Raw genomic sequence first — 144179 nt, 5'->3', positions numbered from 1 at the left:
TTTTTTGATATTTAACATTATTTATGCCATACAGTAAATTGTCATGTATAATGTTTTTTGTGATATATACAGAAACACATTGCTAACGCTGGTGCTCAAAAAATGCACAGCACTCGGCCACACCTTAAAAGGGAACATTGCCTGGTGGTGTGGGTATGGGATCTTAGATTGCATTAAAAAAGTATAAAGAAAAAAATAGTTTCACCCTATGACCCTAACATGACATAATAGCTAATTGTTTTTTTTATTTTTTAAATGCTTTGAAAATGGGTTGTCATACTCTGATCCTGGAGGATCACAATGGCTGCAGGTGTTTGTCCCGCCATTTTTCTTTAGTACCAGTTACTGTTGCTGATAGAACTTTTTTCCTTAACTGACTTTGTTTTTAAATTGAGAACCGTTTCTTGTTTCTTTTTTCCAGCCAGCAGCCAAACAGTCATGCTATACAACGAGTTATTGAGACTAGTTATTGAGAACTTATCTAAATAACTATCAATAACTATTTGGCTTAATAAAATCCAAAATGTTTAGAATAAAAATTATTAAAAATTAATGTTTCACATATAAAGAATCTTACATGTACATTTATTACAAATGAATGAATTTAAAAAATAACCTAAAACACTAACCTTTTAAACGGTCATTGAAAATTTCAGGAAGTTAATATCCATCCATCCTCTTCCGCTTATCCGAGGTCGGGTCGCGGGGGCAGCAGCTTGAGCAGAGATGCCCAGACTTCCTTCTCCCTGGCCACTTCTTCTAGCTCTTCCCGGGAGAATCCTGAGGTGTTCCCAGGCCAACCGGGAGACATAGTCCCTCCAGCGTGTCCTGGGTCTTCCCCGGGGCCTCCTCCCGGTTGGACGTGCCCAGAACACCTCACCAGGGAGGCGTCCAGGAGGCATCCTGATCAGATGTCCGAGCCACCTCATCTGACTCCTCTCGATGCGGAGAAGCAGCGGCTGTACTCTGAGCCCCTCCCTCTGAGCTTCACTCTGAGCTTCTCACCCTATCTTTAAGGGAGAGCCCAGACACCCTGCGGAGGAAACTCATTTCAGCCACTTGTATTCGCGATCTTGTTCTTTCGGTCACTACCCATAGCTCATGACCATAGGTGAGGGTAGGAACATAGATCGACTGGTAAATTGAGAGCTTTGCCTTACGGCTCAGCTCCTTTTTCACCACAACAGACTGATGCAGAGCCCGCATCACTGCGGACGCTGCACCGATCCACCTGTCGATCTAACGCTCCATTCTTCCCTCACTCGTGAACAAGACTCCGAGATACTTGAACTCCTCCACTTGAGGCAGGATCTCGCTCCCAACCCTGAGAGGGCACTCCACCCTTTTCCGGCTGAGGACCATGGTCTCGGATTTGGAGGTGCTGACTCCCATCCCAGCCGCTTCACACTCAGCTGCGAACCGATCCAGACAGAGCTGAAGATCACGGCCCGATGAAGCAAACAGGACAACATCATTTGCAAAAAGCAGTGACCCAATCCTGAGTCCACCAAACCGGACCCCCTCAACACCCTGGCTGCGCCTAGAAATTCTGACCATAAAAGTTATGAACAGAATCGGTGACAAAGGACAGCCCTGGCGGAGTCCAGCTCTCACTGGAAACGGGTTCGACTTACTGCCGGCAATGCGGACCAAGCTCTGACACCGGTTGTACAGGGACCGAACAGCCCTTATCAGGGGGTCCGGTACCCCATACTCCCGGAGCACACCCCACAGGATTCCCCGAGGGACACGGTCGAACAACTTTTCCAAGTCCACAAAACATATGTAGACTGGTTGGGCAAACTCCCACGCACCCTCCAGGGCTCTGCAAAGGGTGTAGAGCTGGTCCACTGTTCCGCGACCAGGACGAAAACCACACTGTTCCTCCTGAATCCGAGGCTCGACTATCCGACGGACCCTCCTCTCCAGAACCCCCGAATAGACTTTTCCAGGGAGGCTGAGGAGTGTGATCCCTCTGTAGTTGGAACACACCCTCCGGTCCCCCTTCTTAAAGAAGGGGACCACCACCCCGGTCTGCCAATCCAGAGGCACTGTCCCTGATGTCCATGCGATGTTGCAGAGACGCGTCAACCAAGACAGCCCTACAACATCCAGAGCCTTGAGGAACTCCGGGCGTATCTCATCCACCCCCGGGGCCCTGCCACCAAGGAGTTTTCTGACCACCTCGGTGACCTCAGTCCCAGAGATGGGGGAGCCCACCTCCGAGTCCCCAGTTTCTGCTTCCTCATTGGAAGGCATGTTAGTGGGATTGAGGAGGTCTTTGATTCGCCGGACGGTGGACCAGAATCTCCTCGAAGCCATCCTAAAGTCGTTCTCCATGGCCTCCCCTTAATAAATAAGTTAATAAATTAATGAATTAACTGGCAAAAAAGGAGAACTGAAAAGGAAAAACAAACCTCTAGTAAGAGACAGGAAACCAAATTGTACTTTTGTTGTAAGTTATCAAAGATGAAAATGGCTTACTAAAGCCACAAATAATTATTTAACATTTTTTTTTCAGCAGAAACAATTTAATGAGAATTTAACAAAACTGGGGGCGGCATGGTAGTACTGTGGTAGTGCTGGCTCCTCGCAGTAAGGAGACTAGGGTTTGCATGTTCTCCCTTTGTCTGAGTGCGTTTCTGGGTGCTCAAGTGTCCTTCCTCAGGTGCAGGTTAGGTAGACTGGCAATGCTAAACTGGCCATAGTGCGCTCCCCTGCGATGGACTAGTGCCCTGTCTAGTAAATTGTTCCTGCCCTGCACCTTATGCTTGCTGTAATAGCCTTCAGTCTTGCAGGACCTTGCTCATTAATAACCCGGCTTAGAAAGTAGTATGGTATTAACAAAACTCATTCAAGAAAAGACTACAAAAAGAGTAGACGGTAAGAGTGTTGTAATTTAAGGTCCACAAAGAGCCTGACTGCTTCAAAGAATGTCTGAGGCCAATATACTTCAAAAAGGCCTGAGGCCTGAAAAAATTAACACTTGAGGAAAATATTAAAAAAAAAAAAAAAAAAAAAAAAAAAGCTTGGCTCAAAAAAAAAAAAAAAGCCTTGAATAAAATATTTTACTTAAATTTGTTAACTGATCACCCAAATACTCTCTTATCTTTAAAAAAGGTGCAAAGCTGGAACTCAACAATCTTGGACATGAACTGAAAAATTGTTTTTTTTACTTAATTTACAGTGCCATAAGTGACAGTGTGCTGCATGTTTTATTAGGTGTTTCAAAGAGGTTAATGGCATTCTTTATTTTATGTCATTAATAAGTTCTTAGATGGAAACACAGTTAAAAAGCTGTTACCTCAACACTAGCTCTGAGGTATGCAGAACTCTTAAACAGACCCTAAGGTAGGTACACAAATACAGTGTAAGAAGACTTTGCTCTGCTGCAGTCAATATATACATTAATACAAGTATAAAGAGAACGAACAACATCAGCAGTTACAGATTAATTTAAAACAATAAAACTAAAACAAAATATCATATAAAAGAACGAAAACATTGACATAGAAAAACAAAATAATCAACAAAAATAACAAGGTAAAATAAAGGAAACTAAGACTGGAGACTGAGTAATATTAAGACCAAAAACAAAGAGAAGAGGTTTAAATGAAGGAACTGATCCCAGGTTTTTCAGTTTAGTTGTGTGCAAAGCCACCCAAAATGTTTGCATCTTAAGAGTTGTGTGGTTTATTGTACAGGAATTACCTTTTTTTGTTCAGAGATGAGACAAAATGCCCAGGTCAATCCTTTTGCCACACCATCCTCAAGGGCTAATAGGAAAACATATAAAACCAAATGATACCAAATAGGTGGTTTTACTGACAAACATTTGCACTTTCAAGAATCATTTTCTTCATTAGGGACTAAGACTGAGGGAAGCCCTTGGCAAAATACAAAGATCATCTCGGCTTTGAGGCTTTCAAAGCTGTCCTGTGCATTCTTGAAGTTCTCCTGCAATTGTGTGGACTCGATGCTGTATCCAGTGGTCTAGATTCAGTAACAAACCCCATTTGTGTTACCTGTTCTCAAAATAATTTTATGGAGTTTGGACTTTTTGTATGCTTATTCATCTTGATATTTAGTTAATTTATTGGTCTTTAGTTCCATTTTTGACTCTTGGTTTTGACCTTGGCCAGTTAGAAGATGATGATTTTTCTTTCATTTCCTGGTCCTGCAGCTTTTAGCAGCCTGAATTTTCTTTTGAGACCAGAACAGATCCATTTCTGTACTTTTCTAAATTCTGTACAATATAAGAGAAGGAAGAAGGTCACCTAATGAAATAATAAGATCAATTAAAGGTTAGCAAGTGCAGTTGACAAACAGGTTTCTCACATTTCATACCTGCTGGTAAAGACATGCCAGTTTGCTATTCTTTGCCTCCAAGTTTTTGTGAGTCTATAAGTCTGCACTATTCAAAGTAATGGGGCCAAAGTGGTTCTTCAGAGTGATGCCATAGGGAACCCATTTTTGGTTCCCAAAAGGCCTATCCACATGAAGATCCCAGCAAGAACCTTTAATTAGTTAGATCTGTGACTTCATACAGTAAATAACCATAAATAGATGGTAACAGATTTGTGAAATACAATGGGTTATAATTTTAAAAAATATTTTTGCTTACAGTAAAACAGTATAAGTCCAAGTTTTCTTAATCAGTCAGTGTTGTGATAGATAGCATACCATACATTAAAGTATTTCTTTTTTTAGCATAATGGGAAGTTTTTCAAAGCATAAAGGACCAACTTCATATTCAGAGAACCCTTCCCAGAATTAAACTGTGCTTTGTCAAGCAATGATTCTGCAAAGAACTAATCAATCCTGTAAAACAGTTATTTGTAACAGTGTACAATAGGTTCTGACCTCTAGCAATAGTTGTTTGATTTTTGGATAAAATTTTGTTTTCTCAATAATTGTGACTTCCTGATTCTGACCCAGCCCATTTTCATTCATTGGACTATTTGGCTTTCGTCCTCCTAGGACAACCCTATTCTTCATCTAGACCAAGGGGTCTTGGGGGGCCACAATGGCTGCAGGTATTTGCTCTAATCCAGTTGCTTAATTAGGAAGCAATCCTTGCCAATAGCTGGTTGTATTTCATATTTTGACTTGTTGTAAGTCTGCAATGTCAGGTAATTGTTAAATCGTAAGTTATCCAAATGAATTAAACTTAAAAAGGACAAGTAATTTGTAGTTCATCCCTTTCTCTTCAGTTTCCTTCTGAGTACTTTATTAAACCAAATACAATAGTGCACAATGAGTACATGCAGGTATAAATGGAAACAAATTAAATGGAGAACTGCTCGTTCATTTTGCCATTTATATCCTGTTGCTAATTATTATTATTCTTTTTTCGGCTGCTCCTGTTAGGGGTCTCCACAGCGGATCATCTTCTTCCATATCTTTCTGTCCTCTGTATCTTGTTCTGTTACACCCATCACCTTCATGTCCTCTCTCATCACATCCATAAACCTTCCCTTAGGCCTTTCTCTTTTCCTCTTCCCTGGCAGCTCTATCCTTAGCATCCTTCTCCCAATGTACTCAACATCTCTCCTCTGCACATGTCCAAACCAACATAATCTCGCCTCTCTGACTTTGTCTCCCAACTGTCCAATTTGAGCTGACCCTCTAATGTACTCATTTCTAATCCTATCCATCCTTGTCACACCCAATGCAAATCTTAGCATCTTTAACTCTGCTACCTTCAGCTCTGTCTCCTGCTTTCTGGTCATTGCCACCATGTAGAATAGGTTCTGTTGCTAACAAGGTCTAGGACCGATTGTGGCCATGTGTGATCTGAGCTCTGAGGCAACAGTTCTAATAATGTCTGTTGCAAATAAGGATAAATTAAAAACAGTGAATGTAGCTGTTTAAAACTAAACAAGCAATTAAGGGTTTGTGATCATAACAAGTGAGACAACTGAAAAGAAGAAGAAAAAAATGTCACTTGAGCAATTAATGTTTCATCTGCAATAAATTACTCCTCATGAAGCAATTGGATTGGAACAAAAACCTGCAGCCATTGTGGCCCTCCAGGACCTAAATTGCTCATTTCGGATTTAAAGGGTCTGAATCTTAAATAACAAATATATTAAATGAAATTAATTAGCAGCAAAACTGGTCACTAATTAAGAAAATTGTTAGAATAGATAGATAGATAGATAGATAGATAGATAGATAGATAGATAGATAGATAGATAGATAGATAGATAGATAGATAGATAGATAGATAGATAGATAGATAGATAGATAGATAGATAGATAGATAGATACTTTATTAATCCCAAGGGGAACTTCACATACTCCAGCAGCAGCATACTGATAAACTTGTAGACATTGGGTCTTCCAGGATTGGAGCTGGGCATCCATGATCTAGATGCAATGAATACATTTGTTGTTCTGAGCATCCAAATCATTGGTACAGTCCATTGGTGTCGATAAGTGTGGATGAGTTCTCCCATTGTTTTTGGCCCAAGTTATGGCCTTCTCAGTCCAGTTCAGGTCAGCATGGTCAGTCCAGAAGCAGTACAATCGGGTTTTATACCTGCACATCTTTTGAGGGCAAGACTACATTTAAAGGCAAAGCTAAACGCTTATGCATTGAGAGGAGCAAGCATAGTGAGGCCCAATTGCAAAAAAGAAGACACCCTTACAGTCAGAAGCCCAACTTGTCACTAGAGAGATGGGAGTCCTTGTTTAGCTCAACTCTGCACTCTGCGCTGTGAATCCAGCAGCCCATGTACTAGAAGTTGTGAATGTGAACACGGTAAACAAAGATGGGCACTGCCCATGTGTATTTCATCCAGTATGTGCCTTTCTGCCAAGCTGAAGCCAGTTACACTCTGATGAAGTACTTTTTGATAAGATATGCTACAGGCCTTTTGTTGTAGCCTTTTAAGCCAAGTTGAAGCAGACAACATGAGATTTTTGCTTCTTATCATACTGAGGGTCTGAGCTATGTCCCCCTGCCTATCCTAAAATCCTCCCATTCCTAATGTGCTGACTGACACATTTAATTGTCAGGCTTTTTTTTAAAGTGCTGTCATTGTGGGAGTTCATGCACTTCCAACAGGGATGTTCTACCCTCTAACTCGCCCCTTGCTGTGCGAGCAAGATACCCGTACAGAAAGGAGACAAGCTCTGGGGGGCACACCAAGCAAGAGCAGGCTTGAACTGGCTGCTTGCATTAATTCAGCCCACTGCCTTAATTGAACCTGGCAGCGTTTAAAAAAAAGAACAGTACAAAAAGCATAGTGGAGAGGCTGGGGGACTTGTGAAGCTGAAGCTGAGGACCCCCAGCCATATGAGAAACTGCATTGCTCCCAAACAACTCTTCTCACGTTCACTAAGAAGTAACCCATACTGACAGCGCTCATCAAGTTCAGCATGTGAAACAAAAGACAAATAAAATCCAGTGAAGGCCTCTGACATGAAGACTTATTCAGGGCTTGTTTAACACACACCTCCCTGCCTCAGGTTTATCACTGTAAAATCTCAATGCATATTCGAATTTAACAGCGCATGCACTGCAGTCTGCCAAGATGGAACAAAGACCAGTTTATGCAGGTTGAATGCATTGTTGAAGAACACAAAGCACAGATTGTTAGACGTGAAATTTAATATTTTGGTGAGTGACCCCTTTGCTTTATGAAAGGCTTGGAGAATGACTGAAAATATTCTGTACATATAGCAGATTTTCAAGAGTTAACTTTGAAAATATGTGATGAAGGTTTGTTTCTATGTATTCCCCAGAATTATATAATTTCCTTAACCCTGGTTAATCCAGTTCTTGGGGCTGGAGGCCATTCTGCTAGCTCCTGGTGAAAACCAGGAAACAGTCCTGAAAAGACCACCAGCCCATTTCAGAGTCCACCCATGTTCATAATTTAGAATGACTAATTATTCTAACCTGCATGACTTCGGTGATGTGGGAGGACTACTGGAGTACGCGGAGAACAATGTCCTATGTGCCATTACATTTCAAAAAGAATATTAATACAAAATTTAGTTTAATTCTGTGGTCCCCACTGTCTTTCTTGGATCCATTATAAAAATGAACTTTTGTATTCATCAGCTAATATCTGAAACATGTCTAAGCCTATATTGTTAAAAACATGCTAGAAACTGTATGCAAATTTGAAATGTACATGTTGCACAACTCATTAGTGTGTTTTTTTTGATTCCACTCACTCCCAATCAGCTCCTGAGAGGATAACACCCAGTAGGCCAGACAACCTCCACGACAAGAAACAGACAGTGGTAAAACAAAATAAATAAATAATGAACAGGATTAATATTGATGTAATCGTAATAATTTATTGAAATGAATTAATCTTGGGTGGTGCGGTGCTTAGTACTGCTGCCAAATGGATTTAGTGGGCTCAAATCCTTGCCTTCGTAGGGTATCAAGGTTTTTGGTGTGGTGGGGGATCTGTCAAAAAACAGCCTGTTAAAGACCATTGAGGCATTCCTTGTGCTATACAAGAAATAAGTTGTTGTGTGTTTTCCTTCCTCACCTCCATAGATGTGTAGATTAGGTTGCTTGACAACTCTTACTTGACTCCTCAGTGACTGACTTTGCACTGTTCTGTGTTTTTCTACTTTGTGCCCCCAACTGCTAGTATGAGCCCCAGCTCCATCATGACCCTGAATTGAATTAATCACGTTAAGAGAAAGTGTGTTTTGATTTAACCTTGTTTCTGATGGCTCGGTACAGTTTAATTTACCTGCGTTATGAATGTAGCATTTTCACATGTTCATATTTTTTTTTTTACAATTTTTAGCACCCATCACAAATGTTAACACTGCCTTCTCACAGTCCAATGAATCTGGGTTCAGTTTCATGGCTATCACTGTCTATGTGGAGCTTTCATGTTCTCCATATATCTCTTTCAGTTTTCCGTGGACATTCCAGTTTGTTTCTGCGTCTATAAGATAGGTGTTGGCCTCCAATGAGTGACTGTGCGTGTTCCCTCTGAGGGATTGACATCCTGACCAGGGCCGATTCTTTTCTTGTATCCAATCTTGTCAGGCTAGGCTTTGACTCCCAGTGATCGTACTGGATATGGCAAGCTGAGAAAATGGAATGATGTTTACTTTTACCAAACCAGAGTGTGGTTACAATGCAAAGAAGATTGTTTGTTCAATAATAATAATAATTTTAATAATAATACATTTTATTTATATGGAGCATTGACCATGCCCTAGGTGCTTATAACAGAAAACAGAAAGGATCCTAAAGTTGTGAGGCAGTTTCACTTCACTTCACTTCTCTTCTATGTGCCATACAAAGAATGCTGGACTTTTCTGCTTCTCCTGTAGATAAACCTGCAAAGTAACACAAATCTTATACTGTATTTGGCCTTTTTACTGGACTTTGCTCAATGAAAACAAGTTTATTTTTGCATCATGTCAATCCATATCCTGTCTGTTTTCTGTTAGGTTCATAAAAGGCATTCTTTTAGCTGTAAGAGTTGATAGACTTTGCTTTGTCTGAGTTAAATGTACTCCTGCTGTTGCATATGTAGGATATTATTTAACTAGGGCAACAGTGCTGAATATGTAAAGTGATATGTGAGTAAACACAACATTCTTAAAATCACTTAATCCAATTCAGAGTCATGGGAGGCCACAATGTATCCAAGCAGCATCAGGTATAACAGGAAGTTTTTCTATTATAGTTCCGTATAAAATAAAGAATACAACTGAGAAGTAAGTTGTATTTAATAAAATGATGTGGAACCCCCTAGTGACCAAGAATGAAATGTCAGCAAATCATTTATATACTGAAATCATTATATAGTACTGCTTATACTGTATACCATATATCTCTAAAGAGGTTCCTTTTATGAAAACAGCCCTGATCTCTCAGGTTCTCAAAATAGTAGAATTGAAGACAAAGCCCCTTCACTTTTAGGAAGTTTGCAGAGAAGCAGAGTAAATACTAAGTAGTGCCTCTTGCTGTCATCTTCCCACATAGCCAACATCTGGCCAGTAGATCAAACATTCTTTGTCTACAGTGATTTCAAAAATGTCATATTTCCGGGTCATTGTGAAGGGTGAAAAATGACACTCCATGGGAGGTCGACCCCACAGCCTAGTGAATATCTGTGTTAGAGGCAACAGAGGGAGATTTTACTGTGCAATGATTGCTTTTACATTTCTTTGACTGATTAGCTCATGTCTCTCGGGCTAGGCTGTTTGGAGAACTGATGTAGGGACTGATGGATTTAGTTTTTTTGCTAAACAAGAGTATGATTGTAGAGGGCAATTCATGATAATATAATATAATATAATATAATATAATATAATATAATATAATATAATATAATATAATATAATATAATATAATATAATATCCATCCATCCATCCATTTTCCAACCCGCTGAATCCAAACACAGGGTCACGGGGGTCTGCTGGAGCCAATCCCAGCCAACACAGGGCACAAGGCAGGAACCAATCCCAGGCAGGGTGCCAACCCACCGCAGATAATATAATATAATATAATATAATATAATATAATATAATATAATATAATATAATATAATATAATATAATATAATATATGTCAATATTCCCCTACTGTTTTGGATGTTACAAAATTTTTAACCCACTAGTAATACTCTATCAACTACTAAAGAAGAATCAGTTGTGGTATTTTGACTACATCACTAGGATTTTCTGTTATTCATCTGGAAGAATTACACTTGTGCTCATAAGTGTACATACCCTTGCAGAATTTGTGAAATATTTGCCATTGTTTAGAAAAATGCAAGTAATCATGCAGAAAGCTTTCCTTTTAATTAGGGAGTATGCTCAGGTGAGGCAATTTATTATCACATAATTGTGTGTGCCCTTTTTAAATCATAATGATAACTGAAATCACCCAAATGGGCCTGATCAAAGTTACATACCCTTACCTGTGGTGGCTGTTTAAGTTAACACACAGGTTCAGATTAATGTTAATTAAGGGAAAGTGTGCACACTTGTAACCTCTTTGATTGTAATCAGTGTCTGTTTATAGTCTATTTAAATTCATTCAGAGCTGCACTGACTTTGCTGGATACCAAGCAATGGGGAAAGCAAAAGAACTGTCAAAGGACCTGTGAGAAAAGGTTGTTGATTTGTATAAATCAGTAAAAGGATATAAGAAGATATCAGGAGATCTGAAAATGCCAATCAGTAGTGTTCAAACTCTGATTAAAAAAGTGGAAAGTTACTGGTTCTGTTGTTACCAGGCCATGGTCAGGTAGACCAACCAAGATTTCAGCCTAAACAGCCAGGATCATTTGTTGAGCTGCCTAGAAAAACCAACAAACCACTTCACTTGAGATATAGGCTTCTCTGTAAACAAGTGGTGTTGCTGTTTCAAGATGTACAATAAGAAGATACTTGAACAAAAATGGGCTGCATGGTTAAGTTGCAAGACAAAAAGCCTTTACCTTGCTAACGCAACAAAACAGCCCACTTACAATATTCCAAACCACATTGAAACAAGCCTCAAAACTCCTGGAACAAAGTCCTTTGGAGTGATGAGACCAAAATTGAACTTTATGGTCACAACCATAAATGCTGTGTTTGGAGAGGATGCAACAAGGCCCATGACAAAAAGCACACCATCCCTGCTGTGAAGCATGGAGGTGAATCTCTGATGTTCTGGAGGGTATGAACTACAACAGCACGGGTGACTTTGTGAAAATTGATAGCAAGATGAATACAACAACCAACTTGCCTTCATCAGTCCAGAAGCTGCATATGGGATGCACTTGGATCTTCCAACATGACAATGATGCAAAACACAAGGCCAGGTTGACCCTTCAGTAGCTACAGCAGAAAAAAGTGAAGGTGTTGGACTGGCCATCACAGTCTCCTGACTTCAGTTTCACTGAACCACTTTGGGGAGATCTGAAATGTCCAGTTTATGCAAGGCAACCCAAGAATTTATGGGATCTGGTGGCTTTTTGCCAAGAAGAATGGGCAGCTCTACCACCTGGGAAAATTAAGGGCCTCATCCACAACTATCACAAAACAGTGCCTGCCATCATTGATGCTAAAGGGGGAAATAAACAGTAGTAAGAACTAAGGGTATGCAAACTTTGGGACCATCTCATTATTTTCCTTATTACTGTACTATGTTTTGTTTAATGGTTGTGGAGTTCTGATGCTTTATAGTTTAACTTGGACTCTGTTAAAAGTAAATAAAATGCTTTTTGCCTGATCAGTCATCTTTTCTTTAAAATATGGTACACATCTTACAAATTCTTCCAGGGTATATAAACTTAGGAGCACAACTGTATAAATCATTTACAATCACAAAGTGGGAATAGGATGAGAATATTTACTTATATTTAGATAAAATCAAATTTACATTACACTAAACTGTCCAAAACTATTTCAGAATTTATGTTTTGTAAATATTTAATATTTTTAAATGCTGACATTCATTAATTAAGCATGCTGAAGGTTTGCTAACCTTTAGGGTGCCTCAGTATCATTAAGAGATCATTTCATATTCCATTGTCCAACCCGCTATATCCTAACACAAGAGGAGAGGATGTCAGATTTGATTTGAATAAGATATAGCACTGCATATTTATAATTCAGGTGTTGTAATACGATTTATAAAGACGGTAGAAATTAAAAATTATAATACGCAAATAGTAAGATAAATTTAAATAAGACAATTGGTAATTATGCTTTTGTTTTGTTTAATGCAACACAGAGATAGTCTTTCTTTTTATGGTATAGGCTGAATCTGTAGGCCGAAGTCCAAGAGCCCATTGCATATGCTTCACAAAATCAAGACAAGGTGGTGTTGCTTTATTTAAAGCAGGGTCAACAGAAACCCAAACGTAATCGAGCGTCACTTTCGAAGTCACTGCCTGAACACAGACTCACTTTGTCTTCACTGCTAATGAGAGGCCCCACAATATCAAATGTTAGCATCACTGTCAAGAGTGTGCAACACTAGGACTGCTGAAAAAAGATTCTTACGAAACACCATTATGAGGCTAGAAGAAGATGTGTTTACACTGTTGCTCGGGTAATATCGGGCCTGGCGCTTACATAAGACACTCCTATACTGTTGCCCAAGTAACACTCAGGACCAACACTGTTGGCACTTTTACAGCCCGAGTAATCCTCGGGTCTAATGCTTATGAGAGACGCATCTATATCGTTGCCCTAGTAATACTCGGGACTAATGCTTTTGGCACTGTTTTCACAGCCCAAGTGACTCTCAAGTCTGATACTAAGGAGGTTAATACAGTCCAGGATTCCTTATTTTACCATTACATATTTGGGAAAACAGACTGCTAGTAAAAATGGGAGATAGTTTTCTGGTTAAGAAGTTGGACATGGACCCTAAGACTTCAGGATTAATTCATATTATTGGTTTACTGTACTACTCTGCACAGTTCATTTTAAAGGTAATTGAGAGTACAAAACGGGGCTATAGAACACTAAGATATCAAATTAAAAATATATCAAAATGATAGTTTTATCAAATAAAACAAGGGAGAGATCAGAACAAGGTGAACATGAAGAACAATAGTAATAATATAAACCCTAAGAGGCCCACTGTGTCTCGTTATACAGTGTCTAGTCCCCGGTTGTCAGTTGGATTAGTTACCTTATCCAAAACTAACTTCTCTCAAGCAGTAGTATCCTCTACCTCTCCCGTTCCCTTCCTCATGCTTTCCTTTTCAGCTCATACTGACTTCCGTACATTTGAAACGTTTACGACCTAGCTACTAATTGCATGCCAAGCTTAGTGAACTATCATCAGGAAACAGCTCTTAAACCTTGCTAAAGGGTTACTTTTGGATTCAGGGATCCTTATCTGTTTGTCTGTCTATTTAGTTAGCACATTAGAAGTTGCCTGTCAATTTTTTTAGGACTTCTTGATGTCAGTTTCTGAGATGACCAATTTTCTTTGTAATCAAGGTGTTCTATTATATAAGCTGAATGGCACACTATATATGTTTCTTTTTATGTTAAGGAATCATTTATAATTTTGTTTAAAACAGATTGGTCTACCTGTGAGGTTTGAAAACCGGTGCTGGAGACTTTATCCTCATACACAGAGATCCATAATTAGCTGTTGACGGAAGAGAAAATTGCTCATTTTGTGCTGCCTGTCACAATAGCAGCTGTTGAAACAAATGAAACACAAGTCTCATTCGGAGGAAAAAAGCAGAACGCCTTCACAAAGCCTCATGTGTCATCCTCTTTTCGAGATGGTTGTGTCCAGCTGGTGTCTTCATTCTCTGGGCTAATTAGGGGGCAGATGAGGAAGACTCACCTCTGAGTGAACTTATTGGTTACAGGTCAGGTGTGTCAAGGTCTTTGTTGGCATTTGCTTTGAATCCACAATATGAAACCTGGTGAGAATTGTCAATTTAGTATACCTAGTTTAACGCAAGCACACACAGGTAAACAAAGATTTGGGGTCCAAGACAGAAACCCTTTTTAATAAAGATTCACCCATCAAATGATAAAACAGAAGGAGGATTGTAACGCTCCATGATAAGCATATCTGCTTTTACACAGATGTTGCTCCTTCAGACACGGGTCCTAAAATGAAAGCCTTGTTCCAGTTGGCTCTAGATTTACTGTATATGGTGTGCAGAAGGTATTGGACTTCCCAGCAAGAGACAAATGTAATGTCAGAGACCCTCCGTATATTCCTCATCTTGCATAGAGCCAAAGAAGGTAAAGGTGTTATCAATTGTGTCATACCTAATTTGGTCCCTAGGTTATTTACCTCAAACAAGTCCACAAAATGCTCCCATACAGTATGTGTGTGACACTGGATTAACTTCAGAATTTTTGTGATTGATCTATTAGATAAGACAAAACAAAGAATGTAGAAGAATGAAATGGTAAAAAGCCCTAATTAGCTCACAGGTAATAAAAACATACAGCTAAACACTGAAATGTTATAGACACTGTGTGGAACAGCCCGGACACAGACAGGTAGACATGATGTTTCTTCACCACACACGTTTATTTACAACTATTATATACAATTAGTGCACACAAACCCAGTGCCTCAGCACCAATCACCCCTTAAGTCCTGGCCACACTCACAATGCCTTTCACAGTCTCTGGTCCGCCTCCACTCCTCTCCACCAAGCTTCGTCCTCTTCCACCTGACTCTTGCCCCTGACTGGAGGCAGGCGGTCCCTTTTATACACCCCGGATGGGCTCCAGGTGCATCCTAAGGGCTTCTGTAGCCACACCCCTGTGTGGCGGAAGCTCTGTTGGTGTATCCAGAAGTCCTCCGGGTGTCCCCAATACTCTTCCCCCCAGCACTTCCCAGTGTGGCGGAAGTACTGAGGTCCAGGGCTCCCAAGGCATCGGGGCGCCCCCTGGCGGTGACCACCGGCCCCTACAGGGTAGAGCTTCCAAGCTCTGTACCCGTGGCCCCCAAAGCAACCAGGGAGGACACCTCCTCGTGTCCTGGAGGAGGCACAAGCCCTCCTCTGCTCTTCCTGGGCATCCCGGTCGGGCGACAAACCCAGCAACACCATTTATTCACTTTCATACCAGGCACTAAAGGAGCCAGAGTCTGACCAGATAGCAACAGGTCCCTGACATCACATTTATCTCTTGCTGGGAAGTCCTACACCTTCTACACACCATATAAATCAAGAGCCAACTGGAACAAGACTTGCATTTTAGAACCCGTGTCTGAAGGAGCAACCTCTGTGTAAAAGCAGATATGCTTATCATGGATCGTTACAACAAAATGAAATCATCAATGGATGAGGAACCAACTTAATTAAAATAATTGGTGAACCCAGCTGAATTCATTTCGCCTCGAGTTTGATGAAATCACAGAAATATTCTCAAACTTCGCAGAACTCTGCAAAATCCATTGAAGTCAATGGGGACTAGTGGGGATAATGAATTACTTTTGAGTGGATTATAATGGTGCAGTGGCCTTTTAAGTGTCCCTAAAGTCTAGGGAAAAGTCTGCCAACAATGTTGGACCGATTGTGGCCATGTGTTATTTGAGCTCTGAGGCAACAGTTCTAAGCACTGTGCCACCATGCTTAAAACAACAAAAGAGACAGACAGAACAAAAAAGTACATAAAATCTAGGTAATTGCGATTACAGAGTTACAATCTTGTGGCACACATTGGCTGTACAACAATGGCCGTAAGATGTGGGACTGGCTCGTTCCATTGTTTAACATTGCGGTTCTGGGCACAGTTGGAATGTATGCATGTATCTATGCAGATGCTTCTATCAAGAAGAAAGAAACACCTTGCTGGCAGTGTTTTTCATCCTTTGTGGCTTCGGGACCCATTTTTACTTTTTTAAGTTCACTGACAACCCACATAGAGCAAATGAAGAGCTCTGGGGGTTGATAAGACCACAAAATCAAGCAAGGACTAGGGTGAGAGAGGGGGGAAAAATATTGCGCAGCACTGTCAAGTGTTTGGTGGATGGTTTTGGCACATCTTCATCGTCCACGTTAAACATGCGTGAAGTTGTATGCATTGCTGTCACACATTAGCTGTTAGGTGGTGAATTGGTGAGAGACAGTTAGTCACATGGGATTATTTGGGGGCCAGAATGACCAGGCCATAGTGGGCAATTTAGCCAGGACAGCGGGATAAACCCTACCTTTATGAAAGATCTCCAGGGATCTTTTATGACCACAGAGATTCAGGACATTGGTTTTTTGTCTCTTTTGAAGGATGGTGACATTTTAATTGCACAGTGTCCTTGTCACTGCACTGGGGCATTGGGATCCACATTGAGACCACAGGTGAAGCCCTGTCAACAACTCTTCCAGCATCAACCCAAGCTTTTCCTGATGGTTGGTCTCCAATTCAAGAGCTGGCCCAGCCTGAACATGCTTAGCTTCAGGTTGATGACATATTGCGCAGCACTGTCAAGTGCTTTGGTGGATGGTTTTGGCACATCTTCGTCGTCCACGTTACTGGCCTCGTAAAGCGACATGGGGTGCATGGAATAAAAAGTTCGCCTAAAACAGCCACAAGGCAAATTTCCAGGAAAATTTTCAGTGAACAAGTTCTCTGGGGAACACAGCATATTCAGTGCAAAAAACACTTTGGTGAAATTTGCCAATCAACACTAAAAATGGTCACAGAAATGGGAAGACCTCCTCAAAATGGCTTAAAAATTTTAAATGCCAATCAATAAACAGCTATGCAGATAATATCCTGTACTTTCACAACTCTAATGAGAGCAGAAATCCAAGTGAATTTTTAATCAGGAAAAAGTTGCAGTGTACCAATGTTTGGCTCCTGCTTTATGTTTTCAGGTGTTTACCTCAACCTGCTTTATTCTGAAATCTAGCTTTGGCTCTGTCAACATTGATGATGGGCCTATTAAGTCAATAACATAAACTTCTCTTATGATGCTTAGGCCTCCCATCCTGAGTTTTTCCCGAGAGACTTTAGGTGAAGTAATTAAGAAATTTTTGTAAGAGTTTTCGGTTTTATGTTCATGTGAATTTCCAATCAACATTATAAAAGGAAAGCAAGACTGCTGCTTACTTGCCACTTGATTTGTAAAAAAAATCAATTAAGGATCAACTCTTTCTGATTTATAAAAATAAAAAGCCAACTAAAAACATTCAGCATGTTTTTCATCACTCCAAATATAGTGTCTCCACAAAAATGCTATTCCTGATCGATTTGGTTATTATTCTTTTTATTACTGAATGATGTGAAATGTCAACGTTATGTCACAACTGGGCAAATTTGGGCAGCATTGTTGTCTCCAATTTCCCACTTCTATTTCTTGTTGTGCCATAGCATGTGAGTGCAGCAAATTATTTTATGAGAGGAGTGCCACAGTAACAGGGAGCAATGCCCCCCTTTCACGCTTTATTGTTGTGCAGCTTAATGGTGTTGGGATTCTTTGCTCCTCTGCTTTGTTCCAGTTTTTTGGGTTTTTGTGTGTTTATGCTGAGATATCCAGCCAATTTCTAAAGGTTGATAGTGTGCAGTTTTAGTTCCTTTTTGTCCAGATGTTTTCATTAGCATGAGTTGTAAATAGCCGACTGTATTTTGCTATGTATTTCTGTAATTAGTAAAGTTACAACTTTTCTTTTTGACAGATCCTGAAACAGGTCCACCATAATGTGTATTATGCATCCAATTTGAAAATGTAAATGAACAACAAAACACAGTGAAAGCTGCTTTAGACATTTGTGTTTGAAAGGATGAACTGTGAAAATTGTTATAATGCAAGTTGCATACATAAAAATACAAACTACATTAAACACAAAGTAAAACAGAGCAAATTCAAATGTATTAACATAAAAATCTTGAGATTGGAATAGCGTATTGCATTAGGAAGCAGTGGGACGCTGTCACTCCTCCTTTAAATTGTTGGGGTACAGTAATCATTGGCTCATTGAGTTGGTGAGCAGGAGATGCCACTGTTTATGGTGCAGCAGAGTGAACAGTGCATTCACTAATGGCCTGAGCGTTAGCAGGGTCCAGATTATTTAGAAAAATTAATTAAGTTAGTAAAATTCAACCTCCAAACTGCACGTTCTCACTAGTAAATGTTTTGATTGTCTCCTGTAGTTGTTTATTTCTGTTGTTCAGGGTATAATTAGAAGGTTTTCAGATTATTCAGGGAGAGAAATCAGGTGTTGGACAGCTGGTTTAAGCCATATCTGTACTGTAAGCACAGCTATTCATTATAGTTACAAACTCTCCAATATAGACTGCACATTCAAGATTTACTCTTTATAAAAGTACTGTAGCTGTGTCTTTGCCAGGTTCTCAAAATTGAGCAGCTATTGAGTTGGAAAGGTAGGATCCAGCATGAGTCAAATGCACAGCAAAAGAAATTCCAGAGTTCAATAAGGATCATTTTAAAAAGTTCGGTGAAAATTTAGAAAAGAACAAATCACTGAAATTCAAGAAAGAAGTTATTACACACATAGACTAAAAGGGAAGAAGTTTCTTCTCTGTTTCATTACAATTTTAGCTTCCGCATGTTAAACTTTCTGTGCTTAAAAGTTGTGTTACTTTTCTATGGCAAACGTACATACTGTAAGCTGCACTTAAATACTTTCAGTTAATTCAGTACACTCAGTACAATTTGAAACTGTTTGTCTTCCATTCCTTACCATCTGCAAGGCAGATCATAGACTGAACCAGTCTCAAGTCGGAATGACAAGAAATAATTAAAATATTCCATTTACAAGTTAGCTTGTAGGGGTTATAATAGGATCTTCTGTTAACTATGAATTAATATATAGGCAAACATTTTAACATAACTAGGTAAATAATCAATTTAACATAACCTAACTACCTGATAAATGGCTCTTCCAATTACAATTGGTGTGGAATGCTTTGTTTCCCAAGAAATCCAACTTCAATGGTTTTGTACTGCAGTTAAGTCATTGTTAAAGCTCAGGTTTAGCTCTCGACTATAAGGTCTGTCCAAAGTGATGAGATGTTGGTTTTGATAATGTTGAGGGTCAAGACAAGGACTGCATTTGGTGCATATGGCAATAAATGTGTATTAGACTTGAATGAGGTAAAAGCCAAGAAGTCAGGAAGGCAGAAGGTACAACAGCAGGGTAGAACATACAGTATACGAGGTGTGATCAAAAAATACAGTGAATGTTTTAAAAAACAACAACAACAACATTTATTTATATAGCACATTTTCATACAAAAAGTAGCTCAAAGTGAAGAAAAGAAAAATAAAAGACAAAATAAGAAATTAAAATAAGACAACATTAGTTAACATAGAAAGGAGTAAGGTCCGATGGCCAGGGTGGACAGAAAAAACAAAACAAAAAACTCCAGACGGCTGGAGAAAAAAATAAAATCTGTAGGGGTTCCATGCCATGAGACCACCCAGTCCCTTCTGGGCATTCTACCTAACATAAATGAAATAGTCCTCTTTGTAGTTAGGGTTCTCACAGAGTCACTTGATGCTGATGGTCATACACACTTCTGGCTTTTAATATTGCAGTAAAAGATTTACAACTGCTTGTCACCCTCAAAATACTCTCCTCCACTTCGAATGCACTTATCCTAACGCTCCTGCCACTTTGTGAAGCAGTTCTGGAAGTTTTCTTTCAAGAGTGTCTTTAGGGCTGTCTGGATGTCCTCAGTGGATTGAAATCGCTTGCCTTTCATGGTCATTTTCAATTTAGGGAACAGCCAGAAGTTGCACGGTGCCAGATCCGCCGAATAAGGTGGATGCGGACACAGCGTAATGTTTTTATTCGACAGAAATTGTCGTACTAGAAGAGATGTGTGACAAGGAGCGTTGTCATGATGAAGAATGAAACCGTTTCAACATTTTCCTCAGTTATTGATGTTGAAGGACATCCTCATCAGATCCATTATGAAATCGATCAAACCACTTGTAAGCAGTGTTAATTGTCGGTGCAGTGTCACCATAAACCGATTTTAACATCTGATGGGTTTCCTGAGCTTTTTGCAATTTGAAACAAAATTTCATGTTAATTTATTGCTCAATATCCATTATTAATGACAAACTTGAACTCAACAGTGGCTCACAAACGACTGACAGTATCATACAAGTTGAAACTTGTCACAAACTATTGTTTTGCGTTGCTCTTGGATGGTGCTCTGCATCACACCTTGTACACGGAGCAGATCCAAACTCAAGGTCAGCCTATGATATGTGATGAAGAGCAGAGATCATATAACAGGAGCAGAGACAGTGTAGGATGAAAAGTTTTATGGAATTGTGAACAGTTCAACAAACATAACTGGTAACATAAGAAGCCAAAGTGCATTGACAAGCTGGAACTCCTGTTGAATTGAAAATTTACCATCTACAATGCCGGCAGGGACCTTGCCTGATGTGGCCACCGAGTTCAATTTACACTGCAGCGGTTTTAAAGACGGAGAAGATTACTGCAATGCCTTTAGTATAAAAAGCATCTCTATTAGCCAGAAGAATTAACGACTTTTAAAGTCACCTCTAGATTTGTTGTTCTGTTTAATCCAAAATGTGCATGACACTCCTTTTAGTTGGTTCATGTTTGTTTTAGTCAACTTAAAACCGGGCTTTTTGCAGTCTGGTTTTAAAACTGCATCTGAGGACAGTACACTTGCACCTGGCCACTGTCACAGGTCCCCTCATGAATGAATTGCTCATGTATTATTACAGTGTATTGGAATACTTGCTAAAGATCTCTGAGATTTTAAAGTTACTTTTCTGAATGTATTACTTTGGAGAAAAAAAGATTTCAGAAATTTCAAGGTAAGGTCAATATTTGACACTCTTTCAGGATGGGTTAATTTAGGTTTCCCCTGTTTTCTTGTACACTTTGTGAACCACCAGAAGGCGTACAGCTCCCCAATAGACCAGAGGCACAAGTCCCCACACAATATGGGCTTTATTTAGTTGTGGGAAACCGCTTTTCCTTTGTTTCCCACAGCAACACAGTACAAGAAGCACCAATAAAGTGCCTCCCCTCCTCCTAACAAGCTTCACCTGACTCTGGCTCCCGGAGTAGTGGCAGTTGGCTCATTTTATAGGGCACCCGGAAGTGCTCCAGGTGTCCGGGGATCATCTTCTGGCAGCACTTCCAGGTGTGGTGGAAGTGCTGAACCAAAGGGCTCCTGCAAAGCACTGTAAAGGACAGCCGGGTCCCATGCCCGGCAGGGACGCCTCTGCTACATCTGTTCCGGGGGAGCAGCCATGGACTGTTCAATACCTCCCCCGGGATGCTTGGTGGCAGCCTCCCTGGCAGCCAATGATTCCCCAACCCGGCGCATGGCTCCATGGGAGATGGAGTCCTCCACAGCCTGGTTGGGGGCTCGGATGGCCACCAGGGGGAGCTTCTGTGGAGTCAGCAGCCTGGCTGGTCATACCTTCAGCCCCACCTGGAAGGGCAATTAGGACCAGGTGGCCAAGCACCTGGACCGCTTCCGGGTGGGATATAAAAAGGGCCAGCCACCACCACTCAGAGAGCCAGAGTTGGGAGGAAGGAGGACGAAGCTTGTGGAGGAGTGGTGGGAGAGAAGAAGTGTGGTTTGTTGTGCTAATTGGGAGTGTATTTGGGACTGGGTTGGGCCTTTGGGACACGGGGAAGGCGTGCCCCACGGCTGAAGAGAAATAAAAAAGTATTTATTTAAGTACGTGCCTCTGCCTGAGTCTGTGCCGGGTCGGGCGCTATATAGCGCCTTTTACAGCACCCTGACAGCAACCACAGAACCCAGCAGGGTTGTGCCAACCTCCAGCTTTCATGGAGCCCTGTGGGAATCCAAGACACCGCTACAATCCAGGGGGGCTGCCATCTACCATTCTGGGGGAGGCAGTGCGCTAAAGAAACTGCTTTCCCCCACCCTTACATTTCTCGGGCGTCCCGACCTGGTTGGGCTGCTGGCCATCCCTTACAACCTGTATATCGTCTGTTATCGCATTCATTGTCTGCTGTTAGTATTGTACTATTGTCACTACACTTCAGTGACAGACAAGAATTTCTTTGAACTCTGTACACATGACAGTAAATCTGAACTTGTCTTTATGAGAAGAAAGACATTTTTAATCTGTAATGAGCAAGAAATATAATTAAAGGATTTTGCTCATATTTAAGGACTGCAAATGTCTACTATCTAGAAAGTAATATAGTGCTAAAATGATATACTGTACTCATAACTGTGCATACAGGCATTCATTAAAATATGCAGAAAGTGACAGTTTTTGCAGGACTGCTAGAGACCTGGATGGCTTAAATCATTAATTGATCACCCAATCAACCACCTTATCTGCAGGGTTTGCAAGCATGATGTTGTCCTGGTTGTCTATTTTTGGAAACTTACCCTTCAGCACTGGAAAGACAAATGATCTTCCAGATGTCTTTTTCATCATTAGTGAGGTGCTTTCATGGTGCTGCCTAGAAGTTCTCTGCAATCTGTGACAGCTAAACCTTACTGAGGTTAGGGTTGGAGGCCTGTGGGCATAGGTAGCCATATGCCTTTTTCTAAGTAATGAATTTTGCAGCTGTACATATCTGTCAAGAATCCTTTGTAGATCTTTTGTTTAATGAAAAAAAGGCTGCATTACTACTAAAATATATGAGGATTACTTGTTTCAAATCGCTTGCCATCTTTATACTTGTGTAAAATTAGTCACGTTGTCTGCTCAGGGGACCATTTGACTGACAGTTTGTGCAGGGAGTATTGAACAGGCTTGACTCAAATGTACCGGGCAAGGCTTACACTTGCCAGAATTAGCTATATTGTAAAGTGTAATGGCAGCATCGTGGGTAGCAGTGTTACCTCACAGATTCAACATCCAGTGATCAAATCCTGAAACAGGTCTTTGTCTGGGTGAAATTTTGTACGTTCTCACTGTGTAAGTTTTTCTCAGGTTGCTCCAGTTTTCCTCCCACATCATGAAAGATACACAGGACGGGATAAACAGCGATGTTAAATTGTTTCTTTCTTTGGGACAAAGTCCTGCCAGAGAGTTCACCAACAACGCCAAATTAGATTATGCATTTTCAGAATGAGAAATGAGCCACAGAACTGAAACAGAATTGCATGGCAAGTTGGATTGGAGTATTGTTTATGAAGTATATTAGCATTGAACATCCTACAGGTGTATATAAATGAGCCCTTAAAAAAGTGTACCTATGGAAGTAATTGAATATTCATTTTAACACTCGATGTTTTGCTTTGTGCATCTGTCTAAATAATAGTATAGCCTAGGTTAAGATGAGCTCTTGTGTTAGAAAATAAAAAATCCATGAAACATGAGATGGTCATCTGCTTGTTTGAAAACCTGTGCCCTTTTTTCCTCAGGATTTCTGCACTTAAGCACAGTTTTGCTCTGGATAGATAGATCCCAGTTTGGGAATGTAGAAAAAACATCGGCTAATCTATATATATAAAAGCCAAATACCACTGGCTCACTCATCAGGAAATCTCCCGAACCATGAGGGCTTTGGACTTGAAATTTGGAATGTAGGTTAATGTAGGTTACCCTTGGCCCGTAGGTGCTCACTAAGAAACGGTTTTAAAAATTTCGTGGTCCAAGCTCATTCTATCTGTATGGCTGTCTGCTTTTCACAACAGAATTACTTAACGGATTTAGATCTGGTTGTTTTCTATAATTTGTATCAGCTTTCCAGTTGATTTTGCGACTTCTCTCATTGCGCTATGCACCATAGTTCACTTGCTGTACCAATGTATTTATACAAATCTAAGAGAGTGGCTGTGGGCCGAGAGCAGGGGGACGGGGCCTTCCTCATTCACTCGCCAGCCTCTGTTCGAGTTGGTCTACGTCTCGCCGCGCGTTGGAGTGCACCTTGCCTACGCTTAGATAGTGAAACCTGTTTGTTCAACAGACATTATCATCTACAGATTGTTAAGGAGTAACATTTGATGTTTTTAAGAGACGTATGTGTGTTTTAGAGGGTAGCTGCTGATTGCCAGAGATATCACAGCCATGTGCTTTTCCCCCCACACGGAGGATGCTCCCCCATCAGAGCTGATCACGATCAGATACAGTGCCAATGTCTATTGATTTTTTAACATTTGACCTGTTTCATTACTATGTGGGCAAAGCCACGGGGTACAGTTAGTACAAAATATAGGTAAAGGAAGATCTAAAAATAAAGCTCTAAATCTAAAATGTGAGCACTCATGTTCAGTAGGTGGATACCATAGAATGAAAGAGTAATGCTTTGTAAAGCTAAAGTTCATCTTTTAATACAGCATAGACCCTCGGACTGAACTGAAGATGGCAAAACGCCACTTGAATTAAGTTGGTCATAAAGGGACTTGTTAGACTCTAATTTGATGATTGTTTTAGTCTTGTGTTTAACGTATTTTGTTATATTTCCAGTCAATTAGCATGCCAAAATATGATTTCATAAAAGTACATCAATGAATACTTAGCCAACATATTAGTGAGCCAGCTGCACAGTGGTTAATGCTGTTGTCTCACAGTTCCAGAGACATGTGATCTGCAGCCTTGTCATTGTGCTAAAGCTGCTTGTTCTCTGTATGTACGTGTGTGTGTGTGTGTGTGTGTGTGTTTCCTTATTTGGTCTCACATATGAAATGTGTTAGACTGTAAACGGAGTGAATGTAGGTGTGCAAGCAGGGCCGGATTTATATGAAAAGAGGCCCTAGGCTATTCCACTTATTAGGCCCTTTCACCTTCCATTTTTAAGTTTGTAAATTACATGAGAGATAATAAAATTTTGCTAACAATTTGAATGTAGACCCCTCTTGATATTGAGGCCCTAGGCTGAAGCCTAGTTAGCCTATAGGAAAATCCGGCCCTGTGTGCAAGTGACTGTGCTTTGCAGTTGACTCCCAGATTTTAAAGTGTTAGGATTGTACCTGAAACTGACAGAAAAGGCTGGCTGGTAATGATAAAAATGGCTGGATGGATCACTGGACTAAAAGGCAAACATTTTACCAGGAAATAATTGATAATTTGCATACATACCTCCTAGAAGTTAACTTGTGCCTGACCCTCATCTAGAAAATGTGCAAAATGCTGTGAGAAATTAGTAAAGTCTCTAATGGGCAGGGTGTAGAGGGTTAGGAGTTATGCCAGGCCATTTTTGATGTGTCCTGTGAGCTTATGGTAAAGTGAAGGCTAAATAATAATTCAGTGGGAGGTCAGAGTCCGCGCCGCTGGTATGGATTCCTGTACTATATATGTGACATACAGGAGGGGTGGCTCCAGGAAGCATTGATGCTAATCCACTAATCTATAAACAGGAAACAGTGAGATTTGCCTTCTCATGGGATAAAACACAGATACTAAATTCTAAACCCCACCCAAGGTTAGGAATAAAAAAACTACAACACTTAATTATATGCTTTAAATATAAAGAAAGAAAATGCCACCTGGCTTGCCAGCATTCTGTAGAAAATAAATCACCTGAGTTTCGGCAGAATTTGGTCTGGAATGAAAAGATTAATAGTTCAGTTTTCAATGTAATTTTTTTTTGGTGCTTTTATAATATTGTAGAATACAATGGGATATCCTGCTGGAGCAGCATTTTTGTAAAGCTACCTGCGGGGTTTTTGAGCCGATGAGGAAAGCAGTTGCTGCTCGTGTATGATCGGTACATCCGGGTCTGAGAAGTCTAGGAAATGACCTGAACAATGGCACGCAAGCAAGTCAGTGCTGTGGAGAGTTAAGTCTCACTTCAGAATAAGCCTTTAGGGGCCTGCTGCTGTGTATCCGTTCGACCCCACTGTTAAGGTCTTCGTACATAGTACTAAATGACTAAGAGGTGCACTAGAGGAAGTCCCTAATTCTAACGGCTTGTCATTGTTACTTTGCAAGTCTTACGACAGTTTTTATCAACCACTTTGCTGGTGGGTCATGAGTTACTATTGCTTGTAATGGTAGTGGGTTATGGTGGGTGGACGATCATACTCGTGTGTGCAAACCATCTCGTCCTGCTTTCCTTGACTTCCTTCACAAGACAACTGATCTCTGCCACTTTGTGGACTTCTTCATTTGTTGTTCTTTCTCTTTAACAGATGCGGAGCAGCCAGCACCTTTTTGTTGTGATGAACAGGTCCTCTTTTGTGAAGGCCCAAGTTTGGCACATATACAGCCACACCAGGCCATCTACTACCTTATGCAACTTATGCTCCAATTTTATCGTCAATCTTTGATCATTTATAATTCCTGCCACTTCTTTCCACCCATCCTGGTCTTCCTTTGTCTCCTGTTGATGTTTTATAACCCCCTTTTGCCTTAAACACTGAGCTTAGATATTTGAGTTGATTCACTTGTTTTAGCTATATATTTCTTCTGTCAATGGCTCTTGTTGTTATATTTCATGTTTTACATCCATCCATCCATTATCCAACCCACTATATCCAAACTGCAGGGTCACGGGGGTCTGCTGGAACCAATCCCAGTCAACACTGGGCGTAAGGCAGGACACAAACCCCGGGCAGGGCGCCAGCCCACCGCAGTCATGTTTTACAGTACACCTTAATTTCCGTCTTTCCTGCATTTACTTTTCATTTGTTTGTTTTTAGGGTGTCTTCAAAATTCCAATTACTTTCTGAAACTGCTACTATAGCTAGATCTTCAACAAAGAGTAATGCCCACAACTCCTCCTTTCTGATGTTTTTGTTCAATACTTCCATCAGCAATATATAAAGATGGGCTGAGTGCTGACTCCTGATGTAAATTTGCATTTATTTAAAGTGTTTCTCCACTTCCCATTTGTATCCCTGTGTTTACTCTTTATTAAAACTAAGCAGCGCATTTCTTAAGGTGGCACAGTAGTAGCTGGCAATCAGATACCCAGAGCCGGCCTTAGGGCGAAGCAAACAAAGCGACCGCTTCAGGCCCACAGCTGGAGGGGGCCCACTGCGCCCAAGGTTTTTTTTTTTTTCCTGTGATGTGCGACGCTGTTGCGGAGAGCCCAATGGAGCAACAGACTCCTTCACTCCAACCTCTGTTACTAATTTTTTTATATATATAATTCACGGGCAACATATTCCATCACCTAATTACTCCACGTGGACATCTCGACTCGGCAATCCAATCTTCATTACGCTTCACTCAGGCCCGCACGCCTGTTGCCGCCTCCACGGTGGTAAGTTATTTTATTCGGAAATCTGAATATCTCGAAAGTAAGAAAACAAGCTTTAAAACTGAATAAAAATGTAAAAACAAAATAATGTGGATCTCATCTTCATAAAATAAAAAAAATATATAAAAAGCAAAAAAATAAGTGCTTGGCCTAGCTATTTACCTTCACGAGCTACCTGGTGGAAACAGCAAAAGCTGGCTAAAATGTAGCTTTATCTGTTAATGTATCGTCACTAAAGACATTTATGCGGGCCTGCTCCGACCTCCATCACTCATACCCTTCACTCAGGGCCTTGTACGACAGTCTGCGCTGACAGCCTGCAAATTTGGCTCCTGTCAGTGTGTTACGGTTACGGTTGTCAGTGTCAAACAGAAATCATCAAAAAGTGATGGTTGTAGATGCCGGGAAAACACATTTCTGCAGCTCAGAATGCAGGAAATTGCTTGGCGGCCGGAGCTCTGCCCCGGACCCCCTAGCTGCAGGGGCCGGGCCCCGTCGGTATCAGCTTGCTTCGGGCCCGAAATTGTCTAGGGCCGGCTCTGAGATACCCCAAGGTATCCCCTCTTCTAAAGTGGATCACACTGTACTTTAAGTATACAATGCTGAAGTGGATGGGTTTGTAGCAAGCAGACTCTTAATAGCTGATTATAATGGATACTTAACCTCAAGTGTTACCAAAGTTTGTTCATCTGTGACTTTCAGTGTCGGTTGACTTGCACACTTTATTGAAAATTTAATGTGAAAGACCTGGGCTGAAGCCCCATTTGATAGAGGATTGCCTTTATCTACTTACTTTCTTTTGTCTTATGTTTTCTTTTATTGGCAAATATTACATTGAAAGTGTGGTATTCCATTTGCCAATATCAAATAGGCACAAGTGTTAAAAAATGGATTATAGCCACATTTAGATGAAGCATTTCCTGAATTCAGTGTTTGAGGAGCTGAACTGGAATGAGGGGAATTTCCTGTTGGAAGAAGAGCCGTGTGCGGTTTACAAAAGGGAGAAAAAAAAAAGTTAAGAATAGCAGAAATGGCACAGACAGGAAAAGCAAGAGTGAACTTTCATCTCAGGATCTCCATCTGTTGTCAGTGAAGCTCATTTAGAAAGAATCACAGATCAGAAGCCGGAGGAGGAAGGTGGGGCAGGAAAAGCTAAGCCCACTGATGAGGTTACAGATCAGGTATTGTAAGACTCTGTTTCCTGGAGATAAATGTGAAACAAAAAAGTTACCAGTCTTCTGTCAGGACAGGGGAGGCATTTTGTGAAATGGCCAATGTAAGCAGACAGTATAGCAGAAGCAGGGAGGCTGCCTTAAATCTTCCTAATTTGTATAGAAACTAGCAATTTAAAAATAGAGTCAGTTAGTCATTAATTAGGACAAACACCTTGAAAGCACAGGAGCCATTAGATGTTCTAGCAGCTATCATTATCCAGGTGAGACATTTATTTTCAGTGTTTACTGTCTGTGAGAGTTTTCCTCACATGGGTGTTAGTTAGATGGTGATTCTAAATGGGCTTAATGGATGTATACATAAAAAGGTCCTGTGATGGACTGGCAGCCTCCTCAGGCTTGGTTCCTGCCTTGCATAGAATACTCACAGGATAGGCTCCATCGCCTGTGACCTCAGATTGGATTAAATAGATTTGAGAATTTAACGTTTTATGCTTGTCTTTGCTTAGATGCCCCTTATCAGACAGAATGGGGTTTAAAAGGGTAACAGCAGGCCACTCAGAATTTTTGCCCCCTTGTTTATGTGTGAATTTTTTTTCTGGGTTCTTCCTTTTTTTTCCCTCGTGTGTCAATTAGACCTTTGTGAGTGTTTGAATGTACTCTATTAGTTTCTGTCTTGTGCCCAAAGCTGCCAGGGTAGGCTGTGACCCCCAGAATTTTAAATTGGACTATACAGGTTTAAAAATGAAGGGATGCGTAGATTTACTTGCACAGGCACAAAATTCACCAGGGCCTTTTCTTTTATCTCAGTTTAATGTTGACAGTCCCAGTGATTATTTATGCTAAAGTTGCCCTTCATCAACTTCCATTTTGTCTTATTGAACTTCATATCTATCTATCCATCCATTTTCCAACCCACTGAATCCGAACACATGGTCACAGGGGTCTGCTGGAGCCAATACCAGCCAACACAGGGTGCAAGGCAGGAACCAATCCCAGGCAGAGCGCCAACACACACACACTAGGGCCAATTCAAAATTGCCAATCCACCTAACCTGCATGTCTTTGGACCGTAGGACGAAACCCGTGCAGACACGGGGAGAACATGCAAACTCCACACAGGGAGGACCCGGGAAGCGAACATGGTTCTCCTTACTGCAAGGCAGCAGCACTACCCACTGCGCCACCGTGCCACCCAACTTCATATCTATCTAATATATAATAAAGCGCTAAGGTCTGTGTGTCCAGTCTCTCTAAGTAATCTGATTGCTCAGTTTGGCTTTGGTGTGACCGGTCAGTTTGGCTTTAGTGATGTGACGAAAGAGAAAGTGCGAGTGTGAGACACATGAAGAGGAGTAAAGGCGCATGAGGCATGCATAGAGAATCGCCTTTAAAGATGGCATGTATAAAACTGGACAGAAAGCAAGAAAAGTGCCTTGTAAGCAGGCTTTATGGGAACAGGCTGGAGAGATGGAGTACAAGTGAATGCAGAGGAAAGGAGATGAAGGTACACATAGGGCAAAAGAGAAATATCTTTTATTTATTTATTCTATTACCTCTCGGCGACAGGTAAGATATCTAGTATAATATAAGTTGATTTCAGTTTGTCTGGGTATATTCATCATTAAAGATTTAGATGTGGCATCTATTGGAGTCTATTTTGTAACACACATAGTAATAAAATGCATTACATTATTCATTCCAACACATGGTGCATGGCAAACCCTGGAAAGGGCGCCAATCCATTGCAGAGCAAACATACACGCACACACTAGGGCCAGTTTGGCATTGCCAGTTAACCTAACCCAGATATCTTTGGACAGTTAGACAAAAACAGAGCACATGGAGAAAACCCACGTAGACACAGGGAGAACATGCAAACTTCACACAGGCAGAACACGGGACGTGAACCCGGGTCTCCTTACTGCAAGGCAGCAGTAGTACCACTGCACCACAGTGCTGCTGTCTAAGGAGCCATGCAAGTATGAATTTCATTGTACTATTTAGCAATAAATGTAACAGGCAAAGTGAAATTATAACCCAATAAAGGAAAATTTAAATTAATAACATAGGAAATAAAAATGAATGATAGAGGGAGAACTAATCTCATTGAGGTTCATCAAACATTCTGGTGACCTGCCCTGATTAGTGCAGCAAAATGAGAGCAGTAACAGGTAATGTGAATAAATAACAGATTCCTTTAACAGCTAATAATATGCTGGCCTCTCAAGATGCGTGTCTGAGAGCCTTGTTGTCAAATCAGCGGCTTCCCTGGGTGACAGTCCATGGGCTACAATGGGATTAGTACTTCCTGCATTAGCCTTTTTATTTCCTATATATTTTTTCTATTTATACTTTCAGTTTTTAGGTTATAGTGTTTGTTGTATGTGACAACAGTTGGAATGAAAAATGCAATGAATTTTATTAGTACATGCAACATACAGTATGCTTTGGAATGGCAGCCCTGAGTCAGCATGTCAGTAGTGACGTCAGGGATAAAGTGCTGCAGTTATACATGTTGAATTTATTTCAGTTAGAGGTCACTTCTACACTTAGATTTAAGCACTAGACCAATAGTGGACTAGGCCAGCTAGTTTTTAAATATTCCTTTTTGTTCAAGCTGAATGATTAGCTCCTTTGTTCTTTCTTCCTAACTTAAACCACCCTGCACTTCTGGAATAAGTCTGGGAGCTGATGAGCAGCACTGCAAAAAATAAAATATAAATGCTTGTCTTTGTTTTTACCCAGCCGCACTTGATGCAAGACCTTCTTAGTAACTTCTTTTAAAATGTACACATTTTATTTTATATGGCTTGTCTATTTTTAACTTGTAATTTTTTTTTTATTATTTTTTTAGCTTTATTGGATCTAGGCTGAGTGACTTGTTTTTCTCGTCATACACATTTCATTGTATGTTGACCCTGTGTTAACCTATATATGACAAATAATCCTAAACCTAAACCTAAAGTCAAAGTCAAAGTGGCAGAACTGCAAACTAGCTTTGTAATTGGAAGAGTAGTCTTAACTAGTGAGATTCAGCAACAAGAGTCAGAAAAATCAAATGATCCAAACTTCAAACAATAATAAAATCAAAGTCAAGAAATGAAAACAAGTTGAAAAATTCCTAAATCAACTTTTAATTTGCAACTCTTTTGTTTAGCAAGGGTCTTTCTTTTATAAGGTAAAGTTTGGACATCTCATGAAGCATGCTGCCATCTTTTATAGGGACAGCATGATGACATAAAAGGTCAAAAACTATGTGACAAGCAACAATACTGTGGAGTCCGCAGAAAAGAACCCACAAAATGGCAAAACAAAGAGTCAACAAAAAGAACAGAAAACGAATACACAAGTAAAATATTCATCTTTTGTGCAAACGACCTTATCATGTTCCTGACACACACGCACATACACGACTGGGAATTCCTGCATAGTTTGAGAATTTGTGCTGGGGTTCTCACTTGATTCTTTATTGTCTAACCTGTAGCGACACAAACTTATAGTTACACCGCTGTGTTATTCTGTGTTTTTTTTTTGGTTAAAAAAACGAGAAGCACAATTCTAAACTTGCCCACCTTTAACTACAATTAACAACAACGTTATAAATCATGAAGAAATGTATGATGCCCCATGAGAAACCGCGTCTGGAATAGCTATGCGGTTTTGGTCTCCATATTACACAAAGATACATCAGTAAAGTCTGAAAAAGAGTGACTAGACTGATTGCTGGAAAAAAAGAACTATGGAGCAAGACTGGAGTAGTTGAATCTTTTCAGTTTAAAAGAGATTAAGAGGTGATGGGATAGAGGTGTTCAAAATTATGAAAGGAAATACGTAGGCTGGAAACCAGCTGTTAAGGTAAAGTGAACTCTTTAAATAGAATACAAATGGACAGATGGATACTGGTTAAGGGTACATTTTGCAGAACAAGAACGAAGGATTTGGTGCATTTGTGCACATGAATAACCATATTTACAATGAGTTACCAAATATGAAGTAATTAGTGTCAATTTGGCAACAGTAAGTTAACTTGGGATTGATGTTTTATCTTGACCTGTTCTCATCAAAATTGTTCTTATGTTTCTAGTTAAAAACAACAATGTTCTAGACATTACTGGCACACTGATCAGCTCCTGAGTTCTATCCTAATGTCTATATGGGTTTTGGACGTTATCCCCATGTTTGTGTGGGATTTCCTCTTGCATTCCAAAAATGTGTCTGTTGAGTCAATTGGTAAGTCTAAATTGTGAATGTGTATGGATGAGTGTGCCCGGGTTGATTCCTCTGCCTTGTATAAAGTGTTACCACAATAAGTGCCAGCCCTTATGTCCCTGAACTGGATTACATGATTTCACAGCAGATGGGTAAAATCTGTTGGAGATGCAGTTTCTGAGTGAATATGAAGTTGCCAAAATTAAATTTGACACTGCACCTTCAAAATGAACCACCAGTATAGCACGGCCAACTCCCTCCTAAGCGGTTTATGACTCCGACCTTTTCTTCAACTTGTGTCTTAATTCTAATTTTCATTTACTAGCCCTAATTGTAAACTAAAAACCAGCGCCTCACTTTTCCAAGATGTCAGCCTTTATTGGCCTCCATAATGTGCTTTGCTTTGTGTTCCCTTACCATCTTGAAATGTTATTTTCAAAAAGAGAGTGATCTCAAAAATGCCGGGCCCGCACAATATCTGCACCCTACAGAGGAGTGACTCGTTCACTGTTGGTCACCTCTTTGCTTCATTGGAAATGATTAACTTCTTTTTTAAGTTATTTAAAAGATGGTAGGGTGCAGGCGAATGCACTCCTGTTTAGTGAAGGTTGTGACAATAATGCACATTTTCCTCCATTTCTTGCTGTTGTGATGGACCTGGCCGGGATGCCCCTGCAGCACATGTTCCAGTGGAGAAAGGATGGGAGACCCAATACCTCCCCCTGGACGCTAGATGTCAGCCTCCCTGGGTTGCAGTGGTTCTTCATGGGGGTTGGAGTTTGGTGCAGCCCAGTTGGGTTCCGCAGGCGGCGCCAGGGGATGCTGCTGTGGGAGCTGCTGAGTCCCTATGGGCATTAGTATCGCCACACCCAGAAGTGCAGCCAGATGGAGCACCTGGAGCACTTCCGGGTGCCTAATACAAGGAGCCAGCAACCACCACTCAGTGGCCAGAATCGGGAGGAGGACGACGAGGTTGCCTGGAATGAGTGCTGAAGGAAGAATGAGAGTGTGCTTTGCTTTTTGTTATATTTGGTCTGTTTGTGCTTGGGATTGTGTACTACCTGTGGGACATGGGGAAGACGTGCGCCCACAGGCAAAGAAAAATAAATAGTTCATTTATTTTACATGTGCCTCCGTGTCCAGTCTGTGTCGGGTCGGGTGCCTATATTGCGCCTTTCACACTGTATATCATTTTCAACCATGCAGCTGAGTGTAGAAACTCTAAATCAAAAAGTTCTTACTAGTGAAAGTCACCTTAAGGCTCCAAAACTAATGGACTGTAGTACCAGTACTCTGAGTGGTTTGTATTCCATTAAAGTTGTGAAGCAATTAACTTTGAGAAATTTAAGTATTATGGTCAAGTAACTTGGGTCAGCACACCAACATCACATAGACATATTAAAAATTTCATCACACCACTGAGGCATCAAATATTTTATTGATATATTTATTTTAAGGAGTAGATTAATAATATTGGGCAGCATGGTGGCACAGAGGTTAGCACTACTGTCTCATAGATGTACTGTTCCGGGCTTTAATTCCATGCCCACTCATTGTCTTTGTCGAGTTTGCCCATTCTCCAATGACTGCATTAGTTTTTCTCCATCATACCACGTTGCACGAAGGTGCTATTCTAAATGTGGGTGGGAGTGGGCCCTGCAGTGGTCTGACGCCCAGTACAAGGTTGTGCTGAATGTTGTCAAGATAGGCAATGGCCACCTGCAATATTGAGCTGAATTATGCAGCTGTGAAAATGTTGTTATATTTATTTGTTTATTGGAAATTCTTCAACCTAAATTGAACTCAATCATCTACTAATGTCACCTTTAAGAGAGAAAAAGACATCCTATTTTATAGAGTGCTTGAACAGAAAAGAAGCAAGTTTACATTTTCCCAGGTTGCACCACAGGTCTCATTTCAGTTTACATTATTTAGGAAATAAAGTTGCGCAGCAAATGTGGATTTACTGGCAGCTCCTTTGGCAGTGGTGTATGTGCCAGTCTATTTTGTATTGTTGGTCAGATCATATTAGCCTGGCATACTTACCCTTTTTCCCTGTTTGTAGCTTTCTGGCAGGCTCTCTGCTTTTAGATGCCTGTGAGTGGTCTGAACTGTACAACTATTTAAACACAGAATTATCAGATTACTTGCAGATTTTAGGAATGGAGGACAAATCAGTCAAGTCACCTTGGTGTTATTTATACTGATTATGAAAAAAGTAAAGGGTTTCAAGTATTTTTTTTCTTTTCAAATTAGAAGACACCTCTCAAAATGAACAACACAGATACAAATATGGATAAAGGACACACATACAGTATGCCTGTAACTTACACAAGAGTTTGATGTTGAGATGTTTTGCGCTACCCCAAAGATGTAGTTCAAACCTTGAGCCCTGGCAAATTAATATATGATCTGTAACTTTCGCTAACTCTAAGATGTAATTTGTACACAAAATATCATTTTTACATGAATAATACATTTTAAATAATAACATCTTAATACATTAACAGGATAATCAGCCACATCAGATTCCATAATCCTGATGCAATGAGACTGGTGTGCCTGGAGGCCATCTTCAAAAAGAGCCAAGTCTACTGTCATTAAATATATAGTCTATTTTATCATCCTTTTCTTTTATGATGTCTTTCACCGTGGAAGGCACACCATCTTGGGGGTAGGCCAACAGCAGAAATTCAAAACCGGGCAAGTATGAGCCACGGTTAGCTGCCGACCCACCCTGTACAGAATGAATATGAGGTCACTACACATTAAAACACATTTTTTGGTTAGAAACATTCCTTAATTCCTCAGTCCTTAGTAAAATCCCTACACTTGATCTTCATTCATAAACAGCAAATGGCAGAGGACCAAAGCATGGAAATGATGATCAAACTGTATTGCATTCATAAGATTAACTTGTAATCAAGTTTCTGCCATATGTCATCGGTATGGGGGTCCTTGCTGATGCTGTTTATTCTTATGGTGAAGCTGCTTGGTCCGCGCTGACCTGGGAGGCCATCCAGAAATCTGTCCAATCACCCTAAGCCCCACAGGTACGCCTAACCCTGAGTGGGGAGAGCCGGGTCGAAAAACCTGAGGATGCCCTGTATGGACACTCAGGGGTGGCAAATTGGTGCTGGTCCCCGAACCTGGGGCAGAAGGTAAAGGAAAAGAAGGGACAAGAATTGCTGGCGTGAGTCCATAACGAACCTGATAAACCCGAGGTGGTGCTTGAATTGGGCAACTATTCAAGGAGGTGGACTCTTGCTCGGTGGTTCTTGTGTCGTCTGGATGGCACAACCTTCTCAAGTTTCTGTCCTGTCGCCCTAATTCTTGAGCTTTTTCAGACTGGGCACGTCGGATATGACAAACCTTTCTGGATTTCTGAAATGATTCCAAAAAGTCTTCCAAAGCCAAACTACCATCCATGAATTGTTCCAAGAGTTTCTGTTCAGGATTAAAAAGAGAAGATTGGGGTAAGGCATCTTATACTCTAACAGCTGTGAAACAGTACTGCTGAAAAAATAAGTTATAATCTTTCAAAATGTGCACATAGAAAAAAAAAAACAAAAATGAAAGACATGATAGAGTGACAATGTGGACAGAAGTGAGTCTAGAATACAACTGCAGGCTGCCTAAGTTCACCCTGCAGGCATTATCAGACACAATTAGTCATTATGTCAATGGGGAGGGTTGGTATAAATCTGTGAGGACTGTACTGAGAAAATTAGGAGACCCAACAGGCATTCTGCAAGTAGGACTCCATGGAAATGAACACTCTTCAAGTGAGAAGAAATTCTGAAACAGGAGACACTCTTTTCAGTCTTGATATTGAAATGAAAGCATGACTCTACAAGTGTTCTGGCATTCCAATTTCTGAATCTGCACAATACATTACATGACCCTGGACAGCTGGTGCCTGTTCTTACAGCATTAAGAGTAAAGCAGGAACTAATACTGGAATGACAAATCCACTCCATAAAAAATAACCCTAATTCTAATGACATTTATTAAATGGACAGTTATCTTTGGAGTCACATGATTAGTTAACATTTCCCTATGAGCACTGAACATGTTTCATATGAATTCAACCTTTCTCTGGGAAGTCAAATACTGTTGTTGGATAGTGCAACCCCTAACAGAAAATGTATCATTAACATAAAGGAACGCGCATGGCAAGTTCTTGAAATGGACCGATTAGGGTACAATCCATAATCGGTAGGGTGTCCTTCAAACTCAATGTCTGGGAACAAATAACACAAGGCAGGGAAACTACCAAAAATTTTGAACCAAATAAAAGAAAATGTTTTCATTTGTCGTTGCATACTGTATACTTTCATTGTAAATATACTGTACAATTTTCACAGTGATTAACAGAGAGTATCAGATGCAGATACAAGCATATCTAGCAAAATGTTGGATAGTTACAGACATCTTTGAATTTCCTGAGCAGAGAACAAAAAATACAATTAATGTTATTTGTAATTCATATCTTACATGTGAAAGTGTTGCTAAAGCAGGCAATTGTTAGACCTGGTGGGCCTCAACCTCGCCCTCCTCAGAGAAGACTGGTTCTGAAATCAGGCCTTGCTTGTATGCAAATGACAACCCCCTTATATTTTGGTTAATAAATGAAAGCTTGCCAACTGATAGCCTGACTGTGCCTGCAAGTACCTGTGTGTGTCCCACGAGTCTACTGCAGGGATTAAATACAGACTGTGACAGTTTGTGGTCCTCTCAACCACTTGAACCCTCTGACCACTCTTCAGACACCAGGTAAAAGTCCAAATATAATTTATTTGAACAATAAACAGTGCACAAAGCACCCTCCACTCCACAATACTCATAAATCAATAATCAATAATATAATAATCACAATCCTCCACTCCCAGACATGTTGCCACCCTTCCACCCAGCTCAGCTCAATGCTGTGGTGTTTCATTGTCCTTTTTATAGTCCTTGACCCGGAAGCGTTTCACCCTCTCTGTCCATGTGACCTGGAACACTTCCGGGTCAGATAAAAAATCCTTCTTTTCTTCACCCAGGAAGCACATCGTTCCCTTTGTCCACTTGACTCTGACGTACTTCCTGGGCGTAAGGCAAATAGTCTCTGTGCCTCCCTGCAGCGTCCTCTAGCAGGCCCCAAGGTATCCAACAGGGCTGGGAATAAAAACCACATTGTCCAGTATTCCCTGCTGGCATTCGGGGCACCTCCATGCTGCAGGAAGGGCTCCACCTGGCGGCCTGGGGGTATTGGCCGGGATGAAAGGCCGGCCACATATCACAAGACACACCTTGAATCTCCTCACACTCCTTGAAACAGAGAACATCACAAACACATCCTACTGCAAACAGGCGCCCTCAGTCCTCAGGCCTTGGCAGAAGTAGTGTGTTTCTTTTTATATATTTTTTGAGTTCCAGCTGTTAGAATCTATAACCCAAAGCTCAGAAAATAACCATATACAGAACACAAGAGCTCCTGGCTGTGGATGTACACTTTTCAGATTATCACTGATTGAAATGCAAAATAACTAGTGCTATTGGTGTCCAAACCTCATTCCCAACCTTTTTCAAAGTTAAATGATTTATTAGTTATGATAACAAAACAAAACTGGGTTGTGCTCACTTAAAATTACCGTATATACTCGCAGATAAGTTCCCCCGTGGAAAAGTCGGGACTTGATTTTGCAGTATAATTTCTTGTATTTTATAATGTCGGTCATATAAGTCGAACACAGAAAACTCACGCTATTGGTCCAAGAGATTATGATTTGCTAACGCCCACCTGAGAGAGTAACCACAGAGCACACTGCCTTTTTTTTCTATGTGGGTGCAGCAATGCACTGTATCAGCGTGAGCTCCTAACCTCTCTCTCTATTTTGCCTATGTGACCACACGGTAATACCCGAACTATTCCAAAAGCAACGTTTGCACTGATTTGTGTCTCACACCTTTATACACCTTTATCGTAAGAGCGTCCCTTATCTACGATGGAGCGTTCGATCAGAAGAAAATATGGAGTTGGTTTTAAATTAAACGTCGTTGAAGTGGTGAAAGAAATTGGTAACTGTGCTGTTGCAACAAAATATGATGCATCTGATAAACTGATGCAAGATTGGAGGAGACAAGAAGATGTAAAAAAAATACAAAAAAAATGAAGTGTCGAATTTTTGAATGGGCGTAATAATAATAATAATAATAATAAATTTTATTTATAATGCGCTTTATATTTTAGCAATCTCAAAGTGCTACAGAGTAAAAATAAAATAATAAAACAAGAAAATCTATTTATAATTTAACAAAAAGTCTTTCTGAAAATATCAGTTTTTAGATTCCGTTTAAAAACATCAGTCAGTTGTTTAAAAACAGCGTATAAGTCGTGGTCTGATTTTATGATCAATTTTTCGGGTTTCAAGACCAGACTTATATGTGAGTATATACGGTAACTTAAGAGTGATTTGAATGGCAGATATCAATCATCAATGTTTTAGATATTTTGAAAAGGATTGTTGTTAAGTGGGGAAATAAACATCTAAAAGTCTCTCATTCAACAAAACCAATTTTATACAAAATTCTTAGTCAATTTTTTAAATGAAGCTAGGGCTGAGCAATGTGGCCTAAAATTTATATCATACTGTGGTATAATTTTAATTTTGGATGGTAATGATATACTGTATATAGAATACTGAATTGTTTTATCATAATTTTCAGAAGAGCATGTCTTAAAGGGGCTACGATATTCGATAAGATTTAATGCCCATTGTTTTGTCTGACAAGGTACAAAACAATGGTTACCGCAAAATCCTGCCGGACTACGCCAATTGTTTTGTCTTGGTAGAGTAATATATATTGCTCTACTTTCCCCTATTGTATTATTAATATGTAGCCTTAGAATGCCTAATCTCACAGACTTACCACTGTTTATAAGGTATTATTGTATATAACTTATCCCCACCTTCCCTTCTATATCTATTACCTTAGGCAATTAGATGTAGTAAAAAGACAAGCAGAAGTTAAGTTACACATAAAATAATGTATTATTGATAATATTCAGAAATAATAACAAAATGCAAAGTATATTTGAATATTGGCAACCATACAACCTGATTAAATGGTGATATGTAGTTCAGGTGGCACACAGTCTTCTAGTTACTTAAATGTCTCTAGTTAAGGCATCATTGGTGTCCAGCTTTCAGCCACATGTCTGTTCAAAATGGCTGCTGAGCTGTGCTCTTCATCACAAGATAGCAAAGGAGATGCTTCTTTCAGATGTTGGTTAGTAAGAGAGAGATACTTCTACATCATCACAGGTTAGCAAGAGAGATATACTTCTTCATCATATGTTGGTTGGTAAGAGAGAGATCGTGAGGTTAAACACATACATTTATAGATGTTCTGTCCAATCCCTACAGCCAATAGGGCGTCATAGTACTTAAAGGCCTCTGAGATAAGCCAATTCCAAACAGCCATACTTCAGACCAATGGGGGAATAGAACATCTTAACACCTGCCCTCAAACCATATGGTAAAGTACACCTTAGCCCATTTGCGGGGGTAGAAATGACTTTAGCAAAGAAACACTTGCCAAACCGGTTTAAAACACACATCCCCCAAATCCTGTCGTAAAATTCAAACAGACCCATTTCAACGGGGGGTCTCGGGGTTGGGGGTATGGGGCAGTAAACACTAATTAACATTGCTTTGCCCAAATTACAAATAAAAGGCATACAAAACATTTATCAAGTTATATGTAAAATCTCACATCACAACACCCATAGTTAACTATTTTTGGCATACTATCAATTGTTGGTTACTGAATGTGTTGTTCATGTAGTGTTTTTGAAATATGAGATTGAACTGAAGCCAAACAATTTAACTTCTTTATTTTCAGAGCTTGAAATAGCACAATACATTTATAAACATTGATTAAATAAACCATCTATTACATAAAATGGAGCTCTGTATTTTACTATAGTCTTGTTTATCCTGGCATCGAGGCACTTACTGTACTCTGAACACGTGATAGCACCACTATTACTATTACTAAACATACCTCTAGTAAGTCCAAAACCTAAATTGTTTTCTAGTTGTTAATTTCACAACTTTGACAAGTTTTCATCATTGTCTGTGGTGATATAAATGCATCATTATAATTTTAATCCTCCAATTCAAGCGATTCCTTCCGGCCCTATATTCAAATAAATATTTCATCGTTAAGTGCATTACTGCCACTGGCTACAATTGTCACTGATATAATACACAGATAACTGTTATGTGCCTGCAGTCCAACTTTTTAAATCCAAAATTATTTTCATGCATTCGATTCTTTTCAGTAATTAGGGGTGGGGGTTGATTTATTTGTTTTCAATCCTATTTTTTGTAAAAATTGATCTGTTTGTATGGAATGATTACAATAAAAGCAATAAAATTTAAAAAAAAAAATCTTTTCAGTAATTTCATCAATTGCCTTTCCCCATTTTTGTGGGTTTTTGTGTTTGCAAATGGGCACAGTGATCAAATGTGTTTGTTTTCACCAGAAAAGGGTAAAAGGACACTCAAGACCAACAATTTCCTAACACAAGTGCAGCTAAAATATTGAATAATTAAAAAACTATGATAGTTCAACAGCAAAAATTCCCAAAATATACTGTTTTACAATAATGCTGGCTGCACACTCTGTGTAAACAATAAAATCCACTCTCTGCTGGCATAAACAGTAAAGCAGAATCTGCATTATGATGCTTATTCTGACAGGACACTGTCTTTATCGGTTATACCGCCCACTACATTGAACTCATAACTAAAATATACTTATTATTTCTTTTACGTTTTTTTGAGTTTCTGTAATGCTAAGCTACTGGGAATTCTCTTTATTGGTTTTAAAAAGTTTGGACGTGAGTTGCCTCTTTTATAATGGTGGCAATTCAATAATGGAGCATGTGATGTCATCAATTTCTCATGTGGTTAGGAATACTTGTTGCAGTCAACAGAATGATAGCACCCCATGGAAATAAAATACAAATCCTACACAAAATGGTGATGTGAAGATGTCAGCAACATAATGATACACTTTAATAACCACAAATGTAAGAATTGGAATTTTAAAAATGTAACTGAATGAGTCAGGAAATTCTCTAGTAAGCGGGGAGCAGACGAAGTACAGAACAAGCAGTCAACAAGGCTATAAGCAAGATGAAGCGTCATGAGAGAGTCGGGTGGTCTCAACCAGTCAGGGCCAGGTTCGGGTGAGGACCGGCTTCCAGGATGTGGTCAAAAGCCATAAAGAGGGAGAGGAAAGAGTTGGTGGTTTCAGAAGTAACCAGAATGGAAGAGGAGAGGCACAAGATGAAAACCAGTTGCAACAAGGGAGGTGGACAAATTGGAAAGCAGTCACCAACAGGGCAATAACATAGGCCAACATGTGGAAGATTCCTTTGGCAAGACTAAGCTTCCTCATTAGGTTTACATGCGACACCTTCCCAAGTCCCAGAAAGATACACGTCTTGTATGACACCAAGGAGAACTGCCACTACTGTGATGCCCAGAACCCCAGCTTGCACCATATTCTTTCGGTCTGCAAGGCAGCTTTGACCTAGAGCCGGTATTGATGGAGTCATGACAGAGTCCTGTGAAAAATGGCAGAGGTATACAAATGCGAAGTGAATAAGACCAACCTGTCAACCTCCCAGTGATGGATACGCTTCATCCGGCAAAAAGCCAGAAAACAAAACATCAACCAGAAAGAGTGGTTTGTCCTGATACCTAGGTGCGAGTGAAACATGAGAGTGGACCTGGACCAACAGCTGAAATTCCTATGTGTGCCTCGCAGTTAGGAGACCCAGGTTCCCTTCCCGGCTCCTCCCTGCATGGAGTTTGCATGTTCTCCACGTGTCTGCATGGGTTTCCTCTGGGTACTTCGGTTTCCTCCCACAGTCCAAAGACATGCAGGTTAGGTGCATTGGTGATTTTAAATTGTCCGTAGTGTGTGCTTGGTGTGTGGGTGTGTGTGTGCGTGTGCGCACCCTGTGGTGGGCTGGCGCTCTGCCCGTGATTGGTTCCTGCCTTGTGCCCTGTGTTGGCTGGGATTGGCTCCAGCAGACCCCCGTGACCCTGTAGTTAGGATGTAGCGGGTTGGATAATGGATGGATGGATGACTTTACAGTAGTCATGGTCAAGCTCACTGTCCCATGGTAGGAAGGTATGGAGGTAGCCTTTGAGAAGAAGAAGGAAAAGTACTTTGAGTTGTCCATGGAATGCACAGAAGCAGAATGGAGAGCATCTGCCTACCTGGTACAAGATTACTGCACATATTTCTTGGGCTAGAGTTTTTTTTTTTTATAGTTTTCTTGTCTTCCTCTCTGGGTATTTTCATGCATCTTGAGTCTGATTTGGAGAGGTGAGGCCTACATGTTTTGTTCAGACCAGTCTAGGAGTATAAGCCTGACTTTTGTCTTTGGGGTGTGTAACGTTTTGGTGGGTTTGATGAGCAGGCAGAGAAATTACAAGACTTTGGGTACTAGCAACTGCCATAACTGCCATAAAGCATGGTTGTGGCAACATTATTCTGTGGGAATGTTTCTCTACATCAAGACCTTAGGAGCTAAAAAAAAAGACTTGGGACTTATGAGAAGAATTTTCTTCCAGTATGTGAATGTGTCAAACCAAAGCCCCGCTAAAAATGACTTAAAATGAAAAAGTCAATGATATAGAATTAACCCAGAATTCAGTCAGATTGAATAAATGTATTGGTTGGTGGTTGTAACACATATTTTCTACACTCCGGTGATCACCGTGCAGTTTGGCCAACTGGTTAAAACAATGGCTGTTGCATTCTCCTGGGTGAAGAGAACTGCTGCTTTCCAGGATCCCGATATCATCAAGCGGCCTATTTTATTACCAAATATAATTTTATTTATTATATATATAAAATCCAACGTCTGTCTGTTTTTATGTCTGTCCACTTTTCACGAGAGAACGACTTAATGGGTTTAGATCAGGTTTTTTTCTATAATTTGCTTGAGTATTCCAGTTGAAGTATCATAGTTTGCTTGCTGTACCGATTTATTTGCATGAATCCGAGAGAGCGGCTGCGGGTCAAGGGGCAGGGCCCTCCTCACTCACACGCCAGCCTCCATTTGAGTTGGTCTACCTCTTGTTGGAGAGCGCCTTCCCTCCGCTTAGCTAATGATACCTGTTTGTTCAACAGACATTATCATCTATAGATTGTTAAGGAGTAATGTTTGACGTTTTTGAGAGAGAGATCAGAGCTATGTATGTTTTAGAGGGTAGCTGCTGATTGCCAGAGATATTATGGCCAGTGGCAATGTTTGACGGTCTAGCGTACCCACCTTCCACCTGGCCAGAATTACATTTTTTAATTTTTTTATTGATTTTTAAAGTTTCACTACTACGTGGACGTAGTTGCCGGGGACAGCTAGTTATGCATACATTAGAATATATTAGTCTAATGCAAAGCCACCATAAATCCATCCATCCATCCATTTTCCAACCCGCTGAATCCGAACACAGGGTCACGGGGGTCTGCTGGAGCCAATCCCAGCCAACACAGGGCACAAGGCAGGAACCAATCCCGGGCAGGGTGCCAACCCACCGCAGGACACACACACTGGGGCCAATTCAGAATCGCCAATCCACCTAACCTGCATGTCTTTGGACTGTGGGAGGAAACCGGAGCGCCCGGAGGAAACCCACGCAGACACGGGGAGAACATGCAAACTCCACGCAGGGAGGACCCGGGAAGCGAACCCAGGTCCCCAGGTCTCCCAACTGCGAGGCAGCAGCGCTACCCACTGCGCCACCGTGCCGCCCGCCACCATAAATGTACACCTTTATTTTATTTTGACCTCCCCATTAAGAGTTTAGACAAACTGTACACAATAATTGATGCAAGAGAAAAGAAACTTAAATTAATGCTGGAAATGTACCCCTGATATTGTCATGTCATTTTCTAACCTGCTTAATCCAGACCATGGTTGCTTGGGCTCGAGCCTATCCTAGCTAGCACAGTTCACAAGGCTGGGACAAACCCTGGAGAGGACCCCAGTCCATCACAGGGCGAAACTGCATACACACACATACATACAACAAACACCCACTAGGACCAATGTATCGTTGATAGTTCACCTAACTTGCATGTCTTTGGATAGCGAGAGGAAACTGGAGTACCCAGAGGATACCCACGCGGAACATACAAACTCCACGCAGGGAGGACTTGGAAAGCGAACCCTGCTCTCCTTACTGCTACCACTGCGCCACCATGACAGCTTTCCTGGTATTGAAAAAGTAAAAAAAATAGTAAGAAATTGTAAAGATTTCTGTGAAATAAGTAATCAAAAATCATGAACAACACATACATTTTTACATATAGTTTGTCCTTAGTCCTTCTTGATGAGTTTACAGTGCTATGTTGAAGCAGATAGTGGTGACAAACCTTATGTATATATTGTGTACAATCAAATTCAATAAACCAACATTCATTGTTAATCCATCCATCCATCCATCCATCCTCTTCCGCTTATCCGAGATCGGGTAGAGGGGGCAGCAGCTTGAGCAGAGATGCCCCGACTTCCATATCCCCGGCCACTTCTTCTAGCTCTTCCGGGAGAATCCCAAGGCGTTCCCAGGCCAGCCGGGAGACATAGTCCCTCCAGCGTGTCCTGGGTCTTCCCCGGGGCCTCCTCCCGGTTGGACGTGCCCGGAACACCTCACCAGGGAGGCGTCCAGGAGGCATCCTGATCAAATGCCCGAGCCACCTCATCTGACTCCTCTTGATGCGGAGGAGCAGTGGCTCTACTCTGAGCTCCTCCCGGATGACTGAGCTTCTCACCCTATCTTTAAGGGAGAGCCCAGACACCCTGCGGAGTAAACTCATTTCAGCCGCTTGTATTCGCGATCTCGTTCTTTCGGTCACTACCCATAGCTCATGACCATAGGTGAGGGTAGGAACATAGATCGACTGGTAAATTGAGAGCTTTGCCTTACGGCTCAGTTCCTTTTTCACCACGACAGACCGATGCAGAGCCCGCATCACTGCGGACGCTGCACCGATCCGCCTGTTTTTGAATGTATGGTAGTAAGCAATAGGAAGGAGAAAAGGAGAAGTGCCACTCCTATGGCACCATGCCAGCCACCAAAATAGTAAACCAACCATGAAAGAACCAACAAAAAACACTCAATTTTAATGCTGGAATGAAACCTAAAAGCAAAAGCCCCAAATCATAAATGAATGGTTAAAGCCAGATAACAATATTGAAACTTGATATCAAAAATCCAAAATGCCAAAAAATTTAAATTATATCTTAAACTCAAAAACAAGAAAATGCAAAATCAGACAATTCTCATACTACATAATCCATCCATCCATCCATTTTCCAACCCGCTGAATCCAAACAGGGTCACGGGGGTCTGCTGGAGCCAATCCCAGCCAACACAGGGCACAAGGCAGGGAACCAATCCTGGGCAGGGTGCCAACCCACCGCAGGACACACACAAACACACCCACACACCAAGCACACACTAGGGCCAATTTAGAATCGCCAATCCACCTAACCTGCATGTCTTTGGATTGTGGGAGGAAACCGGAGCGCCCGGAGGAAACCCACGCAGACACGGGGAGAACATGCAAACTCCACGCAGGGAGGACCCGGGAATCGAACCCAGGTCCCCAGGTCTCCCAACTGCGAGGCAGCAGCGCTACCCACTGCGCCACCGTGCCGCCATACTACATAATGATCTTTTAAAATCTGGGACCTACTAAGTGGAGTAAATACAGCTGCATAAGCAAACTAATGCCACAAAAACAAGTTGGCGGCACCAGCTGACTTTTATAGGCCTCTCAGGTGATAGCTGCACCTGTGAGAATGAATTCTAATAGTTGCTCATCCCCTGCAGATTTAGAACAATAAGAAATATGAGGGATTGGAGTGAAATAACCAACACAAAACAAAATGTAAATAGAGAGTGGGGGAAAATGAATAATACTGAGAAGAATGAGAAACAGGGACAAGGCATTGCTGCAGACCTGACTTCATTTTGCATTTTGTATTGTTACTCTGAAGGACTTTGTTCAGCTATGTTGGCAGTTTTAACACTGTAATAAAATGTTCACATCCTGTACTGAATAGGCAAAAAGTAAATACAGCAAAAAAGGTGTCTTCAGTAAAACTCTAGAGGAATACCTTCAACCGCTACACTCCTCTTGTAAAGGAAAAATTTTCTAAAATTTATTTCCTTTAATATGATTGTTGGTTGACTGTTTACAAGTAAGGCCATAGGCAGCATTCATTTACTATTTGTACTGCTTTTTAGACTAAAACTAATAGAAACTTAATTTAGTTTGTGGCCCAAAAGTAATATAAATATTCACTCAGCATTCCTGGTGACCTTAGAACCGACTCACCTTCCAGGCATTTTCCGTTGCTCCGGTAGATACGTGTGGGATGAAGAGACACACTAGGTTTGTCTTGGAGCCTAAGTAATTACTGTATTTCAGGTCGAAAGGCACATTTTTAAATGAGGAGTCCTTTGCAACAGGAGTTTATTCCATCAGTGGAAGAGGTTGCAAAATGTAATAGGACACTTAAATCATCCATGTATCTTTTTCTGTGTTTGTTTCGTTTTAAGTACATTTGTATATAGCTTATATTTAAGCACACAGTAAGGTATGCTGTTAAACATTATGTTTAGACCAGTATTTCCCAGCTCTGGCTAAGAACAACACTGTAGTGAAATGTAGTGCCCAGAGTATTTCTTAAAGGAAGACCAGGAAGTGAAAGTAACATGAAGGATAGCGAAAATCTAAGTCAAGGGCCAGGCACATGGGTCAGAACACTGGTAATTAGTAAAGAGTGAGTGGCTAAGCCAAAATTCAAAATCAAAATCAAAATCCCAGAAAGCAAACCATAGGTCTTAACATTGAAATGCTCTTGGAAGGGTTCTTGGCTTCCTCCAAGACTAGAGACAGAGAAAAGTGTGACAAGAGATGTTTGTGGGGTTGCATATTTTAAATAAACAATTGTACATCCCGAGGTTGCAAGCACATGTATGGATGTACACACGCAGCTTTGAGGTTGATTGGGGTGCTGGGCAGATCGTGCATTCACGTGCAAATGCAGCCGGATTGGTCAAGTGCTTCATTCACACTTCAGACTGGGTGGACGACTGTACTTGCTATAAAGGGAGCCTGCACAGTGAAATCGAGTGGGACAATTGGATAAGGCAAAAAAAAAGGTGAGTCTGGAGGATAGCTGTGGAGGTGAAAAGTCGGGAGAAAACCAGACAGCAGCAGCATGGAGGAGAGTGACCAGACCTTGCATGTGGAGCGAAGCACATGGCACTCTGAGGGGTGTCTCCGTTGATCAGTGTAGGACCAAGGACATGGATGATGCTGGTCGAGGCAGATGAGATGAGTCGTAGCTGTCGGTGTCTCTGCCATTTTGAAGACCAGAGGGGGTGAACTTGGGAGACGGGAAGTGAAAGACTTGCTGGGCTGGCTGAGAAAGAGCTTACTGCCAATATGGTTTTACCTGGAATTGAGCAATTGTTTTACTTGGATTTTAGAAATGTTGTTTTTATCCTCCACAAATTACATTGGATTTTAAAGAATTATTTATGTATTATTGATGGCACAGAACTTTTTGTGAATAAAAGCAACAACGCACTTGTGCTTTCCTTTTGCTGATTGTGTGTGTCCTCATTTGCCTGTGTCATCTTGATTTACGATTATCAAGAGTTCTGGATTCAAGCTGTCTAGGACCAAGGAGCCAACCCAGACTGTCACAGATAGAACAGAAATTTGGGGGTTTATTTTGATCCAAAGAGAGGATGTTTGGGCCACACTTTGTCACACTGTCACCAAATCACGACTGGCAACAGATGTTAACAGTATACACAACATGGTCACAGCCATCAGAAACTAGCAGCACTCATGGCTAACAACAATCCAGCATGATGCTGTGGTGATGTCAAAGTCACAATGAAAAATACAATTCAGAAATGTAAGTATTATTAGTACTATAGTATTATCCAGGAATGTATATAACAGTGTTTCAAGAAGTTCATAATAAATGCATTAAGCTTACTGTAAGTCAACTCAGACACTGGAAAGGACTCATACATAACATATAGAGCAGACACCGGCAGATCAGGTTCATTTTTCAAGACGCCATAGTGAGCTGTGTTTATTTCAGGCGCAGTTCATTTCCCACATGGACACACAGCCCATAAAATCCCCCATTCTTTAACCGGTCCACTCAGGTTGTCATAAAGGTATATGCTCATGGCTTTCAATACAAATCCCTGTATTGTCTCACCTCAGACTGCTGCTCTGCCTGGTCCACCTCTGACTGGAGAAGAGTCTGAGCTGCCTGCAGGCTCCTCTTTTCCATGTAGGCATCTGTTTAGGAGAACAAAAATATATGTCAACATTTACTACACACATACAGTGCATCCGGAAAGTATTCACAGTGCATCACTTTTTCCACCTTTTGTTATGTTACAGCCTTATTCCAAAATGGATTAAATTCATTTTTTTCCTCAGAATTCTGCACACAACACCCCATAATGACAATGTGAAAAAAGTTTACTCGAGGTTTTTGCAAATTTATTAAAAATAAAACAACTGAGAAATCACATGTACATAAGTATTCATAGCCTTTGCTCAATACTTTGTCGATGCACGTTTGGCAGCAATTACAGCCTCAAGTCTTTTTGAATATGATGCCACAAGCTTGGCACACCTATCCTTGGCCAGTTTCGCCCATTCCTCTTTGCAGCACCTCTCAAGCTCCATCAGGTTGGATGGGATGCGTCGGTGCACAGCCATTTTAAGATCTCTCCAGAGATGTTCAATTGGATTCAAGTCTGGGCTCTGGCTGGGCCACTCAAGGACATTCACGGAGTTGTCCTGAAGCCACTCCTTTGATATCCTGGCTGTGTGCTCAGGGTCGTTGTCCTGCTGAAAGATGAACCGTCGCCCCAGTCTGAGGTCAAGAGCGCTCTGCAGCAGGTTTTCATCCAGGATGTCTCTGTACATTGCTGCAGTCATCTTTCCCTTTATCCGGACTAGTCTCCCAGTTCCTGCCGCTGAAAAACATCCCCACAGCATGATGCTGCCACCACCATGCTTCACTGTAGGAATGGTGCCAGGTTTCTTCCAAACGTGACGCCTGGCATTCACACCAAAAGAGTTCAATCTTTGTCTCATCAAACCCGAGAATTTTCTTTCTCATGGTCTGAGAGTCCTTCAGGTGCCTTTTGGCAAACTCCAGGCGGGCTGCCATGTGCCTTTTACTAAGGAGTGGCTTCCGTCTGGCCACTCTACCATACAGGCCTGATTGGTGGATTGCTGCAGAGATGGTTGTCCTTCTGCAAGGTTCTCCTCTCTCCACAGAGGACCTCTGGCGCTCTGACAGAGTGACCATCGGGTTCTTGGTCACCTCCCTGACTAAGGCCCTTCTCCCCCGATCGCTCAGTTTAGATGGCCGGCCAGCTCTAGAAAGAGTCCTGGTGGTTTCGAACTTCTTCCACTTACGGATGATGTGAGGCCACTGTGCTCATTGGGACCTTCAAAGGAGCAGAAATTTTTCTGTAACCTTCCCCAGATTTGTGCCTCGAGACAATCCTGTCTCAGAGGTCTACAGACAATTCCTTTGACTTCATGCTTGGTTTGTGCTCTGACATGAACTGTCAACTGTGGGACCTTATATAGACAGGTGTGTGCCTTTCCAAATCATGTCCTATCAACTGAATTTACCACAGGTGGACTCTAATTAAGCTGCAGAAACATCTCAAGGATGATCAGGGGAAACAGGATGCACCTGAGCTCAATTTCGAGCTTCACAGCAAAGGCTGTGAATACTTATGTACATTTGCTTTCTCAATTTTTTTATTTTTAATAAATTTGCAAAAATCTCAAGTAAACTTTTTTCACGTTGTCATTACGGGGTGTTGTGTGTAGAATTCTGAGGAAAAAAATGAATTTAATTCATTTTGGAATAAGGCTGTAACATAACAAAATGTGGAAAAAGTGATATGCTCTGAATACTTTCCGGATGCACTGTAATCTACAAAATATCTCACTTCAGAGTGCATAAATGTTTTAAACGGGAATACAGTTCATTATTGTAGCATATTAACTTACAAACTATTGGTTTCCGACAGAAATCATTTTCTTCTCTCAAGTCAGTGTACTGTAAGTAAAATGGCTGCTTGTAAATTTGAGTGTTTTCTGTACAGGCTCAGGGACAGTTGTTTGTCTCCCTGAACATTATTATATATATCTACAACACTTATAGATATTTTTTAATATATACAGTACGTTAAACAGGTGAAGGGTTGCAATGTATTGATATTCTTCAACACAGGCAGATCTTCAGTACTCTCCCATAAATAAAGTGAAATCACAACACTTGAGCTTTACATTGTTCATTTTACCTGCATACATCTCATTAATGCAGCATTTGACAGTAATTGCTAGAATCTGCACCTTAAATGTGCTGAAGCATACTTGGGTATTCAGAAACCTGCCTTGTGTCTCCATCTCCAGCTTTCAAAGCATTTGAACTATCTCTCACTTTCTGTAGACAAAGGTTAACTGTCTCATTGCCTTTTAACACATGGTCCTTCACAAATGAGACAGACAGCTGCAGTTTGCAAAGAATGGCCCTCCAGTTTTTGTATAAACAGGAAATGTATATTTTACTGCAACCCCTACACCCCCCCACACAACCCATATTTCCTGCTGACAGCTCCAGCTGCAAGTGTGCAGTTTATTTGGATGCCATCTAAATAAAGTTGTGTAATGGAGGCCTAGCTTGTCAGGCTGCGGGATGGGAGTAGTGTTGACAGAAGCAGCAGGTGTGCAGTGTAGTGGTGAAGGGTGTTGGTTAGCTGAGAGGAAAGGCTGTATTTTGCCAGAAGAGGCTTAGAGGCCCCAGATCTTCCAAACACGGATATAACACTTATACAAGGAGATCCGCAAAATGGCCTACATTTGTATTTGTGCTAAAAGAGGACAATCACCTTAATGAATTGCTGAATGCAATGTTGCTGAAATATGACTAGGTGAGAAACTGATGGGAAGCCCTGCTGTTGATCCCAGGGGTTTTATTTCCTGGTTCAAATCATAACTGCATGGAGTCTGCACATTCTATTAGTACGTATGAGTGTGGATTTACTCCCATATCTTAAAACTGTCCACTTTGGATTAATTAACTTTAAAATGGTGTATATGAGTGAGTGTGGATAAATAACATAAGAAAGCTACAAAACTGGACAAAGGAGAGGAGTCAATCAAGCCTGTTTGTTTAGCTAATAGTCATTCCGTCCTAATATCTCATCCAAATTCTTCTTAAAGGTTGTCAAGGTTTCTGCTTTGAAAGTATGCGATTATGTTCTGTAATGCACTACTAGTGCACCACCCAGGATGTCTTGGGTAGATGTGTAATGCTACTAGGACAGCCACTGCAACCCTATAATGAAAAAGCAGTCTCTGAAAAGTGCATGCATGGATGGATGAGACTGGGTTATGAACGGCAGTCAAGTAGATCACTACAATAGCACCACCTCACTGGGACACTTTATAAACATTGGCGTATGGGGCCCTGGCTTGGTGTCAATGGGTGCCAGCCATTTCATAAAATCTTGTTTAACATTAACAAATAATTTATTAAATATTCCTGCTATTAAATAAAAGTAATACCTAAACTAGCATGAAATCAAAATTTAATATACTTAGCTAATTAAAGTGAGACACGTCTGAACCTGTAAATAATAAACTTTTAACAAGTAAATCAAATTCACAATTAATAAAGCCTTGTATTGTACAGTTGATTTGTTTCCCTGTAAATCAGTTACATGGCTGGGAACCTAGAAATAAAAAAAACAAGCCATGTAATTGAAGCAGAAATTGATGGAGCCTTTCATAAATATCTGGAACAACTAGAATTTTTCGTATACGGATCGCTTCTTCACATTTCATCAGGCCGCCCTCAGTCAGAGTTGCTTATATCTTTCCATTATCACTCTTTTGTATCACCTTCACAAACTGTGCTTTCGAAATCAGTTAGTTTTGAGTTGTCTCTTAGAAACCAGTCCGAAAAACAGTCGAAACAGCACAACCCACTGTGATATTCACAAAAACACAGTTAAGACAGCTTGGTGAGCTGTTTGATCATGTGTAACCTAGCATGTCCAAAGCCAAGGCTATGCTGCGATGATGATCTCAATCTGCGTATTTCTGTGTAGGGTCCTGGCATACTTCAGGCACTTCAGACAAGTGGCTTCCTCTTAAGCTGATTACGGCCACTGATGCTAATCAGAGAAGGAAGCAAATAAACCCTTGAAGAGGGTCAAAAATAAATTAACTTCAGAATCCTCATTAAGAACCTTCTATTCATTATTAAAACACTCAAGCAGAATATTCCACCATATCTGACTGTGTTTCTTGACCCCTATATGTACTGTGCCAGACCTCTTTCCATTCCAAACTACCACTGGACTGCCTCTGACAAAAACTCATTAAATGCTGTGCCACTCATTTCTATTCACTATGTCTGCGCGCCTCCTTTGATCTCAAGATTCAAAACTAGAAAGGACACCCACCTCTTTTCTATTGTAGTTTCAACAAGTCTGTTTTGTTTGAAGACTACTGTCTAATTCTGCTTCTTACACCCACACACCAAACACACACTAGGGACAATTTAGAATCGTCAATCGACCTAACCTGCATGTCTTTGGACTGTGGGAGGAAACCGGAGCACCAGGAGAAAACCCACACAGACACGGGGAGAAAATGCAAACTCCACGCGAACCCAGGTCTCCTTACTGCGAGGCAGCAACACTACCACTGAGCCACCGTGCCGCCCTAGATATAGTACTGTTAATTATGATGTATATTTTCTGCTATGGGTTAAATTTACTTGTGTACTACAGAGTACATTGTTATAAATAAAACAGGCACAGGTATATAAAATTTTAACTACTATTCATTTTTAAACACATCTTCATCCAATTGCCCTTGTGACCTTGGATAAGGCTAAATGAGCTCAGATAATGGATGACAAAATTACAAAATCAATACACACAGAATGCTAGTGAGTACAAAAAAAAAAAAAAAAGATTGGCCGAGGGACAGTTGTGTAGGGAAATAACACCTGGTGTTTCTGCAACTTAGATAATTATGCAGTCTGCATAAGCGTATCCCGGCTGTCTCCCACACTCTCTTGCCAAGAAGTATCCATCCATCTATTCATTTTCTGAATCTGCTTTTTGCATTATAAGGAAACAAACAGCCAGATTGCTGGCTAGAATCAATAGCCAGAAGACAGGAATCAGTCTTGGATCAATTTAGAAATGTTAATTACTTTAATATACATGGCTTTGCAATGTCAAAGGAAGTCTGGATAGCTAAAGACAACCTTCATGGATATGAGGAGAAAATGCCAGTCTGGGATTTAAATATTGTTAATATTGTTGTTGATATATTTTTTTATTTTACTCTGGACAGCATATTTAGGCAGTGATTAGTAATCTTGCCTTATAGATTTAGGGGCCTATGTTCACCCCTACTGTATTTGTATATGACTTTTCCCAGAGTATTCGGATATTTTTTCCACATTCCAAAAACACACTAAATATGTTAAAACCAGTAATGGCGCACTGCACAACAACGTGCAGTGAATACACTTGACTTGAGCATTCATAGTTTTCATCCTCTTTCTCTGTACATTTAGCATTCATTTTCTCAGAGGTTGATGCGCTTGCTGCTTCCTGAGCAGCACTTCTTTTCTCCACCCTAGCGGCCCGCTTCTTATCTTCTTTCATCGGCATCTTTTCACATTAAAATTGATTTAGTCAGTGTTTGTGTTGCAATGACTTAGTACGTTTTCTTTCATTTTTCACTTAAGCTGGCACTTAAGTCTTTAATCTGCCTCAAGAATGATTTAAGATATGAAGAGGTAGGGGAAGTGATGGCGAAGGTGGTAGGGAATGAGAACAGCACCCGCACACATGCACCGCATGGCCACCATGCTGGCCGCTGCCAAGAGTTTATGCTACAATAAAATAAAATAAAAATAAAAAGAGGAATAAACTTGGAGGTCAATCTTCACTCTGAAAGTGGATAGTAGACATCACATAGTATATGTGCACCAAATTTCAGGTCACTTGGTCAAAAGGTTTGCTACAGGAGATTTAAAATCCTGGACAGACAAACGAACAGCCACGGTAGCGTAGTATATATAAAGATAAACAGCACCTTTAAGTTAACACTACATTTGTGTGAGTATATATGGACAGACTGGCATGACCGACCCTCCAAGTTAGTTTTTGCTATGTATCCAAGTCAATGCAGAATGGTTTGGCTCCTCCTCCCCATGCAATGAAAAAGCAGGTTCATGTTGGCATTTGGATGCCCCCAGTCACTTTCTTCATGGGCAGTTTGCCCTTGGCCCTTCCCATCTGTATTTGTTCCCATGCAACATTAATCATGAGGCAGTTATGTGATTGAAGGGGCAAGATAAATAAAAAACAGAGCTTCATGGAGGCGCTTCACTTAATTATTGTGCTTCTAGCCTTTGAAAAAGCCTTTTGTTTGCCTTGCCCTCCTATCACATAACTGCTACAAAATTAATGGTAATCAGCAACAGAAACTGATAGGAGTGGCCAAGGGCAAACTGCAGATAAATGTAGTGACCCAGGGGCGGGTTCTATGCCAAATCTGGAGTGCCCAGAAAAAGGAATAGATCAATGAAATTAATTTTCACTCTTTTGGTGCAAATTTTGCATTTGATCCAATCCAACCATCCATTTAGAGAATGTGCCTAATTAGGCAATAGGGACACAGGATGCTACCAGTACTGGGCATAAGGCAAAGAACAATCCTGAACAGGATGCAATCCAGCACCCACCCACACTAACACATACCATGGCAATTTAAATTTGGAAACAGGGAAAATTTACATACAGAGATGTAGCAAGACTAAGATGATACAAATAATAGTATATCAAATGAATCTTTAAATCACATCCACTTTTACACAACACATAATATAGATAGAGACACACAAACATACATACATACACACATTTTATATATATATATATATATATATATATATATATATATATATATATATATATATATATATATATATATATATATACACAATATATATATATATATAATGTGTGTGTGTGTGTGCTTCGCCCCCAGCTGCTGGCTTGCTGCTGCTGCCGTGCCACATGATCTGCATCTCATGCGGCGCTTCATACATTTAAAAGCCTGTACAGCAGCTGTGTTTGTCATCTACTCTTTGTCTTTTATTTCTGCCCCCGGCCGTGGTTAAATCTCTTGGCACAAAGTCTTGTCTCGTGGGACATGAGTTCTTGATATTTTTTAGTTTATAATTTAAAAACGGAATAAGAATCTGAAAATCTAACAACATCACATTAAAGTTCGATAAATTCTGAAAATAATAATAGCAAACATATATATGTAGGTTTTAAAATAAGCCCTATTTAAAGGAGGTCACATATAAAAATGTGACATAAAATCGTTGTGCAAAATCTTTGCACTTTTAGGCTTAGGATTTTATTTATATATATATATATATATATATATATATATATATATATATATATATATATATATATATATATACTGTATATATATATATATATATACTGTATATATATATATATATATATATATACTGTATATATATACTGTATATATATATATATATATATATACTGTATATATATATATATATATATATATATATATATATATATATATATATATATATATATATATATATATATATAGTGCCATGGTGTTTGGACTGGCATCCCAACTGGGAATGGATTATGGATCCTTGCCGGGTTATGGCCGGGAAGCCATAATGGAAGGGCAACACAGGAGGAGGCATAACCCTAATGGGATGGGCTGGATTATTATCGCAGTCCAGGGGGGAAGATTAATGGATGGACTGGGGGGGTCTTTATCAAGAACAGTTCCCTCCCCAGTACAATAGATGGCATTGCTTCACTGGTGTGGACCCAGTATGAACACCTGCAGGAATCCATGGGATTTGTAGTCCTGAGGAACAACCCTGTTGGGGTCCTTTGGTGCCACCAGAGGGTCCTGCAGGGAGAAGCACTCCCTGTTTTAGGGGGCTTCTGCTATGCCCTAGCACAGGAAGTACTCCCAGGTCAGATATAAAAGGAAGCCATCCAGCCTCCTCCAGTGGAATCAGAGTTCAGAGGCAGAGGGTGAAGCTCTCCTGAAGGAGTAGAAGGAGCTATTGTAGATTGTAGATTGAAGAGTGTGGTGTGGACTTGGAAAAAGGTACAGTAGAACCTTTGGTCACGAATGTTTCCGAACACGTACAAATTGGGTTACGATCAAAAAGTTTGCCAAAATTTTGCATCTGTTCACGACCAGACACTCTGGTGGCGAACAAAAACACTGGCAGCCAGTTTCCCTACGCGCGTTCGTATGCGCCAATGATTTCCCATTCTCCGTTTCCCATTTTCTTTTGTTTGCGTATATAGGGCCTAACAAAGCAGTTGATGTTGCAAAAGGAGTTACAATGTTAACCAAGCAGAAGCCTCAAGTGCTGGAAGAGGTGGAAAAACTGTTGCTAGTGTGGTTGAACGAGAAGCAACTTGCAGGGGATAGCGTAAGTGAGGCGATCATATGTGAGAAAGCCAGGAAGATTCATGGCGATTTGCTGAAAAAAATCCTTCTTTGAGTGGCGAAGGTGAGGAATTTAAAGCCAGTAGAGGATGGTATGAAAAGTTTTGCAAGAGAAGTGGCATTCAATTTTTTTTCCCTGTGCTTAAAACGTCATAAAAAAAGTTTACAGGGAGCGGTTCATATGGGTCTACCGTGAACTCTTAGTTTTTTCTGTTGTTCAAGGTTTTCTCAGTGTTATTCAATGTTTTTACATTTAGTTTACTATTACACTGTGCATTCTATGGTATAATTAACTATTTTTGTGCTAAAAAAAAAATATATATTTACATACAGTTCGTACGGTCTGGAACAGATTAATTGCATTTACATACAATCTTATGCTGAAATTATGTTCGGCCGCGTCCAGAGTTTTGGAACGAATTACAGTCGTGACCAGAGGTACCACTGTATTTGTTTGTAAATAAAAAACAATTATTTGCACCCTGGACTGTCTTTGTGTGATTGTGTCTGGGATTTGAGGGCTTGGTGGTGCTCCCTAGTGGTCAGTGTATGTATATATATATATATATATATATATATATATATATACATGTGTGTGTGTGTGTGTGTGTGTGTGTATACATACACTAGGGGGCTTCACCCCCTGCTCGCTTCACTCGTCAACCCCCCCGGCCTGTGCTATGTGCCAGCCACTTCACGCCTCTTCCACTCGCCTATGTGGATTTCACTTTCACCAAACAACAAATCTTTTAATTTTCGCGGATACGCCTCTTCATTGGAAAGAAACATTCATTTTTTTCCTTGATGGCAACATGAATTAGACGATCTACAAGTCTCCGACCTTAAGTTTAAATCTGAACAATATATTCGATCTCTTTTCGCTGTTCTATTATTTCACCGAGTAATAATTTCTGTTTGTTCGCACTATTGTGATCTTTACTATCATTTTTTTGAGACTTTCAAATTTTAGAACTTTCATTATCTCTAACCTGGTCTGCATGTTTATCACACCGTTTTTGAATCCTTACGACGTTCTACTTTGTCATCTACTCTTTGTCTTTTATTTCTGGCCCCCGGGCGTGGTTAAATCTCTTGGCACAAAGTCTCGTCTCGCGAGACGTGAAAGTATCTCTTTGAAAAAGTTGCATCTCGTCCCAGGCTAAAAAGTCTCGTCTTGTCCCAGGATTTTTTTATTATAATAGAGAGATACAGTATATACTTTTTTAATATTACCAATTTTATAAAAGGGCCAGAAATCCTACTTCCGCATTTTGTCTTTTGTAAACAAGGTGTGCACCATTATAGAACAAAACAGATTAGTACATAATATTTAATATAGAAAATCAACGCAGGAAGTATAAATAAAAACAAAAAAATACAGCACTGACCAACACTAGGAGGACAGCATACCATAATACATAGAGTACATTTTCAAACTTGCCTAACCCAGTGCTAGTCCTAGTCCATCTCAGGGCCCACTAGAATTGCTCGTTAACTTAATATGTGCATACCCTTGGGCCCTTGGGGGAAAAGCTGGAGTACGCGAGAAAAATTCACAAACACATTAGGAGAACATGCAAACGTCACAGAGACATATGATAAGACTACAAAGAAACAAACATGGCAATACAGTGCAGGGCAAGTAGACTGTGTTAAAAAGAACTCACTTGTACGCTGAATCAAATAAGAAAGGTCAGAGTTTCCCATAAGCGATAGAAGAATATTTCAAGAGATGACTCATTTCAAAGTAATTAAAAACTGAGTAGAAAAGGAAGGAAAAAGGTGGCCAATGACTATGATGGTAAATGAAGCACCACAGGTTAGCTTCTGACAAAGACTGGAACTGTAAGAGTGAGGTCTTTAAAGAAAAATGACTCAGACATGAATCTTACAGAATGACAGACTAGGTGTTGGGTGGGAATGCTGCTGATATCACATGTGTTTTCTGTCTGAAGAGAAGCTCAGTATTTTTTTTCATCATCAGATGTGGTAGGACCACACAAGTGAGAATCTGTGTTTTATTTTATCATCCATAAGCTCACAGAGACCACAAATATCATGCTGCTGTGTCTTAAAAAAGAGGAAAGAAAGCAACTAAAAGGAAACATGCCTGTTATCTCTGGTATAAGGGAGTAGATCAGCTCTTTAGATATGAGAACTGCCAAAAAAAGATCTTTTTTTTTAAACTCCTAAGATGCCCACAATTTCAAACAGTTAACAATGACCCCAATACCAGGTATAAATTTTGATGTGTCTGCTAATAGAGCATATAAGAAATGGAACAAAGTGCGAATAGTATAGCAGAATGCCCACATATAACTTCGAGGTGAATGTACAGAGCTGCCCGGTGTGCGTTTCCAGGTCCTAGACTGCACTTTGAAGGGCGATCCAGAGGACAGTTAGGAAGCAGCCATCACAGAGTGAAGTGAAAGCAGCCTAACAGAGAAGGAGGCAGGACATAGAAAGTTTTGTGATTTTCAAAAGGCCTGGACTGTGTGCAACAATTTAGGCCTGCGGCAGCAATTCAAACAATGGCATATCATAAAATGTGTATTTGAACTATAATCTGATCCACATTTAACTTGAGAAGGGCACAGTGACTGTATATGGCCATCGCTGCACACCCTTGAAAATCTGAGCTGTTTATTTTTGGTTATCAAATTTACTTTTACAGATAAGAGCACCATAAAATTAACCTTTTATATACTTTTTTAATAGAAATACTAAGGAAGAGTTTTAAACTATTTGTTCATATTATTGCTGTATGTGTTTAGTAGTTTGCTAGGAGTTATTATAGGGCATACCCCAGTAGAATGTTTCTTTTTGCAGAAGTATGACATTCCCTTACAGCACCATATTGATCCTGATCAGTATTTCCTCTGAAAAAGGCACATTTGATCTGAATCACAAGTATTCCATTATCCTATAGGGATCACTTGCTGGCAGTAGCATTTCCTCTGGATCAGAGTTTTTATTATAAAGATACTTATTGTCTTTAGTAACTGCAATTGCAATTATCTAGCCTATTCTCTGTAAAAAAAGGCACTTTTTTTAATGTGTGTTTGCACTTCCAGTTTAAGGTCTTTCCAATCAAGGCTATGCAGTGCAAGCCAGTGGTTATGTATAAAAAGTACAGTAATATTTGCTCCGTTAAAGATTTAAAAAAGGGAAGCAGATGTTATATCAGGCATGCTTTGAGCACAGGACATTACGCTGATCTGAATGTGGCTGAGAAAAGCTTATACTAAGGAGGACCATTGTCTCTGGTTGATGGCATACCAAAGACATCTTAAATGAGCTCCTTCTTCTTAGAGGAAAGGAAGCCAACAGTGGACAGCGCCTACTTGGAAATGTGTTTAGGATATGATGCCTCTTTTACAGGCAGGTGTGTGATTTTTCCATCCAACAAACACCTGACCTCACAGTGGTTAGGACTGCTGCCGCTCTGCTCCCGAGTCCTGTGTTTGAATCATGCAGTGTGTGTGATGTGTGCATTCATTCTGTGTTCTTGTGGGTTTGTCCTTTTCCAATTTTCAATTCTAAATTCTAAATTGGATGAGTTGTTAGTTTCATTTAGGCTGTTCATATTTAAAATACTTTCTTTGACCGTGGGTGGTGGTGAGGCTTACAGTTTATGTGAAGTTTAAATGTTTATAGCTTGTTTTATCAGACATGCCTGTGGGGACCACCATGATCTGAGGCCAGTCGAGACAGACCAGGCATCAGTATGTGTTGATGTAGTGGCTCAGCATGAAGTCAGATAGTAGGGTAACACACACAAACGCGCACGTACACACACACAAACACACACACAGAGCCAGACAAATCCATTTTGTTATGATAAGCTAACATTACGGCTGTGAAATTTTATTGACTATACTGGCACGCATGTTATGCAGAAAATGTTGTGAAAATCGTAATTGCAGAAAATGTTCCACAAAATCACTTTGTCTAGGCTCATGACCAGCATTGCAGATGCCGCTGGATTTTTTCACACAAATGAATGAGTCACCCACACAGTTTGAAGCTCGCCTTTATTTTTCTGGCCGGACTATTATTCCACCATCAGAAACACCATATCTATTTACACTGTGAGCTTGGTAGAGGAGAACTTGACCCACTTTTCCACTGAGAAGGGACTTGTATTCCTTAATGCTTGTAGTTTCTCCTTGTCATTCCGTCCACACAAAAGGATAAAGGAAAGTAAATAAATATATTATCATATATCACTTGTGGCCGTTTGTTTATGTCATCTTCCAAGTTTGTCAGCTGGCACAGATTTTGGACGAATATTTTATCCTATTCTAATAAATAATGAAAATTGCATTTTTACCGTTGAGTTCTTTCAACCAGGAAATTCTCATGTGTTATCATTGGTGCAATTCTGGAAATGGTCAGAGGTCATGCATAAGATGAAGACTGTAGTCTGCACTTACTGAGTACAAATCTGCAAATCAGATTTGGATAAACTGGGTCAAAATTGCTTAGACTACAGAAAGCTGACGGCTTTTGAGTGCTTCTGTTTTACAGGAGCTACCCGTCCATCAAAAGTGTGGACAGAATAACCAAATGAGCTATAAACGCTGTGGGGAACAGCCCGGACACAGACAGGTAGACATGATGGTTTCACCACACACACATTTATTATACAATATTAGCGCTTTGAGTACTGAGAAAAGCGCTATATAAATGTAATGAATTATTATTATTATTATTATTTACAGTACTTAAAGTGCACAATACCCAGTGCCACAGCACCAATCACCCCTTCAGTCCTGGCCACACAACACAATGCCTTCACAGTCTCTGGTCCACCTCCACTCCTCTCCACCGAGCTTCGTCCACTTCCACCCGACTCTTGCCAATGAATGGAGGGAGGCGGCCCCTTTTATACACCCCCGGATGGACTCCAGGTGCTTCCTGTGGCGGAAGCTCTGGCTGTGTACCCGGAAGTCCTCCGGGTGTCCCCAATCCTCTTCCCCCCAGCACTTCCGGGTGTGGCGGAAGTGCTGAGGTCCAGGGCTCCCAAGGCATCGGGGCGCCCCCTTGGTGGTGACCACGGGCCCCTACAGGGTTGAGCTTCCAAGCTCTGTACCCATGGCCCCCAAAGCAACCAGGGCAGTCGCCCCCTCGTGTTCTGGAGGAGGCACAAGCCCTCCTCCGGTCCTCCTGGGCATCCCGGCCAGGCATGAACCCCAGCCGGGTGCCACAACGCAGATGTAATAAAAATGGTATATGAAGCTAAGACTGTTGAATTTTGTTTTTCAATATATTAAAGCAAAAGTTGTTTAAAATGACAGATCCTAAGCTGCATGAGCAGCATATGTCCAAAGCTCTTCAGAATATTTTCACCCAAGTTGGTTTTGTTGATGAGTGGGAGTGTTCTGCAGGTCAGGACAGACTTTAACATTGCTATTGTACTTCTTTATTTTTATCTCTGTACTTGTTTGTGCCACTCTTGGTGCACATTTGTCTTGTAACTCCTACAGTATACCATGACATTGCCATTGACAAGCATAGCTGTGTCCACTTAATGCTTTGTCCTTAGACAACCACCATGTATGCAACTGTTATCCTTCCCAAAAGTGGGGGTCAAAACAACTCCAGTATTGTAACAGTGGGAAATGAATGGGAATGGATATGACAGGTGAAAGGGAAATAAGGAAACAAGAAGACTTGAATAGTGAAGATGTGGGTGAACAGGAACAGGACAAGTGTGCAGGAATTCAGGAGGTAAAAGGTATGAAGATCACAGAATATAGGCTCAGATCAAAGAAGTATAAGGAGGAGACTTGTGAAGTTTTATATGAAAGTAATCACACATGAAAATCTTAGCAATCTCAGTGGGGATGTGTCACTAGATGTGTGGAAACAGCAGGCAAAAAGCTGAAATGGCAAGGGTGAAACACTGATCTTTATGCCTCCAACCATTACCAAATGTGCTCAGACTGTATGACTGTGGAGGGTCTATGCCCGTCTTAGTGTTGGTTTAAATCCAGGAGCCAACCCTGAATGGACCACCATCTAATCACAACCATACTCATTCATTATTGTGCCAAATTAGAGCTGTCAGGTAACCTAAAACACACAACTTTGGAATGCGAGAAGCAAACTGGAATGACCGCAGAAAAACCCATGCAGATGCAGTGAGAATCTGGAGACACCACACAGTCACCAGCCAGAAACTAAGCCCATCATTCTGAAGCAAGAAGACAGCAGTTGTTAACTACTTGGCCACCCTGTCAATCCCAACAATATAAAAATGTACGGAAAATATAATTTGCCATCTCGGATGAAAGCAAAGCTTAGGTTGTTCTGATTATGTCAAATATCCGATATCAATATCATATTCAAGAGTTTGAACTTCATATAAGAATGGGTGGACCAATTGTTCAAATTAAATTAAATCTAATAGAAATAAAAAGGCCTGAAAAAAGCCACCAGATCTCTACTGACCTAAAACATTTAATGAACGCACCATTGAGTAAGAAAGGTGAACCAAAACCATGAACTAAGCATTACTGTAATGAGCTTCAAGTGCTGCATTGTGCTGATCCTTAAACCTGACAGGGTTGCTGCACGGTTGCTTAATGCATCTTGCAGACGTGATGTCAGCAGCCACAACGTTCCAAAGAAGAAAACGTCTTATCAAAACCAAGTTTCCCCACCCACAGACCACCAGCGTCTTCCTTTGGAGCCCTCTTTGCAAACTGCATATGCACATGCACACATGCACACGCACACACACAGACACACACATGCTGTACTGTTGAGCCATAGCTTAATACCACTACATGGTTAATAAATAAGAAGTGGAATATAGCAAGTTCCTGTTGATTCCAGTTCTCAAAAAGAGCATTAAACTGAGTTGCCATTCACAGACGACCACAACCATGAAAATGAGTACAGCATTGCTCTGACAGAGTGTAACACTTACTTTCTTACTAAATGTGGGTGGCCCTAATATATAAACTAATGCCTGCCATGTTGCTGTCTTCTATGCTTTCTTTGGTGTGCACCATCATCTATTGGCTTCTCTCCAGTTTGAACAGTATAACATTCTTCATTTTCATTAAAGAATGACAATATCTTTTTTGTGTGTGTTCTAGAGATGTCCATTTTTCAACCTCAGATGGTGGCAGATGACCATACTATGGTTCTTTATTAATTACACCATGTTACTTTTCTGCTTTTTTATTTTTTTTTTCAGCATGCCAAAATGGCAAGAACATCTCCCTCAGTCTGTTATCGTGGACCAAAACATATGACACAAACAGAGCCCACTGAACCTATTATTAGATCATTTTACATGCCACAGAGTTTCATTTTTGGCTGACATGGAGAAACAAGACTCCCACATTTTGCTACACACTTATTTTGAAGCTTGTATCACTTTACTTTTGGGGACTCCCCATTGACTGATAGCCAAAAATGTGAACAGTTTTGGCAGTTACCCAAATTATTAATTTTTCAGAAATTACTATCTTAGTAAGAACTGATTTCATGTTTCAGCACATTTCTAGAAGATACCATGCACAATTGTGGACCCACATCATCAATTAGCAAAAATTGCAAACTGACACTTTTTTTGCATATGAATGCCAAATCCTTGTATGATAGGCAATAGACAGAATTTATCTGTAGACACAGGCAGATCTCACAGAACTAATATATATATGTACATAAGTGCACTTGATCTGCTAAAACAGCTACCCAAACATACAGGGATAAACATGAATTCCATTAGTCTTTGCAGTTATTCATGGTGAATATAATCTTATACAAGCTGTGTATGTATATTGCAATAATAAGAAAAGTGACGGCCTTACCCAGGCGCTCCTGTTTTCCTCGACAAGATTGCATTAACTGCTCCAGTTCCTGGTACTTGTCAGCAAGCTTCAGCTTTCCATTATCAAACTCTGGCTGGTGAGACAATGTCTTCTCTGCAAGACTGCGATTGCTCAGTAGTATGGTATCTCGATCTTCCTGCAGTTCCTGAAACTAAGACAAGGCAGATAGTGTAATGGCAGAACTTCAGCTCAAAACAAACAACAGTGACCAAGGTGGATGATATTACGAAAGTCACAGGCAGGCTAGTCACAGATGGTGGGGCCCAACTGAGCAGAACCCCACACTGCTTCAGGCAAATTACCTAATTCTTCAGTCAAGCAAAAACGCGAATATCAGCAGAGTTTCTTTGCAGCCTTTATCAATTTTCGTAAAGCATTTGACTTAGTTGATTGAGCTGTTTTACAGTATGGGACATCCTGTGACTGCGCAGGATCCCCCCAAAGTTGCTGGATAACATGACCGGTCTGTACACTAGTACTGTGAGTGGTAGGCAGAGTGGAGGCAGAACCCCTGAGTTTTTCCCAGTTGATTCTGGGGTTCATCAGGGATATGTTCTTTCTCCTACTCAGTTCAGTGCTTGCATGGGGCATCTGTTGGTGAAGAAAGATTCACTGATCTTGACTTTGCCAATGATACTGTGATCTTCGTGGAGTCAATGAAGGCTCTGACTTGGGCTCTCGAGAGACTGAGTGAGTAGTCCGAGTGTCTCAGCTTGCGAGCGTCCTGGATAAAAACCAAGATCCAGACCTTTAATGACCTCTTGGGCACAGCCATCAGCTATGTGTCTGTCAACGGAGAGAATGTCAACCTTGTTGAGATGTTTACTAACCTCAGCAGTGACATTCACAACTCTTCCTCGAGTACCACTGGTTTGACTTTGTGTCAAATGAGCGGTTGCTCTGCATTTTGAGGGAGCATCAGTTACCAGTTATGGCCATGTGGCACAATTCCCCCGGGGGTGATCTAGCTCACAGGATCCACATTACGGAGGACTCAAGCAGCTGGACCAGGCAAGGGGACACCCACATAACACCTGGCTGTGACAGAAAGGTGGTTATTTCTGGAGGGTGGGACTGTGTGTCTGCCTTGGGGGTTGCCAACTGGGATCCTGAGCTGTTTTGTCATGTGGTGAGTGCAGCAACACGCTCTACCAGTGCATGCTCCCCAACCTTACCCAACCTGATTAGACAATAAACCATCACACTGCCTAAATTTTTAACCTGTGCACATTGTAATATTGGAAGCAGGTCCTTCTTTATTCAAAGGATATGCTCTGCATTTTTTAAATTGATATTTTCATAATCATGCATAATAATGTTCATAATCATGCTATAAATTAGATTTCCTTGGGAAACGTTGCATTTAAGTGAAGTATCTGTATGAATTTTAAAAAATTTGTGGTTTAAAATGTGGTTTACCAGTCCAAACATGACAGCAGGAGCCTTAAGATGTACTGAATCTGAATTTCCCCTTGGATTAATAAAGTTTAGCCAATCTAATAATCTAACATTGAAGTGCAAAGATTTTGGTTTCAGAAAACATGCCTTTCATGTCATAAAGAAGTAATACATTTTATTACAGTTTTTTGGCACTATTTTTTCTAGGATAAGGTTCAGTTATCTGTTCACAGCAAGGGTGGAATGTCTGTGTTAATAAGCAAGTAAAATAGCCCAGAACCACTGTCTAAACTGTTCAGCTTGATATTGCTTTTCTACTTCTTCATATTTTTAAATTTTGTATCGCCAGTATAGAATCTTACTCTAAGTGCCTGAATCACTCACTCTCTTGAGAACAATGAAAAATGTTTTAAAATGTATGAGAAAATATTCTTTACTTGAGAATACAGTTTCCTGTGGCAAATTCATGTATACAATGACTGTGAAAAAATACATTTGAACTGAAAAATCCCACAATTATCCTTTATTTTGTCACATCCAAAAATATAGTGGAGGCGGTGAATATCATGATTATGGCATTTTTCATTTGAGTAAGAAGAAACTTACCCAGTCAAGTGAGACTTTATTTACAGTTTACTTTGTTGTATTGATTGTGTAGCTGTTAAGTAAACATTGCAAGGAAAAGTCATAGTCAATTTAATATTTATTCATCATTAATCAATACATTATTACTTTGCACCTATAATACTTATGGTTAGAAGTTTCTTAACATACAAAATTCAACATAGTTTTGTTGATTTTAAATGTTGTGGTTATGGCTAGTTTCAAGTCTTTTTTCCAGAATATTACTGAGGTCTGAGGCTTGGCAGTAACACGTCCGTTCTGAGACACCAACAAATGAAGGAATAACTTGATGAAAATGACCACAGTTTAAAGTGGCAACGCAAAAATGTAAGAAAACAAAAAGAAAGGGAATGATGCAGTAAAAGGCAATAATAAAATCTTGCACAATTAAAAAAAAAGACTATTTGAATTGTCTCAATAACAGTTTGTGCACGGCTGCACTAGGCTAACAGCATGCATTGCAAACTTTGATTCAGAAGATGGAGCTAATAGGATTATTTGGTAACACTTTAGTACTGCAAAAATGCTGCTATTACTCACTTACACTTATATAACTAGACCTTAATAAAAAAGATTTCTTTTGGTTTTAATCACATTTACAAAGCATCAGTTATTTATCTGTGCAATGTGGCCTGCTAAAATATCTTCACTTTGGAACAGTCTCAAGTGTCTTAAGTCTGACATATTTCTCTCCATGCTGCATGTTTCAGTGTATGGCCTGTGAATCATTCATGTTCATAAGTATTCTTACCAGCATATCAAGCGCCACACAGCACAGAGATAATTGATCACTTTACTAATGCTTTGTACTGTATGTGTCATTAACACCAAAGAAAGCCTTTGTTTAAAGTCTTGTTGCATAAGGGTAAACGAATAATAACTGCATTTTGCAGTACATAAACTAAAGAGTTACCGACCATTTTTATATTGGTTTGCAGATCAATTCAAAGTTTGGGGGCACATATAGAGAGCGTATTTGCCTCCCACAGTGTCCATATCATATTGATTATAATCATGAGAACTGCAGACAGTAAAGGGCTAGCTGTGACCATAAAGTCCTACAAAGGATGAGTTTTGTATTGTTTAAAGCTGCAAAACATGGGAATGTGCTCCTCCTAGTCCCCAACATGGCAGTCTTGTCATGTTAACAGTGGTGCTACACTCTACACTGCACTATCACTCTACACTATCTGTTACTGACCCGCTCTTAGTACTTATACTGATGATGACTGTATGGGTAGTTGTAGAATAGCCAATCGAGTCATGAAGAAGAAGTCTTAATGTAGTTAGCTACAACATGTCGTGCCAATTTCCAAACCTACTTAATCCAAACCAAAGTCATGGGAGGGCTTATGTCTATCTCAGCTAGCATAGGGCTCAAAGCATGAACAACCAGTCCATCGTAGGGCAAACAAACACACACATCTATCCACCAACCACACAATTTACTGTCACCATTTTCCCTAACCTGCATGACTTTAAACATTGGGAGGAAATCTGAGCACTAGAAGAAAACAAAGGCAGGGACAGGGGATACATGCAGACTCCATATAGGTAGGATTTGGGATGTGAACCTTGGTCTCCTCGCTGCGAGGCAGCAGCGCTACCACTGCACCACCATGCCGTCCTATCTGCAGCATCTTTTAGCTAAATACCCAGGTTAATGAGATTGTAATTTTTGCTTTCTTTTAAACTCTGGAATTTATTATATACATTAATACTACTATAAACTTAGATAAACAACTACAAATTTATCATACAATATATTCTCTGTCAAGAGGTTTCATAATAATACAATATTTATTACTCAGTTATTTCAGAATGTTATGTTGCCTTGACCCTGCAACGGACGAGTTCCCTAATCCATGTGTGGCTCCCAGGCTGGAGGATAACTGGTTAAGCAGGGTCAAAAATGGGTGGCTTATGTATTTGATTTATTTATTTACCAGTGTACTTTTATTTCAAATACTGTATTTGTTTAAAGATAAAAATATAATATCACTTGCTGTCTATAATGTTTCTGAACTAATGGGGTTAGCAATAATCTTCTTATATAATACGCTACCGTGGCTGTCTGTTTGTCTGTCCAGGATTTTAACTCAACTGTGACTTGAAATTTGGTACCCATATACTACGTGATCTCTACTGTCTGCTTTCAGGGTGATGATTGACCTCCAAGGTTATTCCTCTTTTTATTTTTATTTTATTTTATTGTAGAATCAACTCTCAGCAGCAGCCGTGCAGCGCATGTGTACAGGCGCCATTCTCATCCCTACCACCTTTGCCATCACTTCCCCTACCTCTTCATATCTTAAATCATATCTTAAATCATTCTTAAGGCAGATTGAAGACTTAAGTGCCAGCTTAAGTGAAAAATGAAAGAAAACATACTAAGTAACTGCAACACAAACACTGACTTAATCAGTTGTCACACACGCGTGATTAGGTGAAGTGCACTGATTCTCTCTCTCAGCTCCTTGCAGACCATTTTCAGGAAATCCCACCTGGTTCTGGGGCAACCAACGACGTCACTTCCGGTTCCGGTCCTGATAACATCACATCCTCTACATGCATTTAAAAGCCACCATCTTAAGACAACAGCCAGTTCTGTTTTGGACTCAGTCGTGTGAAAATGTCTGTTCTATTTAATCAATTTTGCAGCTGGGAAATATTATATGGGTGGCTGCCCCAAACCTTCCCAATGTCTCTTGGTCATTCTTGTTACACAGTTTTAACACGAAAAGATGCTGACGAAAGAAGAGAAGAAGTGGGTCGCTAGGGTGGAGAAAAGAAGAGCTGCTCAGGAAGAAGCAAGCGCATCAACCTCTGAGCAAACGAATGCTAAAGGTACAAAGAAAGAGTATGAAAACTATGAATGCTCAAGTCAAGTGTATTCACTGCACATTATCGTGCCGTACGCTGTTACTGGTGTATGTATAATATAATATAAGGCAGCACACTGGAAAAGCAATTAATACTATTGCCTCATAGTCTAACATCCTGGATTGAAATCTAAGTCCTCGGTAGGCCTAGACTGTCATTATGAGTTGGTGTATAGAGTACAGTGAAATTCTTAATGTCATCTGTACAGAGTTAGCACATTCTTCTCATTTTTGCTTCTCATGAAGATGTTTGTGTCTTTAGGTTATTAGGTGTTCTGGTGCCTTGTTCGGTGTTTCCTGCTATGCAGCCGGTGGGTCTGGTTTAGACTCTGGCTCTCCATGAATGCAAATTGGATTAAGTAGGTATGAGAATGTTATTTTTATAATGTAATATAATATGGCATCATTAACAGTGCTGATCTGATGTATACTGTGTACAAGTGCACCATGTAAATGGCTTACTTGTCTGAGATATCTTAGATATTCCTTGAACAAAGAAAACTCCAGACATCAACACTGGAAACAATCTAATTAAGAAACCTACTATATACAGTCATATGAAAAAGTTTGGGAACCCCTCTCAGCCTGCATAATAATTTACTCTACTTTCAACAAAAAAGATAACAGTGGTCTTTCATTTCCTAGGAACATCTGAGCACTGGGGTGTTTTCCAAACAAAGATTTTTAGTGAAGCAGTATGAAATAAAATCAAATGTGAAAAACTGGCTGTGCAAAAATGTGGGTACCCTTGTAATTTTGCTGATTTGAATGCTCAATACTGATTACTTGTAACACCAAATTGGTTGGATTAGCTTGTTAAGCCTTGAACTTCATAGACAGGTATGTCCAATCATGAGAAAAGGTATTTGTGGTGGTCAATTAAAGGTGGAAGAAGGACAGCATGGGATCCTCAAAGCAACTCTCAAAAGATCTGAAAACAAAGATTGTTCAGTATCATGGTTTAGGGGAAGGCTACAAAAAGCTATCTCAGAGGTTTAAACTGTCAGTTTCAACTGTAAGGAATGTAATCAGGAAATGGAGGGCCACAGGCACAGTTGCTGTTAAACCCAGGTCTGGCAGGCCAAGAAAAATACAGGAGCGGCATATGTGCAGGATTGTGAGAATGGTTACAGACAACCCACAGATCACCTCCAAACACCTGCAAGAACATCTTGCTGCAGATGGTGTATCTGTACATCGTTCTACAATTCAGCGCAATTTGCACAAAGAACATCTGTATGGCAGGGTGATGAGAAAGAAGCCCTTTCTGCACTCACGCCACTAACAGAATCGCTTGTTGTATGCAAATGCTCATTTAGACAAACCAGATTCATTTTGGAACAAAGTGCTTTGGACTTATGAGACAAAAATTGAGTTATTTGGTCATAACAAAAGGCACTTTGCATGGTGGAAGAAGAACACCACATTCTAAGAAAAACACCTGCTACCTACTGTCAAATTTGGTGGAGGTTCCATCATGCTGTGGGGCTGTGTGGCTAGTTCAGAGATTAGAGCCCTTGTTAAAGTCGAGGGTCAGATGAATTCAACCCAATATCAACAAATTCTTCTAATAATGTTCAAGCATCAGTCACAAAGTTGAAGTTATGCAAGGGGTGGGTATTCCAACAAGACAATGACCCAAAACACAGTTCGAAATCTACAAAGGCATTCGTACAGAGGGAGAAGTACAATGTTCTGGAATGGCCGTCACAGTCCCCTGACTTGAATATCATCGAAAATCTATGGGATGATTTAAAGCAGGCTGTCCATGCTCAGCAGCCATCAAACTTAACTGAACTGGAGAGATTGTGTATGGAAGAATGGTCAAAACTACCTCCATCCAGAAGCCAGGCACTCATCAAAGGCTATAGGAGGCGTCTAGAGGATGTTATATTTGGAAAAGGAGGCTCAACTAAGTATTGATGTAATGTCTCTGTTGGGGTGCCCAAATGTATGCACCTGTCTAATTTTGTTATGATGCATATCGCATATTTTCTGTTAATCCAATAAACTTAATGTCACTGCTGAAATACTACTGTTTCCATAAGGCATGTCATATATTAAAAGGAAGTTGCTACTTTGAAAGCTCAGCCAATGATAAACAAAAATCCAAAGGATTAAGAGGGGTTCCCAGACTTTTTCATATGACTCTATATTTAGATGCTGTACCGCTCCCAGGTGGGCATGTGTTATTGGAGAGAAAAGCTGCAATCAAATGCTACTGAACCACACCATGCTAATAATGAGCACAAAGTCACACACATCTATTCATCCTGTAAAAACTTACAGGTGCCCAGTTCTCCTCACCACCCAGGTAGCCCTTTTGCACCACATGCTGACAGTCCATGCTGACAAACACTGCTAAGAGAGTGGAAAAAGAAGGTCACCAAAATCTATTAAGGAACAATAATACATTTGGTGATTTTATTATACAATTGTACAATACCAGAAAATGTTTATGTAGATTTGTTCTGTATTTAAATAGACATAGTTTCAAATCCTGGTCAACCCCACATTTATAACAGTAATGAAGCAAAACACATACCCCTGAAAAAGTTATGGAAAATACAGGCTCTTTAGCTTCTAGCAGATCTGTTGACATACTGTATTAAACCAGTTATTTTAGAAATTACTGACAAAGTTTTTCAAATTGTCAAGGATAAACAGTCATTATATTTCTAAAAGGGAAAATACAGCCTCTGCATAAGAAAATTGAAGTTGTTACTAATCTGTATTGGAAAACTGGAACTGAGGTGGATGGCACACAGCAACAGCCAGCAGTAGCCAGACTCAAAGAATGTCCTATTGGCTTAGGCAGAGAGTAGCTGCTTTATTTCAGAATCCATCCAAATACGTTCAAAGTCACAGCCTATTTAAACAACCAAATAAAGTTCTGTGAAATGTTAAAGAGGTATCAGTAGATGTGATCAGGACACTCAGATTGCCATCTTCAGGGCAGCAGGTTTAGATGTTCCACACTGCAGTAATATGGATGTATTCACTTGTAAACAGAAAGGGGGTACTGCTGATCATGTTTTTTTTTTAGATATTATGTGTAACCTATGTCCTTACCAGTAAATTTCTGAGGCAGACTGCATATGCAGAGACATGTATGTTGATGATGATGATGAACTGCCTTACCAAAAGCTTTTGGAATTCCAATCAATGCAATCATGAAGTGCAATCTTCGAATATATGGGTGAGAACCCAGGAGTAGGGCAGAGGCTGATCTTCCATGTGGTATGTACATGCATAGGGAAGGAGAAGGAATGCATTTGTTGCTATTAAATAAAGTTTACCATATAGAAATAATTTAGATATTTATTTTTCCTATGCTATAGAGAAAAACACTCTAACATAATGAGAAAATATTCCTTTGTCTTTTGTATCTGACTTTGCGTTATGATATAAAATAAGCAACACTTCACTATAACTTGCATAATAAGCTACTGTTGAAATAATGGGAAGTCCAAGCACCATTTTACTGCTGGTTTATTTTTAGAGATGCAGACTCATACCAAAGTACTGTATGTCTGAATGTCTAGAATTTGCGATGCTGTTTTTGCATTATTTAGGCATTATGACTATGAATAGAATAATCTGATTTGGTCTAAACATGGCAGGACTTTAGAAGTGTAAATTAAAGTCAACAAACTTCATAGAAGCCTTGATAGTTTATTCAATAATTAGCAGTTCAAGTCTGTCATCGTTTTTTTTACAGTAAAAATATATCTATAGGCTACATATCTGCTTCAGGAAGTACTAACTAAAAAGTAATGCACGACAAAAAAAAAACCACAGGCGAGGGATGATAAAAGGGAGAATGCAAAGGAACTAAATGAGCAAAGAGAACACAATAAACCTGTACTCTTCATGGCCCTTCCTAAGCACTTCACTTACCATCCATCCTTCACGTCTCTTACTATCCATCTCTTCCATTCCTTCTTTCTTACAAACCACTTGCAAGTGATATTTCACACGTACAGCTCTACACTCGCTGAGCCTATGGCTTCATGCAGTTTTACAGTACATACCCTGCTACACGTCACTTCTGGCTAAGCTCAAGCCCACATCTAGAGTTAGGGGTGACTCTTTAAAGCCTCAGAGCTACTAGGCTACAATCCCCCCTGGGCTTCCCCCAGCTTTCTTGAGTCTCATAGGCAGCCTTTATGGTGCCTTACCTAATAGGCTCACTCCTTTAACTCAAGGATTATGTGCTGCTACCTGACAACCTGGGAAAAGAAATGGCTGGCCTTCTGTTAGATATCCTAAACTCTACTTTATAAGGGAAAAATCACCCAATATCTACTGAATTGCCATCCTGTGCTACCCTCTGTCTACCATGATGTATTCTGAACCTGCTGATGTCCTTCTGTGGCCTTACCCTGTCTCTGCAGGGACAGTCAGCCATTCCTGACACCTGCTGTATCATCTGAACTCTAGCATTTTGGGACAACATAGCACAGTGTTTCCAAGGTTATATGTCTCTCATTCTGTTACTGATGTTCTTCATGTTGCCCTACTGGGACACTCAGTATACACCTAAAGGCCTCCTATCCCCTGGTGGTTCCTCCTGTACTGGTGTGTTGATTTTTTTATTTCTACTGGCAGTGCTGGTTTTTCTTCTCTCTGATGGACTTGATTGGTCCTGTCCCTGTCCTATACTAATCCATCACACATTACAATGGAAAAAATACAAAAAAAAGATTTTTTATTTCAGTTTCGGTGCAGTGGTTATCACTGCTAAAACATTTATTTGATGCATTATTTTTATACAAATATTTTTCACATCACTTTTATTTTATATAGGGTAGTGTAAGAGAAAATGTTCTTGACACTGCCTGCTTGCTTAAACAGAACTTCCTGACATTTGTATCAGCACATTTAAGTTAGAAAATTAGATCAAATTTAACTTTTCATTTTGTTCTCAGACAACAGTTTACATGTAAGAAGTGTTATTTCTTTTAACCAGGTATTTAGCCATGACTCTTACTATGGTTAACTAAAATAAAACTTAATGGCAGAGGGGTGTTACCTAGTATGTACCATTTATCTGTATGTTATTTTGTGCAAATTAAAATTTATACAAATGTTAAATGATAAAAGGAACTGTTCTCTTTAGACTAACTAGCTATGTTTTATTGAACTGTATTGTTCACATGGCAGGTATAAATAAATTATGCCCATATTGGAGTTAGTATTTTCCACAACTAGTAGTTATTTTTGTATTTTAAAGGTTCACAGCCCTTATTATTATAATCACTATTATTATTAAAATGTATTGTAAGTGGGAGATGATACTGATTTTATAATCTATCATCCATGATCTGGAAATCAATCATTGCCCTCCTTTGAAATACCAGTATTAAAAGTAGAGGTATGGCTTTTAAAGCACTTTGGAGGCACAAAATTAAAAAAAGTGTGACAAAGCACACTAGAAAGATCTAGAGAGAAAGTGAGAGAGTAAGAGAGCGTGAAAATTATATGGAAATGGGTACTGTATGTACTCATGTTTAAATTCTCCCGCGTATAAGTCTGGGCTTGATTTTAACATATAATTTCTAGTATTTTATAATGTCGCTCGTATAAGTTGAATCCGGAAAACTCACGCTATTGGTCCAAGAGATTATGATATGCTAACGCCCACCTAACTACAGTGCACACAGCCTTTTTATTTCTATGTATTGTGCCCACGTGACCACACAGTAATACCCAAACTATTCCGAAGCGACTGTTTGCACTGTTTTGAGTTTTTTGTATCTCACACCCTCATACACCTTTATCGTAAGAGCATCCCTTATCTACGATGGAGCGTTCGATCAGAAGAAAATATGAAGCTAGTTTTAAATTAAAAGTCATTGAAGTGGCGAAAGAAATTGGTAACTGCACTGCTGCAACAAAATTCAATGTGTCTGAGAAACTGGTGCAAGATTGGAGGAGGCAAGAAGATGTAAAAAAATAAATAAAAAATAAGTGTTGTATTTTTTGAACAGGCATATAAGTCGGAGTCTGATTTTATTATCGATTTTTCGGGTTTCAAGACCCGACTTATACGTAAGTATACAGGGTATATGCATTTTAAGTAGCCCATGTAAACTAGTCATCTCTAGCCAAATAATTAAAAACCTAGTTGTTGAGATTTGGACGTATTGGATTATTTTATAAATGCCTGAGAAAAATAATAAAGCATTAATGTAGTTAATGAAAACATGTCCAGAGACAAGAGAGTATAGTTGGCATTAACAACCATATGAAGTCGCCTAATGAAAAATATCTTCCCAGAAGGCCTCCTTATTGTGTGCATACAAGATGGCTGTGCATCAAGAACGAGACTGTAAGCCATTGTGGCTAAAAGAGAAGACCCTTGGTGATAGTTTGCTTTAGCCAGTACAGCTGTGGCAAAACCCATGAAATCCACAGGCAGGTAGGAAAGAACTAACCAAGACAAAAATAAATGTACCACCTCATCATTAGTAAAAGTAGCCAAATGTTCTGATTGTGATGCCAAACCAAAATGCAGTGGTGTAAGGCTTCCATATCAGTTATGGGTACCTGTATCATTGGGAAAATAACTCAGCTGCTGTGCTGAAATTATTCCCAAAACACTGGTTTGTGTTGCCAGTGATGCAGGTACACAATGCAGTCAATGAGCCCTGTGCATTGGAAGACTTTGGATATGGCCAAATAATTCATTCTTCAGCAGTTTCCTGATGATTGTACATGCAGCACATGCAGGAATGCATAGCATAGGGCAGTGGCACTTGAAGAAGTGGGTAAAATTTTAACTTGAAATGACTCCTACGGTGCCTTCTGACTGCTCATGCAGGGCAGTTGGCAAACAGCTATATGGTGGTAATAAACAAAGTTGCCTGGAGCAAAAAAAGCAAACAATTTATGGGAAACTTGAGGAACAGCATTAAGAGGAAAAAAAAACAGCATCAAAAGTAAATGTCGCTACCTACTGTATCTAACCTTGAGCTACATTTTAGAATTTCAGCAAGGTCATTTCTCAGCAGGTGGAGAATGGGAGGCCTCAAAAGAATTAAACAGATTTAGCATTACTTGAAAAAGACTTTCTATTCCATCCCCTGAGTCAAAGTTGCCCCTCCATGTAGTCATTACTTGAAAAGCCCCCCATACTGCACAGGATATGAAGATAGAGTGAACGTCAGTTTCTGAAATCAGTATGAGACACAATCAAAAAAATAACAAAGTGCCAGGGAATTGTCTCATGAGGTCTCAAAAAACAGATGCAACTTTTTTACTGCAAGGTAAACTCCAAAGTATCCAAAAACTCGGCACAACCAGCACCCATTCCTATTTGTAACTGGATTAAATAGCAGAACAGCCTATCAGGAAAACTGGTGGGATTTTTTTCCCAGCAGATGAGAAGTTGAGTCAAACTAACAAGACACAACCACAGTGCAGAGAGATTTCAGAGTTTTGTGGTAAAATCAATGATAAGGTGAATTCTGTCCTTCATGTTTACTGTTTGTCAGAGAAAAGGTAGAAACCAACTCAAAACGTCATCATCTCTTTGGCCACTGCTAGTTGTTTCCTGCTTTTAATGATGCTCGCTTGGAACTTGCAGAAAGTGGGTTGTGAAAAAGAGCATCTGAACTTCTTATTGAGCATGTCTGACATAACTGTACAGCAGAAGAAATGTAACCACTCTGTGATGTGTATAAAAACATGCCACCGGTATATCTGCAGCTACTAATCCACATTTGTTTTCCAAAATAAAATATCTGTTTCCTTTGTAGAGTGTTTGCCTGGCAGTTTTACTTGTTTTTATAAATGATAAAGGTAGAGTAAATGACATCTCTCACTAACAGTATCTTCATATCTTCTAGATGAAATTACATCTTTTGTGTTTTTTAATTGTAAAAACATATCAAGTAGAGTTTTATATTAATTTAAAGATTTCCTAAACCATATTCCTCATTCTTGACCTAGTTTAGCCAACATTTACCTGAATTAGCAATTTGTTTTGGGAAGATACTCTTGCTGGGTGAATATTCACATAGATGTGGAAATGGACTCCCTAGACAAACATATTCTTTCTCTTGGCTGATTGTAAATAAATTTCCTTAAGTATGAACAGACGCCCTCACTTTCATAATTATATATGAGAGCTAATCATCGCTTGTGACATTAACATTCAGAATGTAATTATCCTTCCTGTTACTGAAACCACTTCTGAATCTTATTTGATTACATTCGATCTGCTCCCATATTTATCAGCAAATACTCAGCTAAGAATGAGAATTATTATATGTCTGAATAATAAGAGTAGTTCAAAGTGTATTGATATTAAAGTGAGGTTGGCAGTATATATTATATATTAAAATAGATCAAATAACCAGAAGTCATAAATGAAACTGGATTTGGATAAACTAGCTCCTCGCAAACCAAAGGTAATTAAAGTAGGCTACATTTTCAAACAGAATTAAAAATGGTTATCACTACCTTTATAATACACATTTATAGAGACCTTTCAAACATTTTAAATTAAAGACAATCTTTCAATCCAGTCATGTGTCACCATACTTACTGGTCTCCTTCTGCTATTAAGCACACACCATGTTAGCTTCTTGGTAAAGCAGTTTGTGGATGACTATCAGGGGGAGCAAATGTAAGAAACGCAAACTTCTTAATTGATTCATTCACAAGATGCCAAGCCTGCTGGTATGGTTTCCACCCTATTGAATTTGTGCCACAAATTCAGACCTGAGCTGATATGTACAGTTTTTGCATGTTCTTTTAGTGTTTGCATGAATTTCATCTTGGAACTCTAATTTATTTTAACAATGCAAAGACAAGCTGTTGCATTATATTTAATATTTATTGCAGTTATTATATTGTTATTCTAATGGCAGCAATTTGTGTTTTCTTTTTCCTATGGTCACCGCCGTTTTGTGACTGTTTCAACATGGCAACGGCCAGCCATGTTGTTGTGCCCATTGCTGGTCATATGACACCAATGTCTATAGAACATGGCAGAGAAGCAGGGTTAATTTAATAGCTTTGGAATAATTTACAAAAATATTCACATACTTCTAATAGACTTTTGGTTAGGATCGTCTCTTTTTTGTTCCAGTTTGAATTTTTGACATTTAGCAATTACATTTTTTGACAATTTCTTTTAATTTAATTTACCGTTGATGTTTTTTGACTTTCTGGTTACAAACTCATGGCCGGTTTTCTGATCACAGTTGGACATGCTCCTTTTTGGCTTTTCTTCCCTTACTATTTTGTTTTTATTCTTTAATCACCTACTGTATTGTTTGCCTTTTAAGGTGTTAGCTACACACAGGAGTCAAGACGTGCTGTTTTACAATGACATTTACAATACAGTACACCCCCAAAATTCGCGGGGGTTACGTTCCTATAGCACCCGCGAATTGTGAAAAAACGCGACTTTTGGATGTGGTTAAAAAATGCCTTTTAAATGCCTATTTTTATAGTTTAAACCCTAAATACAGTATGCCCTCAAAGCACTTTAATTTCTTTGCAAACTCAGCTTAATACATTAATGCATTACCTAAAAACAGAATGTAAAGGTAAACCCGTATACTGTTACAGTACTGTACTGTTATGTCTCCCACAGTCCTAGAATTTAAAATACCGATGTTACCTCTATATGAACTGTAATTTCTTTGGTATGCACTGTCATTTTCTTTGTTAATAAGTAGAGTAAATACATAATAATTTAATTTAATTAAAATACAGTAAAATGTACAGGTACTCACCAATGATGAATGATACTGATGATGAAGTAGCTGTGCAGTACGATGCACAGGATTTAACACTCCTCGGGTGGCGCCTCTTCTTCAGGCACTTCAGGAGAAGTCGTATCCTTGGACAGATCTTCTTCTGGTGGGGTTTCGTGCTGGCTTTTCTTTATATGTTTCAGGAACATTGTGATGGGAAGTTACATTGTCTACATTGGGACTCATGTATTTACATTGTCTCCTGTAGCGAACTGCTGGTACAATTTTCGTGCTTTCTCACGGACGATGTTACCGTCCAAGGGGATGTTCTTCTTGCAGTCGATGATCCACAGTGCCAAAGCAGATTCCATCCTGACGATATATTTATTCCTTACGGTCATTACTTTTTTGGCCCTATCACAGAAACTTACAGATATGGTACTCCAGATTGCTGCTTCGTTCTTCTTTATGTAGCATACGGTGCTTTCATTAATGCCATAGTGGCACTCTACTGCAGCATAACTTTTTAGTTCCCAGAGCAAATCCAGTAGTTCAACCTTCTCCTGGAGTGTTTTAAACTTCTTCTGGCGCTTAGGCTCAGTTCCAGAATCCTTAGAAGGTGCAGAGTGATTCGATGACATTGTGTGCGTTTAAAAATAACAAAACAATAACAAAATGGAAAACACAAGGACACTCAGCTGGAGATGCGTCACAAAGCAGCAGTCAATCATCAGAAAGAAGAAATGAATAACGCTCTCGGATTGGCTACTTTCACCATCCCAAACTGCATTTCCCTCAGCGGTTGCTTCCTGTTCTCTCTACAGCACAGTATTGCCATGAAAAAAGCCATAAAAAATTGTGGAGGATATTTGTGCTTTCCGCTAACAATTAATAGTTAGGTTCTAAGAAAAAATCTGCGAACGACTGAGTCCGCGAACCCTGAACCGCGACCTAGCGGGGGTTTACTGTACTTTAAAAACTTGAGAGACCAGTACAATCATGCTCATTGCCACTCACATGTATAATATATGCCACAAATGATTAGGCTGTACAGAGAAAGACCTAGACACAATAGATGCTCTTTGTTTTCTTGAACAAATACATGAGTCCCAATTTGGTGTCCCATTTTATTAAAAAAAATAACTTCAGCATTTGTCCCATATTTTGACTTAACTAATTCCTTACAGAAGCAACTTATGCCGACTTGCCACTGACCATCTAGTTGCACTGAGCATTTTGAGTAGTGTAATATGTTCAGTCACCACTCAGAGCAATTAGATTCAAAAAGATCGAATCATTCAGAACTCCTCTGATTCTGCCCATGTCGATATTTGCTTCAAAATTGTTTCATGTGAAAGATCCAATCCCCAGACAAAGGACAAGCTGCCCAGCTTCTGCAGAACATGCTGAAATTCTGATTTTGTAAGTAAGAGCTTTACTTACGGTGTTGCTGTAACTTTGCTGACTAGTGTTTATATGAAATTGTATATGCTGTTGTTAATCCTGTGCAGCCTATGAGGTGGTCTGCTTCCTTTTGTTGTTGTTGGCTCCTTTGCTTTGACATGGGAAATGTGTGGTCTACAACACATTCATAATGAATGCTATATGAAGTGAGTGATTGTGTAGGGCCTCCTTGTACTTCTGTGAAGTTTTGTTATAGATGTCAAATGTTAATGTGGGTGAAAGGAATGTATGTGTGTTTTTTAAATACTGGCATTGTCATAGATAAGTTGAAAATAAGAAACAAAAAAGTATAATTACATGTATGAATCATATCTGATCAACACCTCCCTCAAACCAAATAGCAAATACAAACATCCCATCCAACAAACCCTGAGTACCAACCCCTGTGAAGAGCTCTTGGCGTATTAAGACTCAAATCCTTTTATTTCTTTTTTTTTGTCTGGTGTTGCTGAATGAAACACTTCTTCTTCTGTTGGCTGCCCCTGTTAGGGGTCACCACAGCAGATCATCTTCTTCCATATCTTTCTGTCCTCTGCATCTTGTTCTGTTACACCCACCACCTTCATGTCCTCTCTCACCACATCCATAAACCTTCTCTTAGGCCTTCCTCTTTTCCTCTTACGTGGCAGCTCTATCCTTAACATCCTTCTCCCAATATACCCAGCATCTCTCCTCTGCACATGTCCAAACCAACGCAATCTCGACTCTCTGACTTTGTCTCCCAACCGTCCAACTTGAGGTGACCCTCTATTGTACTTATTTTTAATCCTGTCCATCCTCGTCACACCCACTGCAAATCTTAGCATCTTTAACTCTGCCACCTCCAGCTCTGTCTCCTCCTTTCTGGTCAGTGCCACCGTCACCAACCCATATAACATAGCTGGTCTCACTACCGTCCTGTAGACCTTCCCTTTCACTCTTTCACTCTTGCTAATACCTGTCTGTCACAAATCACTCCTGACACTCTTCTCCACCCATTCCACCCTGCCTGCACTCTCTTTTTCACCTCTCTTCCACAATCCCCATTACTCTGTACTGCTGATCCCAAGTATTTAAACTCATCCACCTTCGCCAGCTCTACTCCTTGCATCCTCACCATTCCACTGACCTCCCTCTCATTTACACACATGTATTCTGTCTTGTTCCTACTGACCTTCATTCCTCTCCTCTCTAGAGCATACAGTTAGGTCCATAAATATTTGGACAGAGACAACTTTTTTCTAATTTTGGTTCTGTACATTACCACAATGAATTTTAAATAAAACAACTCAGATGCAGTTAAGTGCAGACTTTCAGCTTTAATTCAGTGGGATGAACAAAATGATTGCATAAAAATGTGAGGCAACTAAAGCATTTTTTTAACACAATCCCTTCATTTCAGGGGCTCAAAAGTAATTGGACAAATTAAATAACTGGAAATAAAATGTTCATTTCTAATACTTGGTTGAAAACCCTTTGCTAGCAATGACAGCCTGAAGTCTTGAACTCATGGACATCACCAGATGCTGGGTTTCCTCCTTTTTAATGCTCTGCCAGGCCTTTACTGCAGCGGCTTTCAGTTGCTGTTTGTTTGTGGGCCTTTCTGTCTGAAGTTTAGTCTTCAACAAGTGAAATGCCTGCTCAGTTGGGTTAAGATCAGGTGACTGACTTGGCCATTCAAGAAATTTCTACTACTTTGCTTTAATAAACTCCTGGGTTGCTTTGGCTATATGTTTTGGGTCATTGTCCATCTGTATCATGAAACGCTGCCCAATCAATTTGACTGCATTTAGCTGGATTTGAGCAGACAGTATGTCTCTGAACACCTCAGAATTAATTCGGCTGCTTCTGTCCTGTGTCACATCATCAATAAACACTAGTGTCCTAGTGCCACTGGCAGCCATGCACGCCCAAGCCATCACACTGCCTCCACCGTGTTTTACAGATGATGTGGTATGCTTTGGATAATGAGCTGTTCCATGCCTTCTCCATACTTTTTTCTTGCCATCATTCTGGTAGAGGTTGATCTTGGTTTCGTCTGCCCAAAGAATGTTTTTCCAGAACTGAGCTGGCTTTTTTAGATGTTCTTTAGCAAAGTCCAATCTAGCCTTTCTATTCTTGAGGCTTATGAGTGGCTTGCACCTTGCAGTGCACCCTCTGTATTTACTTTCATGCAGTCTTCTCTTTATGGTAGACTTGGATATCGATACGCCTACCCCCTGGAGAGTGTTGTTCACTTGGTTGGCTGTTGTGAAGGGGTTTCTCTTCACCATGGAAATGATTCTGCGATCATCCACCACTGTTGTCTTCCGTGGACGTCCAGGTCTTTTTGCGTTGCTGAGTTCACCAGTGCTTGCTTTCTTTCTCAGGATGTACCAAACTGTAGATTTTGCCACTCGTAATATTGTAGCAATTTCTCGGATGGGTTTTTCCTGTTCTCACAGCTTATGGATGGCTTCTTTCACCTGCATGGAGAGCTCCTTTGACCGCATGTTGTCTGTTCACAGCAAAATCTTCCACATGCAAGCACCACACCTCAAATCAACTTCAGGCCTTTTATCTGCTTAATTGATAATGACATAACGACGGACTTGCTCACACCTGCCCATAAAATAGCCTTTGAGTCAATTGTCTAATGAGTCCATGAGTTAAAGACTTCAGGCTGTCATTGCTAGCAAAGGGTTTTCAACCAAGTATTAGAAATGAACATTTTATTTCCAGTTATTTAATTTGTCCAATTACTTTTGAGCCCCTGAAATAAAGGGATTGTGTTAAAAAAATGCTTTAGTTGCCTCACATTTTTATGCATTCGTTTTGTTCACCCCACTGAATTAAAGCTGAAAGTCTGCACTTCAACTGCATCTGAGTTGTTTCATTTAAAATTCATTGTGGTAATGTACAGAACCAAAATTAGAAAAAAGTTGTCTCTGTCCAAATATTTATGGACCTAACTGTATCTCCACCTCTCCAGGGTCTCCTCAACCTGCTCCCTACTATCAATACAGATCACAATGTCATCAGCAAACGATCCGGTATGGAAATTTGTATTGTTGTCCGCATATTGATTTGGCAAAATTTTACACCAGATGCCCTTCCTGACGTAACCCTCCTGCTGAATGAAACACTAAAAGAGAAAATTATGAGGCACCAGAAACTGAGTTTGATACTTCCGAGTTAGCTGGTCATCTTATTATTGTCTGGCTGCTAGGTGAGGAAAAAACAGGTAAGGGGTAAAAAAGCAAATCAATTAAAATCAAACCAAAAGAAGTTTGTTCAATTAGCAACAGTTATTGATGTCTAACGAAGAAAGTGGCTGCAATGAAAACCTTCAGCCCTCCAGTATCTCAATTTGACACCTTTGCCCGTGACAGTAATGTATTCAAAGCTTGAATGGACTGGTGTCTCTTAGCCTTCAGATTTTAAGTTTATTTTGTAACATATCTCATTCATTAAAACGTTGGCAGTGGAACCGGGGTGGAGTGGGGGGATTTACTCCACCCTGGACAACTTGTAGGCTACTATTAGTGATGAGCCAGTAATTCAAGTGCAACTGAGTTTGTTTCGCTTTATATAAAGAGCCATAAAACCATACCGTAAAGCATCAAGTTAAATCTGTGGCCTTCAGCCAGTAAGAATGGTGTTTAATATATATACTTTTATACTTCACGGTGGCATAGTGGGTAGCGCTGCTGCCTCGCAGTTGGGAGATCTGGGGACCTGGGTTCGATTCCCGGGTCCTCCCTGCGTGGAGTTTGCATGTTCTCCCCGTGTCTGCGTGGGTTTCCTCCGGGCGCTCCGGTTTCCTCCCACAGTCCAAAGACATGCAGGTTAGGTGGACTGGCGATTCTAAATTGTCCCTAGTGTGTGCTTGGTGTGTGGGTGTGTTTGTGTGTGTCCTGTGGTGGGTTGGCACCCTGCCCAGGATTGTTTCCTGCCTTGTGCCCTGTGTTGGCTGGGATTGGCTCCAGCAGACCCCCGTGACCCTGTGTTCGGATTCAGCGGGTTGGAAAATGGATGGATATATATATATATATATATATAAACTTTTTCCCTCCATATGTTTTCATCTCACCCGTTGTAGTTGTGCTACTAAGGTGACTACAGTTTCTGTCAGGCAGAAGGAGTGTGTCTGTCTGATAGGAAGCTGCCTGATCAGCCAGGATGAAGTTACACTCTGTTGGATCATCGTGCCTCACCCAAGGTTCGAATGGGAAGACCGCAGGTATTTTTTTTTTTCTACTGCTTTTTTAAAAAAAATTTTGGTGCCTTGCTGGGTTACAGCTTACAGTATTTCTAGCAGTACACCATTTGATCTCAACATGCGTTGTCTTTAGCCATATTGCATTTCCAAAAACATGGTTTCTGACATTTACAACCTTTTCTGAGAAATTGATGGGTCTATAAGGGGTGTATGACATTGCTAAACCCTTAAGGAGTGATATATCATTCTTTATATACACCAAAAAGACTTTACAAACTCCAAAAAAAAAAAACTTTTAGTGAGTTTTGCTATTGCAACAGTGCATATGAAACAAATTTTAATATACATTTCACACAATAGCAAACGAAGACAAACTTGGTTCTTTTGCTCATCACTCCCTATTATATTTTGTGATGTTATATTTTATATATACCGCAACCCTCACCAGGAAAAGCAGTTTTGGAAAATGAGATGAGGTATTTTACATAACCAGGTGAGATTTAGTCATTGGACAAAAACAGCGGTAGCATAGTGCTTGTTGGTCTTGTAGGCAAACAGAAATGTCATTGAGCAGTGTACATAGGATAATACAATCGAAATAAACGTTATATTTTTATCAAAGCAAACACTTAGATTTTTTAAAAACTGGGGCAATTATACATATGCATTGCAAATTCATCAACAACTTGTGTTGTGTGTTTTTTGCAGCATGTCAATTGCACACATTATGAAGATTACAGCGGAAATAGGTGATGTAGCCAAGCCACGACAAAAAAGAACGCAGTTTTTTCTATAAGGCACGCTGAGTCACTTTTGTTCAGAAAAAGGTAGGAGGAGGACTATTGAGTAAAAGTAGTCATTTTAAATTTAACATTGAATGAACCACATTTGAATTGTCTTAATAACATTACTGAATACAGCTACATACACTGACCTGCAGCATCTCTGTGCCAACCCATTATCCCAAATCTGTAGACACTTTCCGTGATCCATGCATTAAGAAACTTATGTGGACCCCAGGAGTTTTTAACACAAACAGGCAACATTTTGTTATAAGAACAGTTACATTTAACTGAAATAGTAAACAGAATGTGTTTGACAGATGTCCTTTCTACAAGAATGGAAATAAACAGTGATTATGTCTCCCTTCTGGCTGAAAGTTTACCTGTGATTCCCCAAAACTAACTAGTCCATTTTACTTTGATCTGGAAAAAAAATCTCAGGGGCTTGAGATTAAATTAGTCTGCCTTCCTCCATTCTGAAAATAAAACATCTTTCAACTCAAAACTAACACGTCTGCTTTCCTTTGGGACAAAAATAAAACCTCTGGGGCCTGGTCCTAGAATAAACACCTTCCTCTCAGTTGGAACCAAAACATCTGTTGGCTTGGCACTAACTGGTGCATTTCCTTTTGGCCTTTGATAAAACCTGTGAATACTCAACAATAGATGATGCACAATCCTTTGAGCTAGGGACAAAATGCTAATATTGGGAAAAAAATGGTCTGCTGTGTCGCTTTAATAGTAAAACCTCAAGGGGGCCGAGGCTAAGCAGGTGAGTCTTTTTTTTTTGTTTTTAAGTCAAGAACAGAAGTAAAGTCTCAATGCAGGTGGCCAACTATGATCCTGGCGAGCTGCAGTGGCTGAAAACTTTGATTCCAACCAGTTTCTTAATTTGATGTCAATCCTTGCATTTAACAGAACTTTTTATTTTATCATATGGGGTTCACTCTTAAAAATAAAGGTGCCAGAGTGGTTACTTTAGAGTGATGCCATAGGGAAATTATTTTTGGTTCCCTAAAGACCTTTCTAGGTGAAGGTTCCAGAAAGAACCTTTATTTATGTAGATCCATAACAGGCTCCATACAGTAAATAAGCATAAATAGATGGTAACAGTTCTGTGAAATATCAATGGGCCCTGATTTTAAAAGGAATTTTGCTGCATACATCCAGTAGCACAGGCTAAGTTCTGGTTTTCTTAATCTTTTAGTGTCCTGCTAGGCAGCTTACCATTCATTAAATATTTCTGTGTTCTTCTACATATTAGGAACTTTTTCAAAGAACTAAGAACACTTCCCAGAATGGAATGGTTATTTGTCCAGCAATAGTTTGATGAGGTACCACACAATAAACAAATGCCATTACAGAACAGTGCAGCTTTGACTTGTCATTTGAAATTCAAATATTGCTGCCACAGCTTTAATGAACAGATGGCTCTTCAGTTTCTTGTTAGCTTTCTTTGGAATCCTTTGCTTTAAAATTTTAAGTGCTTTATTGTTTAATCCTTATCCACCAGATGCAAATAACAAGGAAGAGTATAGATATCTGGCTAATCTTGTACCATATGAATGTGCCAGTGTGTTCCGCCCTGAATTAATACAGTAAATACAACAGAGAAAACAAAGTGAGTGACTGCGGGGTGTGATCTAATCTTACTTACAAAATATTCTGTTGATGTTCCTGGAAATGCCAGATGCGTAAAATATTAATAGTAAGAATATATAATGCAGTAGAATCATAACAGGAGCAAGCAATTGAATACCTGATAAAAAGCCATACTCCACTAACCACAGAAGTTAATTTCTAATTTGGAAACTGGTTGGAATGAAACCCTGCAACCACTGTATATCTGCAAGGCCAGGGTTGTCATCCACTGCTCCAGAAGCTAAAGATAACATCATCTTCCCATGAAAATATGACAAAAAAAAAAAAACAGGCAGCCCTAGATTACCTAGCCTGGTCCCTCTGGGATGGAAATAATACCACCAGGAGTCTGGGACTAACCAGTCAGTCCTGTTTCAAGTTAGAAAGAAAAAACCTGTGACAGCCCAAGACTAACAGGTCTGCCATCCTCCGGGCGGTACATTAAGCCAGTGTAAGCTGCGGTGTTACTGGTAGGGTGTAGTGTTAGTTAGCTATAAGGAAAACGTATTATCAGGAAAAAAAACATCCCATGACTCTCCACTCTGCGATCTCTTTCTACTCGTATCTGCAGGCGCAAGCTCGTGACTGAAGCACAAACCCACATCCGCCGGCAACAAGCAAAGCCGATGTTCGCAATTGCGGAGCAAAGAAAACAGGGTAGTCCACGCAAGCAGGAGCGAGAGGAGTGGATGAAATTCACCCACTCCGTCTCGCGCTCGGGCACGCGCATTGCCAGCCACAGGCCACAGCACTGATTATTCTGCTGAACCAAGATACCACCAACCAGCCAGATCGTGGACACTGCCACCGCACGTGCGATGCCCATGTGGACATGGGAAGAACTGACTGGCAAGCATGCCGCTATGAAGATCGTCTGAACAGCGACGTCTATGATTCAAACCCGGCTTGGTCATAACTATTATTATGGTTTTTTTTTTGCTCTGCGCAACTGGTATTCATTCTCCCACAATCTCATAAGAAGCACCACCCACCGAACCCAGCACAACCACCGCAATCCAGATCATACTGGCCATTTCAGTACTTACCTTTTGGCTCAGTCTAACAATCTGCTCCATTTTGCTCTCGTCCTGTAAGAGGTCTCGCAACTGACTGGTGCTGAGCACGTTAAAACCATCCTGCACCGGGTTCTTGCCCCGCTTTAGCCGAAACATGGTCAACTCGATTCCACTGGTGTCGGGGATCCCAAAGGCGTCCCGGACCCGAGCCAATCACATCCCGAGTTCGACACATCGATCTGTGCCCCAACGGGGACGAAACACAAGGCGAGACCCCGAGACTCCGGGTAGCCAGGCGCGCGACGGTTAGCTGGGGAGAAAGAGGCGGGGCGGCAAGGGGCGCGCTCGGAGTCAGTTGAAGGGACGGTGGGGGGGAGGAGACAAGTGGCGGAGGAGGGAGGGGCTTTCCTTGATGTGCAAGCGTACTCCGTTTTTCATACATTTGCCTTTTAGGGGGAAGAAGGGAGAGGCGCGCATTCATTGTTTCAGGATGTTCCTCATGGAGCAGTAGGAAAAAGTGACTAGCCACTTTATTTTTAAAACGAAACTCGAGGGAGCGTTTGCAAAAGAATAAGCAGCAATCTGAGTGTCCCTCTGTGTCTCATAAATAACGGGATGCTGCGGCTTTCCTTCAGAAACTGCTTTTCTGTCAGGCTTATCTCCTGATAACTTCACGCAGAATAACAGGAAGGTGAAATCCTTTTTCAGTTTAATGAAAAGTAAATTGTGTCATCAATTCTAGTACTATATTTCATTTATCCAGCTGTTCTTTCCAGCCGTATCCAAATTTTCCTGTTAATGAATATTTCACACAGCAATCTATTTCTGCTTTTTTTGGGCTGTTGCTTGATCTCCAAGACTGTATGATTTTTGAGCATCACGTAGATTTTATTGTAGTAATTACTAACTTACTGACCCTGAACTTATAGATGAGTTAGAAAAATGGATGAATGGAGGTATAATTGCTTAAGCACCACTGTGGTGTGACGTTGACAGTGTTTGGATAACGGTATTTTAAAACTCTCCAGCTGAACTAAATACTGAAATACAAAATTACAGAACGCCTCACTCATTTCCATACTTCCTGAGCAGCTTCAATTCTATATAACACATTATTAGAGTCATTGTTTCAGGTGAGGTATACTGTATCAGTATTTAAAAGTGTATAGCAGGCTACTGTTTACATAACAAATCTGTCAGTTTTCTCATCTCCATAACGGGGCACACTTCTAGGAGTATTGGACACATTGCAGCAGCCATCCCTAGATGGAATGGCAAATATCTGTTCATCTTTTGGGTCCTGATTTTCTAGTGCAGGGTAGATGGCAGTGAAAACCCATCTGGTAGCATACGGCACGAGGTAGGAATCATCTTTATAAAGAACTCCAATTCAATGTGCAACACACTCAACCACACATTCATATTGATTCATTCCAGGCAGAGACAAGGTCACCCATTAATCTAAAATACGTGTTTAGGAGTGTGAAGGGAAACCACAGGACCTAGAGGAAATCAAAACACCTAAGAGAAAAAAAAACATGCAAATTCCACATCTAAAGTAGTCAGGTCAAAAACTGAACTCAGATCTCTGGACATATGCTAACCAATCCACCCCAATGCTGGTCTATACAAAAAATTAACCTTAAATAAATGGCCTTTTGTGGCTTGGTGGCACAGTGGCTACCACTACTGTCTTCCAACTCAAGGAGGTTGGGTTTGAAACCCCAACTCATCATTGTGGGCTTTCCTCACAAAGACATGCAGGATAGGCTCACTGGTCTGAGTTAGAGGGGATGTGTGAGTGAGTGATTCTGCCTTCTAGTGGACTGGTATCCTATCCAGGGCTGATTTCCCCTGCTACCATGGATAGGACAGAGTGAGTATGGAAAAAGAACAGCTGGATACACCGATTAAACTCAAGCAGCTTGATGGTGCTGAGCATTTGTGTAGACTCAGTTTCTTCTCCATTTTGAACTGGCATAGTCTATCTGTGTTCACAGCTTAACAACCTGTTTTTGGGTTAAACAACAGCTGTAACAGCTTTTGTCATTGTGGGTGAGGCACTTTCACCCCTTTTACTTTGACTATGAGGAAGCCGGGTTAGAAAATGGATGAGTTAGACTTGTGAAAAGGCTGCATAATTCCATGCATACATATGCAACTCTCTTCAAGTAAACACCACTTCTGTTTTAAGCTATAATGAAATGTTCCAAGTCAGTTGCAGTTCTGTGTGATAGAATCTGTATTCTGTGAAGAGGTATGAGTCCTTATTATTTTCTAAAAATTAGTCTTCAGGGCAGAATGTACTATATTGTCTGAGCTTGAGTGTTCTTTAGCTGTTTTTCCCAGATCTAAACTTGAGTGGTGCTCAGTTCTTGGACTTCTGTGCTGGCCATGGATTGTCCATAACGAACACCATGTTCGAGCATAAGGGTATCCATAAGTGCACTTGTGCCAGGATGCCCAAGGTCTCAGCTCGATGATCGACTTTGTAATTGTGTCATCGGATCTGCGACCTTATGTCTTGGACACTTGGGTGGAGAGAGGGGTTGAGCTGTCAACTGATCACCACCTGGTGGTAAGTTGAATCAGATGTTGGGAGAGGCTGCCGGACAGACCAGGCAGACCCAAACGTATAGTGAGGGTCTGCTGGGAATGTCTTGCAGAGGAACCGGTCAGAAAGATCTTTAACTGCCACCTCCGGCAGAACTTCAATCTCATTCCGAGGGAGGCGAAGGACATGGGGTTTAAATGGGCCATGTTCCAAGCCTCCATTGTCGAAGCAGCAGAATGGAGCTGTGGCTGCAAGGTTGTCGGTGCCTCTCGTGGCAGCAATCCACGAACCCGGTGGTGGACACCTAAGGTTTGAGAGGCCGTCAAGTTGAAGAAAGAGTCCTATCGGGTCTGGTTGACCAGTGGGACTCCAGAGGCAGCTGAGGGGTACCAGCGGGCCAAGCGTGTGGCGGAAGCAGAGGAAGCAGAGCTGGAGGACTCCGGGGTGGGCCCGTCCATATCAGGGGCAGAGGTCAACGAGGTAGTTAAAAAGCTCTGAGGTGGCGGGGCCCCTGGGGTGGACAAGGTCCACCCTGGGTTCCTCAAGGCTCTTAATGTTGTGGGGCTGTCCTGGTTGGCACGTCTCTGCAGCATCGCATGGACATCAGGGGAAGTGCCTCTGGATTGGCAAACCGGGGTGGGCCTTTTTAAGAAGGGTGACCGGAGAATGTGCTCCAACTATAGGGGGATCACACTCCTCACCCTCCCTGATAAGGTCTATTGGGGGTGTTGGGTAAGAGAATTCGGTCTATAGTCGAATCTTGGATTCAAGGGGAACAATGCAGATTCCGTCCTGGCCGTGGAACACTGGACCAGCTCTACACCCTGGTCAGGATCCTGGAGGGGGCATGGGAGTTTGCTCAACCAGTTCACATGTGTTTTGTGGATTTGGAGAAGGCATTCGACCGTGTCCCTCGAAGCATCCTGTGGGGTGTGCTCCGAGAGTACGGGGTACAAGGCTCGTTGTTACAAGCCATTCAGTCCCTGTACAGGAGGAGCAGGAGCTTGGTCCACATTGCCGGTAATAAGTCAAACTCGTTTCCTGTTGAGGCTGGACTCTGCCAGGGCTGCCCTTTTTCACCAATTCTGTTCATAAGTTTTATGGACAGAATTTCTAGGTGCAGCCAAGGAGCAGAGGGGGTCTGGTTCGGTGACCTCAGAATCTCATCTCTGCTATTTGCGGATGACGTGGTTCTGTTGGCTTCATCGTATTATAATTGCGTTTTCCAAATTTACCCTTTAATTCACGGCTGCTGATTACAGTTAGATTTGCAATAACTACCATCTTGCAAATTATGTTACAGTATGTGTCAAACTTAAGGAATGTCACATAGCAGTCACTCTCTATGCTAGGATAATGTTACGTTTCATTGTCAAATCTGCTTAATTCAGTTGAGGGTGCCAGGACTATTTAAAAATATTTTCTCAAAATATATCATTAAATCCAAGGTGCTAATACTATTACTGTTTGCATGATATAATGTAGACATAACACTGACCCAGAGCCTGACACCTTTTTAATAACTGACAATGATTATGTGAGGCCAGTCCTTTTACAGTAGATGCAATAAATAGGGAATTGTGAATATGAAAACAGACTACTTAAACCATGAATGAGAGCATTTAAATTGAATATTTCGAAACTTCTTTCATCCTCAACACCTATCCATCAATCTAAACCATAAACCTGATTGTAATTGTGTAGAATGAGGGCCAAGAACTCGGCCAGGCCATTTTTAAGTTCGTTGTCATATATTGGTGTTCTGCGCATTGTGTCCTCTGGTGTTGCTGGGTTAACCTCCATTCCCTGCAACCAGGAAAGTGCAAACAGAAAAAAGACGGAGGAATGACATCTATCCTGAAAAAGTTCAATTTTGTGAGTGCTTTTTACTATTAGCATATTCTAAAGGTCTGACTCTGAAATTCAGAGGTTCTAAATTAAACAACGCACACGTGTACAACATAAAAACACAGTTCATGCTTGAATTAAATAATTTGTTCAATCCATTCTACAATTCATTTATCACTTGCTTTGTCCAATTGCACAACCTAGGATGACAAGGGCTATCCAACCAGCAACAGCTGCAATGCAAAAACCAGATGTAGGTGGGGTGCCAGTTCAAAGCCACACACACGGGCAGTTTTTAAATGCCCTTTAACCTGCAACATGTGTCTGATCTGTGGGAAGAAACTGGAAATCCCAGGGAAACACATACAAAACCCCCACTGAAAGACAAATCGGACTGTGAGGTATAGACTGTATGCTGCACAATGTGATTTTTTTTAACCCTTTATTCACCATATACAATTTCCAGTATTAGGAATTTGTCATTTTTCTCATATCCCAACTTACTCTGCAGAGAGTTTTGTGGTTAGTGTGCAGGGCCAGCTGTTTGTACAGCACCCCTGGAGCAATTGCAGGTTAAGGGTTTTGCTCAACGGCCCAACAGAGTAGCATTCCTTCTGTCACTCCTGCCATCTGAACCGGCAACCTTCAAGTTACCAGCCCAGAACCTTTAGCCACAGATCCACTGCTCTGTGCCATCCTTTTGTTTTCTGTTCATAGTTAAAATATGGAAAAGTATCCAATTCAATTGTTACTGACAGTGTCACACAATGCTATGTCCACCATGAATAAACGTGGACTTTAACAAACAGTCTTGTTTTTTTCAGTGCCCCAAGAAAGATATTTACCTTAGCAGTGCTCCAGCATTTCAAAAGCAGAAAGTGCTTTACTTTACATTAATGATTTGAAATTGCTTTGGATAAAAATATCATCTAAATCTGTTTTTCCAAAAAAAAAATACATATACACTACTGCGCAGTTGTAGCGCTGGTGCCTTGCAGAAAGAAGATCTTGGGTTCATGTCCTGGGTCCTCCATGTGTGGAGATTAGTAAGAAAAGTGCTATATACTGTAAGTGAAAAGAATTATTACTGTGCAAATGTCTTAGACTGCCTAAAAAAATGCTCTTCAATGTGGTTATTTTTGTACTTATTGTAACACTGTATAATATTACAAAATACATATAAGCACCTGCAGTGGGCTGGCACCCTGCCTTGCACCCTGTGTTGGATTTGTTCCTGCCTTGCACCCTATGTTGGCTGGGATTGGCTCCAGCAGACCCCCGTGACCCTGTAGTTAGGATATAGCAGGTTGGAAAATGACTGACTGACTGACATATACAGTAAGCACTGCTACAAGCAAAAGAAAAGAGAATTTAAGCTGTTTTCCAATCAAGGCAATTTACTATCTAGTAAAATAATTACAAGCAATACAGGTTTGCTTCGCATGTAATGGATTTGTTAAATTCTATCAACTCCTGTTTCAAATTAAGATAGTGTGTTAGTGGCACAATTTAATAAATAAATGGGAATACTGGGTGGTAAGCCCAAATACTGGGGTGTCTTGAAGGGAAGGTTTGGAAATGGCATAGCTAACACACTTGACAAACATAAAATGAGTTATGTATTAAGAAGAGTGTACAGTATGTCAAGGAACAATAGCACACTAAACCTGATTTTCAAGTTGTGGTGTTTCAGCTGCTATAAAGAAATATGAAGAAATTGGTAAAACAGAAAACACAATGGATGATTTGAAAAACAGTCAATGTGTGATGGACAGTACTTACAGGTCACGTCCGTAAGAGACAGAAGGAAATCCAGTGACATGCTTGCTCAGCATCTGGCAGAGTCATCTGGTACCAAAGCACACACTTTCAGTTTACATGGTCTTATAGGGTGTGTGCAGCTAAGAAACCCTTCTTGCAGAAAGGCAACAAGCAGAACAGATTTCAGTACATGAAAGACCGTAAAGCACCAGTAGCAGTAGTCTAAATATACATTTTCTGGTTCACAAAGAAACCAATATTTAATAAGAGTTGTCAAGAAGAGCAGTGTTGCCTGTCTGCAGCCTTTTGTGCCGCATAGTCTCGGCTTTGTCGTGGTCTAGAGTGTAATTCAGCTGACAGATCAGGTCAGAATCAATGGAATGGTGACTGATGAGAACATATTTTAATTCATCATGCTGTACTTGCACTTATAAGTAACATTCATCTTTCTGCAAAGCAATTCAGGCATAAGTGAAGGGGAAGTCTGTAGATGAATCATTAACACTATTACTTTGGCTTTCTAAGAACCCTGACTGCAACTGTGTGGGGTCATTTGGACTGGGAAAAGAACCAAAACTAATGAAAAGCAGAGGTATGGTAAATCCTTCAAGAAGCGTGGAAACATTTACCACAGGACCATTTGAAAAAAATCACACAGCAGTTACGAAAGTGAATGACTTCAGTTTTGCATTCTAAATGAGGCCACACAAAATACTGACATGTTTTACAAGCATAAGCCTTTCTTGTTATTTTTATTGTATCACTGTTTGGTTTTTTTTGTTTATTATTGTGTTTTTGAGCAAATAAACAATTTACTGACAAAAAAAATGCAGCTATAAAAATAATTTGTTTACCTGCCCAAAGATGTTTGTGCAGTACCTACCACACAGGTAGTAATGTCTGTCTAAGTTTCCTATTGACTCACACGTGTTCAATATACATTTGCATACATATGAGGTCTGGTAAAAAAGGAAAATTGAAGACATGCATGAGCAAGCATTCTGTGAGGAAGATCAGAACTTTGTAAAGAATTTTGGGCATGGTTCACTCTCGGCCTTTTATTGGCCAACTTTATTTGCTTTTGAATTAAATTAATAGATATTATTATACCAAAATATATTACTAAATGTAAAAGACAATAAACAAAGGTTCTAATGTGCTTTTGATCTTCCTAACCTCAAAATGAAGGATTAGGAGCAGACAATCTTTTACTAGTTTTAGATGGACCATACCATCAGCAGTTTAGTTCAAGCATACCTAACATAATTGAATCCTCCTGCTACTCCACTTACTGCCACTAGGCGGCAGACACTCCCTTATTATGTAGAGCAAACAGAAAAAGGTTACAACAATCTGTTTTCATGTTGTTTTATAATGAGTGCTGTGACATGTCCTGTGACTCTATGAATTGCTAATTTTGGATACAAGTTATTTAGAGGCTTATAGTGTGGAAGACATAAGAGAATCAGTCCCTGAGGAGCTGAAAGTGTTAAGTCGGAGTAAAAAAATATACTGTCTTAAATACCCAAAAAGGAGCACATCTTTCAAAAGGCCTTCACATCAGTTCAGACAATTATGTGAATTAAAATTTACACACTGCCACTGGTCTATCCAGGGTTGCATTTTCCTTTGTGCCTGACATTGCTGGCAGGGCCTTTACCTGGCATAAATGAGGTAAGCAAGCACTGGGAGACCCCACCACAGGGAGCTAAGTATTCCACACATTTTTCTAGTCTATTGTAATGGGAATAGTAGAATATCTAACTAGGACACTTTCTGATTGCTTTGAGAACAAATACAGCATCTGTACTTTCATTTTATAAAGCAAATCTGGGGTGCCTGCATCTGCGTCACCATGGTAGACCTACAAAATCCTGAAACTGACTTCACTCAATCTGTCGTGGGCTACCAAATTTAGATTAAGAATGAGACAAGAAATAGTGAACAACACATTAAAATTAAGTTACTGTGAGTGTACAATCACACTGAATTGTGCATATCGCCATTCAATTTGAACAACACTGCTACAACATGTTTATTTCTTCTATTATTTAATAACTATGAAAGAATATTTTCTTGCAGTAGAAAATACATAACTCATGGCTATTGTTGAAATTCTTAAAAATGTAATGATTTCTTGGTTCAAAGGCACTTCTTTATTGTTTCATATTAAAAATATATAATAAATAAATAACACAAGAGAGAATATAAAAGGTTGGGGAACACAAAGGTGATCCTTGTATAATTAAAGGTTTAAAAAACAAAAAATGTCAAATGATGACTGTATCCAAGATGGCAGAGCAGCTGGTTTTCAGGGATGAAAGGCAGAAGAGGTGGGTTCAGGAGGCCGGAAATCGGAGGTGATGTCATTGATGGTCTCTCTGTCAATCACCCATTCTGCAAAGGGAGGAAGAGAAGAGGCATTAAGTGACAATGCCAACCCCCTGGCTTGTAGTTTAATTACCAATAGACGAGCCCTGAAATTGTCAACCATGTGCATGTGTGACAATATGTACTGCATATATATATATATATATATATATATATATATATATATATATATATATATATATATATATATATATATTGTAGCCTGCGGCCTGGGCTCTGGGGACGCTTCCACGCTGGGAGGACCCGGGGACCAAGCGTGGACGGAATGTTACCTTCCTTGGGACGTTAGATGGCAACCCACCGAGCTGTAGCAGTGCCTCGGACTCCAGCAGGGCTTCACAAGATTTGGAGTTCGATACAGCTCTGTTGGGATCCGCAGGTGCCACCAGGGGGTGGTGAAGCAAGAGTTGCTGAGCCCTTATAGGCAGTTCTTCCGCCACACCCAGAAGTGCTGCCAGAAATGCGTAATCAAACACCTGGAGCACTTCTGGGTGAACTATATAAGGGACCAGCCAACACCACTCCGGGATCCAGAGTCGGGCGGAGTGAGACAAAGCTTGACGGAGAGGAGCTGAGGAGAAAAAAAGAGAGAAGAAGTAGAAGTATTGGTTTGGTGGTGCTTATTGGGACTGTGTTGTGCCTGTGGGAACGGGTAAGGCGTTGCCCACAGGCAAAGAGAAATAAAACATTTTGTTTGTTTTATAAGTGTGCCTCCTGTGTCTGTCTGTGTCGGGTCAGGCGTTGATATAGTGCCTTTTTGTTACAATATATGCAGATATACTGTATACCCTATAGTATACATTTTACTACCACTAATAAAATATAAAATAATCAGAAATAAATACACATATTAATATATAAGAAATGAATAGAAGTAAAGACTGAATAGTGTGCTTATATTACATTTTTAGGACAATATCAAACAATATTTTCTCCATGATAAGAGATAACTGAATAAAATTAAACCATTTTTGACTTTTGTTAGCATTTATATATTGTAGTGAGTTATTTGTTTGCATTTATTTTTTCATTCTAAGCATAAACAATATCAAGATAAAGAAAGCAGGACTCAAAAGTTCTGTGCTACTCCACAGTGGACTGGCACTAAGATCACCCTTTTTGACTGTTAAATGTGAGGCAGCATTACAGTTTTCCCTCATTTTTTTTTTTTTTGACCAAAACTTAATTTCTAAGTGAGGTTTGATTTTAATCTAGGTCTGGGCCATGACAGTGATTCATTAGTGAAAACCATTTCTCCTTAGGTTGTCTACATACAATGTAATATATAAACCCTTTTATGGGGCGGCACTGTGGTGTAGTGGTAGCGCTGCTGCCTCACGGTAAGGTGACCTGCGTTCGCTTCCCGGGTCCTTCTTGCATGGAGTTTCCATGTTCTCTCCATATCTGCGTAGGTTTCCTCCGGGTGCACCGGTTTCCTCCCGCAGTCCAAAGACATGCAGGTTAGGTGCATTGGCGATCCTAAATTGTCCCTAGTGTGTGCTTGGTGTGTGTGTGCACCCTGCGGTAGGCTGGCGCCCTGCCCGGGGATTTGTTCCTGCCTTGTGCCCTGAGCTGGCTGGGATTAACTCCAGCTGACCCCCGTGACCCTGTGTTAGGATATAACGGGTTGGACGATGACTGACTGACTGACTTTTATCTGTATGTTCTGTTGGAAAAAGAGGAACATTTTCTCGACTGATAACAATATAGTTATAGCTTCTTTCATAAAAAGCTGTCAGTTTGTTTTTGCCTCCTGAGTAGCAAAACAACTTGTGTAGTCCGGCACCCAAACTTGCCAAAGATGGAATAAACTCCTTCAATGCGTTGTGACTTCAGGAAAGATTTCAGCAAAATATCAGAACAGACGGCCATTGAAAATTCCTTCAGGTGGCCACACCAAAGCAGGACCGACCCATCAAACTGGCCCATCTGACAGATCATTTAAGATCTGCCACCTGTACTGCTGCCAAAACTGAGAGGAAATACAATGTCTGAATCAGTGAAAGGACACAGAGGGACAGTCTCCAAGTTGCCAGCCTTAGGGGACTTAGGGGATCCAAAGGCAACTAAAAAATGGAAGAAACTCTGATAGGAAGAGATCTGGCAGACCCAAAGTCACAACCTAATCAGAAGACAAGATTCTGAGGGTCACAGGCTTGCATGACAGGCACCTATATATATGAAGGAGGTGTCAATGAGACCCCAAACACACCAACACAAATTCCGGGATCAAATAAAGATTTTATTATTCACAAATACTTCTCACAGGCTTCTCTTAAAGGTAGCACAACCACAATTACAAGTAATATTCTTCTCTCTGTGTTTCCTCTTCTTTCACTCCTTCAGGTGAGTTTTGCCTTCCTCTTGGCTCCAACTCCCTGAAGTTTGGCATCAGATCCATTTTATGCCAGACCTGTGAGTACTTCTCAGCACTACATATTGAAAGCACATCCAGATCAGGCAGAAGGTCCTTCAAGTAGGGATGGTCTAACCCTACAGCGCCCCCTGGTGCCAACCATGGAGCTCAACAGGGCTGTCTAACAAGACTGCAGTTCCCAGCCTGCCCTACAGGTATTCATACAGGCATGATAGCCCAGGGAGATTACTGCCTGTTGTATCAGGGGAGTAAATAGTCCTCGTTAGTGGTCTCCCCCTTTCCTTCCATTAAAACTAGCCTCCAGACCTTGAACCATCCCAGCTGGAATGCTAGGCCGTGCTTGGCGTCCGTGGCATTCATACATGCGCATCAGTGGATCACTCTCCCGGCACATCTGAGTTAATGAGAGGGGGCGCTTAGTTAACAGTACAATTGTGTATGTTACCAATGCCCTTATCCAACATACCGAGAGTTCAATTTTCTTCTATTTTTTCTAGAAAAAGAGGCACTTGGGCTACACAGTGTGTCCATCATAGGAAATGAACCAGCAGCCTTGTAGTTTAAACTTCAGTACCTTAGCTGCTACACTAATTTGCCTGCTGTGTAGTAGTTTATAATTCATAAAGACACAGAACTTCCAATGAAAAGTTCATAAATCAGCATGGGACATCTGCACATACTTTTTGACACATTGTTGGTCAAATTGCAGTAAAGATTATTCATAGAGACTAGTGCCCCCTTCAGGCTTGGTTTGTGCATTGCATCTGATGCTGCATGCCAGAGCTAGATTAAATAAATTTAATAATGGGCAGATGGATTATTCACACTCATTTTCAGGAAGATTTTGGTTTGACAATGACACATAACTCCTAAACCAAAGGAGGCATAATACAATAAATAAGTAAATAAATAAATAAATATTAAAGTTGCTTTATTAAATTTTTGCTGAATCTTTAAAGGGGTAAAAAGGATCCCATTTAGTTTAATTTTGCCTTTTATTTTTTGACCTCTGGTTCTCTCCCACGGCACTCAACTAGCACCCAGTGCTACAAACGTGTCAGATTGGACCTTCATATTCTCAGAGTACTTAAAGATCATTACAACACAGCAGGCAGTGCATTCAGTTATTTCATTTGTAAAATATGAATGGGGCACTCAGTGCCTTGATTTATATAAAAGGGAGATATACAATGACTTTATATCCTCTGGACGCAAGGGCCATCAAGCCACATAATGGGCAGAAAAATGAAATAATGAGTGTGTTTAACGTGTTAGGTAATTATGAGTGATTTTGCCTGGGATTCATTTATACATTTAGTATCTTGTGAACCTGCTGCTTGCACTTTTCTCTTTCATCATTTCACTTTCTGGGCTCAGAAATCCCTGTGTTTGCCATGGTCTGTGTTTTTTAATATGACCGTCATTTGAAACACGAATCAGAAGAACTTCATGCTTTGCAGACATACTGTAAACAAAAAAAGCAAAAATATGAATAATAATAATGGACTATAAATGTCAAGAACAACTTTAACCTATATTCAAATATATCTAAATATGTATTTATTTTAAATATGAATATTTGAACCTCAAATTTTGTATAAGGTGACAATCCTAACATCTGCCCAATTTCTTTTTTTTCTTTTCAGGTTATTTTCGTTTTGTTGTTTTCGTAGATACCAGTAGATGGTGTCTGGATGTCAAAAGACTTCTGTTTGCACTGTATTTTTATTTTAATTAATTTAATAATATTAATGCAATGTAAATGATACTTTTCTATGCAGTTTCAAATATTACATTTTTCAAATAGCTCAAATAATAAGGAAGGGAAACTCAGTGTTAAAATTGCACTTCCTTTTATTAAAGTTTTTAGATGTTCACTGCTTCCAAGGTGAGGAAAAATAAAGCCTATGGGACATAATTTTACTTTATGTTGTAGTTTTAATTCTAAAGTGTATGAAATACAATACACAATAAACAATACACAGTATATACAATGCTCAGTGTCTTTAAAATACATTAAATCTAAGGGTCTCGTAAACTGAACCATTTCTCACACTGCAGGCCACTAATATGTTGGCCCAATCAATGTCCAGACCTCCACATTTTTCACAAGGTAACTTTCGACAATGTTACACCTTGTTTGTTTCTCTTAAAGGGATGGAATCCTTTTTTTCCAAGTGCTTTAAGATATTTATTATATAGCTCAATACACTATATTTTAACATTTTATTGAATTTATTAAAATCAAACAACATTCCAAACAAGCAAGTCAAGTTTTTCCAGACTAGGTTCAAATTAAGTCAACCCCCACCCATGAGAAAGAGAGTTAGGCCAACATACTGAAACTTTAATAGTAGAAAAGATAACAAAGTAAATAAATAGAATAATTTAAATGCTTATTCTAAAATATTATTAATTATATCCTGCCAGGTTTTCAAAATTTTTTCCACAGATCCTCTAAGTGAGTATTTAATTTTTTCCAAGAGACGGAATTCTAAAATGACCACAACATGGTCAGCTTTCACAAGGAGAGCTTCAAGAGATTGTGGAGATCTGAGGAGATGCAGGTCACAGGGTGAGTTCAGCATGAGAGAACTGCTTATGAACCTCTAATAATACATTACATAAAATATCATAGGTTTTTTTTTTCATTGTTTTACATCATGTTAAAAAGGCTAATATGTTTTATAACATGCATGCTGTTCATACTGTATAATGTCAAGTCTGGTCATGTGTTATGTTCTTTTCAGTTCAGTCTGATGTGACATTTAATTGTTAAATGGTAGTTTCTTTATAAATCATTACCCATTTTGACTGCATGTTCTTGCCTTGGGCTGCATGGTGGTGTAGTGCTTAGCACTGCCCTCTCATTGCTCCACAAACCTGCAGGTCCAAATCCCGGCCTGTGCACTGTCTGTGTGCAGTTTGCATGTTCTCCCAAGGGGTCTTCTTTGCTAACTCCCTTTTTCTCCCGTCCAAAGTAAAACGGATGGCAAATGTTTCCAACGTGATGTGCCCTTCATGATTAAAGTTGAGAACTGTGCCATTAACAATAAGTGACCCTCATACGTTTCTGTAGGCAGTCATAAAATGGTCTGCGCCGAGTGTCTACGAGAGTGCGGCTCCGAGAGTGTTCTCTGACCTGCCGTCCTGTTCTTTCGTGCCTTACGTTTTTGGAGCAGTAATTGAAGATTCAGAAAAATTCATGAACGGACATGATGTGTGTAATCACAGAGGTGTTGAAAATGAGATTCGATTGTTTACTTATACACTGACTGCTCTTCGCTTATCAGTACGAGATGTAACAGTGGAATTAATTGGTTTCTTTTGGTTCACACACACACAGGCAGACAGCACTGCAGAGCGGAAGGGCGAAAAAGGCACAAAGGAACTGAGCGAAATACAGAAAGTAGCAAAACTGACCAGGTCGTCCACTTCTTGTACAGCTGGACGAGTGAAGTTTCATCACTTTACTCTAGCCGGTAGCGAAAACGTGAATTCCACCCCGAGCCTAAAGCCTTAAAACGAAAGTGAAAATAAAAATGAATACTCCAAACCGGAAAAGCAGCATCGAAAGAGTCACTAGGCCGAAGCCAGCGATTCGACACCAGATAAGAGAGAGGACAGCGTGACAAATGGCAGGTATGTTCAGGCTCAGTACCGAATTCACGGGAAAACTTATAGGAGTGGACATAGGAGGAAAAAATGTTTTACACGCCGCCTCCTGCTGGCCGACTAGTGACGTGCACGGATTTGAGAACAAGTCTTCGCTGCAGCGTGCGTGACATTCTACAGTACTTATTAACGTTCAGCCATCCAACCATTTTTTAAAAACCTGTCGTCGAGAGTTGGCTTGCAGTGGTTGCCTTTTTCGCCAGCTGGACGGGACACCAGGGCACTTATTCACACTTTAGATTCGTCATTTGGCCGATATAGTGCCCTTCGTCCAAGTTGCCTTTCTATCATTTGAAATAGTACTAGGGTGTTGTACCGTGTTAGCCATTATGAATGTAGAGAAAAGCCAAGCAAAATGACACCTTTTATTGGCTAACTAGAAAGATTACAATATGCAAGCTTTCGAGGCAACTCAGGCCCCTTCTTTTGCCTGAAGAAGGGGCCTGAGTTGCCTCGAAAGCTTGCATATTGTAATCTTTCTAGTTAGCCAATAAAAGGTGTCATTTTGCTTGGCTTTTCTCTACATCATTTGAAATGAGGAACTGGAGTGTAACTCCATAGTTCACAAATTGGATTGCGTTTGCTTTCACTGAAGTTTCATTTCCTCGATGCCCACTCATATGCTTTAGAAAAAAGAATTAGCGAATTCGTACAAAAGAAAGCCGCGCTGGACAAAGCGCTTCTCCGGCAGGATTTATTTTGGGCACATACACTTGTTAACTGGCAGGTTTTCTGCTGCAGACAAGATGTCCCAACATAATGTCGACGTAGACTGATTTGTTTTCGGTTTATTTATATACAGAGCGTTATACATTTCCACAAATAGACAGAGGCACATATACACAGAGATGCCATGCATTATAAGCAGTTCGAGTTCTAGTCTCACCTAACTGAACAGGTAAATCGCAAACTGGCCAGCTGTCAAGTCTCCACGAAGAAATCCACCAAAACAACAAGCACACTCCCAAATGTAGGGGTGAGGCGCCTGCCCCCCTCTAAAGGCACATTCGGGATGATTGCTGGCCGCGCTACATCGCACATTGCAGACCTGTGGCCGACATGACGCGACCCTTTCTCCCGTAACTGGATCTTTCTGCCTCCTGACTTTTTGACAATTTTATCGCACGCAGTTTTTAGGGTCCTCCATTTATGTCCAACTACTCGGTTCGGTGGTCTTCCTCGCACTCAACCCCTGCTGCCAGCTCGCCTCCTTGGCGTGAGATGCCCTCCTGGACAGCGCTCTTTAGAAAGCAGGGGGGCACACGAGCTGGTTTTAGTGCTGTCTGCACTCTGAGTCTGAGTGAGCTGAAGGGAGTTGTCCCTGCTGACCAAAAAGCGGTACTGTCTGCTGGCCGCTGCAAAATATTTAAAACACAGTGTACAGTAATTCGTGTTTACATATTATACAGGGTGAAAGAAAAAGAAGTACCACATTTCAAACGTTTATTCTTCAAAAACGCTAAAAGATAACATACATACACAAGAAAGGGTATGCAAAATTGATTTTTTTCTCTGTGTTTTAAAAATAATGTTTTCAAGGTGATGGCCATCATTAACGATATACTCTTCGACACGATTTCCTAACGCTCGCATGCCTCATTCGGCAATTTCAAGAGGAATAGCGGAGATTTCGTGGCGAATAGCGTCCTTGAGGGCTTCAAGATTTTGAGATCAGTGTGTGTATACTTTCGATTTGAGATGAGCCCCACAAGAAGAAATCGCACGGAGTGAGATCAGGCGAACGTGAAGGCCACCCGAACATCGCCGCTCAGGGAGATCAGCTCCCCCAGAAACATCTCCCGCAAAACTTGCATGGATCTCCGCGCCGTATGAGCTGTTGCGCCATCCTTTTGAAACCAGGCATCCACCACATCCATTTCTTCCAGTTGGGGCCCTAACAAGTTCTCTAGCATTTCAATGTAACGTTCTGAAGTGGCGGTGACCCTTGCTCCCCCTCCTTAAAAAAGTAAGGCAAATTCTGCTACGGCGCACCAAACTGTAACACGCTCCCTGTGCAGGGGTCTCTAATGAAGTTCACGAGGGTTGATTTCAGCCCAATAGCGAAAGTTTTGCTTATTTATGCAAACATTCAAACAGAAATGTGCCTCGTTGCTGCACATGACGATGGCATCTCGATGAACGGTTTGCAGAATGTTCGTGCACAACTCCCTGCAGCTCTCCCAGTCTCTCTCAGTGAGTTCCTGCACTACCATCATTTTGTATAGATGGAAATTAAGGTCCTCATGCAAAATCCTCCTCAAAGACGTGTTGGAAATGCCTAAGTCAGAAGCATGTTTGTGCACTGAACGTCTAGAAGATTGCAAAATTGATGCCCCTATAGAGCTTGGACGTTTTCAGGCATTCATACAGTCCAAGGACAGCCTGGAGATTTTCTGTTCAATGTTGTACCCATCTGCCTAAATTTAGCCACCCACTGAAGAACTGTTTTCCTGGTTTCGGACGTCACAGTTAGGAGAAATGCTGAAGTGCATTTGGAAAGCGTGTTGCAAAGTGATGATAGATTTGTTGTTTCTGAAGAATGCTTTGACAGCGAATGCACGGTGTGCATGCTGCCAACTGAAAACTACAAGGGATCGCCTATCAAAGGACCCCCTCCCAAACCCACTCGGCTGCCACTACCTTTCTCAATGACCTTGAGAAATATGGTACTTCATTTTGGCTCACCCTGTACATACAGTATTGTAACATCCCTTTCCAGGGGGGAGAAATAAACCAGACGAGCAAGTGGTTGTAGTAAACTCTTCTGCCTTAATTCAACAAGCAGACACAAAACAAATGGTGCCCAAGCAGAGAAGACAACCACGTGTCAACCATCCACAAAACTAGTTCAGTAAGTTCACCAACTTTGTTTTTTGTCATTTTGCATAAATCACGACTTAACAATTTTTTCAACCCCCAGCATCACAGTGGATGCTTTATTTCAGATTGGTGCTCCTCTGCCGCCCCTCTCCACAGCATTCTCAATAACCCCATTTGCATGGCTGTTAGGACATGCTGCCTCAGTGGTTAATATTCCAGACAGTTGCAATATTATGGATTATCCTTTGGAGTTGTTAGATTTTACGTTTCCTTTCTAATTATCCCAATCCTTAGTAATGTGAATGAATAAATGATAAGTTGGTCATTGTACAAATAGCCTAACTAAACAGTCTGAAGACAATGGGTGAATTTTGCTTAAAAGTGGTGGGACCAATTAGAAGGCTCACTGAGTGTCACATTTCTAAATCAATCCAGCGCCTCATGAAGGCAGGGCTCAAAGTAGGGGCAGTGATTTTGAACGACATTGATCAGAGGTGCTCTCGTTAATCTGATTCAACAGACAGCAAGCTTTGGTATACAACAAACTGTCTACAGTCGAAAAGTCTCATACAAAAACATATTAGACATATAATTTGTGTCGCGTGTGTAGAAAGCGCACTGCACATTTTAAAAATGAACCTTTTTCAAGGACAAAACCTTTCTGTAGCATCAGATTAAATATGGGCATTCAACAACATCAATGGACAAGTGGGAAGCGTCAACGATCTGTTGTCGCAGGTGCCATGTGTGCTCTCTGTTGCTCTGTGTTACAACGATAGTGTAGGAGTGTATGTCAGCTTGGAAGACTTGGCAGCTATATTCATGAAAATATGATCTACATAAAGCAATTTTAGCTTTTACTTTCTCTCAGCATCAAGTCATTTCTTCAGTATGTTTTGCTCTCCCTCTGAAACCCCAGCAGCAATTTAAAACACATGGACTGGAGGGATTGTGGGCGTGTCTTTTAGGAAGAAGCCCTGTGGGTGGAGCCTTTGCAGTGCAGGATTTTGCTGCTGTTCACTAAACACTTTTTAATGGGTTATCCCCAGACGTGTATTCTCATTTGAGAAACATATCTGGCTCAGTGATACTATTGTACAAGTGATCACTGAGTGAAGGAATGCTAAGTAGTGAAAGTTGGTATATTTATTTCGAACACCAGCAGACCTTACAACAGCAGTGTAGTGAAAGTTAAAAGAGGAAGTAAGCCCTGCCAGTGAAATGCACACTGCCTGTAAGCTATTGTGAGGTTTATTAATCAGGCTTCAGCATAAGTAGATGACTAGTGGCCTTTCTACATCAAGGGCCAGTGCAGCAAAGACCAACCAATGTTGAACAGCTAATCATAAACTTCACACAGTAATTTAAGGTTTCATTTAAAATGTTTATAACAACACTCAACTTTTTTTCTTAGCACAATTTTCCAAAAATTTTCTATGAAATGGTCAGTGTAATGGCATACTATACATAGAAAAATATTAATTTTTGTACTGTGTGAAATTGTCTTCATGCTGAGTGCTGCAAGCCTGTTTTTGGTTCATCAACTGCACCAATTGGCCCTGCAGTGTTCTCTATACACTTGTGTGTTTGCATATGTGCAACCAGAATTTTCTACTTTAATGATAGGGCTAGAAGGTCAGTGTTCGTTTTAAAATGAAGACAACTTGCTGTTGTTGTTGTTTTTTTAATGGCACATTTGCAATTCTGGTTCAAGTTTTTCCCAGTTGGAGCCATGCAGTACAAAACTGCGAAGAGGTATGAAAAGTATGATACAATTTAGTCCCTTAAAGGTAAAAAAAAGAAAAAAAAAAGAAAGGTGATCAGTATCAGTAATTTGTTGTTCACAACAAATTACACTGCATCTTGATTTTCACCAACCACAAAGATGAATGCATTAATTTTGAAAAAGTCACCAAAGAAGCCTACATGTGCCCGTTGCACGTCATAGAAAAGAAACTAGCATTATGATGCTCTGGTGTCAAAGAAGCACAGAATCCCATTATACTGTAGGAGGAACAGGTATTTATGTAGAAAACCATTTGTTTCAAGTGTTTGCTGGTCTTGCATTGACTAGTGCCCTGGCCACACGATAGTTTACAAGTGTGCATTTCAAGTAGGGCTGACACAAATGATTATTTTGTAGACAATTGATTGGTCAACTGTTTTTATCAAAGAATCGGTTAATCTAATGACTAATTTTGTCCAAATAATTCAAGTAGGCATATGAATGCTGTATGTGAATATTTATTGAATACTTGAAAACATCGGGAAATGAAAAAACACAACTAAAATAACTCCAACATGAAGACAAACAAGAAAACATTAGTAACAATAAAATATTTAAGTCAAAAATATTTTTGATTAGTAATGGACTTAACATAACTTTAATGTCAGCAGTCCAACTTGAAACAAGGCCAACAAATTAGGCTTTCGGGTCCTTGTAGACCTCAGTGTTATAATGGAGGAATGTTAACATGTCCACATGCTAAGGCTGGCTCTCTTCTTTGTGACTATATTTCCAGCGGCTGAGAACAAGCATTCGGAAGCAGTAGATGTGGCAGGTACACACAAATATGATTTTGCCAGAATAGCCAATGTGGAAATCCTTACTTTATTATCTTTCCGCCACTGCAGTGGGGTTTCACTTTTGGGAAGAGGATGCTCTCTAAAATAGTTTAGAATCTCCTTTCTCACCATTTGGCTGACTGTGCTTTCTTGTGCATCTTCTGCACTGTCATTCTTACTGTCATGTAGTTCAGAGTCAGACCCTAGTAGTGAGTCCTGTAAAGACACCTCTTCTCCTCCTTAGCGTGAGCTGAGTTTTTGATCTCATTGGTGGACTGTTGTTGCTTCTCCTCTTCTTCTTTATTTCCAGTGCAAGGGCTTGCACTTTCAACTGTACTTTTAATCCTTTTTCTGGGGACAGAAATTTGAGCTTACGAAATCTGGGGTCAAGGGCCACAGCAATTACATTTAGTTTTGCAGCCTCACCTCTCACCTCTCCGGCTCCCATCTTTTGGTAATTTCTTGTGAAACCATCATCTGGAATGCCTGCACAGGAGTGGTGTCAAAGGTTGCATTCTGTGTGGACTCAAATAGTCTTTTAATGAGTGCAGGTAGAGTAGAGACTGTCACGTGTGATTCATCACTCAGATATACAGTATCACACTCGAATGGTTTAAGAGCTTGTTCTAGTTCCTCAGGCAGGCTCCACTATTCACCTTTAAGATCTAAGAAGTTCTTCCCTTTCTGTGTCACTTCTGGGTCTGAAAGAGCTGCTATAACTGGCAACCTCTGCTCTAACAAGCGATATATCATGTTATATGTTCCATCTAACATTTCTTCTTCTTCTATTTCTTCTTTCGGCTGCTCCCATTAGGGGTCGTCACAGTGGATCATTTTGTTCCATATCTTCTTGTCCTCTGCATCTTGCCCTGTTGCACCCATCACCAGCATGTCCTCTCTCACCACATCCATAAACCTTCTCTTAGTCCTTCCTCTTTTCATTTTGCCTGGCATCTCTATCCTTAACATCCTTCTCCCAATATGCCCAGGATCTCTCCTCTGCACATGTCCAAACTAAGGCAATCTCACCTCTATGACTTTGTCTCCCAACCATTCAACTTGAGCTGACCCTCTAATGTACTCATTTCTAATCCTGTCCATCCTCGTCACACTCAATGCAAACCATAAGATCTTTAACTCTGCCATCTCCAGCTCTTTCTCCTGTTTTTTGGTCAGTGCTACCATCACCAACCCATATAACATAGCTGGTCTCACTACTGTCTTGTAGACCTTCTCTTTCACACTTGCTAATACCCATCTGTGACAAATTACTCCTGACACTCTTCTCCACCCATTCCACCCTGCCTGCACTCTGTTTTTCACCTCTCTTCCACAATCCCCATTACTCTGTACTATTGATCCCAAGTATTTAAACTCATCCGTCTTTGCCAACTCTTTTCCCTGCATCCTCACCATTCTACTCGCCTCCTTCTCATTTACACACATGTATTCTGTCTTGTTCCTACTGACCTTCATTCCTCTCCAAAACATATCTCCACCTCTCCAGGGTCTCATCAATCTTCTCCCTACTATCGCTACAGATCACAATGTCATTAGCAAACATCACAGTCCACAGGGACTCCTGTCTAATCTCGTCTGTTAACCTGTCCATCACCATTGCAAATAAGAAAGGGCTCAGAGCCAATCCCTGATCTGTCACCCCTACTGCAGACCTCAACACTGTCACACTTCCTTCCTACATATCCTGTATGACTCTTACATATTTCTCTGCCACTCCCGACTTCCTCATACAATACCACAACTCCTCTCTAGGCACTCTGTTATATGCTTTCTTTAAGTCTGCAAAGACACAATGCAACTCCTTCTCTATACTTCTCCCTTAACACCCTCAGAGCAAACATCGCATCTGTGGTGTTCTTTCTTGGCATGAAACCATACTGCTGCTCACTAATCATTACCTCACTTCTTAACCTAGCTTCCACTACTCTTTCCCATAACATCATGTTGTGGTTCATCAATTTTATCTCCCTGTAGTTACTACAGCTCTGCACATCCCCCTTATTCTTAAAAATCGATACCAATACACTTCATCTCAACTCCTCAGGCATCCTTCACTTTCCAAGATTGCATTAAGCAATCTGGTTAAAAACTCTACTGCCATCTCTCCCAAATGCCTTCATGCTTTCATAGGTATGTCATCTGGACCAACAGCCTTTCCATTTGTCATCCTGTTCATAGCTGTCCTTACTTCCTCCTTGCTAATCCATTGCACTTCCTGGTTCACTATCTCCACATCATCCAACCTTCTCTCTCTCTCTCATTCTCTTCATTCATCAACCTCTCAAAGTAGTCTTTCCATCTGCTCAACACACTTTCCATCTTTATCATTTATCACCCTAACCTGCCAAACATCTTTCCCAGGTCGGTCCCTCTGTCTAGCCAATCGGTACAGGTCCTTTTCTCCCTCCTTACAGTCCAACCTCTTATACAACTTATCATACACCTTTTTTATAGCCTTCACCACCTCTCTCTTCACCTTACGCCTTATTTCCTGGTACTCTGGTCTACTTTCTGCATTTCTCTGACTATCCTACTTCTTCACCAACCTCTTCCTCTGTATACTCTACTGTATTTCCCCATTCCACCACCAGGTTTCTTTGTCCTCTTTCCAGATGTCACGCCAAGCACCTTTCTAGCTGTTACCCTTACTACTCCTGCTGTAGTTGCTCAGCTATCTGGTAACTCTTCACTGCCAGCCATTGCCTGTCTTAACATCTCCCTGAACTCCACCGTACAGTCTTCCTTTTTCATGTTCCACCATTTGATCCTTGGCTCTGCCCTCACTCTCCTCCTTTTCTTGATATCCAACGTCATCCTACAGACCACCATCCTATGCTACCTAACTATGCTTTCCCCTGCCAGCACTTTGCAGTCTCCTATCTCATTCAGACTGACCATCCTGCATAAGATATACATATATATGTAATCTACCTGTGTGCATCTTCCTCAATTCTTGTACATCACTCTGTGTTCACTCTCCCTCTTCTTAAAATACATATTCACCACAGCCATGTCTATCCTTTTCACAAAATCCACTATCATCTTACCTTCTTCATTCCCCTCCTTTACACCCTACCTACCCATCACCTCCTCATCCCCCTTGTTCCCTTCACCAAAATCTCCATTGAAATCCACACCCATTCACCACTTTCTGTCCCTTGGGTACACTCTCCACCACATCACCCAACTCAATACAGAAATCCTCATTGTCATCCATTGCACACCCAACCTGCAGGGCATATGCACTAACAACATTCATCATCACACTTGTTCCATCTAACACTGACATCTTAAATTAGTTTATGTTCAGGAGTGCCCAGTTGGTTTTGCTTGGTGTTGAGCTTGGAGCTGGTGAGTTCATTCTTCTTGAAATGCTCTACCAACAATCTAGCAACTCCAGTTGTTTTCGTGATCTGGGGATTCTTCAAGTCTTGATTCACTACACTTTGTAAACGGTGGCCAGCACAGAATTCCATGCCTTTCTTCCAAAACCCTAAGAGCTGCCACCACATTAGTAGCATTATCATGAACTAGAGCCATAATTTTGTTTGTAGGAATCACAAACTTTTCAGCTGCCCTTTCAATCCAGTTTGCGGTATTTTCAGCAGTATGTCACTCTTCAAGAAACATAGCCATCAAACTGTAGCTGCAAAGCTCCCTGTTATCAATAATAAAATGGTAAGTAATGCCCAGATATGCCTGTTGTTGGAAGAAGTGAGGGTGAGTTTGGCTTTCTGGAATGTGTTCTCATTTTTCTTTTCCATCATGCTAGTGAAGCAGATGCGATTGGGGAGAACATAGCCAGGTTGTAAAGTTTTAGTCATAGCCCAGAATCCCTCATCCTCCACCACTGTCAGAGTTCTCATGTGTTTAATTAGCATGTTGAGCACACTGTTCATCAGAGCTGCCTCGCTCAGCCTGTGGTGTGCAAGTACTGTTCCTTAGGAGGGAGTCATCCAAGCGTCCTTGTTTTTTCTAAGAGAGAGGCGATACATTTGTGAAAGGTATATTTAGAACTGTACATGATGTCTCAAAAATAAATGTATTTTCTTTCCTAGCTTCAGTATAATTTAAATAAATGATAACAAATGTTTGTGTTTGTAAATCCACTCTAAGACTCATTACACATGTGTTCTTGAAAAATCCATCTTAAATTGAGATAGATGTTATTCATTGACATTATAAATATACAGTAGCTGCTTGGGCATAATTGGTATAAAGTGGCTTAATAATGCTTGTAAAGTATAAATGATACCAGCTGAAATGATATTGCAGGAGCCGGGCAACTCATATCTCAGAGTCTCAGATAAAATTAATGTTCTATTTTGTAACCATACAGTATTAAACAATTCAACATTAAACTTTTCAGTAACAATTTTTGCACTGCCGATTTTGGAATAGCATTGTGCTGTGCTCTAAATATACAATGACTGCACAACTGGATTTTTTTTTTTTTTATTCCTCTTGCTATTGGGTTGGTTATGGTATTGTTCTCTTATCCTGTGCTATTCTTCCAGTGTGCTTCCTTTTCAGGTGTTCATGCACTGAACTGGTGCTGCTGGGGAACGCCATCTGTTTTTTACATAGTAAACAATCAACCATTTTCTCCGATTTTCGGGTGAAATACTCCCACACAGAGGAGGATTTTGGCTTTGCCCGATGTTTGGAGGAACCTTCTTCCACTGAATGTTGTGCATCTGCTGCCATGATTAAATTACTCCAACAGTACAGAGTGACATAGCATGCCAGCAGGCAACATGGGGGTGGGGTGGGGGGTTTGGGTGGGACGATTAGTCAATTAAGAAAATTTGATTCGATTAGTTGATTACATTGATTATTTGTAGCAGCCCTAGTTTCCTGTCATACAGTGTATGTACAGGTGTGTGTTCTTTCCATGGTATTGTGGTCTATTCCTATCCACCTCAAAGCCATTCAGTTTTCAAATTGGGACACTGCTGTTTCAGTTTAGGAAGTTCATAGCAAACAGGTTTTCCTCTGCAGTGGGTGGTTGTGAGCCTCTCGTTTTACTTATTTTTTCAGATAATGATGAGGCATCACAGCAAACTGATGCCGGTGCAGACAGATCATGGGCCAACTAACGATTATTCTGAATGATGTGAACGATGAGTGAACTTTCATGTTTTGCTAGTCATTATCAAAAGGCAGGCAGATATGATCAGTTAAGTCACTTAATGTTTACAATAGAGAAGTCTGCACATGTATAAAATTCTGGTATGGCCCCACTATACTTTAATACTGATGCTCGGTGTAAGAAAGGACAGAGCAGACTATACTTCCTTAGAAGGCTGGTTTCCTTCAACATCTGCAATAACATGCTGCAGATGTTCTATCAATCGGGTTGTGGTGCGTGCCCTCTTCTACACGGTGGTGTGCTTGGGAGGCAGCATAAAGAAGAGGGGCACCTCACGCCTGGACAAACTGGTGAGGAAGGCAGGCTCTATTGTAGGCACGGAGCTGGACAGTTTGACATCCGTGGCAGAGCAACGGGCACTGAGCAGGCTCCTGTCAATCATGGAGAATCCACTGCATCCACTAAACAGTGTCATCTCCAGACAGAGGAGCAGCTTCAGCGACAGACTGTTATCAATGTCCTGCTCCACTGACAGACTGAGGAGATCGTTCCTCACCCACACTATGCGACTCTTCAATTCCACCCGGGGGGTTAAACGTTAACATTATCAAAGTTATTGTATGTCTGTATACCTGCATTGTTATCACTCTTTAATTTAATATTTTCTTTAACAGTATGCTGCTGCTGGAGTATGTGAATTTTCCTTTGGGATTAATAAAGTATCTATCTATCTATCTATCTATCTATCTATCTATCTATCTATCTATCTATCTATCTATCTATCTATCTATCTATTAGAATTTTCATGCCAACGACGCCACTGGATATGGGTTAGCAAATAGCTTTATCAGTCCAGTTGAATTTAAGAACATTTGACAAAGACAAGAGAGTGTAGAGTAAGTGAGACAGATGTAAGCAGGGTGAGTGCGGACTTGCACAGTGAGGATATCCTGCCCCGTTTCCTTAAGTCACTTGTTTTATACATTTATCAAAAGCTCTTGTGTGTTTTTATTCTCACTAAAAAATTGGCAATGGTTTAATAAATCAAAGATAAATGATTAAATGTAAATAAAAAATGTGCAGTGGTCTACACTGCTTCCTCATGGACCATGTGTCCAGTTGTTTTCTGTGTACAGTCGGCATGTTCTCCCTGTGGTGATGTGGATTTTACGTCAAGTACTTCAGTTGTCCTCCCACATCCTGAAGACCTTTGGACCTGTGTGTGCGTGTGTGAATAAGTGAGCGGACAATGCAACTGACTGGAGTCCTGTCCAGGGTTACTTAATGCCTTGTACCTGAAACACCGGAACAGACTGTGGCTGCCACAACTATGAACTGATTGAAGCATTTTCAGAATGTTCTGTTATGCTGTGTTAAAAGTGTTCAGAACCTACCGTAGATACACAGCTAGCAAGTAACTGCACTAAATAAACATATTTTCTTTCCCTTAAAGGATTACTTTATCTAACAATGATTTATTATCTATTAAAATGCCTCATGTTGCTTGTAGAGATGGCACACAAAGATTTAAATCTTGTGTCTTCGTGGTTAGCAGAGATTACAACGTTTATGATACAACACTCTTTAATGGGAGCCATCGGGGCCCAGCACTGAAGCACAGTAAGCAATATAAAACATCCATGAGAAACAATTAAATTACTTGTGTCACATAATCCAAATGTCAGTTATTTAGTCGGATGCACACAACATGTATAACACGTGTATTTTCAATAAAATAATCAGAGTAGTGCACAGGAATAAAGTGTGTAACCTCGGGCGCAAGGTAGATATAAACCCTCGAAAGCACTTGTGTATTGGTTTCTTAATTCATGCTTGGTTTTTACTTTTGCAGCCCAGAAGCTGATGGACATAAGAATAAAGTTCATAGAAGGTGCCAATGTCTCTCTGATTAAAGACATCTTGGATGACATGCTGGACTTGAAAGTCCTGAATGAGGGGGAGAAAGAGGAGGTGATTGAGAACAACAGACTCACAAGGGACCGGGCTCGTTCGCTGATAGACATGGTGAGGAAGAAGGGTAACTCTGCCAGCGAGAAGTTCTTGGAAAAGCTTTTTAGCCGGGACCACAACTTGTTCACCTCTATGGGGCTGGAAAAGTATTAAAAAGAGACAGCTGGTTTGGCACCTCAACATTTATCAGTTCATCACTTGGACTTTTATAACATGCAGGCTGTTCATATAATGTCAAGTCTGGTCATGTGTTATGTTCTTTTCAGTTCAGTCTGATGTGACATTTAATTGTTAAATGGCTGTTTCTTTATAAATCATTACCCTTTTAGACTGCACGTTTCTTGCCTTGGGCTGCATGGTGGTGTAGTGCTTAGCACTGCCCTCTCATTGCTCCACAGACCTGCAGGTCCAAATCCCCGCCTGTGCACTGTCTGTGTGCAGTTTGCATGTTCTCCCAAGGGGTCTTCTTTGCTGACTCCCTTTTTCTCCCGTCCAAAGTAAAACGGATGACAAATGTTTATCCAGCGTGATGTGCCCTTCATGATTAAAGTTGAGCACTGTGCCTTTAAGAATAAGTGACCCTCAGACGTTTCTGTAGGCAGTCATAAAGTGGTCTGCGCCGAGTGTCTACGAGAGTGCGGCTCCGAGAGTGTGCACTGACCTGCCGTCTTGTTCTTTCGTGCCTTAGGTTTTTGGAGCAGTAATTGAAGATTCAGAAAAATGGATGAACGGACATAATGTGTGTAATCACAGAGGTGTTGAAAATGAGATTCGATTGTTTACTTATACACTGACTGCTCTTCGCTTATCAGTACGAGATGTAACAGTGGAATAAAAGGGTTCGTTTTGGTTCACACACACACAGACAGACAGCACAGCAGAGCGGAACGGCGAAAAAGGCACAAAGGAACTGAGCGAAATACAGAAAGTAGCAATGTCAAAATGACCATCGGAAAACTGACAAGGTCGTCCACTTCTTGTACGGCTGGACGAGTGAACTTTCATCACTTTACTCTAACAGGTAGCGAAAACGTGAATTCGACCCCGAGCCTAAAGCCTTAAAACGAAAGTGAAAATAAAAATGAATACTCCAAACCGGAAAAGAATCATCGAAACGGTCACTAGGCCGAGGCCAGCGATTCGACACCAGATAAGAGAGAGGACAGCGTGACAAATGGCAGGTAGGTTCAGGCTCATTACCGAATTCGCGAGAGAACTTATAGGAGTGGACATAGGAGGAAAAAAAAAAGTTTTACACGCCACCTCCTCTTGCTGGCCGATTAGTGACGTGCACGGATTTGAGAACAAGTCTTCGCTGCAGCGTGCGTGACATTCTACAGTACGTATTAACGTTTAGCCATCCAACCATTGTTTAAAACCTGTCGTCCAGAGTTGGCTTGCAGGGGTTGCCTTTTTCGCCAGCTGGACGGGACACCAGGGCACTTATTCACACTTTATATTCGTCAGTTGGCTGATATAGTGCCCTTCGTCCAAGTTGCCTTTCTATCATTTGAAATGAGGAACTGGAGTGTAACTCCATAGTTCACACATTGGATTGCGTTTGCTTTCACGGAAGTTTCATTTCCTCGATGCCCACTCATATGTTTCAGAAAAAAAAAATCCGCGAATTCGTGCAGAAGAAAGCCGCGCTGGACAAAGCGCTTCTCCGGCAGGATTTTTTTAGCATATACACGTGTTAACTGGCAGGTCTCCACGAAGAAATCCACCAAAACAACAAGCACACTCCCAAATGTAGGGGTGAGGCGCCTTCCCCCCTCTAAAGACACATTCGGGATGATTGCTGGCCGCGCTACATCGCACATTGCAGACCTGTGGCCGACATGACGCGACCCATTTCTCCCGTAACTGGATCTTTCTGCCTCCTGACTTTTTGACATCTGTACTGCACGCAGTATTTGGGGGTTCTCAATTCATGTTCAATTACTTGGTTCATTGGTCTTCCTCGCACTCAACCCGTGCTGCCAGCTCGCCTCCTTGGCATGAGATGCCCCCCTGGACAGCGGTCTTTAGAAAGCAGGGGGGCACACGAGCTGGTTTTAGTGCTGTCTGCACTCTGAGTCAGAATGAGCTGAAGGGAGTTGTCCCTGCTGACGAATAAGCGCTACTGTCTGCTGGCCGCTGCAAAATATTTAAAACACAGTGTAATTCATGTTTACGTATATACTGTACATACAGTATTGTAACATCCCTTTCCAGGTGGGAGAAATAAACCAGACAAGCAAGTGGTTGTAGTAATCCAAAAGAAGGTGTTATTGCTCTTCTGCCTTAATTGAACAAGCAGAGTCAAAACAAATGGTGCCGGAACAGAGAAGACAACCACGTGTCAACAACCCACAAACCTAGTTCAGTAAGTTCACCAACTAAGTTTTTGCACTTTTTGCATACAGCACTTCCTTAACAACTTCGGCCCTCCAAGCATCCTATTGGCTTTTATTTCAGACTAGCAAAATACCCGCGCTTCGCAGCGGAGAAATAGTGTGTTAAAGAGGTTATGAAAAAGAAAAGGAAACACTTTAAAAATAACGTAACATGATTGTCAATGTAATTGTGTTGTCATTGTTATGAGTGTTGCTGTCATATATATATATATATATATATATACATATATATATATATACACTAGCAAAATACCCGCGCTTCGCAGCGGAGAAGTACTGTGTTAAAGAGGTTATGTAAACATATATATACATAAACATTTATACATATATATACATATCTACATATACACATATCTACATATACATATACAGTAATCCCTCGCTATATCGCGCTTCGCCTTTCGCAGCTTCACTCTATCGCGGATTTTATATGTAAGCATATTTAAATATATATCGCGGATTTTTTGCTGGTTCGCAGATTTCTGCGGACAATGGGTCTTTTAATTTCTGGTACATGCTTCCTCAGTTGGTTTGCCCAGTTGATTTCATACAAGGGACGCTATTGGTAGATGGCTGAGAAGCTACCCAACTTACTTTTCTCTCTCTCTCTTGCGCTGACTTTCTCTGATCCTGACGTAGGGGGATTGAGCAGGGGGGCTGTTCGCACACCTAGACTATACGGACGCTCGTCTAAAAATGCTGAAAGATTATCTTCACGTTGCTACCTTCTGTGCAGCTGCTTCCTGAAGCGACATGCTGCACGGTGCTTCGCATACTTAAAAGCTCGAAGGGCACGTATTGATTTTTGATTGAAAAACAAACTCTGTCTCTCTCTCTCTCTCTCTCTCTTTCTCTGCTCCTGACGGAGGGGGTGTGAGCTGCCGCCTTCAACAGCTTTGTGCCGTGGTGTTTCGCATACTTAAAAGCCAAACAGCCCTATTGATTTGTTTGCTTTCCTATCTCTTTCTGACAGGCTTTGCTACTGACGCATACTCCTTTGAAGAGGAAGATATGTTTGCATTCTTTTAATTGTGAGATGGAACTGTCATCTCTGTCTTGTCATGGAGCACAGTTTAAACTTTTGAAAAAGAGACAAATGTTTGTCTCTCTACAACCTCCTGTGTTTCTGCGCAAATCTGTGACCCAAGCATGACAATATAAAAATAACCATATAAACATATGGTTTCTACTTCGCGGATTTTCTTATTTCGCGGGTGGCTCTGGAACGCAACCCCCGCGATGGAGGAGGGATTACTGTATATACATATACACATCCACATATACATATATATATATATATATATATATATACATATACAAATTTACATATCTACATATATATATACATATAAATATAGACATACATATATACATACATACATACATTCACATATATATATAAATATATATATATATATATATATATATATATATATATATATACTGTATATATACATATCTACTTATTGGCTCCTGTATTTAGGATATAGCGGGTTGGATAATGGACGGATGGACATTTGTATGCATAGCCCTATTTGCCCGTTTTCGTTTTTTTTCTGTCTTCAGTAATATTTCAGCAAACGCGGAGCTTGTCAGTTCAAATCCTGGTACTGACACCACTGTGTGACCCTGAGGAAGTCACTTCACCTGCCTGTGCTGCAAAAAACAAAAGTAATGTAACAAATTGTACCTCAGATGTTGCAAGTTGCTGGAATAAAGGCATAAGTAAAATAGATAAATATGTATTATACACATAGGAAGTATTAATTTATTTTCAGTCAAGTCATCTGCAGCAAACCTTTATAAATGAGGGTATCTCCTTTTTAGATAGTGCAAACTGTTTCTTCTTCATTGAGGTTTTCTCTTGGAGAGCTTTTTTCATTTCATTGAAAATTAAAGCAGCAGCTGCCAAAATATGTAGCTTTCTTATTAATTTTTCAACATTGTGTAAAATAACTTTATAAAGTAACATAAAAGGTTTAAATTCTGGTTATCCTTTTACACTAAAATATTACTAAAGAGATACAAAAAAAGTAAAATGCATATGTTCTTTTTCTTTAAGGAGATTTAATATTACTGAAGAAAGAAAAAAAAAAACTAAAATAGCCAAATGGGGCTATGCATACAAACTTAAAAGGTTTAAATAAAACAGAAATATACAGTTTTATTTTTACTTGCTTAACTTGTGGAGGGTGTATCCTGTAGCAAAGCCCTAACTTTTTTTGTGAAAGCCCGTTTCAGTCAACAAGCCTTAAAAACAGGTGTAAAGATATTGACAATAAGCTACGCAAACCCACCAAGACATGGAATCGTTTAAATCAAGTATCATTACATCTTCCTTTCTTAAAGAGAAGTAAGGCAGTACTTATAGGCTTACATATATATATATATATATATATATATATATATATATATATATATATATATATATATAGACATACATACATATATATATATATCTATATATATCTATATCTCTATATACATCTATATATATATATATATATATATATATATATATATGTATATCTATATATATCTATATACATAAATATCTATATCTAAATCCCCGCAAAGTACTGCTTTTAAATTTTTATTAAGAAGAAAAGCTTTTTAAATTGAGGGAAAATATCCCAATAGCAATTTGTTAAGGATCTGTTTTTTTGTGAAGCAGCCTTAACACAGCTTTTCCACTGTTTTATAAACGATAAGGTCTTCCTTTTTCCTTGCTTCGCCAAGGAAGGAGCCTTTTTATTAAATCCAAGGGTTCTTCGCTTTTTTTTTTTGTTTGTTTATTACAATTGTTATAGTTCTGTTTGTATACAACGTTGTCAGTTCAGCACTCAGGTTGTAATATGACCAAGCTGTGCAAGCTTACTGTTAAGAATGCAACGTATAGTTGTACATGAGAAAAGCAATCTTGCCTCAAATCAATGGCAACCTTTTGTAGGTCTATGAACTTAATTTAAAGTTTAGGTTTACACGGTGCTTTCTTTCTGAAGTACCTGCACTCATGAATATGTCTGTATGCGTCAGTCGCTCAAATCCCCACGCTTCACACCGGCGAAGTACTGCTTTTAAATTTTTATTAAGAAGAAAAGAAAACCTTTTAAAATTGAGGGAAAATATACCAATAACAGTTTGTTAAGGATCTGTTTTTTTTGTGAAGCTGCCTTCACTTGAGTGATCACTTCGAGCTGACTTGCTGGCTAATCATAAGCGTTACCTGGTAGGTAACCACCCATACAATCAGATTGTGAATCAGACTACGAATGCCGTGAATGTAATTACCCCAATCTACATGCTGTCAAATAAACGAACCACACGCCATGGCGCAATTTTAGGGGCTTCGCCTCTAGCGTTGACATCCGAGGTTCGATTCCCGTAAGGGAGTGAAGTGAGTGGGTGGTTACCTACCCGGTAGCGCTTATGGTTGGCCAGCAAGTCAGGTAACATCAGCCACGGTGCCTTCAGTTGTGAGAAGCAGATCATAGAATGGATGAAAATAGTTTACTGTCAAATAATGCAAAGAGTACGCGACACATCTTTCCCCCTTATTCTTGGCTCATCAGGCGTACACACTCACTGCACTCGCTTACGGTAATCGAACCTCGGACGTCAGCGCTAGAGGGGCTTCGCAGCGGTGAAGTATTGCTTTTAAATTTTAATTAAGAAGAAAAGAAAACCTTTTTAAATTAAGTCTTAAAAAGAGCTGTAAAGATATTGACAATAAGCTACGCAAACCCACCAAGACATGCAATCGTTTAAATCAAGGCGCGAGTCGAAAAACACCATCCCATAATATTAGTTAACGATTAACACATTTCTATATGTATTGTAAGCATACAATACAACTGATAATATGTTGCGCTTATTTATCTGGTGTACTGACATTTTTGCGCGTTTAACGGCTGAAATCTAACGTGGTTTGTGCCCTTCAGAATGAAAAGAGTTTGCATTTACCTTTTTAATAAAAGGCGAGCTTTTAAGCCTGAGAAATCACCCCGTAAATGCACACGTTTAATTGCACATGTGTTAATATGTATGCTTACACAGTATTAAAAGACACTCAACAATTACACAGTATTAAAAGACACTCAACAATTAACGTCATTTACCTTCGTTCCCGCGTTTGACTTGTGCTGTAAATCTCTTCCTCGTTTTCAGTTCACGTGATTACGTAGGAGGCGTAATACGTGATGACGCAATACGTGACTCCGCCTCCTCCATTAGAGTATATGGACAAAAAACAGGTTCCAGTTATGACCATTACGTGTAGAATTTCGAAATGAAACCTGCCTAACTTTTGTAAGTAAGCTGTAAGGAATGAGCCTGCCAAATTTCAGCCTTCTACCTACACGGGAAGTTGGAGAATTAGTGATGAGTGAGTCAGTCAAACAGGTTCCAGTTATGACCATTACGCGTAGAATTTCGAAATGAAACCTGCTTAACTTTTGTAAGTAAGCTGTAAGGAATGAGCCTGCCAAATTTCAGCCTTCTACCTACACGGGAAGTTGGAGAATTAGTGATGAGTCAGTCAGTCAGTCAGTGAGGGCTTTGCCTTTTATTAGTATAGATTGGTATATGGTGCACCTGTGCACGCCCGTCTCCACAGCACTCTCAATAACTCTATTTGCATGGCTGTTAGGACACGCTGCCTCGGTGGGTTAATTTTCCAGACTGTTGCAATACTGTATTATGGATTATGCTTTTGCTGTTATTAGAGTTTGCTTTTTAAATACCCCGACCCTTAGTAATGTGAGTGAATAAATGATAAGTTGGTCATCGTACAAATAGCCTCACCGAATACGTCTGATTCTGAAGTCAATGGGCGAATTGTACTTAAAAGTGGGAGGGACCAATTAGACGGTTCACTGAGTGTCACATTTCTAAACCAATCCAGCGCCTCATGAAGGTGTGGCCCAAAGTAGGCGCGGTGATGTTAAACTACAAAATCAGAATTGCCCACGACAACCTGATCAGACAGGCAGCAAACTTTGGTTTATGACGAACTGTCTACAGTTGAAAAGTCTTCGTCAAAAACATATTAGAAACCAGGGGGCTTTGCTCCCTGCTCGCTTCGCCCACCAACCCCCGGGCCTGCGCTACGTGCTAGCCTCTTTATGGTTCTGCCGCTTGCTTATGGGGATGCTGATGTACAATTTAAATAGATTGTTATTTTCGTGGGAACTGTTACGTATACATAATAGAACTAACTATTTTACATTACAACGAATAATTAACCATATTAAAAATAGTAAAACGTAATAACTTGAAAGTAAGTTATGTTTAATGTTGCGTTAGACTTATTCTAGCAATTTCGTTCTGTTTGGCTTTGAAATTAACACATAAAATGTTTTTAAACTTACACTTTTACTGTAAAACTTAAGTAAAAACAATTTTTTGAATTAAATTTTCGTCAATATCACTTTGAATTTTGATTCTGTGTTTGGACTATCATTGTGACAACGCAACATATAACTGCCCGTGAATGAATTTTGTTTCTTTCTCTCTATTAAATAAAACGACTTTTTCGAATGTTTGGCTCTGAGATTTATAAATTGTCATAGCAAAAGCTATTCTAATGGGAAACTGTTAACGTTTTAATATGAATAGCATATCAATATCTCCTTTGTTGTGTAATGTTATCCCCTGAAGATGTACTACATTACCTTTCTTGGATACATCCTTCTTTCTACAGTAATTCGTGTGGAGGAAGACTGGACGGTGTTAACAGTTGTAGATATTCTTCGGGATATTGTCAGTTGATGTTTTCACTTTCCCCACGATCACCACCAACTGCTTCAGCATAGTCTATTGATACTCATTTAACCAATTTGCCGTGTAATCGATAAACAATTTTCACGTTAATTCATTTGACTTCATTTTTCGGTGTTAGAACTGCCCGTGTACTCATTTTTACTGTTGATAAATCGTCGTGATTAAATTCTTCAATATGATTTGGACATATTACGCCTTCTTTAATTGGGAACTTAAAGTGAGGAAAACATTAAAATTTGTAAGAGTTGAGAGAGCAAGAACTGTGTCTATCAAAAGCATTCACACGAATGAGAGGTGAGTACCATGTGTCTGGTTGAATATGGTTGAGAGCAGGCTGGGACTTGAAAAAATCTCCCCTAAAAAGTCTCGTCTTGTTGCAAGATTTTTTTATATAATAGAGAGATATAATTTGTGTCGCATGTGCAGAAAGCACACTGCGCGTCTTAAAAATTAACATCCTGTTGCAAGGAAAAAAAAACTTACTGTAGCATCAGATTAAACATGGACGATCGACAGCATCAGTGGACAAGTGGGAAACATGAACGATCTGTTGTCGCAAGTGCTGTATGTTTTCTCTGTTGCTGTGTGTTACGATAGTGAATGAAAGCTTGAACAACTTGGCAAAAACCAATTTTAGCTTTTACTTTCTCGCAGCATCAAGTAATTTCTTCACTATGTTTTGCTGTCTCTCTCTCTGAAACCCATTTGTAATTTCCAGTTGGAGCCATGCAGTACAAGACTGCAAAGAGGTATGAAAAGTATGATACCAGTTATTTGAAAAAAAAGAAAGGTGATCAATATCAGTCATTTATTGTTCACAAGAAAATTCGCTGCATCTTGACTTTCACCCACCACTAAAGAATAATGTGCTAATTTTGAAAAAGTCATCAAAGAAGTCTACATGTGCCCCTTCCACATCATGGAAAAGAAACTAGCATTATGACGCTCCTGTCTCAAAGAAGCACAGAATCCTGTTATAGAAGTAACAGGTATATATGTAGAAAATCATTTGTTTGAAGTGTTTGCTGGTCTTGCGTTGAACACCTGGCCATACGGTAGTTAACAAGTGTGCAGTTCAAGTCATACAGTGTATGTACTGGTGGGTGTTCTTTCCATGGTATTGTGGTCTGTTCCTATCCACCTCAAAACCATTCGGTTTTCAAATTGGGAGACTGCTGTTTCAGTTTAGGAAGTTCATAGCAAACATCTTTTCCTGTGCATTGGGTGGTTATGAGCCTCTCGTTTTACTTATTTTTTCAGATAATGATGAGGTATCACAGCAAACTGATGCCAGTGCAGACAGTTCATGGGCCATCTAACAATTGTCTGAATGATGTGAGCGATGAGTGAACTTTCATGTTTAGTCATTATCAAAAGGCAGGCAGATATGATCAGTTAAGTCACATAATGTTTACAATAGAGAAGTCTGCACACGTATAAAATTCTGGTATGGCCCCAGTAGAATTTTTATACCAACGATGACACTCGATTTGGGTTAGCAAATAGCTTTATCAGTCCAGTTGAAGGTAAGAACATTTGACAAAGACAAGAGAGTGTAGAGTAAGTGAGACAGATGTAAGCAGGGTGAGTGCAGACTTGCACAGTGAGGATATCCTGCCCCGTTTCCTTAAGTCACTTGTTTTATACATTTATCAAAAGCTCTTGTGTGTTTTTATTCTGACTAATAAATCAAAGATAAATGATTAAATGTAAATAAAAAATGTGCAATGGTCTGCACTGCTTCCTCATGGACCATGTGTCCAGTTGTTTTCTGTGTACAGACTGCATGTTCTCCCTTTGGTGATGTGGATTTTATGCCAAGTACTTCAGTTGTCCTCCCACATCCTGAAGACCTTTGGACCTGTGTGTGTGAGAGAGTGAGTGTGTGTGTGGACAATGCAACTGACTGGAGTCCTGTCCAGGGTTACTTAATGCCTTGTACCTGATACACCGGAATAGGCTCTGGCTGCCACAACTATGAACTGATTGAAGCATTTTCAGAATGTTCTGTTATGCTGTGTTAAAAGTGTTCAGAACCTACCGTAGATACACAGCTAGCAAGTAACTGCACTAAATAAACATATTTTCTTTCCCTTAAAGGATTACTTTATCTAACAATGATTTATTATCTTTTAAAATGCCTCATGTTGCTTGTAGAGATGGCACACAAAGATTTAAATCTTGTGTCTTCGTGGTTAGCAGAGATTACAACGTTTATGATACAACACTCTTTAATGGGAGCCATCGGGGCCCAGCACTGAAGCACAGTAAGCAATATAAAACATCCATGAGAAACAATTAAATTACTTGTGTCACATAATCCATATGTCAGTTATTTAGTTGGATGCACACAATATGCATAACACGTGTATTTTCAATAAAATAATCAGAGTAGTGGACAAGAAGAAAGTGTGTAGACTCGGGCGCAAGGTAGATATAAACCCTTGACAGCACTCGTGTAAATGATTCACATTTTATTGGTTTCTTAATTCATGCTTGGTTTTTACTTTTGCAGCCCAGAAGCTGATGGACAAAAGAATAATGTTCATAGAAGGTGCCAATGTGTCTCTGATTAAAGGCATTGTGGATGACATGCTGGACCTGAAAGTCCTGAATGAGGGGGAGAAAGAGGAGGTGATTGAGAATAACAAAGTCACAAGGGACCGGGCTCGTTCGCTGATAGACATGGTGAGGAAGAAGGGTAACTCTGCCAGCGAGAAGTTCTTGGAAAAGCTTTTGAGTCGGGACCACAACTTGTACACCTCTATGGGGTTGGATGACCAGTCAAGTGAGTGCTGCCTGGTGTTCCTTTTTAATCAGATGGGAAAAGAGTTTCTATATGCACATAATAATAGATAATAGTAGATTTTAAAGCTTTTAGTGACTACTCGTATTCCAAAAAACAGAAAAAAGGATTAGCTAAAGTTTTGTAAAAGATAAATATACCTCTTCTTTTAGTATTAGTGACAATGGTCAGCATGGTTTAATAGGTACCACTCAGTTAACATACTACAACCACTCAGTTCATTCACAGCAGAGTACACTGAAAGCATACATATATATGAAAAGTTTTGATGAGAACAGGTCATTCGGGCTAACATAGCTTATCAAGCCATAGCTGTCATCATGTGGGGGCTTTGGAGTATGAAAATTGCATTTCTGCACAGATTTTCCGCATATCATTTCATTTTATAATTTTTTGCCTATTTTACGATATGTTAGCACAGCCATTTTTGTATTGTTTTGAACAATGGCTGCTACCATTTTGTATATTTTCTAACGACTGCATATTCTTCTTATTATTATTACAGTGCCTTGTTGCCATCTGACAATCAGAAGTTCTGATGGGTAGCACTGGGCATACACTATCAAAAGTGGTCGCACGCTACTCCTGTTCTTCAAGTTTCTGAATGCTGTAACAAATCTTGGTGAATTTAGCTAGAGAATAAATCAATTCAGGAAGTTAGGACTTTTTTCTTGTTCTTATTCATTTTAGAGTTTTGTTTTGTGTTTTGATATATTTGGTTTTGTTATTCATCTGTCTTTGGCACATGCCCTGTGCTGACTAGGTACAGGCTTCACTTCCTGGTCCTATTCACCGTGCTTACCTTTTTTGGCCTCTTGTTTCTACCTGGCCAACCACTGATCTCTTATCTTTTATTAAAATAGACCCCAATGTACTCCAATCTAGGAGTGACTGGGAACTACTTATCTGTGAAACACTGTTGATTTATTTTAATTATGGCCCTGATCCTCATCAGGCATTGTGGTGTAGTGGTTAGGACTTTGGACTTTAAACTCTGAGGTTGTGGTGTTTAAATCATACTGCTGACACCGTGTGGCCATAAGCAAGTCACTTCACCTGCCTGTGCTCCAATTGTACCTCAAATGTTGTAAGTCACCTTGGATAAAGGCACTGCCCACATAAGTAAATAATAATAGTTTCTGTATGCATGCAATGTGTTAGTGTGGAGGTAGTGAAGTGATACCTGGTGCCAAAGTGAGTAAAATTATTCCAAAACCTTCTAAGGTGTGAATAATATTTTGAAGTTCGAATGACTGAGTGATGCTATTAGCATTTAAAATTAATTTCAACATTGTGTTTATCAGTATCTTAGCAGAAAAAGTTATCAGAAGAGCAAAGAGAGCAATCCCTGAATCTGAAATGGGCGTCCGTTTCAAAGTGGAATCGAATGGAAATCACCCACCTAACAAATCGTGATATCCCTGTCCCAAAGTCTCTCTCAGGCTCACTGCCAGCTGCATAAAGTCAGACAGAGTTCATTAGATGGGAAAGGTCATTTGAAATAGGTTAGCCTTTACACTGCTTGAAACAAAGTTACAGGAAGGCATAAAGAAGTGATTTTAACTAGGCAGTAATTGAAGATGTCTGATAAAAATGTTAAAGCATTAAGAAACATAAGAGTTTTTCTCATCCAGAAATATTGTTGAGATTAGGGTTAACTGAAGTGAATTTCTTATCAATCAGTTAAAGTGTCTTCACTTCTGTGTTATTAACTCTTTGTTTTGGTACAAATTGCTTTGATGGCAAGTGAAAAATGCTGAGTTAGCGTTTATATGAAAGAGATCAGATTGTCTTTTCTTTATTTACAGTTAGAGTATCATGTTTTTTTCTTGCAATAGTCCCTCCTCCATAAGCTTAATAAGATATCACAAATTAACATTTTTGAAAAATGAGCAGGGTTTGTCTTAGTGTCAAATCTCTTATGGATTATTTTGATCTTATTTAGTTGAAGGAAAGCAAGAAATCAATGGTTAACCCTTGTAGTTAATTCTGCATGGACTGTTTTCTGACTTATGTTGAGGGACGGTTATGTACATGAGATGTTACATCAGTGCACAGAGAAATGCTTGGTGGGCATAGAATGTTAAATTTGGAGTATTATCAGCATGACAGTATTTTAAATTTGTCTTTTGAATTTGCAGTGAAAAAGGCAAAAAGTGACTTGCAAGAAACATCTGGACCTCAGGGAACCCAGTCTGCTGGACCAGAGACGTGGTTAACACTCTCAACCTCTGAATTCATCAAGAGTATTCAGGAGAAGGAAGCTGACTCGGTATGCACCAAAAGGCCTACAGAAACCCACGCATATTACTTAATGATTAAGTACATGATTTGAGTAAGAAGTTCATAATTGGTAAAATGCTAAATAATGTTAAAAAATTGCTATTTAAGGACAGGTTTTACTGTGGTCAGCTGACTTTCACACTGCACTTCATCTGTTATCCTTTTAAAAGCCAACGTTAATCTGTAGATATGCACTGGCATCTTATTAAAGAATACTGTATATACTGTATTCACGTATAAATTGATCATAAAATCAGACCCTGACTTATACGCCCGTTAAAAAATGCGACACTTATTTTTTATTTACTTTTTTTATATCTTCTTGCTTCCTCCAATCTCACATCAGTTTCTCAGACACTTCAAATTTTGTTGCAACAGTGCAGTTACCAATTTCTTTCGCCACTTCAATGACTTTTAATTTAAAACCAGCTTCATATTTTCTTCTGATTGAACACTCCATCGCAGATAAGTGATGCTCTTACGATAAAGGTGTATGAGGATGTGAGATACAAAAAACACAAAACAGTGCAGTCGTCGCTTCAGAATAGTTTGGGTATTACTGTGTGGTCACGTAGGCACAATACATAGAAAAAAAAAGGCTGTGTGCTCCGTGGTTACTCTCTCAGGTGGGCGTTAGCATATCATAATCTCTTAGACCAATAGTGTGAGTTTTCCGCATTCGACTTATATGACCGACATTATAAAATACCAGAAATTATACAGTAAAATCAAGTCCCGACTTATCCGCGGGAAAACTTAAAAGCGAGTATACAGTATACGGTAATTAGGTCTTAATTGAGCAAGAGCAGTAAGGAGAAAACTAGGAAGACAACATTAATATAAATTTTGTTTCTGACCACATAAAATACCTCTATTATCATATACTTTAAAAGGATGAATGACAGAATCAAATTAATGTGTCTAGAAGTAACCAATAGAGAGAGAGAATTAAGTCAGAATCTCAGTTTCACTGTACAATATTTATACATTAAGATTTTTTTATAGGGAATTTTGTGAAAGCGTTACACGTTTTTTGTCATGTCTAGGTTTCTCTGTTACTGTGCCGTCTTCACAGCTTCCAGTACATCTGAGCTGGATTTGTGTTACAGTGCATCCGGAAAATATTCACAGCACATCACTTTTTCCACATTTTGTTATGTTACAGCCTTATTCCAAAATGGATTAAATTCATTTTTTCCTCAGAATTCTACACACAACACCCCATAATGACAACGTGAAAAAAGTTTACTTGAGGTTTTTGCAAATTTATTAAAAATAAAAAAAACTGAGAAATCACATTTACATAAGTATTCACAGCCTTTGCTCAATACTTTGTCGATGCACCTTTGGCAGCAATTACAGCCTCAAGTCTTTTTGAATATGATGCCACAAGCTTGGCACACCTATCCTTGGCCAGTTTCGCCCATTCCTCTTTGCAGCACCTCTCAAGCTCCATTAGGTTGGATGGGAAGCGTCGGTGCACAGCCATTTTAAGATCTCTCCAGAGATGTTCAATCGGATTCAAGTCTGGGCTCTGGCTGGGCCACTCAAGGACATTCACAGAGTTGTCCTGAAGCCACTCCTTTGATATCTTGGCTGTGTGCTTAGGGTCGTTGTCCTGCTGAAAGATGAACCGTCGCCCCAGTCTGAGGTCAAGAGCGCTCTGGAGCAGGTTTTCATCCAGGATGTCTCTGTACATTGCTGCAGTCATCTTTCCCTTTATCCTGACTAGTCTCCCAGTCCCTGCCGCTGAAAAACATCCCCACAGCATGATGCTGCCACCACCATGCTTCACTGTAGGGATGGTATTGGCCTGGTGATGAGCGGTGCCTGGTTTCCTCCAAACGTGACGCCTGGCATTCACACCATAGAGTTCAATCTTTGACTCATCAGACCAGAGAATTTTCTTTCTCATGGTCTGAGAGTCCTTCAGGTGCCTTTTGGCAAACTCCAGGCGGGCTGCCATGTGCCTTTTACTAAGGAGTGGCTTCCGTCTGGCCACTCTACCATACAGGCCTGATTGGTGGATTGCTGCAGAGATAGTTGTCCTTCTGGAAGGTTCTCCTCTCTCCACAGAGGACTTCTGGAGCTCTGACAGAGTGACCATCGGGTTCTTGGTCACCTTCCTGACTAAGGCCCTTCTCCCTTGATCGCTCAGTTTAGATGGCCGGCCAGCTCTAGGAAGAGTCCTGGTGGTTTCGAACTTCTTCCACTTACGGATGATGGAGGCCACTGTGCTCATTGGGACCTTCAAAGCAGCAGAAATTTTTCTGTAACCTTCCCCAGATTTGTGCCTCGAGACAATCCTGTCTCGGAGGTCTACAGACAATTCCTTTGACTTCATGCTTGGTTTGTGCTCTGACATGAACTGTCAACTGTGGGACCTTATATAGACAGGTGTGTGCCTTTCCAAATCATGTCCAGTCAACTGAATTTACCACAGGTGGACTCCAATTAAGCTGCAGAAACATCTCAAGGGTGATCAGGGGAAACAGAATGCACCTGAGCTCAATTTTGAGCTTCATGGCAAAGGCTGTGAATACTTATGTATATGTGCTTTCTCAATTTTTTTATTTTTAATAAATTTGCAAAAATCTCAAGTAAACTTTTTTCATGTTGTCATTATGGGGTGTTGTGTGTAGAATTCTGAGGAAAAAAACGAATTTAATCCATTTTGGAATAAGGCTGTAACATAACAAAATGTGGAAAAAGTGATGCGCTGTGAACACTTTCCGGATGCACTGTAAGTATCAACAGACATACAGTAAATATTGAGTTAAGTGCTTTAATGCACCTTAATTGATTAACCGAATATTAGTGGCTGTTTAATCATTATCCATATGTTAAATAACGATATATTAAATAAAAATCCATCCTGAAAGTTCTAGTGCAGGATAATGAGAGCTAAATTATTATTTAACGCATAATTTGAAATATGCGCTCATCTGGTAAATGGCAGTAATGTTTACAACAAAAAGAAAACCAGAAATTCCCAGCTGTCAATCTCTGCATCACTCCTTCTCTTTAGTTTGGGGCACCAGTTAAATTTAGGAATGAACCTAGACATTAGTGGTCCTCTGTACAAGTGGGGAATCTGTGCAAAATCTGGTGTAGATAGGTTAGGTGATGTGATGTGGATTTGCATGCCAGACAACCACAAGCAGGGGTACCCATTGCTGCCAGGGCTGGCCAGATAAATATTGTAACAAAACACACTGTGTGGTCTTCTCGTGTGCAAATGGGAAATCTGTGGAAAACTTAACAAAGATAGGTTCAACAGAGTGAATTTGCATACCAGACAAACACACACAAAAAGACATTCATTTTTATACACTACTCAAAAAAATGAAGAGAACTGGCGGCCTGAGGCGGTACCCACAGCTGATTCAGGTTGCACAGGTAGTCCAGCTCCCCCACGATCCTCCTTCTTAAACTCAGACTTAAACTATTCTTAAAGTCGGGATCGGCAGTGATTTATAAGAGTGCAAAATTAACAGTGTACACTTTCAAACATCTTTAAAGGATCCCATCTAGCTGCTCTTCAAGGAGAACCCCTTTTCTCCCCACTTTGTTTAGAGTCCCAGATGTTTTCAGTGGTTTAGCTCAATATGAGGTTTTGTCCTCTTCCCATAACTATTACTTGAAATCACATGAAGAGAATGTATAGTTTTATGTCTTCTATGCATTTGAAATCGTATACATGAGACCTACTTAACTTATGTATGATAAAATGTTGGTAATACAATATTTATTTCCAAGCAGAATTTAAATAAGTATCTCATCACAATAAATGATGAGCTGAAATACTACTGTGCTATCATTTTACTCATACTGTAACACTTTTCATAGCAGTTGTAAATTAAAGAGTAGTTAACTTAAACAACATCACTTTAATAAGAAGTCACTTGAAGGCTTCAATAACATTTCATTTCTTCATAATTTTTTTTCTTACTTTGTTCACAAATCCCACCATCATCTAAAGAAACAAGTGTATTGATATTTTTCTCTGAGTTGTTTGATTGTAAAGAAACAGTTTGGTTTCTCTTCCAAATTGTTGATTTGATTGGCTTCAGCCATTAGATGTGAACAGTTCTGCATTCAGTTCCCCAGCCTGTTTTTGTTGCTTTCAGTTTTTAAATTCCCCCTCATTCAAACTTGAATCATTGAAAAACATTGTTTTTTGGGATGCTGCATCATGTGCCAAATGTTTGGTATATTTAACTTAAAAATCTTTTTTCCACTCTCAATCAATTTCAGATTTATGAAGTGTTTGATAAAAGAGAAAGAAAGCGCCTGGCTCTGCTTATTAACAATGTTGAGTTTGACAATCCTAAAATGAAAAGGAATGGGGCGATGGAGGATCAGAGCCAAATGAAGAGGCTCCTGGAAGAACTGGGGTACAGGGTGGATATCCACAACAATCTTAGTGCACAGGTATCTAGTTACAGAGCAGAGATCAAAAGTGTCTAATTTCTCTAGGGCCACTGAGCAATTCTGAAGTGTTGATTCTTTGCATACATTGGGTACATTGCCTGGCTGATTTTCATTGGATGGTTTATTTAGCTTGTATACTCTCAGGCCTTGTCAAATACAGTATGTATCTCTACACCCACCTATATTCTGAAATGATACATTGAGAACATGTTTAGCTGATGTCCGACCCTGTACTGGTGGCATCAGGCAAAACATCAGAACCAACACTGCACAGGATGCCTGTTCATTGGAGCTGCTACAAGGCTTAGAACAGCTTAGTGTCCAATGTACACCATGATGCTGAGGTCCTGAGTGGACTTAGTAAAACATATTGTAAATATAATTCAGATACCTTCTATTTATACCCTTAATTCGGGCCTGTACGGTAGTCTAGTGATCAGTGCTAAAGCATAAAGTCAGAGACAGTAGTAATCACTGTGGTCAGATGTCAGTTTACAGCTACAATTTCATGATAAATATGTAACAAATTATTTATGCAGGTAGCATGGTGGGATGTTAATCACATTTGCTACCTCACTGCTCAATGGACACGAGTTTGAGACTCAGCTTGGTCACTTTCTTCTTTTTATGAGGTTTGCACATTCTTCCCGTGTCTGCTGGGCTTTTTTTCGGAGAGTACTTCGTTTTTTTCTCCCACATCCAAATGACTTGTGCATTTGGTTGATTGATGACTTGATTGGCCCTTGATTTTACAATGAGTGGTCCTTGTAATATAATGGCACCCTTTCCTGGGTTGTTTCATACCTTGTCCCAGATGATACCAGTATAGGCCACAGCCCCCCATGATCCTGAATTCCTTAAAACGTGGACTGTTCTCAGATATCAATTTACATTAGCTGTGCTTATACCAGAGTTCCATTTAGGGGGAGCTTCTGCCTTTCAGCCAACATCACCTATATAGGCTCTGATGAAGAACAATTCCATATGTGATAGATACGTTCAGGAAATGGATTAATTTATAAATATTTGACTGGCCATAGAGTATCCACATTTCCTGACTACACACACACACACCATTCTACATGAATAAACAGCTTCAGATGATAAGTTGTTTTTGTTTTTTGTTTCTCTTCTCAAGCCTTTTTATCCTTAACAGGCGATAATTGGGTTTTCAGTATGTTGCTGTCAGAGGTGTTGTTTGCCTACTGTATGCTCTTTTTTAAGTAAGTTTGTTAAATGTCTGCATTAGATAAATACTGTATATCAGTAACTATATTTCATTTTTAGTTATACATATTTAGCATAATTTTGATTAGTATTTTAATCACAAAATTATTTCACAAAAGCAGATCACTTTGTAAACCATCTAAAGAAAAGCTGATCTGTGTTTTATTGGTTTAGGCAACACTGAACAAGATTTTTAACCACTTGAATATTGTATTTGTAGTTAACAATTGCCACTATGTCAAGACCAAAACGAACATATTTCTTACTTGTCTTTGAGTACAATGATGTTGTTTCATATTCATATACCTGTTCTTCATCTAATGGATATGTGTTTAACTGTAGTATGATTGGTTTGGGTTTAGGAAGTGGAACAAGCCCTTAAGAATTTTGCATCACATGAAGACCATAAGCTTTCTGATAGCACATTTGTTGTTTTGATGTCTCATGGACTCCGGAATGGGATTTGTGGGAAGCACTACCAAGATGGAGATACAGACATTTTCTCTACTGATAAAATCTTTGATATATTTAACGCAAAAAACTGTGCTGCACTGAGGGAGAAGCCCAAGGTTATCATCATCCAAGCTTGCAGAGGAAGTAAGGAATGCTACTTTGTCCAGTTTAAAAATACCAAAGCACATAAAATGAATTATGATTGCTTCTACTTCTTTTTTTAAATAACCACAGGGTATATTGTATAAGAAGTCATTTTTACAACATATATTTTCTTAGTTAAATTTAAAGATTAAATGAGTTACAAAAATGAGTACTTTTAACAAATGGTAACGTATTTCAAATGTAATGATATTGCATTTTTGTTAAATAACATGTAATCTTTTTCATACAAAAATAATATATTGTGGCATCGTGTTGTTGATTCTACCAATCAATCTTACAAGAATTAAGAAATTAGCCTGGTGGAATAAATAAGTAGATAGTAAAGGAAAACTTTTTTTCCTTTTTTATGGACCTTTTTGATAAGTCAGTAATTAGCTCTGTTTGTTTTCCATCTGTAACAACAGATCAGCAGCGCAGTGCATTGTTTGAGTAAACTGTACAGTAGGATGTGTGTGTTCTACAGATGGAACATGACTCCAAAATTGTGACTGTTTGCAGCCATTAAAGATCCATCTATGTGGTGAATAGCTCAGGCATAATTTCTTTTACTTTTTCTATTTGACTTGACTTTTTTATTGTTATATGGCCCGTCAAATTTTGTTTTTCTTGAACAGGTGAAAATGGTTCTGTATGGGTGAGTGACTCCTTGCCAGCTCTTAGTGATGATGGCTTGAAAAAAACTCACAAAGAAAAAGACTTCATTTGTTTCTGTTCCAGCACTCCAGGTGAGAATTCTGTTATTGTACATCACATTACATATTTTAAGTTATTAATGAACCATTGAAAATATCCATCCATCCATCCATTTTCCAACCCGCTGAATCCGAACACAGGGTCACGGGGGTCTGCTGGAGCCAATCCCAGCCAACACAGGGCACAAGGCAGGAACCAATCCCGGGCAGGGTGCCAGCCCACCGCAGGACACACACAAACACAACCACACACTAGGGCCAATTTAGAATCGCCAATTCACCTAACCGGCATGTCTTTGGACTGTGGGAGGAAACCGGAGCGCCCGGAGGAAACCCACGCAGGGAGGACCCGGGAAGCGAACCCAGGTCTCCCAACTGCAAGGCAGCAGCACTACCCACTGCGCCACCGTGCCGCCCACCCATTGAAAATAGCAGTTACTTTTTTATTCAAATGTTTTCGTTACTATGAACAACCTATCTATGATTTACATTGTGAAAGATAAAGGCACTGTCGTCCCCTTGAACCCTCAGATCAGACATCAGACACCAGATAAAAATCCAATTATTATTTATTTTATAATAATAATGTGCACCAAGCACCCTTCTCTCCACAATACTCATAAATTAATCAATAATCAATACAATAAACCAATCCTCCTCTCCCAGATGCGTTGTCACCCTTCCACCCAGCTCAGCTCACTCGTCTGGGGTTTCCCAGAGTCCTTTATAGTCCCTGACCCGGAAGTGATTCCATCCCAACAATCCATAAGTCCTCATCACTTCCGGGTCAGGTAAAAACTTCTTTTCTTCATCAGCCCAGAAGCACTTTATTTCTTCCAACCATGTGACTAGGATTTACTTCCGGGCTGTATGGAAAATAAACGTCTCTGTGTCTCCCTGCAGCGTCCCTTGGCGGCCCAGACGTTATCCAGTAGGGCTGTGTATTAAAACTCCATAGTCCATGATGCCCTGCTGGAATTCGGGGCATCTCCACGTTGCAAGGAGGGCTCCATCTAGTGGCCTGGGGGTATTGGCCGGGATAAATGGCCGGCCATATCCCACAACATATACCCTTAACTAATTGTAATGTCTTTTTGTATACAGCAATTCTAAAATATTTTAGCCAGCTGTAGTTCATAGCTCACAAATTTTCATTACCCTAGCACAGTCTCACAAGAAAAAAATGTCACATGTATCTGCTTGGTAAGAGGGCATCGCTCTGAAATGGTTGAGGGTAGAGTGACATACTATTGTTCGTCTTAGTAGATGACTTAACTAAATTCTAAGTGATCTATGATTTGTTCTTCTACATTGCTCTTCTAGTCCATGGCCTTTCTTTATTTCAAAACTCGGTATTTTTCAAATCTGTTTCATATTTATGGTGACTTGTAACCTTCCTGATATAGCATTTGTGCAGATATCCATCCATTTCCTGAACCTACAGTCCTAGAAAATTGAAAACAAAGAATATACAAAACCAGTCTGTCACATGGACCTTTTTACACACAAGCATACTAGTATTATTGGGCCTTTTTAATATTGACAGTTGACCTAAAAGCATGTCTCTGCACTCTGGAAAGTAAGCAACCCCCAAGATTAATTTCATGTAAGCATGGGGGAGAGCATGCAAAGTCCACCTCGGTCAGGAATCGACCCAGAGCTGTGCACCAGATCACCTTATGTTACAGTATATTTCTGTGAAGTGATATTATTGTACACAGACAGAGGCCATCTCGTAACCAACTACATGTGGACCCTCCTCTGCTTGCTGCCTCGCAGGCCTTCCTAAGTTGTCACTGGTGATACTATATCTTAGGTGCATGCATGCGCCATCTCACCAAGTGCAAGTCACACTTGTATAAGATTCTACATCTTCCGTAGAATTCACACCAACTTCTGTTGCTGTGGTTGAACGTGAGCAGAGCAGTCTGCTCCATAAACACACAGGTCTTTCTTTTATACTGTATATGTCTAATTATATGTATTTGAGACAAATAACCATTTCCAATCAAATGAAATATAAATGTAAACATGTTATGAATTTAGTATTTTCTTCAGTTTTGTGCTGACCTCATAAATGGTTTCATTTTATTTTTCATAATATCATTCTTTCTTGGTGTGTTTTATTGGTGTTGTGGAGTGGGGGTCTCAGGTTATAGAAGGTAAATTGGTGTGGCTTTGATGGAAGCACTTCTTTCACTGGTTAAGTAGGCAGCTGAGAACTGTTAAATTTTATTTCATGACCACCAGCAAAGCTGTATTATACAAAATGGCTGTTACATTTCCTGACTCTCATCTCACTAAAAGATCTGATGGCAAAACCACTTAGAAACCTAAGTTAAGAATGAAGAATGAATGCAAAACTTTAGAATGAAGCCCTGTGTTATTTTGCCATTGATTTCTTGGTGATTGTTAGCTGTATACTTTGAGGAGCTCATGGCTTTCTGGTCTTCTTTAAAGCTGGAGAGTTAAAGTTTACTCTTGTGCTTCTACTACAGATACAGTGTCATGGAGACATCCTCAAGAAGGGTCATTACTTATCCAAAGAATAGTGGAGGTTTTCCGCCAAGATGCTTACCATGATCACATTGAAGAACTGTTCAGAAAGGTGGGTTTGCATTATGTAAATCATAGTTGATAATTATTGCTGGTGTTGGAGTTCAAAGTAAAAATAAAGTATGTATAAAAATTAACAACATAAAGCAAATCAAGCCCAAGTTCAAACTTTGTCAGTAAAGTTTACTGTGGAATTTACTTTGAATATCTAATCAGGACAGCACAACCAGTACTTTCTAGGATTGTCTTATGTAAAAGTAACAGGAGACCTATAATCAAATATCCAATCCATTAAAAATATGACTGCAATAAGCATTCTGCTTGTCCCTGTGCCACTCTTTCAAAAGGGAAGTCACAATACTGTGTTACTTGTTTAAGGTTAGATAATAACAAAATAGATTTACCTGTCACAGATTGTAACTCCTTCCACACCCAGTTGTAATCTTTTTATGCTTTCAATCATTGGGTTATGAAAAATTCAAGTATGTGAGCCAAAGTTCCTGTGTCATGTAAGCTGCCAACACATTCACACCCATCCATTCTTCAGCTTCCCTGGTAGTTTTAATAAACAAATATATCTCTTAGGCAGACAGTTTCTTTATTTTAGTAACAGGAGTAATATTGTCCTGTATTACCAAAGATAAAATGGCTCCTCATATTCAATGGATGGAAGTGAAATATATGAATGAAAAAGTAAATTGCCATGGCTAAGACTGTGAGGGACTGATTTTCACATCACCATTTACAATACCTTCATCAGGACACTCCTAATTTCTTTACAACAACACACTCTTCACAAAGGTGGATTCCTTAAATCAGCATTGAAATTAGACTTTCTCTCCTCAGTACTGACACCGTTCATTATCATCTGTTCTTCTAACTTAAACAAGTTACAGTCCAAAGCACATGCAAAATGCTAATTGAAATTTAATTAATGTAATACTTACAATCTGTGGTTCAGAGTTAAGTGATTTATTTTAAGTTTGATTCATTATATTTCTATATTTTTTAATTTCTAATGTAGAATGCATTTAAAAACTATAGAGGAATAAATGTACAGTATTGGAGTCTGTTGTCTTTGAAATTACCAGCCATTATTCAGAGACCATTAATTACCAGACTCATTGAATATTTCTGACATATGTTGTCATCAGTTTAGCAAATTAAACATTCTATATTCAAATGAAATAGTTAGAAAGTCAGAGTTAAATAAGTTAGCTAATTATCTTTTTATATTTATTATTTTTTTGTTTTGTAGGTTCAAAGCCGGTTCAAAGAATTTCCTCTTCAAATGCCAACCAAGGAGAGAACCACCCTCTTAAAGAAATTTTATTTATTCCCAGGATTTTGAGAGGAACCTTTGAATATGCTAGTAAAAACAATCATTCCAGTTTTGTATATTTCTTACAATTTATTTTGCTAAATCTTAATACTTAACTTACAATTCATGAAAGTTAAATTAAAATGCAAATAATACAGTTCACTAAATGTTATTTTCATGTGATTATGGGCAATTACTTTTTGATCTATAGTACTTTATTTTGTTGTGTTGGTCCAAGTTTTCTTTCATTTTTTAATAAACTTTTTTACAATAAGGTTTATATTTTTTTTCAGATAATTTATATATATATTCATACTGTTTTCTTTCCATTGTGACTGCTGTGGACAAAAAAGGGATACTTCTATTATATCAAGGCTGTGCTTATTTCTTGAATGAAATATTTTAAGACCTTAATGACCCTAAATGGCAGTAAGTGGGTGTGAAGTGGTTATGTATAATTTTAGGGTCATAAAGCAGTTGTGAGGCTTTAACATTGCTTTATACTGTTTCATTTATTAATCAAAGGCTAAGGTCCTCCTCTTGTTAGCTTTAGGACAAAGTGCGTCTTCCCCTGGATGAATGTGTTGTACAAATTTGGGGTGAGGGTGATGACCAGGAAATTCTGCAAAATAACCTCTCTAAGTGATATATAAATATCATGAGAAAGAGTGTGATTTTCACACATTCTTTTTCTGCAGTTGTGTTTTGGAGATTGAGAAGAAATGCGAACACAAGGAGGTACAACAGGAGGAAGTCTGTTGCTTCCTTGTTTGAACAGACTAATATAATTTCTCATGTAGGAAAAATGTGGTTGTGTTTTTGATGGAGAAATGGGGTATGTAAAAGGTATCCATGCCAAACTGTATGTATGAAAAGGCTATTCCAAAATTTTGTAAGGAAAGACCTGCACCCTATGCGATAAGACATACAGGGAATAAACAGTTGGACATTTTAGTACAACAAGGAGTACTGAACTCAGTACCGTATGCAGAATGGACAGTTCCAATTGCATGTATCCTGAAGTCTGATGGGAGTATATGGATTTGTGGGGACTATAAGGCCACCATTAATCCATTACTAGATACAGATTTCTACCCTATTCCCTGCACTCAAGATTTGTTTGCAGGAGTTGCTTATGGTGAACAGTTTTGTAAAGTAATTTAGCACAAACATATCAGCACATTGAACAGGTTATATTTAAATCTTAATACAGAGAAGGGGTTATTTCAGGTGAACAAATTACCTTACAGAGTAGCCAGCACCCTAGCCATTTTCCAGCACATAATGGACACATTTTTGCAAGGTTTGAGTGGAGTGATTTGCTATTTGGATGACATTTTGGTTACCGGGCTCAACCAGGAGGAGCACTTAAAGAATCTGGAAGCTGTGCTGAACAGGCTTAAGCAATATAGGTTTAAGGTTAATTCAGAAAAGCGACCATTCTTTCAGAGTCAAGTGAAGTATTTAGGGCACATAATTGATAGCGAAGGAATAAGGCCTTTGAAAGAAAAAACTTAGGCAATTGAGAGGGCCCCACACCCCAGAATGTATCAGAACTGAGGTCATTCCTAGCTCCAGTGAATTATTATGTAAAATGTATCCCCAGCCTTTCTACACTTATTAAACTTATGACAGAGTTACTTCAGAAAGGACAAAAATGGCTGGGGTCAGAAAGGGTGCATACAGTTTTTGTGAAAACCAAACAGCAACTTTGTTCAGAAACATTACTGGTTCATTTTGATCCGAGATTACCCATGTCCTTAGCCTGCATATGATGTGGGAGCTGCTATTGCACACAAGTACGTAGACGGCACAGAGAGGAACATTGCATATGTTTCTCAGACACTCAATAAGGCTGAGCAAAATTATTCACAGATCGAAAAGGAGGCACTTGCAATTATTTTCGGTCTGTTAAAATTTCATGAATACCTATATGGCAGAAAATTTGAGTTAGTTACTGATCACATACCCCTAGTCAAAATTTTAGGTCCAAAAACAGCAATTCCCACTTTAGCTGTTGCAAGACTACAAAGAAGGGCATTCATTTTGGCATCCTATCAATATGAGATTCGATTTAAAAGATCTACTGAGCACAAGAATGCTGATGCATTAACTGCTGTTAAAAGAGACTGGTCCAAATTCAACCTTAGAATACAAAGTGTCTTTGTTAGATGTTCTTCCAGTTTCAGCAGCAGATATTCCTCAAGCGACAGCTAGACATTCAGTGTGGAAGAAGGGGAAATTCTATACACTGACTGGGTGGCCAGGGTATCTAAGTAAGGATGAATTGAAGCCTTATTTTCAGAGGAGAACAAACACAGTAGAGAGCAATTGTGTACATTGGGGGCTGAGAATGCTAATTCTTATATCATTACATAGTACCCTACTGGAGAAGTTACAGTTGTGCTTGAAAGTTTGTGAACCCTTTAGAATTTTCTATATTTCTGTATAAATATGACCTAAAACATCATCAGATTTTCACTCAAGTCCCAAAATATTATACTTGGTCATTTATTTTTTAAGGAAAATGATCGAATATTACATATTTGTGAGTGGAAAAAGTATGTGAACCTTTGCTTTCAGTATCTGGTGTGATCCCCCTTTGCAGCAATAACTGCACTCAAAAACATTTCCGGTAACTGTTGATCAGTCCTGCATACCGGCTTGGAGGAATTTTAGCCCATTCCTCCGTACAGAACAGTTTCAACTCTGGGATGTTGGTGGGTTTCCTCACATTAACTACTCGCTTCAGGTCCTTCCACAACATTTCGATTGGATTAAGGTCAGGACTTTGACTTGGCCATTCTAAAACATTAACATTATTCTTCTTTAACCATTCTTTGGTAGAACGACTTGTGTGCTTAGGGTCGTTGCCTTGCTGCATGAACCACCTTCTCTTGAGATTCAGTTCATGGACAGATGTCCTGACATTTTCCTTTAGAATTCTCTGATATAATTCAGAATTCATTGTTCCATCCATGAAGGCAAGCCGTCCTGGCCCAGATGCAGCAAAACAGGCCCAAACCATGATACTACCACCACCATGTTTCACAGTTTGGATAAGGTTCTTATGCTGGAATGCAGTGTTTTCCTTTCTCCAAACATAACGCTTTTCATTTAAACCAAAAATTTCTATTTTGGTCTCGTCCGTCCACAAAACATTCTTCCAATAGCCTTCTGGTTTGTCCACGTGATCTTTAGCAAACTGCAGACGAGCAGCAATGTTTTTTTGGAGAGCAGTGGCTTTCTCCTTGCAACCCTGCCATGCACACCTTTGTTGTTTAGTGTTCTCCTGATGATGGACTCATGAACATGAACATTAGCCAATGTGAGAGAGGCCTTCCGTTGCTTAGAAGTTACCCTGGGGTCCCTTGTGACCTCGCCGACTATTACATGCCTTGCTCTTGGAGTGATCTTTGTTGGTCGACCACTCCTGAGGAGGGTAAACAATGGTCTTGAATTTCCTCCATTTGTACACAATCTGTCTGACTGTGGATTGGTGGAGTCCAAACTCTTTAGAGATGGTTTTGTAACCTTTTCCAGCCTGATGAGCATCAACAACTGTTTTTCTGAGGTCCTCAGAAATCTCCTTTGTTCATGCCATGATACACTTCCACAAACATGTGTTGTGAAGAGCAGACTTTGATAGATCTCTGTTCTTTAAATAACACAGGGTGCCCACTCACACTTGATTGTCATCCCATTGATTGAAAACACCTGACTCTACTTTCTCCTTCAAACTAACTGCTAA

The 144179-nt window shown here is 40.0% G+C and overlaps 2 protein-coding genes across 6 annotated transcripts; one reads left to right on the top strand and one right to left on the bottom strand.

Moving 5' to 3' along the window:
- Positions 1–35145: 35145 nt before the first annotated feature.
- On the bottom strand, positions 35146–89574 carry vps37d (VPS37D subunit of ESCRT-I). The gene is made up of 4 exons (XM_028807174.2): positions 89267–89574; positions 65516–65687; positions 49297–49379; positions 35146–36413 (listed from the first exon to the last, which is right to left on the bottom strand). The coding sequence occupies exons 1-4, from the start codon at positions 89390–89392 to the stop codon at positions 35907–35909; spliced, it is 888 nt and encodes a 295-aa protein (XP_028663007.2). The 5' UTR covers positions 89393–89574; the 3' UTR covers positions 35146–35906.
- Positions 89575–103217: 13643 nt separating this feature from the next.
- LOC114655884 (caspase-1-like) lies at positions 103218–140694 on the top strand. Of its 5 annotated transcripts, none has more exons than XM_051931334.1 (9): positions 103218–103336; positions 117000–117492; positions 127007–127279; positions 129439–129569; positions 133838–134014; positions 135604–135838; positions 136474–136584; positions 139050–139159; positions 140366–140694. In XM_051931334.1, exons 2-9 carry the CDS (start codon positions 117486–117488, stop codon positions 140456–140458), a joined length of 1137 nt encoding a protein of 378 aa, XP_051787294.1. In that variant the 5' UTR covers positions 103218–103336; positions 117000–117485; the 3' UTR covers positions 140459–140694. The 5 variants fall into 5 exon arrangements, with proteins under 5 accessions (XP_051787294.1, XP_051787293.1, XP_051787292.1 ...); XM_051931332.1 differs by lacking the exons at positions 103218–103336; positions 117000–117492 and adding exons at positions 103588–103809; positions 116193–116231 and having other exon boundaries at positions 127046–127279; XM_028807172.2 differs by lacking the exon at positions 103218–103336 and adding an exon at positions 118529–118679 and having other exon boundaries at positions 116936–117492.
- Positions 140695–144179: the final 3485 nt, after the last annotated feature.

Source organism: Erpetoichthys calabaricus, chromosome 8, assembly GCF_900747795.2.
Source record: "Erpetoichthys calabaricus chromosome 8, fErpCal1.3, whole genome shotgun sequence".
In the NCBI taxonomy this organism is placed as follows: domain Eukaryota; kingdom Metazoa; phylum Chordata; class Cladistia; order Polypteriformes; family Polypteridae; genus Erpetoichthys; species Erpetoichthys calabaricus.
Note: the sequence above shows the minus strand (reverse complement) of the source record. Positions and strands in the feature narration are given on the sequence as shown.

Excerpts from the sequence above, each read along its gene's own strand:
- vps37d (XM_028807174.2), bottom strand. The coding sequence starts at position 89,392 with ATGTTTCGGCTAAAGCGGGGCAAGAACCCGGTGCAGGATGGTTTTAAC. Across the intron at positions 65,688-89,266 it reads TTGTTAGACTGAGCCAAAAG|TTTCAGGAACTGCAGGAAGA; the intron begins GTAAGTACTGAA and ends GCCTTGTCTTAG. Across the intron at positions 36,414-49,296 it reads AGGCAGAGCAGCAGTCTGAG|AAACTCTTGGAACAATTCAT; the intron begins GTGAGACAATAC and ends AATCCTGAACAG.
- LOC114655884 (XM_051931334.1), top strand. Across the intron at positions 136,585-139,049 it reads TTTCTGTTCCAGCACTCCAG|ATACAGTGTCATGGAGACAT; the intron begins GTGAGAATTCTG and ends CTTCTACTACAG. Across the intron at positions 139,160-140,365 it reads TTGAAGAACTGTTCAGAAAG|GTTCAAAGCCGGTTCAAAGA; the intron begins GTGGGTTTGCAT and ends TTTGTTTTGTAG.